The sequence below is a fragment of the Coregonus lavaretus genome, assembly GCF_964263955.1.
Source record: "Coregonus lavaretus genome assembly, chromosome: 9".
NCBI classification, from domain to species: domain Eukaryota; kingdom Metazoa; phylum Chordata; class Actinopteri; order Salmoniformes; family Salmonidae; genus Coregonus; species Coregonus lavaretus.
In genome coordinates this window covers 55,854,502-55,998,680 of record NC_139996.1, presented here as the reverse complement: position 1 = coordinate 55,998,680, position 144,179 = coordinate 55,854,502, and positions in this window count along the sequence as shown.

Here is a 144,179-nt window from a genome sequence, read left to right as displayed (position 1 = left end):
CAACCGATTGGGACCTAAGTGTTTTTAGAGACAGACTAGTGTATTTATTAGGGACAATGAGGGACATTGGGAGCTGCTTTTGAGAGGAAAGATCAGTCAACAAAGTGAATGGGCTGGGGCGCTGCAGAGGTGTGAAAAGTCTTAGGAGGGCAGTTCTTACACAGTATGTATTGTTGTGTATGGGAGATTGAGGAGAAATGGCACATTTCAATCATTCTCATGCACAACAATGCATCTGCTGTCTTGTATTGTGTTTTGAGAATCTCCAGAGAGAAGAATGAGGTGGTTGTCATTACTGTTGTAGTCTTGATTTTAGACCTGTCAGTGTCCCTTTCTCGTTTTTGTCCCACAATATTGTTGTGCTCCATAACCACAAGGTGTGTCCCCTCCCTCATGCTCGTGTAACCAAAATGCCGCCGCTTCGGGGTATTTTTCAGCAGGGCCTGTGGAAGGACTCCAGATATCCTGAGTTTTACAAAGAGAAAAGGGGTAGACTAAATTGATTACATGGTCTGGAAGGTACTCGGTGGCCTCCTGTAGCTCAGTTGGTAGAGCATGGCGCTTACAATGCCAGGGTTGTGGGTTTGATTCCCACGGGGGGACAGTATGAAAAATGTATGCACTAACTGTAAGTAGCACTGGATAAAAGCGTCTGCTAAATGATTAAAATGTAAAAATGTCCTCAGGCTACATCTAACCACCTGTAACCCCATAACACAAACCCATAGAAACACTACCCAACTCCTGTTTATTCCATGCTTACTGTAAATTGAGCTGTCTTAGCCTTCAGCTTGTAAATATTTTTGCCAATTTACCTTGACCTTGTGCATAGCTAGGGATTGGAAACATGCTGGTGGAATCAGATTATGTACCACCTACAACAAAACACACAAAACACAATTTAACCACCCCAGTAATTGTATTGATCTCTATTAGACTGGCTAGCTTAGCACACCTAACATGGACATTTCAACATTGGCAGCTTGCTGTTAGCTAGTTAGCATCACTGAATTGGCAGTAAGATTGCTAGCCAGTTGAGATCAAACTAACCAACCATAGACAATTTATACACATTCATCATTACTACCAACACACCGAGAGTGAGTTAGCTATATCGACAATTATATTTCTAGTAGGGCAGTGTTTTCCAGTCAAGGGTGGAAGAGATGGCTAACAGATTGAGTTACTCTTATTTGCTAATGTTAGCTAGCTTAAGTTTACTAACGTTAGTCAAAGATAGAACGAACAGCCAAACATGTTTACTCTGCTGAAGGTAGCTACCAGTCTAGCAGTGACTACCATGGCATAGGCGAAATTGATTGACAGTGTGTATCCAAAAGATAGCTAACTATATGATTTAGCTGATGGCTATCAGAGTTCAATACAGGACTGTAACGTTAGTTCGCAAATTTATTTAGTCCAGCTAACATGACCTCTAATTGAGAATCTTCCGTTTTGTTGTGAAGGGATAAAATGATGATATCGCATCACTTCTCAGCTGTCGTCTAAATAGATTCCTCATCCGTTCAGCCTGAAAATCCATCTGATAATCTTTGGTCACCCATAAGCGTCATTCTTGATTGCCTCAAACCACTTTGAAGCATTCGGGTAAATCTCTTTTAGGTAGAACGGTGAAAGATAACTCATTTTCGCACTTGTTTGTAATTAGCACAGCCAGATAAAACACCACACGGGCATGATGACAAAGGTTAGTAAAAAAAATTAAAATAAAGCCTAGAGAAATTCTGAGATTACTGTGTGTTGGTCGTTCAAAGTAAAAAACACCATCAACCAAGTTTGTGGGCACGCCCTCTCTACATAGCGGGGTGGTCTCTGCATTCGCTATGAACACTGGACTTTTTGGTTCACTATGAGCAGATGAATACAATGGAAATCGAAACTTCCCGATTCTACCAGTGAAATGACAATGCGCTCGTTCTAGGTTGAGGTTTGGAGAGCTCGTTGGTCTTCATGGTGCTGCTTGCTTGGTGGTGCCCCTTGCTTAGTGGTGTTGCAGACTCTGGAGCCTTTCAGAACAGGTTCATATATACTGAGATCATGTGACACTTAGATTGCTCACAGGTGGACTTTATTTAACTAAATATGTGACTTCTGAAGGTAATTGGTTGCACCAGCTCTTAATTAGGGGCTTCATAGGAAAGGGGGTGAATACATATGCAAATCAAATCAAATTGTATTTGTCACATACACGTGTTTAGCAGATGTTATAGCGGGTGTAGCGAAATGATTGTGCTTCTAGCTCCGACAGTGCAGTAATATTTAACAATTACACAACATATACCCAATACACACACAAACAAGTAAGGAATGGGATTGAAGAATATATACATATATGGACAAGCAATGACAGAGCGGCATGGACTAAGATACAGAGGAATATTTTAGAATAGAATGCAGTATATACATATGAGATGAGTAGTGGGGTCCCGTGTAGCTCAGTTGGTAGAGCATGGCGTTTGCAATGCCAGGGTTGTGGGTTTGATTCCCACGGGGGGCTAGTATGAAAAATGTATGCACTCACTAACTGTAAGTCGCTCTGGATAAGAGCGTCTGCTAAATGATTAAAATGTAAAATGTAGTGCAAGATATGTAAACATTATTAAAGTGACTAGTGTTCCTTTTCTTAAAGTGGCCAGTGATTTCAATAGGCAGCAGCAGCCTCTAATGTGCTAGTGATGGCTATTTAACAGTCTGATGGCCTTGAGATAGAAGCTGGTTTTTTATTCTCTCGGTCCCAGCTTTGATGAACCTGTACTGACCTCGCCTTCTGGACGATAGCCTGGGTGAACAGGCAGTGGCTCGGGTGGTTGATGTCCTTGATTATCTTTTTGGTCTTCCTGTGACATCGGGTGCTGTATGTGTCTTGGAGGGCAGGTAGTTTGCCCCCGGGAATGCGTTCGGCAGACCGCACCACCCTCTGGAGAGCCCTGCAGTTGCGGGCGGTGCAGTTGCCGTACCAGGCGGTGATACAGCCCGACAGGATGCTCTCAATTGTGCATCTGTTAAAGTTTCTGAGGGTCTTAGGGGCCAAGCCGAATTTCTTCAGCCACCTGAGGTTGAAGAGGCGCTGTTGCGCCTTCTTCACCACACTGTCTGCGTGGGTGGACCAATTTCAGTTTGTCAGTGATGTGTACACCAAGAAATTTGAAGATTTCCACCTTCTCCACTGCGGTCCCGTCGATGTGGATAGGAGGGTGCAGTGAGAGGTTTTTTTCCTGGCACCTCACTCCCAGAGCCCTCACCTCCTCCCTGTAGGCGGTCTCGTCATTGTTGGTAATCAAGCCTACTACTGTTGTGTCGTCTGCAAACTTTATGATTGAGTTGGAGGCGTGCTTGGCCACGCAGTCATGGGTGAACAGGGAGTACAGGAGGGGGCTGAGCACGCACCCTTGTGGGGCCCCAGTGTTGAGGATCAGCGAAGTGGAGATGTTGTTTCCTACCTTCACCACCTGGAAGTCCAGGACCCAGTTGCACAGGGCGGGGTTCAGACCCAGGGCCTCGAGCTTAATGATGAGCTTGGAGGGTACTATGGTGTTGAATGCTGAGCTATAGTCAATGAACAGCATTCTTACATAGGTATTCCTCTTGTCCAGATTGGATAGGGCAGTGTGCAGTGTGATGGCAATTGCATCGTCTGTGGATCTATTGGGGCGGTAAGCAAATTGAAGTGGGTCTAGGGTGACAGGTAAGGTAGTGGTGATTTGATCCTTGACTAGTCTCTCAAAGCACTTCATGATGACATAGGTGAGTGCTACAGGGCGATAGTCATTTCGTTAAGTTATCTTTGCTTTCTTGGGTACAGCAACAATGGTGGCCATCTTGAAGCATGTGGGAACAGCAGACTGGGAAAGGGAGAGATTGAGTATGTCCATGAACACACCAGCCAGCTGGTCTGCGCATGCTCTGAGGACGCGGCTAGGGATGCCGTCTGGGCCGGGGCTTAACATGCTTAAATGTCTTAATCACGTCGGCCATGGAGAAGGAGATGCCACAGTCTTTGGTAGTGGGCCTCGTCAGTGGCACTGTGTTATCCTCAAAGCGGGCGTTGAAGGTGTTTAGCTTGTCTGGAAGCGAGATGTCGGTGTCGGCAACGTGGATGGTTTTCTTTTTGTAGTCCGTGATTGTCTGTAGACCCTGCCACATACGTCTTGTGGCTGAGCCATTGAATTGCGACTCCACTTTGTCTCTATACTGATGTTTTGCCAGTTTAATTGCCTTGCGGAGTGTGTAGCTACACTGTTTGTATTCTGCCATATTCCCAGTCACCATGCCATGGTTGAATGCAGTGGTTTGCGCTTTCAGATTTGTGCGAATGCTGCTGTCTATCCACAGTTTCTGGTTAGGGTAGGTTTTAATAGTCACAGTGGGCACAACATCACCTGTACACTTCCTGATAAACTCCGTCACCATTTCAGTGTACACGTCTAAATTATTTTCGGAAGCTACCCGGAATATATCCCAGTCCGCGTGATCAAAACAATCTTGAAGCGTGGATTCCGATTGGTCAGACCAGCGTTGAATAGTCCTTAGCATGGGTACTCCCTGTTTGAGTTTCTGCCTATAGGAAGGGAGAAGCAAAATGGAGTCGTGGTCAGATTTGCCGAAAGGAGGGCGGGGGAGGGCCTTATAACCATCCCGGAAGTTTGAATAGCATTGGTCGAGGATTTTAGCAGCCTAGTCTTCAAATTTGCTTTGTTAAAATCCCCGGATACAATAAATTCAGCCTCAGGATATGTGATTTCCAGTTTGCATAAGGTCCAGTGAAGTTCTTTGAGGGCCGTCGTGGTATCGGCTTGAGGGGGGATATACAGAGCCGTGACCATAACCGAAGAGAATTCTCTTGGGAGATAATACGGTCGGCATTTGATTGATAATACGGTCGGCAATCATATGAGCAAAAAAAGTTTCACACCACTTTTCTGTTATTTTTTTATTTTTATTTTTTGAAACAAGTCGTTTTTTTTTATTTCACTTCACCAATTTGGACTATTTTGTGTATGTCCATTACATGAAATCCAAATAAAACTCCATTTAAATTACAGGTTGTAATGCAACAAAATAGGAAAAACGCCAAGGGGGATGAATACTTTTGCAAGGCACTGTAGATAGACACGCTTTATCTTGTCTGGTTTAGCATCCCAGATAAAGTGAAATATTTTTTGCTCATATGATTTGAAAAACGAATCATTCGGAGTAGGCAGCGCCATAAGTAAGTAAGTTAGTAAACTAAGATATGACTAAAGAGTTAATCAGTGCAATTTTTCCATAAATAGACAGGTATTTACCTCTCGGTGTTTTCTATTGAAATTCATTGTGGAGAGCTCATTCATATTTTTTGTGAAATAAATACCAAGTATGTCTACTTCACCATCAGCCCATTGTATAGGTAAACTGCAGGGTAATGTAAAAGTTGTATTTTTTAAAGATCCAATAAGTAATATTGTACCCTTATCATAATTAGGTTTTAGTCCAGAGAGTCCAGAAAAGTTATCTTCAATGAGACATTCAGGGATCTAGCTTGCGGACTCAATATAAAACTTGAGTCAGTCATCGACATACATGGACACCTTTCTTATTAAGCCTTGGATTTTTTATTTGATCTAATTTTAATAGCTAGCATTTCGATGGCCATAACAAATAGATATGGTGACAGCGGACACCCTTTTTTAACTCCTCTTGACAATTCAAAACTCTGAGAAGTAGCCGCTATTTACTATTTTACACCTGGGGTTGCTATACATTACTTTTACCCATTTTATAAGAGAATCACAGAAATCCAGTCTTACTTTTTAAAAAAATGTTTGCTCCACAACATTGAAGTGTAAGAGGCCTCCAGTATTTAAGATAGACTGGATCTTTATATTTGCCATCTGGGTCTTGTTTTAATAATAGTAAAATCAGACCTTCCTGCTGAGTACCTGACAGACTACCATTTCTATAGGAGTAGTTAAAACAAGCTAACAATGGAGCTTTGAGTATATCAAAAAAGGCTTCATATACCTCTACGGGTATGCCATCAAGCCCTAGGGTTTTTCCACACTGAAAGGATTTAATAGCCTCAAAAAGTTATACCTCTGTAATTTGGCCTTCGCACTGATCTTTCTGATCTGTACGTTTGTTTATTTTCCTTCTTTTTTTGTGGGTGGGATTCCTTACAGTAATCGTCATTCAGTGGGTGAGACGGAAAAGATAACTTCTGTTTAAATATATCTCAAATATCTTAGTTGTAAAATACAACCTGACTTAATTCACATAGAAATGTGAGTTATAGATCTGTCATTCTTATTGTAAGCAAGTCTAAGAAGCGGTAGATATGTTCTATGTGCGCTATTTGTATGCTTCCCGATCTCCAGCTTCAAACAGCTGAAAATGCAATATTTTTGGTTAATGAAAATATATTTTACAGCGGTTTCGATGGTACAATGATTCTCTGCTTGTTTTGTCACATAAACGGAAATGAGGCAAACTATTAGAATTTTAGCAACAAGGAAATTGCGGAGTTATTTTTGCATATTGCACCTTTAAGGAATGACAAAGAAAAAGTATACCCATAGAAGTTGCCTCCAAAATTATGTACAGTACCTTGCAAAATATTCATCCCCCTTGGCGTTTTTCCTATTTTGTTGCATTACAACCTGTAATTTAAATTGATTTTTATTTGGGTTTCATGTAATGGACATACACAAAAATAGCCCAAATTGGTGAAGTGAAATTAAAAAAATAACTTGTTTCAAAAAATTCTAAAAAATAAATAACAGAAAAGTGGTGTGTGCATATGTATTCACCCCCTTTGCTATGAAGCCCCTAAATAAGATCTGGTGCAACCAATTACCTTCAGAAGTAACATAATTAGTTAAATAAAGTCCAACCTGTGCGCAAACTAAGTGTCACATGATCTGTCACATGATCTCAGTATATATACACCTGTTCTGAAAGGCCCCAGAGTCTGCAACATCACTAAGCAAGGGGCCCCACCAAGCAAACTGCACCATGAAGACCAAGGAGCTCTCCAAACAGGTCATGGACAAAGTTGTGGAGAAGTACAGATCAGGGATGGGTTATACAAAAATATCAGAAACTTTGAACATCCCATGGAGCACCATTAAATCCATTATTAAAAAATGGAAAGAATATGGCACCACAACATACCTGCCAAGAGAGGGCCGCCCACCAAAATTCACAGACCAGGCAAGGAGGGTATTAATCAGAGGCAACAAGGAGACCAAAGATAACCCTGAAGGAGCTGCAAAGCTCAACAGCGGAGATTGGAGTATCTGTCCATAGGACCACTTTAAGCCGTACACTCCACAGAGCTGGGCTTTACGGAAAAGTGGCCAGAAAAAAGCCATTGCTTAAAGAAAGAAATAAGCAAACACGTTTGGTGTTCACCAAAAGGCATGTGGGAGACTCCCCAAACATATGGAAGAAGGTACTCTGGTCAGATGAGACTAAAATTGAGCTTTTTGGCCATCAAGGAAAATGTTATGTCTGGCGCAAACCCAACACCTCTCATCACCCCGAGAACACCATCCCCACAGTGAAGCATGATGGTGGCAGCATCATGCTGTGGGGATGTTTTCCATCGGCAGGGACTGGGAAACTGGTCAGAATTGAAGGAATGATGGATGGCGCTAAATACAGGGTAATTCTTGAGGGAAACCTGTTTCAGTCTTCCAGAGATTTGAGACTGGGACGGAGGTTCACCTTCCAGCAGGACAATGACCCTAAGCATATTGCTAAAGCAACACTCGAGTGGTTTAAGGGGAAACATTTAAATGTCTTGGAATGGCCTAGTCAAAGCCCAGACCTCAATCCAATTGAGAATCTGTGGTATGACTTAAAGATTGCTGTACACCAGCGGATCCCGTCCAACTTGAAGGAGCTGGAGCAGTTATGCCTTGAAGAATGGGCAAAAATCCCAGTGGCTATATGTGCCAAGCTTATAGAGACATACCCCAAGAGACTTGCAGCTGTAATTGCTGCAAAAGGTGGCTCTACAAAGTATTGACTTTGGGGGGAGGTGAATATTTTTTTGTCTTATTTCTTGTTTGTTTCACAAGAAAAAATATTTTGCATCTTCAAAGTGGCAGGCATGTTGTGTAAATCAAATGATACAAACCCCCCAAAAATCAATTCCAGGTTGTAAGGCAACAATATAGGAAAAATGCCAAGGGGGGTGAATACTTTCGCATGTCTCCTGAGTGGCGCAGTGGTCTAAGGCACTGCATCGCAGTGCTAGCTGTGCCACTAGAGATCCTGGTTCGAATCCAGGCTCTGTCGTAGCCGGCCGTGACCGGGAGACCCATGGGGCGGTGCGCAATTGGCCCAGCGTCGTCCAGGGTAGGGGAGGGAATGGCCGGCAGGGATGTAGCTCAGTTGATAGAGCATGGCGTTTGCAACGCCAGGGTTGTGGGTTCGGTGTATGAAAAAATAAAATAATGTAAGTCGCTCTGGATAAGAGCGTCTGCTAAATGACGTAAATGTAAATGTAATGAATACTTTCGCAAGCCACTGTATTTCCCACAATTAGATTGGACCCCCTTTAAATTACGTTCAGCTTATAAAGGCTTCATAAAGCTTTCTTAATGCCTTCATAAGTGATACATAAATGTGTTACAAAGCATCTATCCGTATGTTATGCTTTATAATGTGGCATAACTATGTGACCTAATCAACAATGTCAAATATGACATAACTCACTATGTCGAATATGATAAACACGTGCTTTATAAAGGGTGACATGTTGTGCTGAAGGATGGCACATGCTATAAGGTGAACTCATGTTACATTACACCTAATCTCGTTCCCAGACACTTCCGTCCAAATGTGCGGAAGGTCTGGTAGACGCATCAAACTTGGACTTTGTTTGCCAATACAAAGTGCTGGGAGATGCTTTACTCATTGGCTTAATCTACCAACCAATCATCTCCCACAACACCTTCCCCACGTGTCGTGTGCATCTCTGTCGTATCAGTCCAACGTCTTGGCAAGAAAGAAATTGTGTTTTCTCCACATTGACCACAGATTTTAAGGGTGTAGTCTTTCTTATTTTCGGTGAATCCATTAGCTAGCTAGCTATGTCCTTTGCCAATTAGCTAGCTGGAAGATAGGGTCTGTTGTTTTTTCTCCCTTGAGGCCAGGGGGAATGGTTTCCACTAGATAGCTCAGCCAGAAAGTAAAAATTGGCTAAATCTAAAACATGTATGTAAACAGAAATTAACTATTGTCTTAATTTAAGGTTAGGGTTAGGCATAAGGTTAACAGTATGGTTAAGGTTAGGTTTTAAAATCCATTTTAAGAAGATAAAAGTGTGGAAATGGGCGGGGATTAGCCATGACGACCAGTGGGAAGGTTTTTGCTAGCAAAGGACATAGCCTGACAAATACTTTACTCAGTAAGGTCCCGTAGAATTGTATTGTCACTCCCACTGAGGCCAATTTGGATGGTTGATATCCCAGGATTATACACTACCGATCAAAAGTTTTAGAACACCATTCAAAGGGTTTTTCTTTATTTGACTATTTTCTACATTATAGAATAATAGTGAAGACATCAAAACTATGAAATAACACATATGGAACCATGTAGTAACCAAAAAAGTGTTAAACAAATCCAAATATATTTAATTTTTGAGATTCTTCAAATAGCCACCCTTTGCCAAAATGACAGCTTTGAACACTCTTGGCAGTCTCTCAACCAGCTTCACCTGGAATGCTTTTCCAACAGTCTTGAAGGAGTTCCCACATATGCTGAGCACTTGTTGTCTGCTTTTCCATCCCTCTGTGGTCTGACTCATCCCAAACCATCGCAAATTTGGTTGAGGTTGGGGGATTGTGGAGGCCAGGTCATCTGATGCAGCACTCCATCACTCTCCTTCTTGGTCAAATAGCCCTTACACAGCCTGGAGGTGTGTTGGGTCATTGTCCTGTTGAAAAACAAATGATAGTCCCACTAAGCCCAAACCTTCAGACCAAAGGACTAATTTCCACCGGTCTAATGTTCATTGCTCGTGTTTCTTGGCCCAAGCAAGTCTCTTCTTCTCATTGGTGTCCTTTAGTAGTGGTTTCTTTGCAGCAATTCGACCATGAAGGCCTGATTCACACAGTGTCCTCTGAACAGTTGATGTTGAGATGTATCTGTTACTTGAACTCTGTGAAGCATTTACAATTTGCAATTTCTGAGGCTGGTAACTCTAATGAACCTATCCTCTGCAGCAGAGGTAACTCTGGGTCTTCCATTCCTCTGGCAGTCCTCATGAGAGCCAGTTTCATCATAGCGCTTGATGGTTTTTGCAACTGCACTTGAAGAAACTTTTAAAGTTCTTGAAATGTTCTGCATTGACTGACCTTCATGTCTTAAAGTAATGATGGACTGTTGTTTCTCTTTGCTTATTTGAGCTGTTCTTGCCATAATATGGACTTGGTCTTTTACCAAATAGGGCTATCTTCTGTATATATATATATATATATATCTTCTGTATATATCCCAGTCAAAACTGTTCGCTGCTCTGGCACCCCAATGGTGGAACAAGCTCCCTCACGACGCCAGGACAGCGGAGTCACTCACCACCTTCCGGAGACATTTGAAACCCCACCTCTTTAAGGAATACCTGGGATAGGATAAAGTATTCCTTCTAACCCCCCCCCCCCAAATTGTAAAGTGGTTATCCCACTGGCTATAGGGTGAACGCACCAATTTGTGAGTCGCTCTGGCTAAGAGCGTCTGCTAAATGACGTTAATGTGCCCTTGAGCAAGGCACTTAACCCTAATTGCTCCTGTAAGTCGCTCTGGATAAGAGCGTCTGCTAAATGACTAAAATGTAAATGTAAATGTATATATATATATATATATATATATATATATATATATATATATATATATATATATATATATATATATATATATATATATATTACCTTGTCACAACACAACTGAATGTCTCAAACGTATTAAGAAGGAACAAATTCCACAAATTAACATTTAAGACTGTTAATTGAAATGCATTCCAGGTGACTACCTCATGAAGCTGGTTGAGAGAATGCCAAGAGTGTGCAAAGCTGTCATCAAGGCAAAGGGTGGATACTTTGAAGAATCTCAAATATAAAATATATTTTGATTTGTTTAACACCTTTTTGGTTACTACATGATTCCATATGTGTTATTTCACAGTTTTGATGTCTTAATTATTATACAATGTAGAAAATCGTAAAAATTAAGAAAAACCCTTGAATGACTAGGTGTGTCCAAACTTTTGACTGGTATTGTATGTATTGACACTTTATGTAGTGTCCTGTAATACTTAGTTTGAAGTGAGACACATTCGGGCAATCATAATACATCCATAAAGACTATATCGCATGACGCTGTACTAACTTTAAAGTCAGACCCCTTTGGTCATTTATAACACATCTATAAATGCAGGAGTGGCAGGTAGCCTATGGGTTAAGAGCTTTTGGGCCAGTAACCAAAAGGTTGATGGTTTGAATCCCAGAGCTGACTAGGTGACAAATCTGTCGATGTGCCTTTGAGCAAGGCACATAACCCTAATTTATTAAGCGGTGCCTATGCCACCTTTTATAACACAGGTTTATGCCAAATTTGACAGTAGGTAATATCACACAGTTATGCCACATTTATGAAGACTTTATAGAGCATGACATATAGTTATAGATGATTTGTGACACATTTATGTAGTGTTTATGAAGGCTTTGTGAAGTCTTTAGAAGCTGCACGTCATTTAATGCGGGACAAAACATTTTTGTATTTGTATTTTATTAGGATCCCCATTAGCTGTTGCAAAAGCAGCAGCTACTCTTCCTGGGGTCCATACAAAACAAGAAACATGACATAATACAGAACATTTAATAGACAAGAACAGCTCAAGGACAGAACTACATAAATGAAAAAAAGAATAAAAAAAGGCACACGTAGCCTACATATCAATACATACACACAAACTATCTAGGTCAAATAAGGGAGAGGCGTTGTGACGTGAGGTGTTGCTTTATCTGTTTTTTGAAACTAGGTTTGCTGTTCATTTGAGCAATATGAGATGGAACGGAGTGCAATAATGACTCTGTATAATACTGTACGCTTTCTGGAATTTGTTCTGGATTTGGGGACTGTGAATAGACTAATAGTGGCATGTCTGGTGAGGTAAGTGTGTGTGTCAGAGCTGTGTGGAAGTTGACTATGCAAACAATTTGGGATTTTCAACACATTAATGTTTCTTATAAAAATAAGAAGTGATGCAGTCAGTCTCTCCTCAACTCTTAGCCAAGAGAGACTGGCATGCATAGTATTTATATCAGCCCTCTGAATACAATGAGGAGCAAGACGTGCAGCTCTGTTCTGGGCCAGCTGCAGCTTATCTAGATCTTTCCTTGCAGCACTCGACCACACGATGGGACAATAATCAAGATAAGACTAAACTAGAGCCTGAAGGACTTGCTTTTTGGAGTGTGGTGTCAAAAAAGCAGAGCATCTCTTTATTACGGACAGACCTCTCCCCATCTTTACAACCATTGAATCTATATGTTTTGACCATGACAGTTTACAATCTAAGGTAATGCCAAGTAATTTAGTCTCCTCAACTTGTTCAACAGCCACACCATTCATTTCCAGATTCAGCAGAGGTCTATAACCTAGGGAATATTTTGTACCAAATACAATGCTCTTAGTTTTAGAGATGTTCATGACCAATTTATTACTGGCCACCCATTCCAAAACAGACTGCAACTCTTTGTTAAGGGTTTCAGTGACTTCATTCGCTGTGGTTGCTGATGTGTATATGGTTGAATCATCAGCATACATGAACACACATGCTTTGTTTAATGCCAGTGGCAGGTCATTGCTAAAAATAGAAAAGAGTAGAGGGCCTAGAGAGCTTCCCTGTGGTACACCACACTTTACATGTTTGACATTAGAGAAGCTTCCATTAAAGAAAACCCTTTGAGTTCTATAGATAGATAGCTCTGAATACACAATATGGCAGAGGTTGAAAAGCAATAACACATACGTTTTTTCAACAACAGGTTATGGTCAAAAATATCAAAGGCTGCACTGAAATCTAACAGTACAGCTCCCACAATGTTCTTATTATCAATTTCTTTCAACCAATCATCAGTCATTTGTTTCATTGCAGTATATGTTGAGTGCCCTTCTCTATAAGCATGCTGAAAGTCTATTGTTAATTTGTTTACAGAGAAATAGCATTGTATTTGGTCAAACACAATCTTTTCCAACAGTTTGCTAAGAGCTGGCAGCAAGCTTATAGGTCTGCTGTTAGAACCAGTAAAGGCCGCTTTACCACTCTTGGGTAGCGGAATTACTTTGGCCTCCCTCCAGGCCTGAGGACAAAGACTTTTGTCTAGGCTCAGATTAAAGATATGACAGATAGGTCTGGCTATAGAGTCAGCTACCATCCTCAGTAACTAAGTTGTCAATGCCAGGAGGATTGTCATTATTGATCGATAACAATGATTGTTCCACCTCTCCCACACTAACTTTACAAAATTCAAACTTGCAATGCTTTTCTTTCATTATTTGTTTTTTTATGCATGAATACAATGGCTCACTGTTCGTTGTTGCCATTTCCTGCCTAAGTTTGACCACTTTGCCAATGAAGTAATCATTAAAATAATTGACAACATGAAATAGTTTTGTGATGAATAAGCCATCTGATTCGATGAAAGATGGAGCGTCTGGATGCTCCTTATTAATCACATCAGACCAACAAATATTTTGAACATTTTAATAATAATATGCCATTTAGCAGACGCTTTTATCCAAAGCGACTTACAGTCATGTGTGCATACATTTTTACGTATGGGTGGTCCCGGGGATCGAACCCACTACCCTGGCGTTTCAAGCGCCATGCTCTACCAATTGAGCTACAGAGGACCACATCATCCACATAGGAGTCACAGCAAAATATTTTGTATGATCTCTTATACACTATTTTAGGCCCAGCTGTTGGAACTTTGGCTTTCCTGGATAAAGCCACTATATTGTGATCACTACATCCAATGGGTATGGATACAGCTTTAGAACAAAGTTCTACAGTATTAGTAAAAATGTGATCGATACATGTGGATGATCTTGTTCCTGAAGTGTTTGTAAACACCCTTGTAGGTTGATTAATAACCTGAACCAGATTACAGGCACTGGTTACAGTGAGAAGCCTCCTCTTGAGCGGACATCTTGATGAAAAAAGACAATTTTCAGGTCCCCAAGAAAGTAGACTTCTCTCTTTACATTACATACACCATCAAGCATTTCACACATATTAGTTAGATACTGACTGTTAGCACTTGGTGGCCTATAGCAACACCCCAAAAGAAAAGGCTTTAGATGTGCCAAGGGAACCTGCAACCTCAACACTTCAATAACACTTGACATAAGATCTTCTCTAAGCATTACAGGGATATGGCTCTGAATATATACAGCAACACCTCCCCCATAAGCATTTCTGTTTATTCTATAGATGTTATATCCTTGTATTGCTACTGCTGTATCATCAACTGAATTATCTAAGTGAGTGTCAGAAATTGCTAATATATGAATGCTATCTGATGTTAGCAAGTTATTGATTTCATGAACCTTATTTCTATGGCTACATATATTAATATGGTCTATTTTCAGCCCTTTCCTGGATAGTGGTCCTCTGTAGCTCAGCTGGTAGAGCACGGCGTTTGTAATGCCAGGGTAGTGGGTTTGATCCCCGGGACCACCCATACACAAAAATGTATGCACGCATGACTGTAAGTCGCTTTGGATAAAAGCGTCTGCTAAATGGCATATTATTATTATTAGTTTATCAGAGATATACATAATGTGGAAAAGAGCAAACAAAACAAGATAAAAAAATATACATTCAGCAGTCCATTAATCAATTGGTGTGTGTGTGTGCTGCGGGGTTGAAGCTACGAACCCATAGGCTTGGCTCTCTCTTCCCTTCCAGGCTTCTGGGAGGGAGGGTGGACAATGAGCCTGTCATAGCGGATGTAAGCAATGTCCCCACGCGCTCTTGCAGCTTTCATGGCTGGGATAAGTTCTTTCCTCTTTTGGCGCACAGCTTCAGGATAGTCCTCGTTAAGGAAGATATACATTCCTCTCAAGTTCTTGGCTCTTTCCAGAACAGCTACCTTGTCCTTGATCCTCAGGAACTTGACCACTATCGGGCCTGTCACCTGGGCCGGTGGTGGGTTTTCCAGTCCTGTATGCACGCTTCACCTCAATCTTCCTGTGGTCCATCTTCAATTTCTCAGAGATCATTTCCCTCACTTTGTCCTCAGACTCCATCCAGGTCTCATGTGGAGATTTTGCAATTCCGTCCACAACCATGTTGTTCCGCCTTGATTATCCCTCGAGATAGTCTTATTTATCCGTCATTGTTATCATGGATTCACACACAGAACTGACACACAACTCATCGAGCTGACCCTGGGAGAACTGCAAATGGTTCTTCAGGTCCTGGACCTCTCGGGTCAGGTCATCCATTCTTTTGTTAGTTGAATCCACCAGTATTTGGACAAAACACTTTAAGCTATTTTCTTGTTGTTGTAACAACTGCTTGTAGAACTATTTTTGTTCGTTTAAAAGATCCTTCACCTGTGATAGAGAGACACCACTGTCCTCAACGGTACTCCCGCCAGCTTTGGTCTTTGTCATGGTAGTTAGCAACGTAGGTTACGCTGTTACTCCTCGCAGTTCCAAACAGGGCAGGTCACAGGGAAGATTGAAAACAACAAACAGCAGGGATCTAGACAGCCACAAACCGGGACAATCCGCGGTCCCAACCACAATGGCTTACCGCGTCGCAGGCTGCGTTCAAGCCCTCAAGAAACCCTGCTTGCTTGATAGGCAGCTAGCTAGCAGCTAGGGTAGCTGCTACGCCAAATAGCTCCTCAGACCCGGCATTGGTTGGCAGGATCAGTGGACAGAGAGTACCAGTCCCAGCAACTTATGCCGACTGCATCACGGGATCCAAACTAAAAAGTTAGCTAGCTATTAAGAAACTTTCCAATACAATTTCAAAACAACAAACTTTCCAAAACAACAAATCGAGCCCTCCTTCGTTCCGCGTTCAACAGGAAGTGACGATGTCAGAAGCCTTTTCTCTCTCTCTCTCGGAGCACACATCAAGTGGCTCGCTCATCACAGCAGCAGGCCCCAGCGAAAAAGTGTACCCACACAAGGCTGAGAACAACAGTAGTTGCTTCCAAAACTATGTATTTCCCACAGTTGGATTTTGAAATGTCAGAAGCCTTTTTTCTCTCTCCCGGAGCACACATTAAGTGGCTCACTCCTCACAGCAACAGGCCCTAGCGAAACAGGCCCTAGCGAAACAGGCCCCAGCGAAACAGGCCCAGGGCAGACACTTTCATTACGTTTTGAACCTTTTGAGTGAGGTGACCATGTAATGAATGTTACTAGCACAGCCAAGTCAAAGAGTGACCACGGTCATTTGGCTGGCCAATTACTGTCATCCAAAATTCCTTGACCGTCACAGTCCTATTGTCTAGTCCACTTACTAGTCAGATTTTAGACACAGAGATCATTTAGTCTCGTCTCGATTTCGTCAACCGAAATGACAAATTAATTTTTGTTTAGTTATATTTGGTTCTGGGTCTATTTAGTCAGTTATCATCTCATCAATTTCCACAGAAAAATAGGTGTTTGACTAAATTAACACTGAATCCCAGTCAGACGTCAGTGATTCAAAGAGACCTGGTGTTGGGCTGGATGACCAACTGCAGCCCCCATAGCGGGTTATTCCCCCTGCAAAAGGTGTGTGTGGGGGGGAGGGAAAAGCTGTGTTTTCCTGTCACTAAGGGGCCTCTCGGTCATGTCCACACCACACACACACACACACACACACACACACACACACACACACACACACACACACACACACAAACACAAACACACACACACACACACACACACACACACACACACACACAGCTGGCAGCAGCCTGCTAATTACAGACAGAAGTTGTTAGGCCCCAGCCAGCCAAGCAGTTACTTACACTTTGTATTTATTTTTCCTTTTTCACATATTCGTTCTGTGTATCAGACCTACTGGAAGTTGCTGCTGGCAAGTGCCAGGGAAAGCATTTGGGTCCACTTACAGAAAAATGATATGAGGCCAGACAGAGTGAGAGATGAAAGGAGTAGCTGGAGAAAAAAAACACACAAAACAATGCTAAAATACAGATCGCAAAAAAAGGGAGAAAAGAGGAGGAGGTGGAGTAAGGAGGGGAGCAATTTGTTGTAAGGCTGGTTGGTAGTAAATAGCAACCAAATGGCGCAGAGAGAGAGAGCGAGAGAGAGAGATGTGTGCATATATGTATGTATGCGCGCGTGTGTGTTTGTGCATGTATGTGTCTGTGTCTACTCTTTTTGGTTGCTTGGCATCTACTGTACACAGAACCTCTAAACCCTACGACCTTTACTCCCTCTGACCTACACAGTAGCTATGTCTCCCCCCCACTGTTAGGGAGGCTAACAGTGGAGGTTAAACAGTGGCTGAGAGAGGGCAAAACCACTGGGAAAATTTTCTTATTTATGACCTATAAAATCCCATGTAATTTGGTGGTTAACTTTAATGGGTAACATTTGAAATCATTCTTTGTCCTCCCCCTTTAAACATTTCCACATTAAACAAGGCAACTGTCAAAATAAGATGCTAGGTCACCACTTGCCACCGTCTGCACTTGTCATTATGTTTCTATGTCTTTAGATTTATTTTTAAAGATTGTCTTTTAGTTTTATTTCAACTCAAGCAAATAGGAAAATGTGGGGAATGTTGAGTCAGTGGATACTAGTTTCTACTCCGTTACAACAAGAGAAGTAGAACCCTTTAACCTTTCATACTGTAAAACAATTTGAGGTGGCCCAACTCAAAAATAGCCTTTTTGTGTTCACTCAACTTTATTGGCAAAGTGTTGCACAAAATTCACATTTTGAGATGGCCAAAACGTTGTTTCGACTCAATGGCTGTGTTTTAGACAGTCAGCCCAATTCTGATCTTTTGCCACTAATGAGTCTTTTGACCAATCTGTCACGTCTCCTCCCGTTGCTCCCCTCCGGCACTCTGATTTGCCGGTCTACTGAGCCACCGGTCTGAGCGCACCACCTCGGCAACACTGGAATGGAAACCCAACGCACCCTATTCACCTCCAGCGCACCTGCATCTCATCATCTCATCACCACCCCTATTTAGTCCTGGACTGTTCTGTAATATGTTGTGTGTGATTGTTTTTGCTTCGTGTCATGTACTCTCTCTTTGTTAATTCTCTTTGTTATTGTTTTATTAAACCTTGTCCTTGTTAATTCCTGCATCTGCGTCCTGCCTCTTTGTATCTTCAGTACTCGTCACACAATCAGATAATTGGGCAAAAGATCAGAATTGGGCTGCCTGTTTAAACACAGCCAAATAGACAAATTTAGGAAAGGTTCAATCAACTTAAAATTATGTGTTACGGAATTTGTCCTGACTTATGAGACAAGTTACTCAATGATTTTTATTGACAGATAGCTGTTATATTTGTTTGTAAATCAACGTTGAACTAAGAATACATTTTGACTTCTCTCAAATTCCAGTCATGATCCAATTAATGGAACAAGCAGTGGGTTATTTCAAATATATATTGACTAACCACAGACCAGATAAACAGGTACAACAATCTAACTAATGTTGAGAACAAATCCTAAATGTTTGCTATATCTGGTTTAAGCCTTTGAAATATACACTGAGTATACCAAACATTAGGAACACCTTCTTAAATATTGAACAGCCTCAATTCGTCGGGGCATGGACTCTACAAGGTGTTGAAAGCGTTCCACATGGATGCTGGACCATGTTGACTCCAATGCTTCCCACGGTTGTGTAATGTTAAGTTGGCTGGATGTCCTTTGGGTGGTGGACCATTCTTAATAATAATAATAATACATGGGACTTATTTAGCGCTTTTCAAGGACCCAAAGTTGCTTTACAATTGTAGAAAAATACATATATATTTGGAGTCAAAACAAAACATCAGACTAAACAAAAACATGAATAAAGAGAGGGGTGGGCTCAAAGCAGGGAAAGAGTGTGATGTGTATGGGGAGGGTTGATTGGATACAAACCAAGTTTCGGGTAAGGTGCAGGATTGGGGTTAGGATACGAACCCGGGTTAGGGTAAGGGGTAGGGTAAGGGTTTGGGTTAGGTGCTGCTCAGTATGGTGAAGAGAGGAGTGTCTTTGTAGTGTATTTCTTTGGCTGGATGTCCTTTGGGTGGTGGACCATTCCTGATACACAGGGTGTGAAAAATGAAAAAGTTCTTGACACAAACCGGTGCGATTGGCACCTACTACCATACCCCATTCAAAGGCACTTAAATCTTTTGTCTTGCCCATTCACCCTCTGAATGGCACATATACACAATCCATGTCTCAACTGTCTCAAGGCTTAAAAATACTTATTTAACCTGTCTTCTCTCCTTCATCAGTGGTGGAAAAAGTACCCCATTTTCATCAAGAATGTAGTGAAGTAGAAATAAAAGTAGTCAAAAATATAAATAGTAAAGTAAAGTACAGGTACCCCAAAAAACGACTTAATAGTACTTTCAAGTATTTTTACTTAAGTACTTTACACAACTGCCCTTCATCTACACTGACTGAAGAGGACTTAACAAGTGACATCAATAAGGAATCATAGCTTTCACCTGGATTCACCTGGTCAGTCTGTCATGGAAAGAGCAGGTGTTCTTAAGATTTTGTACACTCAGTGTATACCCATTGGTTCTTAAAGGGGAAATATGCAGTTCAAACAAAAAAGCTTACACCCCGCCACTGTTTTGGTAAAAAGCTGAAGATTTGGGGGTGGAGAAATGTAACCACTCTCAAATTCAACGATAGAGCTATAGATACAAAATGAAAATTTTAACCATATTCAGAAGCTAAACAGTGTTTGTTTAAAATTACATTGTTTACAAATACAAACAATTAAGTAGAGAACAAGCATATTTAGGGTTCTGATGGGGTACGACAATTGGACTAAGCTCATGAGGCATTTATTATAAGTTATATTCTTCAAGAATCAATGGGTGTGTGTAAATCTTTTAAATCAAAAAATGTATGAAGCAATCACAGAGTGAACCTTTAAATACTATGACTTATGTCTCAAGAGCATAGCGCAACTGTCTTAACCTATCATAACCCAAAACGTTGCTTTACTCCATTGTTTACAAAAGGAACATAAACCATTTATAGCTTCAACATACAGTTGAAGTCGGAAGTTTACATACACCTTAGCCAAATACATTTAAACTCAGTTTTTCACAATTCCTGACATTTAATCCTAGTAACAATTCCCTGTCTTAGGTCAGTTAGGATCACCACTTTATTTTAAGAATGTGAAATGTCAGAATAATAGTAGAGAGAATGATTTATTTCAGCTTTTATTTATTTCATCACATTTACATTTACATTTACGTCATTTAGCAGACGCTCTTATCCAGAGCGAATTACAAATTGGTGCATTCACCTTATAGCCAGTGGGATAACCACTTTACAATGTGTTTTATTTATTTATTTTTCGGGGGGGGGGGGGGGGGGATGTTGGTGTAAGGGAGGGATAGAAGGATTACTTTATCCTATCCCAGGTATTCCTTAAAGAGGTGGGGTTTCAAATGTCTCCGGAAGGTGGTGAGTGACTCCGCTGTCCTGGCGTCGTGTGGGAGCCTGTTCCACCATTGGGGTGTCAGAGCAGCGAACAGTTTTGACTGGGCTGAGCGGGAACTATGCTTCCGCAGAGGAAGGGGAGCCAGCAGGCCAAAGGTGGATGAACGCAATGCCCTCGTTTGGGTGTAGGGACTGATCAGAGCCAGAAGGTACGGAGGTGCCGTTCCCCTCACAGCTCCATAGGCAAGCACCATGGTCTTGTAACAGATGCGAGCTTCAACTGGAAGCCAGTGGAGTGTGCGGAGGAGGGGGGTGACGTGAGAGAACTTGGGAAGGTTGAACACCAGACGGGCTGTGGCATTCAGGATGAGTTGTAGGGGTTTAATGGCACAGGCAGGGAGCCCAGCCAACAGCGAGTTGCAGTAATCCAGACGGGAGATGACAAATGCCTGGATTAGGACCTGTGCCGCTTCCTGTGTAAGGCAGCGTCGTACTCTCCGAATGTTGTAGAGCATGAACCTACGGGATCGGGTCACCGCCTTGATGTTAGCGGAGAACGACAGGGTGTTGTCCAGGGTCACGCCAAGGCTCTTTGCACTCTGGGAGGAGGACACAACGGAGTTGTCAACCGTGATGGCGAGATCATGGAACAGGCAGTCCTTCCCCGGGAGGAAGAGCAGCTCCGTCTTGCCAAGGTTCAGCTTGAGGTGGTGATCCGTCATCCATACTGATATGTCTGCCAGACATGCAGAGATGCGATTCGCCACCTGGTTATCAGAAGGGGGAAAGGAGAAGATTAGTTGTGTGTCGTCAGCGTAGCAATGATAGGAGAGGCCATGTGAGGATATGACAGAGCCAAGTGACTTGGTGTATAGCGAGAATAGGAGAGGGCCTAGAACTGAGCCCTGGGGGACACCAGTGGTGAGAGCACGTGGTGCGGAGACAGCTTCTCGCCACGCCACTTGGTAGGAGCGACCGGTCAGGTAGGACGCAATCCAAGAGTGAGCCGCGCCGGAGATGCCCAGCTCGGAGAGGGTGGAGAGGAGGATCTGATGGTTCACAGTATCAAAGGCAGCAGACAGGTCTAGAAGGACAAGAGCAGAGGAGAGAGAGTTAGCTTTAGCAGTGCGGAGAGCCTCCGTGACACAGAGAAGAGCAGTCTCAGTTGAATGACCAGTCTTGAAACCTGACTGGTTTGGATCAAGAAGGTCATTCTGAGAGAGATAGCAAGAGAGTTGGCTAAAGACGGCACGCTCAATAGTTTTGGAGAGAAAAGAAAGAAGGGATACTGGTCTGTAGTTGTTGACATCAGAGGGATCGAGTGTTAGTTTTTTGAGAAGGGGTGCAACTCTCGCTCTCTTGAAGACGGAAGGGACATAGCCAGCGGTCAAGGATGAGTTGATCAGCGAGGTGAGGTAGGGGAGAAGGTCACCGGAGATGGTCTGGAGAAGAGAGGAGGGGATAGGGTCAAGCGGGCAGGTTGTTGGGCGGCCTGCAGTCACAAGTCGCAATATTTTATCTGGAGAGAGAGGGGAGAAAGAAGTCAAAGCATAGGGTAGGGCAGTGTGAGCAGGACCAGCAGTGTCATTTGACTTAACAAACGAGGATCGGATGTCGTCAACCTTCTTTTCAAAGTGGTTGACGAAGTCATCCACAGAGAGGGAGGAGGGGGGGGGGGGGGATTCAGCAGGGAGGAGAATGTGGCAAAGAGCTTCCTAGGGTTAGAGGCAGATGCTTGGAATTTAGCGTGGTAGAAAGTGGCCTTAGCAGCAGAAACAGATGAAGAAAATGTAGAGAGGAGGGAGTGAAAAGATGCCAGGTCCGCAGGGAGTCTAGTTTTCTTCCATTTCCGCTCAGCTGCCCAGAGCTCTGTTCTGTGAGCTCGCAATGAGTCATCAAGCCACGGAGCTTGAGGGGAGGACCGAGCAGGCCGGGAGGATAGGGGACATAGAGAGTCAAAGGATGCAGAAAGGGAGGAGAGGAGGGTTGAGGAGGCAGAATCAGGAGATTGGAGGGAGAAGGATTGAGCAGAGGGAAGAGATGATAGGATGGAAGAAGAGAGAGTAGCGGGAGAGAGAGAGCGAAGGTTGCGACGGCGCATTACCATCTGTGTAGGGGCAGAGTGAGTAGTGTTGGAGGAGAGCGAGAGAGAAAAGGATACAAAGTAGTGGTCGGAGACATGGAGGGGAGTTGCAGTGAGATTAGTAGAAGAACAGCATCTAGTAAAGATGAGGTCAAGCGTATTGCCTGCCTTGTGAGTAGGGGGGGGGGACGACGGTGAGAGGGTGAGGTCAAAAGAGGAGAGGAGTGAAAAGAAGGAGGCAGAGAGAAATGAGTCAAATGTAGACGTAGGGAGGTTGAAATCCCCCAGAACTGTGAGGGGTGAGCCATCCTCAGGAAAGACCTTATCAAGGCGTCAAGCTCATTGATGAACTCTCCAAGGGAACCTGGAGGGCGATAGATGACAAGGATATTAAGCTTAAATGGGCTAGTGACTGTGAAAGCATGGAATTCAAATGAGGAGATAGACAGATGGGTTAGGGGAAAAATTGAGAATGTCCACTTGGGAGAGATAAGGATTCCTGTGACACCACCCCGCTGACCAGATGCTCTCGGGGTATGCGAGAACACATGGTCAGACGAGGAGAGAGCAGTAGGAGTAGCAGTGTTTTCAGTGGTAATCCATGTTTCCGTCAGCGCCAAGAAGTCGAGGGACTGGAGGGTAGCATAGGCTCCAGTGGGTCAGAAGTTAACATACACTCAATTAGTATTTGGTAGCATAGCCTTTAAATTGTTTAACTTGGGTCAAACGTTTCGGGTAGCCTTCCATAAGCTTCCCACAATAAGTTGGGTGAATTTTGGCCCATTCCTCATGACAGAGCTGGTGTAACTGAGTCAGGTTTGCTGGCCTCCTTGCTCGCACACACTTTTTCAGTTCTGCCCACAAATCTTCTATAGGATTGAGGTCAGGGCTTTGTGATGGCCACTCCAATACCTTGACTTTGTTGTCCTTAAGCCATTTTGACACAACTTTGGAAGTATGCTTGGGGTCATTTTCCATTTGGAAGACCCATTTGCGACCAAGCTTTAACTTCCTGACTGATGTCTTGAGATGTTGCTTCAATATATCCACATAATTTTCCTTCCTCATGATGCCATCTATTTTGTGAAGTGCACCAGTCCCTCCTGTAGCAAACTACCCCCACAGCATGTTGCTGCCACCTCCATGCTTCACGGTTGGGATGGTTTTCTTCGGCTTGCAAGCCTTCCCCTTTTTCCTCCAAACATAACGATGGTCAAACTGTTCTATTTTTGTTTCTTCAGACCAGAGGACATTTCTCTAAAAAGTACGATCTTTGACCCCATGTGCAGTTGCAAAACGTAGTCTGGCTTTTTTATGGCGGTTTTGGAGCAGTAGCTTCTTCCTTGCTGAGCGGCCTTTCAGGTTGTGTCGATATAGGACTCGTTTTACTGTGTTTACTGTGTTTACTTTTGTACCTGTTTCCTCCAGCATCTTCACAAGGTCCTTTGATGTTGTTCTGGGATTGATTTGCACTTTTCGCACCAAAGTACGTTCATCTCTAGGAGACAGAATGCGTCTCCTTCCTGAGCAGTATGATGGCTGCGTGGTCCCATGGTGTTTATGCTTGCGTACTATTGTTTGTACAGATGAACGTGGTACCTTCAGGTGTTTTGAAATTGCTCCCAAGGACGAACCAGACTTGTGGAGGTCTTGGCTGATTTATTTTGATTTTCCCATGATGTCAAGCAAAGAGGCACTGAGTTTGAAGGTAGGCCTTGAAATACATCCACAGGTACACCTCCAATTGACTCAAACTATGTCAATTAGCCTATCAGAAGCTTCTAAAGCCATAACAACATTTTCTGGAATTTTCCAAGCTGTTTAAAGGCACAGTCAACTTAGTGTATGTAAACTTCTGACCCACTGGAATTGTGATACAGTGAATTATAAGTGAAATAATCTGTCTGTAAACAATTGTTGGAAAAAATTACTTGTGTCATGCACAAAGTAGATGTCCCAACCGACTTGCCAAAAATGTCCTACCTTTTACGCTAATATTTCGCTTAAATTATTCTTATGAATGCCTTTTTTTAAAGGTTTTTGTTTGGCAGACCTCATTGTTGTAGTGACAGTCAATAAAACTCATGAATGTAACTTCAGTAACACTTTACTTGACACCCAACGTCATAACACAGAGTCCAATGGCTGCGAGCTTTACACCACTCCAGCCAACGCTTGGCATTGCGCATGGTGATCTTAGGCTTGTGTGCGGCTGCTTGGCCATGGAAACCCATTTTATGAAGCTCTCGACGACCAGTTATTGTGGTGACGTTGATTCCAGAGGCAGTTTGGAACTCGGCAGTGAGTGTTGCAATTGAGGACAGACAATTTTTACACGCTACTCACTTCAGCACTCGCGGTCCTGTTCTGTGAGCTTGTGTGGCCTACCACTTCACAGCTGAGCCGTTGTCGCTCCTAGACGTGTCCACTTCACAATAAAAGCACTTACAGTTGACCGGGGCAGCTCTAGCAGGGCAGACATTTCATGAACTGACTTGTCGGAAAGGTGGCATCCTATGACGGTGCCAAGTTGAAAGTCTCTGAGCTCTTCAGTAAGGCCATTCTACTGCCAATGTTTGTCTATGGAGATTGCATGGCTGTGTGTTCGGTTTTATGCACCTGTCAGCAACCGGTGTGGCTGAAATAGCCGATAACACTAATTTGAAGGGGTGTCCACATACTTTTGTATATATAGTGTATAATAGATGGAGCCTAAAGACAAGATGAAATTGACAATAGCCTGATGGGCGACAATTGTCAAATTGAGATTGAAGAGACTGATGAATAGCGCAGCATGTATTATTGACAGAGGCAGAGAGGAGCACGCTTTGAATTGTTATTTTTTTATCTACTTTTTCAAATCCTCCTACAGTCTCATGCAGTCCAGGCATTTTGATTTCTATATACCCCTGGAAAGAGCAGATTCTAAGGTTTCTAACACCTACATTTGCCAAGCAACTCTCCAACTTCCAACTCTCCTTATTCCAGTCTGTTGTCCCCACTTGCTTCAAGATGTCCACCATTGTTCCTGTACCCAAGAATGCATAGGTAACTGAACTAAATGACTATCGCCCCGTAGCACTCACTTCTGTCATCATGAAATGCTTTGAGAGGCTAGTTAAGGATCATATCATCTCTCATCACTAAGCTCGGGGCCCTGGGTTTAAACCCCGACCTGTGCAACTGGGTCCTGGACTTCCTGACGGGCCGCCCCCAGGTGATAAAGGTAGGCAACAACACCTCTGCCTCGCAGATCCTCAACACGGTGGCCCCACAGAAGTGCGTGCTCTGCCCCCTCCTGTACTCCCTGTTCACCCATGACTGACTGGCCACGCACGTCTCCAACTCAGAAATCAAGTTTGCTAATGACAACAGTGACACTGTGCAGTGTACAGGACGGGGCAGAGCACGCACTTTACCAACAACGATGAGACAGCCTAAAGGGAGGAGGTGAGGGCTCTGGCAGAGTGTACCAAGAAAATAACCTCTCCGTCAACATCAACAAAACTAAGGAGCTGACCGTGGACTTCAGGAGACAGCAGAGAGAGCACGCCCCCATCCACACTGACAGGGCTACAGTGGAGATGGTGAAAAGTTCCTCGGCGTGCACATCACTGAGAACCTGAAATGGTCCATTCACACAGACAGTGTGGTGAAGGCGCAACAGTGCAGGAGGCTGAAGATATTCGGCTTGGCCCCTAAGACCCTCACAAACTTCTACAGATACACCATTGAGAGCATCCTGTAGGGCTGTATCACCTCCTAGTATGGCAATTGCACTGTCTGCAACCGCAGGGCTCTCCAGAGGGTGGTACGGTGAGCCCAACATATCACCGGTGGCACACTGCCTGTCCTCTACGGCACCTGGTGTCACAGGGAGGCCATGAAGATCATCAAGGACCTCAGCCACCCAAGCCACGGCCTGTTCACACCGCTACCATCTAGAAGGTGGAGACAGTACAGGTCCATCAAAGCTGGGACCAAGAGACTGAAAAACAGCTTCTATATCCAGGCCATCAGACTGTTAAATTGTCACCACTGGCCGACCTCCGCTCAGTACCCTGCCCTGAACCTTAGAGACCACTGCCCTATGTACATAGTCACTGAACACTTTAATAAATGTTTACACACTGTTTTACCCACTTCATATGTACAGCATATATCAGAAAGGCTCATCAGAAAGTATTCACACCCCTTTTACTTTTTCCACATTTTGTTGTGATACAGCCTGAATTTAAATTTACATTTTTTGGTCACTGGCCTACACACAAAACCGCATAATGTCAAGTTGTAATTATGTTTTTTTATTTGTTTTACTAATTAATAAAAAATGAAAACCTGAAATGTCTTGAGTCGATAAGTATTCTATCCCTTTGTTATGGCAAGCCTTAAGTTCAGGGGTAAATATAATAAGTTGCATGAACTCACTCTTTGTGCAATAATAGTGTTTAACGTGATTTTTGACTGACTACCTCATCTCTGTACCCCACACATATATTTATCTGTAAGGTTCCTCAAGCAAGCATTGAATTTCAAACACAGATTCAACAACAAAGACCAGGGATGTTTTCCAATGCCTCGCAAAGAACGGCACCTATTGATAGATGGATAAACAACATTGTAGTTACTCTGCAATAGTAACCTAATTGACAGAGTGAAAAGAAGGAAGCCTGTACAGAATACAAATATTCCAAAACATGCATCATGTTTGCAATAAGGCACTACACTAATACTGCAAATAATGCGGCAAAGCGATTAACTTTTTTGTCCTGAATACAAAGGGTTATGTTTGGGGCAAATCCAATACAAAACATTATTGAGTACCACTCTCCATATTTTCAAGCATAGTGGTGGCTGCATCATGTTATGGGTATGCTTGTAATCGTTAAGGACTGGGGGGTTTTTCCAGGATAAATAATAAACTAAATGGAGCTAAGCACAGGCAAAATCCTAGAAGAAAACCTGGTTTCCACCAGACACTGGGAGATAAATTAACCTTTCAGCAGGACAATAACCTAAAACACAAGGCCAAATCTACAATGGAGTTGCTTACCAAGAAGACAGTGAATGTTCCTGAGTGGCCGAGTTACAGTTTTCACTTAAATCTACCTGAAAATCTATGGCAAGACCTGAAAATGGTTGTCTAACAATGATCAACAACCAATTTGACAGAGCTTGAATAATTGTTTTAAGAATAATGGGGAAATGTTGCACAATCCAGGTGTGGAAAGCTCTTGGAGACTTGCCCAGAAAGACTCACAGCTGTAATCACTGTCAAAGGTGCTTCTACAAAGTATTGACTCAGGGGTGTGAATGCTAATGTAAAAGAGATTCTAAAAACATGTTTTAACTTTCTCATTATGGGGTATTGTGTGTAGATGTGTGAGAACAAAAATATTACATTTTTAATTCAGGCTGTGACAACAAAATGTGAAATAAGTCAAGTGGTATGAATACTTTTCTATTCATAGTGGAGTTTGGAGTGTGACTGTTTGAGGTTGTGGACAGGTGTCTTTTATACTGATAACAAGTTCAAACAGGTGCCATTAATACAGGTAACGAGTGGAGGACAGAGGAGCCTCTTAAAGAAGAAGTTACAGGTCTGTGAGAGCCAGAAATCTTGCTTGTTTGTAGGTGACCAAATACTTATTTTCCACCATAATTTGCAAATAAATTCATAAAAAATCCTACAATGTGATTTTCTGGATATTTTTTTCTCAATTTGTCTGTCATAGTTGACATGTACCTATGATGAAAATTACAGGCCTCTCTCATCTTTTTAAGTGGGAGAACTTGCACAATTGGTGGCTGACTAAATACTTTTTTCCCCCACTGTACACATACTGTATATTTATTCCAGACAGACATTGCTCTTTCTGATATTTCTTAATTTCTTAGTATGCACTGTTGGAGCTAGAAACTTCTTAAGTATCACTGCACTGTTGGAGCTAGAAACTTCTTAAGTATCACTGCACTGTTGGAGCTAGAAACGTAAGCATTTCGCTGCACCTGCGACAACATCTGCAAAATATGTGTACGTGACCAATAACATTTGATTTGGATGGGCTCGGTTTCAAAGCATCACTTTTATGTAGAATAAACGCAGTTCCAAGTGTCCCACGTGAGCACTATCCTTTCTATTTTATTCTGTTACATTCCATTATATTCTTACTATAAAATATGTGTGTGATAAGGGCAGGGGAATATAAGTGTGTCTTGTCTGCTAAAGGAACTATGATTCAATTGGCATGGCGCAGCCATATAGCCTAGGCTACTAAGCACAGACTAACATAATACAACAAAAAATATGCTATTCTGTTCTTTTGAAATATATTCTCTTAGTAACAATGTTTCTTAAGACCCGTCTAAATGAAATAATAGATTTATTTGTGATGGTATACATTAAATTGATTTATTAGACTGTTAAAACAGATGAAGGATTGGAACAGGGCTCTCGTGTTCTTTTCAAGGACGTATCAGACCACAGTTTGGCCCTGTATCACCAATTCAGCAATTTTTTCGGGGAAGGGTGGAAGGAATGATGCATTCTTAAAGCATTTGAACAGGGCCCTTGACCCGAATGTTACGGTCAAACTGTCTCCTCTGACCTGAACTTGACCTGAAGACATGAGGAACAATGCATGACCATTCCTGGGTGTGTTTGTAGTCATTGTTCTGAGCCACGCGAGCGTATTATGCTTTATTGTCCTGGCTCACTCAAGTCTGTCAGAGAGAGAAGCTGTCATTCCCTAATAGATGCCTGCCGCCCACCCTCTCTGGTCTGATGGTGCTGGCATCTGTGTGTGTTAGTGCGGTTTGTGTATGTACAAACTGTGTTTGCTAATGCTGCACATAGATGCCCATTAATCAATACAGTTGTAAATCAAATGGCTAGGCCAACCACAAATTAATCTCAATAGACAGTACTCATTCCATTCAGAAGTTCCCCGTTTCTCCAGACTTTCTCATTCAGTAAGTCTTGGCTATGAGTCATTAAACTGTTGTTTTCCCTGTTGCATTCAATACTTTCACTGTTTTCTATGCAGTCTGTAAGAAACTACGTCCACCATTCAACACAGAGTTGACAGGACATGATGAGTGCTCATATTCAAACCTAGCAGGGAAATTTAGCACATTAAGTCTTACATCATTTTCTTGTTGTAAACTGGTTTTCTGGTTGAGAAGTCATATCAAATCAAATTGAATTCGTCACATGCTTCGTAAACAACAGGTGCAGACTAACAGTGAAAGGCTTACTTACGGGCCCTTCCCAACAATGCAGAGAGAAAAAAAAATAGAAAAGTAATGACAAAAGTAATACAGAATGATAATATTATCAGATTACAATGCAAAGGTCTTTGTTACAATCAGGTAAAGGTGTCATATTTTGTTTATTATCTGGTCAGATTACAAACAGATACATTTTCTGGTTGCTAATTAAGTGATAATGCCTGAGAAGCCGGGGTTTATAGTATATATTGGCATGGGGTGCTGTGAGGCCCGAGACAAAGTCGAGCGCCGGCAAACTGTGCCCAATATATCCTATAAACTACAGTTTCTAGGTAATATCACTTTTATACAATGGTTACCAAATATTTAAAACAAGATTTATGACACATTTTCACTTTACTAGATGAATCAATACAATGTCATCCGTCCACAGATTAAATAGTCCCTGATTGCAATTCCAATGGTTGCTATGGCATCACCACTGTGCCAGGCTGGCTGGTTGGTTAGCTGGCTAACTACCAGGTAGCTAACATAATACACGTTAGCTACACACGCTAATATCCAAAGTCAATATCAGCATGTCACATGTGAAGTAGCTAGCTAGCTGTCAAATTTCGAACAAACTGCACTGTCAATTAATCATCATGTTCAAACTGCTAAATTGCATAGCCATGTGTGTCTGAACAAACTTCACCCTACCCTTTTTACTAGCTTTGTTAACCTCTATGGGATCGGTGTCCCGTATATGGAATGGTTGAGCTAATGTGCGCTAATGTGATTAGCATGACTGTTGTAAGTAACAGCAAACTTTCCAGGACATAGACAGGTCTTATATGGGCAGAATGCTTAAATTCTTGTTAATCTAACTGCACTGTCCAATTTACAGTAGCTATTACAGTGAAAAAATACCATGCAAAAAACGTACCACGTCAACTGGTTTGATACATTCACCTCAGAAGGTAAAGAATGTACTTACATTCAGTAATCTTGCTCTGATTTGTCCTCCTGAGGGTCCCAGAGACAAAATGTATCATAGTTTTGTTTGATAAAATCCATTTTTATATTCAAATGTAGGAACTGGGTTCTACAGTTTGAACCCCTGCTGTCTCTGGCTCCACACCCACCCCGCCCGGCCATCTAGATGTGTAAAAGTTAGTGTATAAGCTAATGATCCATCATGTATGACCTTCCTGGGAGTGTGTAAATTTACATGTTGTATTACCATATGATTTTTGTATGTTCTCTACAGTCGTGGTCAAAAGTTTTGAGAATGACACAAATATTAATTTCCACAAAGTCTGCTGCCTCAGTTTTTATGATGGCAATTTGCATATACTCCAGAATGTTATGGAGAATGATCAGATGAATTGCAATGAATTGCAAAGTACCTCTTTGCCATGAAAATGAACTTAATCCCCAAAAAACATTTCCACTGCATTTCAGCCCTGCCACAAAAGGACCAGCTGACATCATGTCAGTGATTCTCTCGTTAACACAGGTGAGAGTGTTGACGAGGACAAGGCTGGAGATCACTCTGTCATTGAGTTAGAATAACAGACTGGAAGCTTTAAAAGGAGGGTGGTGCTTGAAATCATTGTTCTTTACATGCAAATAGTCCAACCTCAAAACATAACTAGAAAAACCAAAACCTGTAACAGCAAGCATACCCATGATGCAGCCACCACTATGCTTGTAAATATGGACAGTGGTAGTCAGTAATGTGTTGTATTGGTTTTGCCCCAAACATAACACTGTATTCAGGACAGAAATGTAATTGCTTTGCCACATTTTTTGCAGCATTACTTTAGTGCCTTGCAAAACAGGATGCATGTTTTGGAATATTTTTATTCTGTACAGACTTCCTTCTTTTCACTCTGTCAATTAGGTTAGTATTGTGAAGTAACTACAATGTCCATAATTAATTTGTAAAAATGTCGTAAAACAAATTTCATTTCATTTGACATTATGGGGTATTGTGTGTAGGCCAGTGCCACATTTTTTTTTTAGCATCTTCAAAGTGGTAGGCATGTTGTGTAAATCAAATGATACAAACCCCACAAAAATCTATTTTAATTCCAGGTTGTAAGGCAACAAAATAGTAAAAATGCCAAGGGGGGTGAATACTTTCGCAAGCCAATGTAGCAGTGCAGATGGCACTCTTTTATTATCAGTTATTCTGACTATTCTCGTCATTGATTTCGTTTACTTATTTCAGTAATTTGAGGGTTTTCTGTATAGTTGTCTAATGTTGATGTGGCGTATTATTCTGTTTCAATGTTACTCCTGAATAACTATGATAAATAATAGTTTTTGAGTGTATTTTTTACAAAGCTGAGATTTACTTTTAAGTCTACAGTGTAGGAATACAGGTGAAATCAGTTATTGGGACAGACGTAATGGCGTAGCAGAAAGATCGGAATGCCGTGAACCAAGAGGTTGTGAATTCAAATCCCAGGTGAGGACACTTTGGATAATAATTACTGTATCAATAAACATACACAATATAGTCAAAGTGTGTCAAATATGTAAGTTGGAAACACTGTTAAAAGCACTGTGTGTGTATCATATATTTGTTTTCACGGAAATGTCACGTGACATGTTCCAAAAACACATTTTCATGTGATTTTCAACATGTGAAATCATGTGGTTCTTTGCTAAGGGTTTCACATAAAAAAAAGGCTATTTTCACACAAGGAAACTGCAAATTTGACATGTGTTTTTTTTGTAAGGGTGACCGTGAACCTTTGAAAATACCGGAGGTATATACATTCACATTTTAGTCATTTAGCAGACGCTCTTATCCAGAGCGACTTACAGGAGCAATTAGTGTTAAGTGCCTTGCTCAAGGGCACAGACAGATTCTTCAACTAGTTGGCTCGGGAATTCGAACCAGCGCCCTTTCGGTTACTGGCCCAACGCTCTTAACCACCAGGCTACCTGCTACCCCTTGTACATATAGGCCACTTGTTGCATTTCATTGATAGTATACATTTTTTTTATATAGTACTTTTTATGTGATTTATTTAACAGGGACATACACAATAATCAACAGCTTAGACAGGTGTAATAGTGTCAGATTTAGCTAGACAGTCCCTGGACTACAGAACGTGACAGGTACTCATGTATGCATGAGTACCTGTCAAGCGTTCGTTCAACAGCTGTTGAGGGTTTTACAACTGACCATGGACAATGAGAGGGATTTCAACAAGACAGTGTGCCACAGATCAAGAGGTAGAGATCTTATCAGAAACGTTCTGTAGGCACAAACTGCAGTCTCAAAGGAGATTGTGCAAATTTGCATTGAGTTCACAGGGGACGGCAGGACACACACACACGGATGTGCCCGCACACACGCATACACAAGTACACATACAAGTCCACAATTGCACACACACACACACACACACACACACAAACACAATGCATGTCCAGTTTATACAACTGCAGATGGCAGCATATCACTGTTGGCTGTGACAGTAACACAGATGTAGAACTGTATACTACCCTTATACGTGACTAACAGATACAGTTATCACTACTACCGCTAACGTAGTCTGCAATGTTAACAAAGCTAATGTAATAACATCTACCTGTCACGCCCTGACGTATGGAACTCTTGTATGTTGAGTCAGGGTGTAGAAATCTATGTGATGTATTCTATGTTTAGGATCTATGTATTGTGTTTCTATGTTTGGCCGGGTGTGATTCCCAATCAGAGACAGCTGTCGCTCATTGTCTCTGTTTGGGGATCATACTTAAGTAGCCTGTTTGCCTACCTTTGTTGTGGGATCTTGTTCCTGTGTGGAAATCTATGTGATGTATTCTATGTTTAGGATCTAGGTATTGTGTTTCTATGTTTGGCCGGGTGTGATTCCCAATCAGAGACAGCTGTCGCTCGTTGTCTCTGATTGGGGATCATACTTAAGTAGCCTGTTTGCCTACCTTTGTTGTGGGATCTTGTTCCTGTATTAGGCTTGTGTTGTGTATAGCCTTGGACTTCACTTCACGTTACGTTGGTTTGTTTGTTGTTTTGGTTTTGTGTTTATAATAGATAAACATGTTCACATCGCACGCTGCACCTTGGTCTGACCCGTCTCTCAACGATCGTGACACTACCCAACTAATTCTAAATGTATTAATGCAAACCAGACTAACAGAAAACGTAATACTCAATAAAAACAAAACAAATCTCAACAAAATATTATCTATGACTATCAACTACTGATTTAGAAGCAAAAAGAGGCACCAAGAGGCAGGAATGTCAGATTTCCGCATTTACTGTCAGTAACACAGGAGTTAACTTGCACATTCAATCAACCTGTACCGGAAATATGTTCTATAAACCCTTGTGTGTGTATTAGCCTTCTGTCACATCCATAGTGCATTATAAGCAGTCATGTAGAGATAAAAATATAGCTGCGTAAACGCTGATTGCCATTCACGGTGCGTAAAGAAAAGCTTTATATATTTTTTGCAATATTTCTTTCCACAATAGGTGTGTGAACGCTTACGCAAATTAAAATAAAAGGTGCGGAAACTGTGTTTACGCCCGTTTACCCTACACGGTAGCATTTTATAATAACTCCACGTAATAAAGTGTTTATAATGGATTGCTATCATTTATTCATTAATCATTAGGGGAGAGTCGGGATGAAAGTAACACGGGGTGAAAGTAAAACGCCCATTTTCTCAGATAAAACAAAAGCTAGAATGACGTGGTGAAGTCAGCACATTGCTAATGTGGAGGACGACCTCCCTGCAAAAAAACAGCCCAGTCTGACAATGTTTCTCAGTTATCAACAAAAAGTGGTTTTGAGCGATGTAGAGTGCATTCAGAAAGTATTCAGACCCCTTGACTTTTTCCACATTTTGTTACATTACAGCCTTATTATAAAATGTATTAAATAAAAACATTTCCTCGTCAATCTACACTCAATACCCCATAACGACAAAGAGAAAATTGTTGCAGATTATTATTATCATTTTTAAACAGAAAGACCTAATTACATAAGCACTCAGATCCTTTGCTATGAGACTCAAAATTGAGCTCAGGTGCATCCTGTTTCCATTGACCATCCTTGAGATGTTTCTACAACTTACTTGGAGTCCACCTGTGGTAAATTCAACTGATTGAACATGATTTGGAAAGGCACACACCTGTTTGTATAAGGTCCCACAGTAGACAGTGCATGTCAGAGCAAAAACCAAGCCATGAGGTCTAAGGAATTGTCCGTAGAGCTCCAAGACAAGATTGTGTCGAGGCACAGATCTGGGGAAGGGTACCAGAAAATGTCTGCAGCATTGAAGTTCCCCAAGAACACAGTGGCCTCCATCATTCTTAAATGGAAGAAGTTTGGAACAACCAAGACTCTTCCTAGAGCTGGCTGCCCGGCCAAACTGAGCAATCGGGGGAGAAGGGCCTTGGTCAGGGAGGTGACCAAGAACCAGATGGTCACTCTGACAGAGCTCCAGAGTTTCTCTATGGAGATGGGAGAACCTTACAGAAGGAAAACCATCTCTGCAGCACTCCACCAATCAGGCCTTTATGGTAGAGTGGCCAGACGGAAGCCACTCCTCAGTAAAAGGCACATGACAGCCCGCTTGGAGTTTGTCAAAAGGCACCTAAAGGCTCTCAGACCATGAGAAACAAGAGTTTTGCTTTGTCATTATGGGGTGTTGTGAATAGATTGATGAGGGGAAAGAACAATTTAATCCATTTTAAAATAAGGCTGCAACTAACAAAATGTGGAAAAAGTGAAGGGGTCTGAATAGTTTCTGAATGCACTGAAAAAAATGACCCGAAAGTGTTTTTCGGTTGTAGAGTTGTCTTTAGTTGTTGTTCCATTTTGTTAATGTGCCAGTATGGAAAAAAAAAAGATGTATGCACTCACTAACTGTAAGTCACTCTGGATAAGAGCGTGCTAAATGACTAAAATGTAAATGTTAACCCATCTAGTGACTAAATGACAGCATAGGTTTCAAGTATCATGCTAGCTAATCTTGGGTGTTAGCCTGGGATAAGTTACAGGAGAGATGGGTGGGACGAATGTAACACAATGTAAACTGATGACCTGGAATAAAAACATTTAAAGGGCCGTTGTCTGTTGTAGTTCATATTGCTTTTCAAATGTTAGCAAAATATCAACAAGTGACTGAATGTTTGAAAATGATGACATCATTAGAATCATGCCTTAATCAATTGACTTGATGGATCAGCTTCGCACATAAGCTTTTATCAACAGGTTAGTGGTTACAAATATATATCTTTGTGATTCTGGGAGTCAATTACCTTATGTCACGTCATGGAAATGTGAGTTTGCCTTTTGTGAAGAAAATAAAGTTGTTTATTCTATCAACACACATGCAGCTCGCATGACAAAGACAGCTGGAGCTCACCTGACTGGTAGGGCTAGGCATGAATAGTAATTGAAAATTGTGAAAAATCCACTTTCCCATTAAAGTGAGATGAGAAAAATGATGGTTAATAATGTAAGGCAAAATATTCTGATTGCGCAACATTGCGATGTTGATGCATGGTTCATTTTCACAAATGTAGAACCTGTAGCATTACTTACTAAAATTGACACAAACATGAAATGATGGCTGATAGTACATTTGTTGAAAGTAACGAGCATTACAAACCAGAAAACATGGAGATAAGACAGACATTGTGCACTTCTCACCAGCTGTAACTTCTGTCCCAAGGCTGTGTTACTTCGACAGGTAGAGAAGTAACAGCTGCGCTAGTTCTGTTCTTTGTCTATTTAATTTCAACCAGTGGTGGAAAAAGTACTCAATTGTCATACTTGAGTAAAAGTTAAGATACCTTAATAGAAAATGACTCAAGTAAAAGTGAAGGTCACCCAGTAAAATACTACTTGAGTAAAAGTATGGTTTAAAATGTACTTAAGTAGAGTGGTGGAAGAAGTATTCAATTGTCATACTTGAGTAAAAGTAAATGCTATACATCAACTTCATTTTATTAAGCAAACCAGACGGCACAATTTTCTTGTTGTGAATTTACGGACAGACACTCAGACATCATTTACAAATGCAGTATTTGTGTTTAGTGAGTGCACCAGATCAGAGGCAATAGATAGGTATGTGCATTTTGTATTTGTATTTATTGCCAAGGCAGCAGCTACTCTTCCTGGGGTCCAGGAAAATTAAGGCAATATCATATACAATATTAAAAACATTACAATACACTTCACAACAGATTTCACAACACATTAAGTGTGTTCCCTCAGGCCACTACTCTACTACCACATATCTACAACACAAAATCTATGTTTACGTGTGTGTATAGTGCGTATGTTATTGTGTGTGTATGCGTGTCTGTGCCTGTGTACAGTTGAAGTCGGAAGTTTACATACACCTTAGCCAAATACATTTAAACTCAGTTTTTCACAATTCCTGACATTTAATCCTAGTACAAATTCCCTGTCTTAGGTCAGTTAGGATCACCAATTTATTTTAAGAATGTCAAATGTCAAAATAATAGTAGAGAGAATGATTTATTTCAGCCTTTATTTATTTCATCACATTCCCAGTGGGTCAGAAGTTTACATACACCTAAATAGTATTTGGTAGCATTGCCTTTAAATTGTTTAACTTGGGTCAAACGTTTTGGGTAGCCTTCCACAAGCTTCCCACAATAAGTTGGGTGAATTTTGGCCCATTCCTCCTGACAGAGCTGGTGTAACTGAGTCAGGTTTGTAGGCCTCCTTGCTTGCACACACCTTTTCAGTTCTGCCCACACATGTTCTATAGGATTGAGGTCAGGGCTTTGTGATGGCCACTCCAATACCTTGACTTTGTTGTCCTTAAGCCATTTTGCCACAACTTTGGAAGTATGCTTGGGGTCATTGTTCATTTGGAAGACCCATTTGCCACCAAGCTTTCACTTCCTGACTGATGTCTTGAGATGTTGCATTAATATATATCCACATAATTTTCCTTCCTCATGATGACATCTATTTTGTGAAGTGCACCAGTCCCTCCTGCAGCAAAGCACCCCCACAGCATGATGGTGCCACCCCCGTGCTTCATGGTTGGGATGATGTTCTTCGGCTTGCAAGCCTTCCCCTTTTTCCTCCAAACATAACGATGGTCATTATGGCCAAACAGTTATATTTTTGTTTCATCAGACCAGAGGATAGTTCTCCAAAAAGTACGATCTTTGTCCCAATGTGCAGTTGCAAACCATAGTCTGTCTTTTTTATGGCGGTTTTGGAGCAGTGGCTTCTTCCTTGCTGAGCGGCCTTTCAGGTTATGTCGATATAGGACTCGTTTTACTGTGGATATAGATACTTTTGTATCTGTTTCCTCCAGCATCTTCACAAGGTCCTTTGCTGTTGTTCTGGGATTGATTTGCACTTTTCACACCAAAGTACATTCATCTCTAGGAGACAGAACGCGTCTCCTTCCTGGTCGGTATGATGGCTGCGTGGTCCCATGGTGTTTATACTTGCGTACTATTGTTTGTACAGATGAATGTGGTACCTTCAGGCGTTTGGAAATTGCTCCCAAGAATGAACCAGACTTGTGTAGGTCTACAAATGTTTTTCTAACCGACTTGCCAAAACTATAGTTTGTTAACAAGAAATTTGTGGAGTGGGTGAAAACGAGTTTTAATGACTCCAACTTAAGTCTATGTAAACTTGATAGAATAACTTGAATAACAACAAAAACATCCAGAAAAACGCATGTCAAAAAATGTTATAAATTGATTTGCATTTTATTGAGGGAAATAGGTATTTGACCCCCTCTCAATCAGAAAGATTTCTGGCTCCCAGTTGTATTTTATACAAGTAACGAAATGAGATTAGGAGCACACTCTTAAAAGGAGTGCTCCTACTCTCAGCTTGTTACCTGTATAAAAGACACCTTGTCCACAGAAGCAATCAATCAATCAGATTCCAAATTCTCCACCATGGCCAAGACCAAAGAGCTCTCCAAGGATGTCAGGGACAAGATTGTAGACCTTCACAAGGCTGGAAAGAGCTACAAGACCATCGCCAAGCAGCTTGGTGAGAAGGTGACAACAGTTGGTGCGATTATTTGCAAATGGAGGAAACACAAAATGACTGTCATCTCCCTCGGCCTGGGGCCCATGCAAGATCTCACCTCATGGAGTTGCAATGACCATGAGAACGGTGAGGAATCAGCCCAGAACTACACGGGAGGATCTTGTCAATGATCTCAAGGCAACTGGGACCATAGTCACCAAGAAAACAATTGGTAACACACTACGCTGTGAAGGACTGAAATCCTTCAGCGCCCGCAAGGTCCCCCTGCTCAAGAAAGCACATATGCATGCCTGTCTGAAGTTTGCCAATGAACATCTGAATGATTCAGAGGAGAACTGGGTGAAAGTGTTGTGGTCAGATGAGACCAAAATCGAGCTCTTTGGCATCAACTCAACTCGCCGTGTTTGGAGGAGGAGGAGGAATGCTGCCTATGACCCCAAGAACACCATCCCAACCGTCAAACATGGAGGTGGAAACATTATGCTTTGGGGGTGTTTTTCTGCTAAGGGGAAAGGACAACTTCACCGCACCAAAGGGACGATGGATGGGGCCATGTACCATCAAATCATGGGTGAGAACCTCCTTCCCTCAGCCAGGGCATTGAAAATGGGTCGTGGATGGGTATTCCAGCATGACAATGACCCAAAACACATGGCCAAGGCAACAAAGGAGTGGCTCAAAAAGAAGCACATTAAGGTCCTGGAGTGGCCTAGCCACTCTCGAGACCTTAATCCCATAGAAAATCTGTGGAGGGAGCTGAAGGTTTGAGTTGCCAAACGTCAGCCTCGAAACCTTAATGACTTGGAGAAGATCTGCAAAGAGGAGTGGGACAAAACGTCTGTGATTGCCAACAAGGGTTTTGCCACCAAGTACTAGGTCATGTTTTGCAGAGGGGTCAAATACTTATTTCCCTCATTAAAATGCAAATCAATTTATAACATTTTTGACATGCGTTTTTCTGGATTGTTTTGTTGTTATTCTGTCTCTCACTGTTCAAATAAACCTACTATTAAAATTATAGACTGATCATGTCTTTGTCAGTGGGCAAACGTACAAAATCAGCAGGGGATCAAATACTTTTTTCCCTCACTGTATAGCTGAACAATATGTAAACAATGTTTGAGTTAAGATATTATCTGCTTCAGATGCACAATGTCAAGGGGTGCATTGCAAATGCCAATAAGGCTTAAAGGCACAGAGCTGTTGTCAAGGAAGTTGTCAAGGAAATGAGTCTGTGTTTATACAGGACCTCCCACCCCCACCTACCGTCAATGTATCATGTCAATGAGGAGCTATACAGAGCCGTCCGCATTGTTACAAAATTTGAGAGGCACACAGCGATGCGGCAGGGAGCTCAATTTGCCTCCGGCGGCTCCACAATTGCGTCACACCATCCACACGGCGCCTCCGACCACATTTCGGATCAACCATAAATTGGCTTTAATGCCTTCATACTGTAGGCCAGTGGTTCCCAACTCCGGTCCTCGAGTACCCCCCAACAGTACAGTTTTATTGTAGCCGCGGAAAAACACACCTGATTCAACTTGTAAACTAATCATCAGGCCCTCAATGAGTTGAATCAAGTATGTTTGTCCGGGGCTACAACAAAAGTGTGCTGTTGGGGGTACTCAAGGACTGGAGCTGGGAACTACTGATGTAAGCCTATGACTGCATTGGCATTGCATGCCATTATCAGCTGCAAAATGGGTTAACTTGGCTGATATCCTGAAACAATTGTGACAATCAAATAAAACTAATTGGAGAGTTTATGACTGAACAAAAAGGCAATGTTAATTTGAGAATACAACATAGAAACACAGACATATTGGAGACAGATTCCTCTTGATTGCAGGATTGTGATCTGTGATTAATCAACATCAACACTAGTTCATCTTGAATAATAGTTAAGTTACAATTACATTTAAACACTTAACATCAAAGAATCAACACAATTTCAAAGTGTACACAAAGTTACCTGCCCTTTCCAGAGTAGCCTACTCTCCCTTCTCTGACAGCTGGAAGTGCTAGCTAATCCTTTCACCCTCTTTCATGGCTGTTAGCTAGCTACCTACCTAGCTACAAATGCATTTGCAATAAATACATCAAGATAGCCTACTAGCTAATATTAAGTTAGCAAGCTGGTGATATTTAATTCACGGAGCTAGCTAGCTACACAGTATGTAAAGTTCGCTAACTAGCGAACATTACGTTAGCAGCTAATTTGCGTTAGCCTGTACATGTTTCTGTAGCAAGCTAGCAAATTATACATAGTTTATCACTTTCAACATATATTTACTTACTTGAAAAGGTTCTCCCACTGCCTCCGTTTTCTGGGTCCTTGGAAAAACTAAATAATAGGCAATCTTCCCGAAGTTTCCGGTGGTAGCAAAACGCAGCAAGCCATGTGAATGATTGGAGGAATTCCAACGGAGCTTGGTCTTCCAACATGGCGCTTGGTGCAGTTGCTAGTTGATTTGTGACTCAACTGCAAGCCCTCTATAAGTGTGCTGAAAATCTGTTGTTAATTTGTTCACTGTGAAATAGCATTGCATCTGGTCAAACACAATTTTTTCCAAAAGTTTACTAAGGGTTGGTAACAGGCTGATTGGTCGGCTGTTTGAGCCAATAAAGGGTGCTTTGTTATTATTGGGTAGCGGAATTATTTTTGCTTCCCTCCAGGCCTGAGGGCACACACTTTCATGTGGGCTTAGATTGAAGAGATGGCAAATAGGAGTGGCAATATCGTCTGCTATTATCCCCAGTAATTTCCCATCCAAGTTGTCAGACCCAGGTGGCTTGTCATTGTTGACAGACCAATGTTTTTTTCACCTCTTCCACACTCTACAGAATTCAAAATTACAATGCGTGTCTTTCATAATTTGGTCAGTTATGCATGGATGTGTAGGTTCAGAATTTGTTGTTGGCATGTCATGTCTAAATTTGCTAATCTTGGTAATGAAAAAATCATTAAACTAGTTGGCAATATCAATGGGGTTTTTAATTAATGATCCATCTGATTCAATAAATGATGGCTCTGAGTTTGCCCTTTTGCCCAACATTTAATTGAAGGTGCCCCAAAGCTTTTTACTATCATTCTTTATATCATTTATCTTTGTTCCATTTGTTCCATTCTTCTTTCTTTTTGTTAAGTTTAGTCACATAATTTCTCAATTTGCAGTATGTTTGCCAATCGGCTGTGCAGCCAGACTTATTTGCCATTCCTTTTGCCTCAACCCTCTCAACCATAAAATTCCTCATCAATCCACGGGGATTTAATAGTTTTTTCTGTAGTTTTCTTAATGGGTGCATGCATATTAGTAACTGGAATAAGCAATTACATAAATGTGTCAAGTGCAGCGTCTGGTTGCTCCTCATTACACACCACAGACCAGTAAATATGATTTACTTCTTTAACATAATAATCACTACAAAACATATTGTATGACCTCTTATACACTAAATTAGGCCTTTGGAACTTTGGTTTTCCTAGATTTTGCTATTAAGCTTCTCCAAGCTTTACAGGAATATGACTCTGAACATAAACAGCAACATCTTCACCATTGGCATTCCTGTTTCTTCTAAAGATGTTGAAATCATGTATTGCTACCATTCAATCTCCAAAGGTATTATCTAAGTGAGTTTCAGAGACAGTCAGTATAGGAATGTTATCTGGTACCAGCAAATTATCGATTTCATGAACCTTGTTTCTCAGTCTACATTTGATAATGTGGGCTATTTTTTGCACATTTCTGGGATTCTTGATTGTTATTATTGCTTTACTGGGAGGCTTATCAGAGAGTAGATATGACAGTGATATTTATGTTTGAGCTGATAGTGCAGGGTGAGCTGCACACAGTGGACTTCCTACTAGGGCAAACCTCCTCAGTGCTAACAGTATAACTCAGGTTCATCGGCGCATGATCACGGCATACAATAGCTGTAGGATTGATAGAGCCATTCAGGGAAGTTAGAGGGACATAAATTCATTTACTTACATTATGACTGCCAACGCCCCTGTGACAATGTACATTTGCAGCAGCATTACGACAACTAAGTAACACAATGGTAGGATTATCTGAGCAGGGCTTGGGTTACTGATAAGTCATTGTCTCAACGCAGCCTTGAAATGCGCGGACATAGTCCAGGAGCCAAGATAATTTGGATGGACTCCGTCATTCCTGTAGAGCATCTTCTGTTTCCAAAGGATGTCGAAATTATCCATAAAAGTTCTGCCAACAGAGCTACAAGAGTATTTTAGCCAGGTGTGTAATGCCAGTAGCCTGCTGAATCTTTCACAGCCACAGCCCAGTGACGGTACCAGGCCTGAAATAATTGGCCGCTTTTTGGAATCTTTCAGATCTTGAATCAGTTCTTTAAAATCCATTTTCAGCAGTTCCAAGCTAGCCCTCCTAATGTTGTTTGACCCCACATGGACTACAACAGCATCAGCCCCAGGCAGCTGTTGTAGAATAGTAGAAAGCAGCCTTGTAATGTCCGGTCCTCATGCTCCAGGATAGCAGGGTTTTTCACCATAGCGCTGCCGATGACGATAGCTGGTGAAATGGCTGAGGACGTCCGGCCGTTCTTTTGCCTCGAGTGGTTTAGAAAACCCACGAGGACCGATGGCAGGTGGGGCTCGATGGACCTGAGCCAGCCGTAAAATCCATCGTGGCTGATGAAGGGGCAGGAGTCTCAGACACCCTCACGGTCCGATGAGGGGGGAGCTCTGAAGATCTGAATCCGAGATAGAAGCCACCGGAGAGGGAACAGAGGATGAAGGCACAGGTACCTCCAGATCCGATCTCGAAAGGAAGCCCCCGTGGATGAAGGTGCCGGAACCTCTGGATCCAGGGTGGCGAAGATGTTTGAAGTCTGTATCCGGTCCGGGCTTCCCATCACCAAGGAGGCCCCTATTGCCAAAGGCCGCTGCTTTCGACTTCCACGGCGAGTGACGTGCCTCCATGGCTGGTTGGTAAGGTCAAGAATAGGAACATCCACTAAGTCATCCAGAAGCAATCTACCATTCTCCAGGGAAGGAGGAGACCCCGGGATTCCTGCAGAGCACCGGTCAGTCGGCTGTGGAGAGATGAGACGGCGGCGACACTCCCACCAGGCCAGAGCGGTGTCCAGCTACTGGAGCAGAAGAGAAAGAGAAAGTAGGCGGGTGTGGATTCCACAGTAGCTTTGTAAGTTCACTACTTGTTTGCTAAGAGTAGCCACTTCGCCCCTGTAGTCCTCTGCAAGCAAACAGTTGCTATATTGAAAGTCCGGACGGTCCACATTGTCCCGGAATAGAGCTAAATAAACACAGCTCCTGCAGCATTGAAAACGTTTGTTAGTGCTCCATTTGAAACTACAGGCTAGCTAGGCTAGCTGGGCTTCCGTGTCTCTCTTCTTGACAGGAATTTACTAAAAGTTTGCTATGAGCTACAGTGGGTTTGCAAATACAGCCCGCACCCCGCCTCCCGAAACAAGCACAGCCAGTGAAATGGCAAACACACAAGCAACACACACCCTAGTCACACCAGTACGGCAAACAGAGAGAAGGCAGAGGACTTGCTCACTGTATGGATCCTGGCTGCACATACACTATACGAGTGGGAAATAACCAACTCGCAAGTTGGTACTGTAGAAACAAGCAGTAAATTGCAGGGCAGTGAGCCAAAACACAGGTCAACAAGTTAGGGAGAGACAGGTAGCAGGAGCATTCGCTTACCAATGAGCAGCGTGAACGAACTAAAGTTGTGTGTAAGAAGAATTGGGCCATATTACTGTCCTGCATGAGCATTCCAATTTAAACGAGTATTTTGGGTGTCAGGGAAAATGTTATGTTATATATATTTTCTTTAGAAAATGTAGTGGAGTAATAGTAAAAGTAGTCAAAAATAGAAATAGTAAAGTAAAGTACATATGTCCCAAAAAACTACTCAAGTAGTACTTCAAAGTATTTTTACTTAAGTACTTTACCCCACTGATTTAATTCTGGATAGGACCCTTCACCTCAATTTCCGCCTAAAATGACATACCCAAATCTAACTGCATGGAGCTCAGGACCTGAAGCAAGGATATGCATATTCTTGATAATATTTGAAAGGAAACACTTTGAAGGTTGTGGAAATGTGAAATGAATGTAGGAGAATATAACACATTAGATCTGGTAAAAGATAATACAAACAAAAAAACATGTGTTTTCTATTATTATTTTTGTTGCATCATCTTTGAAATGCAAAAGAAAGGCCATGCATTGTCCACAGCAGGGCAACAGTGTGTGTGCAAAGTTTCAGACTGATACATTGAAGAATGAGAGCGCTACATAATATTTAGTATGAAGTCTCCCAGGTGTGCCCAAATGTACCCAAGTGGCCGAAATGGTCAATTGATAAATTCTCAAGTGCATAACTATAGAGAACATACAAAAATGCTATGGTAATAAATAATTCAAGTTTACACACTCCCAGGAATGTCATAAATGATGGATCATTAGCTTCCCTACATAAAAGGTACTAACAGGAGATGCGACGAGAACGCTGATCCAATGCCTCCCAACACAGAAGTTAACTATTTAAGATAAGGGCAAAGTTAGCAGCCAACAATGATCTAATGTCATAAGTGCACACACCACAAACCACACACAAAGTGAATTTTTTTTACTATTTACAATTAAATTATTTAGAACACCCACAGTACTCTACACAAGATTGTGCTGCTGATACCAAGACACAAAGACACAGCGGTTGGAACCAAAAATCTCCAATTTGGACTCCAGACCAAAGGACACATTTCCACCAGTCTAATGTCCATTGCTTGTGTTTCTTGGCCCAAGCAAGTCTCTTCTTATTATTGGTGTTCTTTAGTAGTGGTTTCTTTGCAGCAATTCGACCATGAAGGCCTGATTCACACAGTCTCCTCTGAACAGTTGATGTTGAGATGTGTCTGTTACTTGAAATCTGTGAAGCATTTATTTGGGCTGCAATTTCTGAGGCCGGTAACTCGAATGAATTTATCCTCTGCAGCAGAGGTAACTCTGGGTCTTCCGCTGCTGTGGCGGTGTCACGATCGTCGGATATAGAGGACCAAGGCGCAGCGTGGAAGGTGAACATACTTATTTATTAAATGATACACGAACAAAACAACAAATCGATACGTGACGTCCACAGGTGCAAACCACAAACCAACACGGAACAAGATCCCACAAAACCTGTGGGAAAACCACCTGACTAAATATGGTTCCCAATCAGAGACAACCAGCAACAGCTGATACTCGTTGCCTCTGATTGAGAACCACTCTGGCCAACATAGATATACAAAAACTAGACTAGACACAACGAGCACAAAACATAAACTCTACACACCATGGCTCAACTTAAAAGAGTCCCTAGAGCCAGGGTGTGACAGTACCCCCCCCTAAAGGCGCGGACTGCGACCGCGCCTAAACATCACCGAACAGGGGAGGGCTGGGTGGGCATTCCTCCTCGGAGGCGGTTCCGGCTCCGGGCTTGACCACCACCCTCTACTAACCCCCCCGTAGTGCCCCTGGTCTGGTCTAGCCCCACTGGCTGGAGCTGGACTGGACTTCGGTGGAGCGGATTGCTCAGGCTCCGGTGTGGAGCAGCTGACCGGTACCTGACCAGGCACCGGTGAAACGGGCACGGGCTGGCGATGCGCACCACAGGTTTGGTGCGGGGAGCAGGAACAGACCGGACCAGGCTGGAGACACGCACCATTGGCTTGGTGCGGGGAGCAGGAACAGGCCGGGCCGGGCTGGCGACGCGCACCACTAGCTTGGTGCGGGGAGCAGGAACAGGCCGGACCGGGCTGGCGATGCGCACCACAGGTTTGGTGCGGGGAGCAGGAACGGGCCGGGCCGGGCTGGCGACGCGCACCATTGGCTTGGTGCGGGGAGCAGGAACAGGCCGGGCTGGCGACGCGCACCATAGGCTTGGCGCGATGGACAGGAACAGGCCGGACCGTACTGGGAACACACACCACTGGCCTTACACGGGGATCAGGAACGGGCCGGACCGGACTGGCAACACACTTCAGTACCTCTCGCCGTTCCTCTACATTTTCCTTCCCTCTATACACCAATGGCTCCCGTAACCCGGTGGCCTTCTCTCCTCGTCCACCAACTCGCCCCTTATCTGCCTCCAGTGGCCCTGTCGTCCCTGCCATGTGCCCCCCCTAAACATTTCTTGGGGGTGCCCCTCGCCTGTCCGACGACTGCCCGGTTGGCGCCACTTCTCCTCTCCTGCCAGGGCACGCTGCTTGGTCCTGTATTGGTGGGATCTTCTGTCACGATCGTCGGATATAGAGGACCAAGGCGCAGCGTGGAAGGTGAACATACTTATTTATTAAATGATACACGAACAAAACAACAAATCGATACGTGACGTCCACAGGTGCAAACCACAAACCAACACGGAACAAGATCCCACAAAACCTGTGGGAAAACCACCTGACTAAATATGGTTCCCAATCAGAGACAACCAGCAACAGCTGATACTCGTTGCCTCTGATTGAGAACCACTCTGGCCAACATAGATATACAAAAACTAGACTAGACACAACGAGCACAAAACATAAACTCTACACACCCTGGCTCAACTTAAAAGAGTCCCTAGAGCCAGGGCGTGACAGGCGGTCATGAGAGCCAGTTTCATCATAGCGCTTGATGGTTTTTGCGACTGCACTTGAAGAAACGTTCAAAGTTCTTCAAATGTTCCGTATTGACTGACATTCATGTCTTAAAGTAATGATGGGCTGTCGTTAAAGTAATGATGGGCTGTCGTTTCTCTTTGCTTATTTGAGCTGTTCTTGCCATAATATGGTCTTGGTCTTTTATCAAATAGGGCTGTCTTCTGTATACCACCCCCCCCCCCCCCACACACACACACACACACACACCTTGTCACTACACAACTGATTGGCTCAAACGCATTAAGAAGGAAAGGAATTACAAACATTTACTTTTAAGAAGGCACACCTGTTCATTGAAATGCAATCCAGGAGACTACTTCATGAAGCTGGTTGAGAGAATGCCAAGAGTGTACAAAGCTGTCATCAAGGCGAAGGGTGGCTATTTGAAGAATCTCAAATCTTAAATATATTTTGATTTGTTTAACACTTTTTTGGTTACTACGTAATTCCATATGTGTTTTTTCATAGTTTTGATGTCTTCACTATTATTCTACAATGTAGACAATAGTAAAAATAAAGAAAAACCCTTGAATTAGGAGGTGTTCTAAAACTTTTGACCGGTAGTGTATGTATATACAATGAGTGAAAAAAGTATTTGATCTCCTGCTGATTTTGTACATTTGCCCACTGACAAAGAAATGATCAGTCTATAATTTTAATGGTAGGTTTATTTGAACAAGTGAGAGACAGAATAACAACAACAAAAAATCCAGAAAAACGCATGTAAAATTTTTATAAAATGATTTGCATTTTAATGAGGGAAATAAGTATCTGACCCCTCTGCAAAACATGACTTAGTACTTGGTGGCAAAACCCTTGTTGGCAATCACAGAGGTCAGAAGTTTCTTGTAGTTGGCCACCAGGTTTGCACACATCTCAGGAGGGATTTTGTCCCACTCCTCTTTGCAGATCTTCTCCAAGTCATTAAAGTTTCGAGGCTGACGTTTGGCAACTCGAACCTTCAGCTCCCTCCACAGATTTTCTACACCCTGTCGTTCTCCGCTAACATCAAGGCGGTGACCCGATCCTGTAGGTTCATGCTCTACAACATTCGGAGAGTACGACCCTGCCTTACACAGGAAGCGGCACAGGTCCTAATCAAGGCACTTGTCATCTCCCGTCTGGATTACTGCAACTCGCTGTTGCCTGGGCTCCCTGCCTGTGCCATTAAACCCCTACAACTCATCCAGAATGCCGCAGCCCGTATGGTGTTCAACCTTCCCAAGTTCTCTCACGTCACCCCGCTCCTCCGCACACTCCACTGGCTTCCAGTTGAAGCTCGCATCTGCTACAAGACCATGGTGCTTGCCTACGGAGCTGTGAGGGGAACGGCACCTCCGTACCTTCAGGCTCTGATCAGTACCTACACCCAAACGAGGGCATTGCGTTCATCCACCTCTGGCCTGCTGGCTCCCCTACCTCTGCGGAAGCATAGTTCCCGCTCAGCCCAGTCAAAACTGTTCGCTGCTCTGGCACCACAATGGTGGAACAAGCTCCCTCACGACGCCAGGACAGCGGAGTCACTCACCACCTTCCGGAGACATTTGAAACCCCACCTCTTTAAGGAATACCTGGGATAGGATAAAGTAATCCTTCTACCCCCTCCTTACCCCAACCCACCCCCACCCACCCCCCCCCCCCAAAAAAAAAAAATCTATAAAAAAAATTGTAAAGTGGTTATCCCACTGGCTATAAGGTGAATGCACCTATTTGTAAGTCGCTCTGGATAAGAGCATCTGCTAAATGACGTAAATGTAAATGTAAATTAAGGTCTGGAGACTGGCTATTCCAGGACCTTAATGTGCTTCTTCTTGAGCCACTCCTTTGTTGCCTTGGCCATGTGTTTTGGGTCATTGTCATGCTGGAATACCCATCCACGACCCATTTTCAATGCCCTGGCTGAGGGAAGGAGGTTCTCACCCAAGATTTGACGGTACATGGCCCCGTCCATCGTCCCTTTGATGCGGTGAAGTTGTCCTGTCCCCTTAGCAGAAAAACACCCCCAAAGCATAATGTTTCCACCTCCACATTTGACGGTGGGGATGGTGTTCTTGGGGTCATAGGCAGCAATCCTCCTCCTCCAAACACGGCGAGTTGAGTTGATGCAAAAGAGCTTCATTTTGGTCTCATCTGACCACAACACTTTCACCCAGTTCTCATCTGAATCATTCAGATGTTCATTGGCAAACTTCAGACGGGCATGTATATGTGCATTCTTGAGCAGGGGGACCTTGCGGGCGCTGCAGGATTTCAGTCCTTCACGGCGTAGTGTGTTACCAATTGTTTTCTTGGTGACTATGGTCTCAGTTGCCTTGAGATCATTTACAAGATCCTCCCGTGTAGTTCTGGGCTGATTCCTCACCGTTCTCATGATCATTGCAACTCCACGAGGTGAGATCTTGCATGGAGCCCCGGGCCGAGGGAGATTGACAGTTATTTTGTGTTTTTTCCATTTGCAAATAATCGCACCAACTGTTGTCACCTTCTCACCAAGCTGCTTGGCGATGGTCTTGTAGCCCATTCCAACCTTGTGTAGGTCTACAATCTTGACCCTGACATCCTTGGAGAGCTCTTTGGTCTTGGCCATGGTGGAGAGTTTGGAATCTGATTGATTGATTGCTTGGTCGGCAGGTAGCTTAGTGGTTAAGAGCGTTGTGCCAGTAACCGAAAGGTCGCTGGTTCTAATCCCCGAGCCCACTAGGTGAAAAATCTGTCGATGTGCCCTTGAGCAAGGCACTTAACCCTAGTTGCTCCTGTAAGTCGCTCTGGATAAGAGCGTCTGCTAAATGACCAATTATTTATTTGTGTGGACAGGTGTCTTTTATACAGGTAACAAGCTGAGATTAGGAGCACTCCCTTTAAGAGTGTGCTCCTAATCTCAGCTCGTTACCTGTATAAAAGACATTTGGGAGCCAGAAATCTTTCTGATTGAGAGGGGGTCAAATACTTATTTCCCTCATTAAAATGCAAATCAATTTATAACATTTTTGACATGCGTTTTTCTGGATTTTTTGTTGTTATTCTGTCTCTCACTGTTCAAATAAACCTACCATTAAAATGATAGACTGATAATTTCTTTGTCAGTGGGCAAACGTACAAAATCAGCAGGGGATCAAATACTTTTTTCCCTCACTGTATATACAGTATAATGGTTGATCTACTTAAAAGCCTTTTTTCCCAGGCCTGTGAACTTTAACTTGAAGTCCAGTATCTGCATGATCAAACATTGCTTAGAAGATCTGCCCTTGACAAGATAGCAAAGTTTTTGCTCTTTGCCTGGAAAAGATCACAGTTCACATGAATCAAAGTGCACAAAGACCAGGTGTGTGTGTGTGTGTGTGTGTGTGTGTGTGTGTGTGTGTGTGTGTGTGTATGTGTGTGTGTGTGTGTGTGTGTGTGTGTGTGTGTGTGAGAGAGAGAGAGAGCAAACAAGCAAACGTGAGAGAAAAACTGTTTACTGGGTATTTGAATGTGAGTATGATAAAGCAAGAGAGGAAGAATAGAGATCTATGAATGGGAAAATATGAATGAAAAGAAATGAATAGAAAACTTATGAATCAAGCCCCTTCACCAGTCATTCAGTTATTCTCTCATTATCAGTCATTCACGTTTGATCTGATGCCATAAGTGAATGCAGTCCAGTATGCAACACTTTGTCAATTAGTTTAGTGTATAAAGTACAGTGATAAAACGAACAGCACCGATTTTAGAATTCGATTCAGGAATTATATTTTTTCTTGGTTAAATAAAAATATTTAATTTCAACCCCCCCCCCCAAGCAACCAGCTGTTCACAAAAGGGAGGGGGTGCCATAGAGGCAATCATTAAAGGGGGTAAGGGTGGGTTTGTTAGGGGGGATATGGGAAGGGGTGAGTTATCAGGAGAAAAGGGGAGGGAAACTGTAGTGATGGTGGAAAGACCGGGTTGGTTGGACAAGCCAGGTTCATGGGGTTTATTGAGTCGTAACCATTCCTCTCTCTACCAATGGGAGTCTGGGTGGGTTTTGGCTGCTTTTGGATGTGTTCCCTTTGGCTCAGTTCTCTGAAGTCCAGTTAATCATCACAAACAGACAGGCAGAGAGCAGCTTCACTGTGTCTGTGCTTCCTACTGTGCATTTGCCTATCTATCATATCTATCACACATACCTATTCTCAGAAAATAGACTTCTCGTTTCCCAGCCACAGGGCACTTTGATGTGGCTGGATGCGAGAAGTGTTGCTTTGGCACGGAGTCAGTTAATGGGTTTGGGCTGAGGATGAGGAAATGTTGCTGTTACATGTTGCACATGGTATTAAAGCACTGTTCTTCCATCCTGGTCCTTGAGTTGAGAGCCCCAACAGTGTACACGTTATAGCCCTTTCCTGCAGTTATATTTCAGTTTTCTGTGATGTAATATTGGGATGCAAACTCAAAATTGAATACATTTCAACTCCATATGTATCTGACATGGTACAGGTGTCTTCTTTTTGTAAGCCCATAGCCATATGTGTGAGGTGTATACTTTTGTTTCAAAGTAGATTTGTTTAAGACTACCAAGAAACACTTTGTGATCCTGATTTAGCCCACTGCAGTAAAAAGTTAAATTAAGATTAAACACACACAATCCAAATAATAGATGCCATTTAAGAGACACTTTGATACAAAGCAACTTACAGTAAAGAGTGCATTGTATTATGTGTATGTGATCCCTGCAGGAATTTAACCCTGGCATTGCTAGTACGCTCTTACCAACTGAGCCACACAGGACCAACATAATGGTAGATGGATTGTTGATTGTTGAGGGCAATTATCAGGGACATAAATGCATACTTTTCTTGGAAATGTTGCCCTCTGAAAAACAGGTACCTAGGAACCCTGAGAGTGCTCATGTCTGTGTCAGAGACTCAGAAGTAGGGCAAAACATGCATTCAGCTAAAACGTTTTCATACATTTCTGTAATTTAAAAAAATAATACAAATACATTTAACCACGCCTATTGCAGTTAAGTCCCTCCCCCTCTTAACAAATATTACACGGTTAGGAGATTAGAAAAATGAGAACACTTGACACACAGACAGCCATGGATCAATTCCCCAAAATGCAAAAGTGACCCCTCTCTCTTCTTCTAATTCCAGCGAGCCCCAGTCAGTCAGTCGAAGGTATTGGTGTTTCAGAACCCTATGCTAAGTGTCATTGATCTCTCTCTGTGTTTGACACAAGTCCGCTATCTCCTCTCTCTGCTGATCTTAGCTAGCTCTGGTTAATGTGTTACTTAATCAGGTAAGCTAGAACCTGGGCTGACTGTGGGCAGTGGTGACCTGACAATGCTATTCGTGGCCAAAATCCTCAGAATGGAGAGAGAGCGTGAGAGAGCAAGAGAAAGAGAGAGAGAGAAAAACATCTGTTTACAGAAGCAGATTTGATTGAAGTGAAAGAGATAGGGAGAAATATGGGGAGAAAGAGAGAGAAACAGAGGGAGGAGGAAGGGAGAGAAACAGAGGGAGGAGAAAGGGAGAGAAACAGAGGGAGGAGGAAGGGAGAGAAACAGAGGGAGGAGGAAGGGAGAGAAACAGAGGGAGGAGAAAGAGAGAGAAACAGAGGGAGGAGGAAGGGAGAGAGGCGTGTAGAGGTGAATTATGGTACTGATATGACACACAAATATAAACCAGGACATGGGCTGTGCATCCTCTTCCTATCCTATCTACTGTACCCATCATAACTTGTGCACCAGAAGTTCCCTGGTTGTGTTATGCAATAGGGATGATTAGCAGACATGTCAATATTGTACATTGTTCATCTTGCCAGGTTGAAATTTTAAATAAGAATGTGTTTATACCAGACTCCTCTGGACAAGGTAAAATAAATAAAGTAAAGAAAAAGCCCAAATCTGTATAAAGGCTGATGAATGAATGCATGAATGAATGCAATTAATTAATGAATTAATGAATCGTTCATTCATGCATTAATTAATTTATTCATTATTTATTCATTTCTGGGAACCTCTTTCAAACATTCAGGGAACTTGAAGCTAGAAGCTGCTTAACATTCTCAGAATATTCTTAGAATATTGTCTATTGTTGTTTGAATATCCCAAGTCGACTGTACTGTGTCTGTGAACGGCAACCCACAGCCCCTTGGGCTGTTGTTGGAGTGTGTGTGAGGTGGACATTACGAGGGTGAGATGGCAACAGAACGTAGCAGATATCCTGCTGGGTTATTGGTCTACAGGCCGAGGTGAGTAAGACACATACGCACAACCGCACAAGTCACAGGCGCCCTACCAACAGTCCTGCATCGTAATGGGAAAAGGTACCCGCATATCTTCCGGTAATTCATTTCAACTGGCCACAGGCGCCCCAAACTAATATTCAGGCATAGTTAATTATTAAAGAAATGCTAAGTATATATTTCATTCATTTGTAACTGTTGATAACATAACATACTGTATCTAAATAATAAACCATTTTTGTCTATTGGTTTGATGCTCTCTCTCTCTCTTGAAGGCTGTGTATTACTCATAGACTCACAGTGAGATTCATAGAGATAAGGCCAGACAGACAGCCGTCATTTAATTTTAAAAGGATGTTTTGAGGATGTGGACACTTCCTCCTTGAGTTATCTTCATAGGCCATCTACATGCGTACAACATTTTGAAAACTGAACGGGTTTGTGGGGGGGGGGGGGGGGGGGGGGGGGGGGGGGGTCTGGTGCATCAATGGTCAGCAGCGTCTCTGACTCTCTAGTTGTCTACTTGAGCCGACTGCAAGCTGGGTTAGTTCGTTTCACGTCTCAGGCACTCTGCTTGTGCCGCGAAAGGGTCGGCGTTAGCCGTTTGAGAGAGTGGTTAATGTGCTGCTAAAAATGTAAATCTGGGAGGCATATCCAGGGGACACAGCCGAATAAACCACTGTACATGATTCCACTTGTTCGCAAAGAGGCAGGTGTGATTAGAACTCAGATCAAGAATATAAGCATTCTGAGCTTTGCTCAACACTGGGAGAATTATTTAAAAATTTACACATAATTGATTTTCTTTGTATACAAAGTATACATTTTGTATTATTATTATTATTTTGTTTTTAAATTAGAAACATTACAGAGGTCCAAACCTCAGTGTCCTCATATGTAGTTACGGCCATGCCTCCTTTCTCAGTCTGGCAAGAGAGAGAGGCGGTAAGGAGGAGACGAGGGGAGGATAGCACAAGGGGTGAAGTGCACAAGGGACAACTGTGATTAAAAGGACATCTTGACACTGTGTGACAGGAGAGAAAACGGAAGAGGGGAAGGATAAAAATGTAATGTCTGGCAGATTTCCTGCCTATACATTTTTTATGACTCAACCTTCATCTTCTCGCCATCTGACGAACATGTTGGAAGGTGTAGTAGGTGGTAGAGTTTGGTATAAGGGTTTTGGCGTGGATGGTAGTCGGCGAAGCCAGTCCCCAGTTGTGAATTGGAGTTGGTAGCTGGCCTCCCGGCAGTGTCAGCCCCCAGTCGTGAACTGTGGTTTTGCTGAGGGGCAGCCCCCGGTCTTGGCCTGAGGTTGAGCTGCGCCCATTGTGCAAAAAGCCTGATGGGTGAGTCGATGGGGAGGCCTGCCCCTGGTCGTGGGCCGAGGTTGGTAGCTGATCTCCCGGCAGGATTAGCCCCCAGTCGTAGACTGAGGTTGTGCTGAGCCTGCTGGCTGTAAGCCAAGGTAGTGTTGGCCCCCTTGCTGGTGGGGTGGTGCGTCAATGGATCAGCAAGAACTGTAGTACAGACAGTTTGTTAGGCAGGAGTGAAGACGTACAAAGGAGTGATGAAGGATGCCTTTTAAATACTATGAGGATGGTTGATGAAGCAATTGGATTCAGGTAAGTGAGGTGGGCTTGTGGCTAATGAAGATTGGATGCAGGTGAGCAAATTGGCATGGTCACGGCTCTATGTCCATATATGGAGTGCCGCATTCCAACATGGGTATCTGGGCCCATATACTCTATGAAGTTCCTGCCTCAGGGTCGCGTTCCAATATGAATGTCGGTGCCCATGTACGGAGTGCCTCCTCCGACCGCATTCCAATATGAAAGTCTGAGCCCATATATGGAGTCCCCCCCCCCCAAAAAAAAAAAGAAACATCCAGCCAACTGGAGTGGTACGTGGAGTTTTAGCCTCCTGTTTGTTGCATGGTGCAAAAAGAAGAAGTGGGGCCCCTTTCGGGCCGGATGTGACAGTGTCTGCGGGCTGGATTATTGGTGTGTCAGGCTAGGTTGGTCGTCTGTGGCCCGATGACATCTGTGGCCCGACGAGGGTTTGTTGGGCATATCAGACGTGCATAGGTTGTGAGCGGATTTAATTGTTGTAGGCTTTGGACATGCAGCGGCTGAGGTGCTTGATGATGCCAGGGTGGAGGCCCTTTTGTGCTGCCGTGGTGGCAGCTCTAATCCGGAAGGAGTGGGTGGAGTAGAGGTGTGCAGGGAAACCGGCGTGGGAGATGGTGGTCTTCAGGTGTGACTGGGACCAGTGTCTGGTTACTGGGTGGCCTCTGTCTGTTATAAACAAAGGCTTGTGAGGGGAAGAGTGAATGGCGTGGTAGTGGATGTAGGAGGAGAGTCAAGGTGGTTGAAGAGAGCGGGGTTCATTGTGCCCTGGAAAGGCTGTTGTGTTCTGCCGTGGCTGCTCCAATCCGGAAGGAGAGCCCTTCAGGTGTGATTGGAACCAGTGTCTGGTGATGGGGAGGTCTCTGTCTGTGATGAACAGAGACTCCGAAGGGCACAGTAGTGGAAATGGTGTAGTGAAGGAACCTGAAGATGGTGGGTGTGAGGATGGTTTCCAGGGTTCGGTTGGTGTGGGAAGAAAAGAGGCTGGTCCTGAGAGTGGTGATGCTGATGGAGAAGATATTGAAGATGAGGGGGGGCCAGGTGAGTGCGCTGAAAGGTGGTTACCTCTTACAGATGCCCCTTGGTAGAAACGTGTTCTGCGTGAATTGGAGGCCGCTGAGGTATATACTTATGGTGGTGTAGTAGGAGAGGAGGACCCCCCAAAAAGGGTGCAGAATTCCCGGTCAACAGCAAAGTTGGGTGCATGGTCAGGAGAAAGCCATGCGATGGCTGTGGGGGATGACGTACAGTGATAGTCAAGTCACTAAACCTTGAGTCCGAGTGAGTCCCAAGTCCCTGGTGTAACACAATTCAGGATATGACCCAGATGCAGACGCATCCCTCTAGTGGTGCGGGGGCTGTGCTTTGGCGGAGTGGGTGGGGTTATATCCTTCCTGTTTGGCCCTGTCCGGGGGTTTCTTCGGATGGGGCCACAGTGTCTCCGGACCGCTCCTGTCTCAGCCTCCAGTATTTATGCTGCAGTAGTTTATGTGTCGGGGGGCTGGGGTTAGTTGGTTATACCTGGAGTACTTCTCCTGTCTTATCCAGTGTCCTGTGTGAATTTAAGTATGCTCTCTCTAATTCTCTCGTTCTCTCTTTCTCTCTGAGAACCTGAGCCCTAGGACCATACGTCAGGACTACCGGGCATGATGACACCTTGCTGTCCCCAGTCCGCCTGGCCTTGCTGCTATTCCAGTTTCAACTGTTCTGCCTGCGGCTACGAAACCCCTACCTGTCCCAGACCTGCTGTTTTCAACTCTTAATGATCGGCTATGAAAAGCCAACTGAGAGACCTGAGCCCTAGGACCATACGTCGGGACTACCGGCCGTGGTGACTCCTTGCTGTCCCCAGTCCGCCTGGCCTTGCTGCTATTCCAGTTTAAACTGTTCTGCCTGCGGTTATGGAACCCCTACCTGTCCCAGACCTGTTGTTTTCAACTCTTAATGATCGGCTATGAAAAGCCAACTGAGATTTATTCCTGATTATTATTTGACCATGCTTGTCACTTATGAACATTTTTGAACATCTTGGCATGGTTCTGTTATAATCTCCACCCGGCACAGCCAGAAGAGGACTGGCCACCCCTCATAGCCTGGTTCCTCTCTAGGTTTCTTCCTAGGTTTTCGCCTTTCTAGGGAGTTTTTCCTAGCCACCGTGCTTCTACACCTGCATTACTAGCTGTTTGGGGTTTTAGGCTGGGTTTCTGTACAGCACTTCGAGATATTAGCTGATGTAAGAAGGGCTATATAAAATAAAATTGATTGATTGATTGATTGACAGGAGATGGAAGGTTCAATACACATAGTCGTTTATTAAACCACAGGAGGCAGGCAAAGGGCAGGTCAAGGACAGGCAGAGGTTCTTCACCAGGTCCGAGTCCGACAGATACAGGGCAGCAGGCAGGCTCAAGGTCAGGGCAGGCAGAAGTTCGTAAACCAGCTCAGAGTCAGATAGGTACAGGACGGCAGGCAGGCTCGGGTGGGCCTGGAAACAGGAGACAGAGGGCTGTGAGACAGATGTACACTACTGGTCAAAAGTTTTATAACACCTACTCATTCAAGGGTTTTTCTTTATTTTCTACATTGTTGAATAATAGTGAAGACCTCAAAACTATGAAATAACACAGGAATCATGTAGTAACCAAATAAGTGTTAAACAAACTTAGGATTTTCTGGTAGCATAGACGCTACCAGGTAGGATCCTTGGGCGAGCAAGTGGGACCGGAATCAGACCTCCTCTCCCTCCTATGTTCCCATAGCCGCTATTTGTCCAAATCGTCAAGGCGATGAGCGAGTCGAGATCCGTAGGCAGCTCCCGGGCTGCGAGCTCGACTTTAATGTCCTCCGATAATCCTCCCAGGCACTCTCGGCAGGCCAACATGCGGAAATCAACCGCACAGTCTGCCACACTACGGAGTCTTGACAACGCAGGAGTAGCTTCCGGGCAGCCTCTCTCCCGGACAACGGAAAATCGAAAACCTTCTTCACCTCCACCACGAACTCCTCCAGACTGAAGCACACGGCAGATTGTTGTTCCCACACCGCCATAGCCCAGGCGAGAACCCTCCCGGACATCAGCGTTATAAGGTATGCTATCTTCGAGCAGTCCGAGGGAAAGGATGAGGGCTGCACCTCGAAGATGAGGGAGCACTGGGAGAGAAACGCCCAACAAGTTCCTGACAATCCAGTGAAGCGTTCCGGAGGAGGTAAGCGGGGTTCTCGGGAAGCTGGGGTGGGCTGGAGAGACACGCTGCTGTCGTGGCTGCCTGCCTAACAGACAATCTGCGGAATTGCTCCAGCAATGTATTGAAGGCACAGTCATGGCGTTTCGCCAAGGTCTAGAATCCTTCCATAAGACCTCGAAGTAACTCCTTGTGTCTTCCAATGGTGGCTCCTTGGGAGGAGATGGCGTTGCGGAGCTGGTCCGAGTCTGCTGGGTCAGTCATGGCCAGTTCGTACTATCTGGGATATGACCCTGATGCAGACATAGGAGACGGAATGTTCAATACACAGAGTAGTTTATTAAACCACAGGAGGCAGGCAAAGGGCAGGTCGAGGACAGGCAGAGGTTCTTAACCAGGTCCGAGTCCAACAGGTACAGGGCGGCAGGCAGGCTCATTGTCAGGGCAGGCTCAGGGTCAGGGCAGGCAGAAGTTCGTAAACCAGGTCAGAGTCAGATAGGTACAGCACGGCAGGCAGGCTTGGGGTCAGGGCAGGCTGAATGGTATGGCAGGCGGAATCAGGGTCAGGGCAGTTGAAATGGTCGGAACTGGGAGGACTACAAAACAGGGACTAGAGAAAACACGAGTACGGATAAACACGCTGGTAGGCTTGACAAGACAAGATGAACTGGCAACAGGCAAACAGAAAACACAGGTATACATGCACAGGGGATGATGGGGAAAATGGGAGACACTTGGAAGAGGGTGGAGATACACAATACAGGTGAAACAGATCAGGCTGTGACATGGTGTTCAAGTCCAAGTCCTGTACACTCCTGTACAAGTCAAGTCCAGAGTCCCTTGGTAGTGCCAAAGCTGTGGTCTGATAATTTAAAGCTACATTGGTAATGTGTTGCACATTATGAAGAATAGCTAGGTAATGCAATAGCTATCTAACATTTGCTGTTGTAAATAGCGTGTTGTGCATTCTCCACTGATCCAAGTCCGAGTCACCACTTGTTGGGTCTGAGTTTAGTCTCTGCGTGGAGATACTGCATGGAGACACTGCATGGGAGTGTGGTCCCAAATGCTGTAGAGAAGATGGGAGCGTGCAGGAGGTTCAGCCCCGTTTAGCTATCGACATTTTCAGATATTACATGTTTCTAATTTTGTCAGAAAGTGAAGTTAAAGTGTACTGTTAGCTAGCTAGCTAACGTTAGCTGGCTGGCTAGCTAGCTAACGTTACGTGTATGATCTGTGTAGTAATATTATTCATATCTCAGAGCTATTTGCATTGCTAGTTATAGCCTAATGTTAGCTAGCTAACATTGAACCTGGTTGGTTAGCTACCTGCAGATTCATGCAGGGTGGTAACGTTATGAGTTGGGATTATGGTTCATTGTTTAGCTAGCTAGCTATACTGTATATACAGTACCAGTCAAAAGTTTGGACACACCTACTCATTCCAGGGTTTTCTTTATTTTCTACATTGTAGAATAATAGTGAAGACATCAATACTATGAAATAACACATACTGAATCATGTAGTAATCAAAAAAGTGTTAAACAAATCAAAATATATTTTATGTTTGAGATTCTTCAAAGTAGCCTTGATGACAGCTTTGCACACTCTTGGCATTCTCTCAACCAGCTACATGAGGTAGTCACCTGGAATGCATTTCAATTAACTGGTGTGCCTTGTTAAAAGTTAATTTGTGGAATTTATTTCCTTAATGCATTTGAGCCAATCAGTTGTGTTGTGACAAGGTAGGGGGGTATACAGAAGATAGCCCTATTTAGTAAAATACCAAGTCCATATTATGACAAGAACAGCTCAAATAAGCAAAGAGAAATGACAGTCCATCATTACTTTTAGAAATGAAGGTCAATCAATCTGGACATTTTCAAAAACTGTGAACGTTTCTTCAAGTGCAGTCGCTCTCATCAGGACCGCCACAGGAAAGGAAGACCCAGAGTTACCTCTGCTGCAGAGGTTAAGTTCATTAGAGTTAGCTGCACCTCAGATTGAAGCCCAAATAAATGCTTCACAGAGTTCAAGTAACAGACACATCTCAACATCAATTGTTCAGAGGAGACAACGTGAATCAGGCCTTCATGGTCGAATTGCTGCAAAGAAACCACTACTAAAGGACACCAATAATAAGAAGAGACTTGTTTGGGCCAAGAAACATGAGCAATGGACATTAGAACGGTGGAAATCTGTCCTTTGGTCTGATGAGTCCAAATATGGGTTTTTTGGTTCCAACCACCGTGTCTTTGTGAGACGCAGAGTATGTGAACGGATGACCTCCGCATGTATTGTTCCCACCGTGAAGCATGGAGGAGGCGGTGTGGGTGTGCTTTGCTGGTGATACTGTCAGTGATTTATTTAGAATTCAAGGCACACTTAACCAGCATGGCTACCACAGCATTCTGCAGCGATATGCATCCCATCTGGTTTGCGCTTAGTGAGACTATCATTTGTTTTTCAACAGGACAATGACCCAACACACCTACAGGCTGTGTAAGGGCTATTTCACCAAGAAGGAGAGTGATGGAGTGCTGCATCAGATGACCTGGCCTCCCCAATCACCTGACCTCAACCTAATTGAGATGGTTTGGGATGAGACAGACGGCAGAGTGAAGGAAGAGCAGCCAACAAGTGCTCAGTATATGTGGGTACACCTTCAACACTGTTGGAAAGGCATTCCAGGTGAAGCTGGTTGAGAGAATGCAAAGAGTATGCAAAGCTGTCATCAAGGCAATGGGTGGCTACTTTGAAGAATTTCAAATATAAAACATATTTTTATTTGTTTAACACTTTTTTGGTTACTACATGATTCCATACGTGTTATTTCATAGTTTTGATGTCGTCACCATTATTCTACAATGTAGAAAATAGTAAAAATAAAGAAAAACCCTTGAATGAGTAGGTGTGTCCAAACTTTTGACTGGTACTGTATATATATATAAACAACAAAAACTAAATCAAACCCAGTTCAGAACTATTGCCTTTTTGAGTGAACTTTGGAAATGACGGCCCTGTGGAAGTCCTTCGTCCAAAGCTTGTTGAATGCATGCACTGAAACAATCAGAAAACAAAACAAAATTAGGATACTAAAAACAATTACTGAAACAATTTCTATTCTGGCATCTTAAAAGGTAGAAATTGAGTTATGCCTAATATGGCAATTCATATTCAATTCTTACCCAGCATATTGGGTTGAACGCTTGACCCAACTGCTGGGTAAATTACACTATATTGCTGGGTTAAAACAACCCAGTGTGTTGGGTTGTGACATAAACCCAGCACAATGGGTTTGGGGACTGACCCAACAGCTGGGTAGTTATTATGTAATCCTTGGGTTATTTTCACTGTCATCCTAATTTCAAATTTTCTTGCATATTTTTACCTTTTCTACCATCCCACCCCTCCCTTTCCTACACACACACAATCAAGATACAATGTTGAAATTCAAATAATTAATTTCCATTGCCTGCATTTCAGAACATACATCATGTCAGAGAATGTACAAGAATAGAGTTGAAGTTTATATACACCTTTTCCTGACATTTAATCCTAGTAAAATTTCCCTGTCTTGGGTCAGTTAGGATCACCGCTTTATTTTAAGAATGTGAAATGTCAGAATAATAGTAGCGAGAATGATTTATTTCAGCCTTTATTTCTTTCATCAATCAATCAATCAATCAATTTTATTTTATATAGCCCTTCTTACATCAGCTAATATCTCGAAGTGCTGTACAGAAACCCAGCCTAAAACCCCAAACAGCTAGTAATGCAGGTGTAGAAGCACGGTGGCTAGGAAAAACTCCCTAGAAAGGCGAAAACCTAGGAAGAAACCTAGAGAGGAACCAGGCTATGAGGGGTGGCCAGTCCTCTTCTGGCTGTGCCGGGTGGAGATTATAACAGAACCATGCCAAGATGTTCAAAAATGTTCATAAGTGACAAGCATGGTCAAATAATAATCAGGAATAAATCTCAGTTGGCTTTTCATAGCCGATCATTAAGAGTCATTTCATCACATTTCCAGTGGGTCAGAAGTTTACATAAACTCAATTAGTATTTGGTAGCATTGCCTTTAAATTGTTTAACTTGGGTCAAACGTTTCGGGTAGCCTTCCACAAGCTTCCCACAATAAGTTGGGTGAATTTTGGCCCATTCTTCCTGACAGAGCTGGTGGAACTGAGTCAGGTTTGTAGGCCTCCTTGCTCACACACACTTTTTCAGTTCTGCCCACACATTTTCTATAGGATTGAGGTCAGGGCTTTGTGATGGCCACTCCAATACCTTGACTTTGTTGTCCTTAAGCCATTTTGCCACAACTTTGGAAGTATGCTTGGGGTTATTGTCCATTTGGAAGACCAATTTGTGACCAAGCTTTAACTTCCTGACTGATGTCTTGGGATGTTGCTTCAATATATCCACATAATTTTCCTTCCTCATGATGCCATCTATTTTGTGAAGTGCACCAGTCCCTCCTGCAGCAAAACACCCCCACAGCATGATGCTGCCACCTCCGTGCTTCACGGTTGGGATGGTGTTCTTCGGCTTGCAAGCAACCCCCTTTTTCCTCCAAACATAACGATGGTCATTATGGCCAAACAGTTCTATTTTTGTTTCATCAGACCAGAGGACATTTCTCCAAAAGTACGATCTTTGTCCCCATGTGCAGTTGCAAACCGTAGTCTGGCTTTTTATGGCGGTTTTGGAGCAGTGGCTTCTTCCTTGCTGAGCGGCGTTTCAGGTTATGTCGATATAGGGCTCGTTTTACTGTGGATATAGATACTTTTGTATCTGTTTCCTCCAGCATCTTCACAAGGTCCTTTGCTGTTGTTCTGGGATTGATTTGCTATTTTCGCACCAAAGTACGTTCATCTCTAGGAGACAGAATGCGTCTCCTTCCTGAGCGGTATGACAGCTGCGTTGTCCCATGGTGTTTATACTTGGCTGATTTCTTTTGATTTTCATATAAAAAATGTATGACATCACACTTGCTCAGTTCCCACCGTATCCACACCCAATACTTTTTCTAATGATTTGCCAGACAAACAATTACTTTTCCATTGCAGTTAATCACTAGTCTGGCTAACACCTAACTCATGAAGTCCTCCTGACTACAGAGTCTGGAATTGCTCTTTGATGCGTCGATAATGAAGGGGTCTATATTTTTGCTGGTTGGCTCTCTGTGTCTTTCTCACTCAAACACCCACATCCCCTGAGCGCCACCCCCTTCTATTACAATTATTGGATTTTCAAATCCAAACAATGAGAGGTCTCAACCCAGAGGAAGAAAAAAAAACATTTGAGAGAACCAATCAAACCCTCTTGCACAATTTACCAGTGTTGATGATGAGCAATGATGAGACAGCCTACAGGGAGGAGGTGAGGGCCCTGGCGGAGTGCTGCCAGGAAAATAACCTCTCCCTCAATGTCAACAAAATGAAGGAGCTGATCGTGGACTTCAGGAAACAGCAGAGGGAGCACGCCCCTATCCACATCGACGGTACCGCAGTGGAGAAGGTGAAAAACGTCTAAGTTCCTCGGCGTACACATAACTGACAATCTGAAATGGTCCATCCACACAGACGATGTGGTGAAGAAGGCGCAACAGCGCCTCTTCAACCTCAGGTGGCTGAAGAAATTCGGCTTGGCCCCTAAGACCCTCAGAAACTTTAACAGATGCACAATTGAGAGCATCCTGTCGGGCTGTATCACCCGCAACCACAGGGCTCTCCAGAGGGTGGTGCAGTCTGCCCAACGCATTACTGGGGACACACTGCCTGCCCTCGGGGACACCTACAGCACCCGATGACACAGGAAGGCCAAAAAGATAATCAAGGACATCAACCACCCGAGCCACGGCCTGTTCACCCTGCTACCATCCAGAAGGTGAGGTCAGTACAGGTGCATCAAAGCTGGGACCGAGAGACTGAAAAACAGCTTCTATTTTAAGGGCATCAGACTGTTTAATAGCCATCATTAGCCGGCTACCACCCGGTTACTCAACCCTGCACCTTAGAGGCTGCTGCCCTATACAGTGGGGAAAAAAACTATTTAGTCAGCCACCAATTGTGCAAGTTCTCCCACTTAAAAAGATGAGAGAGGCCTGTAATTTTCATCATAGGTACACGTCAACTATGATAGACAAAATGAGAAAAAATATATCCAAAAAAATCACATTGTAGGATTTTTTATGAATTTATTTGCAAATCATGGTGGAAAATAAGTATTTAGTCCTACAAACAAGCAAGATTTCTGGCTCTCACAGACCTGTAACTTCTTCTTTAAGAGGCTCCTCTGTCCTCCACTCGTTACCTGTATTAATGGCACCTGTTTGAACTTGTTATCAGTATAAAACACACCTGTCCACAACCTCAAACAGTCACACTCCAAACTCCACTATGGCCAAGACCAAAGAGCTGTCAAAGGACACCAGAAACAAAATTGTAGACCTGCACCAGGCTGGGAAGACTGAATCTGCAATAGGTAAGCAGCTTGGTTTGAAGAAATCAACTGTGGGGGCAATTATTAGGAAATGGAAGACATACAAGACCACTGATAATCTCCCTCGATCTGGGGCTCCACGCAAGATCTCACCCCGTGGGGTCAAAATGATCACAAGAACGGTGAGCAAAAATCCCAGAACCACACGGGGGGACCTAGTGAATGACCTGCAGAGAGCTGAGACCAAAGTAACAAAGCCTACCATCAGTAACACACTATGCCGCCAGGGACTCAAATCCTGCAGTGCCAGACGTGTCCCCCTGCTTAAGCCAGTACATGTCCAGGCCCGTCTGAAGTTTGCTAGAGTGCATTTGGATGATCCAGAAGAGGATTGGGAGAATGTCATATGGTCAGATGAAACCAAAATAGAACTTTTTGGTAAAAACTCAACTCGTCGTGTTTGGAGGACAAAGAATGCTGAGTTGCATCCAAAGAACACCATACCTACTGTGAAGCATGGGGGTGGAAACATCATGCTTTGGGGCTGTTTTTCTGCAAAGGGACCAGGACGACTGATCCTTGTCATTGCCAACAAAGGGTATATAACAAAGTATTGAGAAACTTTTGTTATTGACCAAATACTTATTTTCCACCATAATTTGCAAATAAATTCATTAAAAATCCTACAATGTGATTTTCTGGATTTTTTTTCTTCTCATTTTGTCTGTCATAGTTGACGTGTACCTATGATGAAAGTTACAGGCCTCTCTCATCTTTTTAAGTGGGAGAACTTGCACAACTATATACTTTTTTTCCCCCCACTGTAGATGTGTGAAAGTTAGTGTATAAGCTAATGATCCATCATGTATGACATTCCTTGGAGTGTGTAAAATTACATTTTGTATTACCATATAATTTCCGTATGTTCTCTATATTTATGTATGAATTGACAAATTTGGCACATTTGGGCAGACTTGATACAAAATAGTCCAGTATTGCAATGCTTCACTGGATCAATCTGAAACTTTGCACACACACTGCTTCCATCTATTGGCCAAAATCTAAATTGCGCATAAACTGCAATATTACATTGTGGCCTTTCTCTTGCATTTCAAAGAATACAATTTTTTTTGTCATATCTTTTACCAGATCAAATGTGTTATATTCTCCTACTTTAATTCCACATTTCCACAAACTTCAAAGTGTTTCCTTTCAAATGGTATCAAGAATATGCATATCCTAGCCTCAGGTCCCGAGCTACAGGTAGTTAGATTTGGGTATCTCATTTTAGGCGAAACTTGAAAAAAAGGGTCCGATCCTTAATGTTTACATAATGCTTTACTCATTTCATATGTATATACTGTATTCTATTCTACTGTATTTTAGTCAATGCCACTCCGACATTGCTTGTCCTAATATTTATATTTTCTTAATTCCATTCTTTTACTTTTAGATTTGTTTGTATTGTTGTAATTGTTAGATACTACTGCATTGTTGGAGCTAGGAACACAAGCATTTCGCTACACTCGCAATAACATCTGCTAAATATGTGTATGTGACCAATACATGTTGATTTGATTTGATATCTCAACTTAAGCCTTCTACCTGCCTTCTCGATCCTATCCCCACCACCTTCTTCAAAACAATGTTTTATTGCATATATGAAAAAGCTATTGTTAATCACTCCCTGTTCACAGGCAGTTTCCCCACTGCACTAAAAACTGCTATGGTGAAACCCCTTCTGAAGAAACGTAATCTAGATTCTTCTGCTTTTAGCAACTCTTGGCCAATCTCAAACCTTCAATTCTTTAGCAAAATTCTGGAGAAATTGGTGTTCAAACAGCTAAATGATTTTTTTTAGTGCCAACAGTTTTTTTTTTTATTCCAATCTGGTTTTCGTGCCCACCACAGCACAGAGACAGCCTTAGTTAAAGTGATAAGTTATCTTAGCGCCAACACAGATGCCAAACAGCTCTCTGTCCTTGTACTTAGATTTAAGTGCTGTATTCGACACTGTTGACCATAATGTCCTTTTGGACAGACTGGAGAGGTGGGTTGACCTTTCTGGTCCAGTTCTAAATTGGTTTAGGACCTATTTAACCTGTGAAGTTGTTTGTCACCCTTGCCACATGTGGCATTCCACAAGGTTCGATTTTGGGTCCGGTACTGTTCAGTTTATATATGTTACCCCTTGGCACCGTTATCAGAAAGCACAGCATTGATTTTCACTGCTACGTAGATGATACACAACTTTACATTTCTGTGTCTCCAGAGGATTTTAGCTCCACGGATCAAGTATTAGACTGAATTAGTGATTTAAATACTTGGATGGCTCACAACTTCCTCCAGCTAAATCAACACAAGACCGAGGTACTTATTGTTGGAGCCAAAGCACAGAAAGAGAATACAGAGACCACTAGCGACTTATTGGAGCTTTTGAGCTAGCAGCTAGCTTTGCCTTGGGACAATGTCAACATGTTTTCCAACTCTGTCAGTAAAAATCAAAAATCATCAAACACATTAAACATTTAGATAGCAATGTTATTTAACTATTTCCTTTGAAAACAGGACAAACTAAGAGACTTCCTGGTGACCTCTCACTTTTACAAAATTGTCAAAAGAGTTGACGGACATTGTACATTTGCACATTCAAAGCAAGAATAATAAGAAGACAGAAGAACGCTGTGCTGTCACCAGGAATCGACATTACACTGATCTCTCCTCACCTCTCACACTCTCCTCTGCTGCCAAAACGAAAGCAACATGCTGAGCTATTACCCTATTACTATTAGCAATTCCTATGTAACTACTATGTTGTTACTACAGTTATTACTGTGTGGATGTACAGTGTTACTTAATTTCTATGGTCACTTTTTGGTCAACATAAGCACTTTAGTAAAACCCCCACATTTTGCGGCCCAATAATCTGTCCTTTCTCCCTAAGTGTTCACATGTTCGCTTCTTTTCATGGTATCATGGCTCAAGCTTAGACCCAGATGCAGACACAGGCGGATAGTACAAGTCTCAGTGTTGATTACAATATAAGGGGCAGGCAATCGGTAGGTCAAGGCAGGCAAGGGTAGTACTCCAAATCAGAGTCAGGCAGGTACAGGACTGCAGGCAGGATCGGGGTCAGGACAGGCAGAAAGGTCAGAACTGGTTAGACTATAAAAGCTAGAGCACAGGAAACACGGGAACACGCTGGTAGGACCTGACGGACAAGACGAACTGGCAACAGACAAACAGAAAACACCGGTATAAATACACAGGGGATTATGGGGACAAATGGGAGACACCTGGTGAGGGGTGGCGACAAGCACAAGACAGGTGAAACAGATCAGGGTGTGACACATGGATTTGAAAGGAAATTACTGGTATAAGAAACATGGTGGAAACGTTGTGGGGAGGAGTGTACGAGTGCACGCTTTGGGAGAAAGGACAGTTTATTAGAACTGAATGTAAACAAAATGGACGAAACAGCTAGGTGGAACTTCATTGCTTTCACACTTGTCCAATCCCTGGAGATCTATAAATGATGTATACCAAGTAGGGCTGAGTAGAATAGTCCAAGGGAAAACCAGACTATCTGAGTTTTTTTTTAAAGGAAAAACAAGAGGAAGAAACAATCTTCCAGAGGGGGAGGAGAGAGACAGTTGAGAGGAAGTGTGAAATGACATAGAAGACCAGCAACAAACTGACAGTTGATCCCCCCTCTCTCCCCCCTCTCCCCTGCTCTCTCTCTCTCTTCCTCTCAGTGTCTCTGTATAGGGCTCCCAAGTGGCGCAGTGGTCTAAGGCACTGCATCTCAGTGCTTGAGGCATCACTACAGACCCCCTGGTTCGATTCCAGGCTGTATCGCAACCGGCCGTGATTGGGAGTCCCATAGGGCGGGCACAATTGGCCCAGCGTCGTCCAGGTTTTGCCGGTGTAGGCAGTCATTGTAAATAAGAATTTGTTCTTAACTGACTTGCCTAGTTAAATAAAGGTAAAATAAAATAAATAAATACATTTCTTTGTCCACTCTCCCAACCCTAACCTCTCACACTCCCTTACTCCCTCACTCTCACTTTCTCCATCTCTCTGTCCCACTGTTTCTTACACATCCCCTTCTCCCCCGGATGTCTGGTGTGCCAGCCAGGTTCAAGGTGAGACAGTCTGGGTCTGTGATAAGTCAGTTCTACTGAACTGCCGCCCTGTGTTTGTCTAATAGTGAGAGGGATCACACCTTCCCCCTAGCTCAGTGACAATAAATTAGGCACTTTTGTCAAAGATTTACATAAAAAGAAATATGTGTAAATATGAAATGTATTTGTTGGCTATTTCTTATTGTTCCAGATATATTTTGAAATATTAAAAAAATATGGAAAGTATTCAGACCCCTTGACTTATTCCACATTTTGTTACTTTACAGCTTTATTCTAAAATTGATTGAATTCAATGTTTTTCCTTCCAGAACGACAACCATCTCTGCAGCACTCCACCAATCAGGCCTTTATGGTAGAGTGGCCAGACGGAAGCCACTCCTCAGTAAAAGGCACATGACGGTTTGCCAAAAGGTACCTAAAGACTCTCAGACCATGAGAAACAAGATTCTCTGGTCTGATGAAACCAAAATTTAACACTTTGGCCTGAATGCCAAGCGTCACGTCTGGAGGAAACCTGGCACCATCCCTACGGTGAAGCATGATGGTGGCAGCATCATGCTGTGGGGATGTTTTTCAGCGGCAGGGACTGCGAGACTAGTCAGGATCGAGGGAAAGATGAACATAGCAAGTACAGAGAGATCCTTGATGAAAAGAGACCAGGACCTCAGACTGGGGCGAACGTACACCTTCCAACAGGACAACGACCCTAAGCACACAGCCAAGACAATGCAGGAGTGGCTTCGGGACAAGTCTCTGAATGTCCTTGAGTGGCCCAGCTAAAGCCCGGACTTGAACCCGGTCGAACATCTCTGGAGAGACCTGAAAATAGCTGTGCAGTGACGATCCCCTTGCAACCTGACAGAGCTTGAGAGGATCTGCAGAGATGAATGGGAGAAACTCCCCAAATACAGGTGTGCCAAGCTTGTAGCGTCATACCCAAGAAGACTCAAGGCTGTAATCGCTGCCAAAGGTGCTAAAACAAAGTACTGAGTAAAGGGTCTGAATACTTATGTAAATTTGATATTTCAGTTTTATTTATTTTTATACATTTGCTAAAATTTCTTAACCTGTTTTTGCTTTGTCATTATGGGGTATTGTGTGTAGATTGATAAGGGTGAAAAAACAATTAAATACATTTTAGAATAAGTCTGTAACGTAACAAAATGTGGAAAAAGTCAAGGGGTCTGAATACTTTCCGAATGCACTGTATGTGTAACAGTGTTGCTTCCGTCCCTCTCCTCGCCCCTACCTGGACTTGAACCAGGGACCCTCTGCACACATCGACAGCAGTCACCCTCGAAGCACCGTTACCCGTCGCTCCACAAAAGCAGAGCAGAGCAAGGGAAACAACTACTTCAAGGTCTCAGAGCGAGTGACGTCACCGATTGAAACGCTACTAGTGCACACCGCTAACTAGCTAGCCATTTCACACCGGTTACACTCACCCCCCTTTTGACCTCCTCCTTTTCCGCAGCATACTTGACCTTTGGTATGATGTTCTTACTGTGGAATGCAGAGTTTGGTTTTCGCCAGGCATTACTGGAACCATGTCATCCAAAAAGATATACTTTTGAATCATCTGTTCATAGAAAGTTCTTCCAAGAGTCTTGATGATCATCCATTTGCTTTTTGGCAAACTTGAGTCAACTTTTTGGACGAGATGGGTCCCATTATGCCTGGCGAAAACCAAACACTGCATTCCACAGTAAGAACATCATACCAAAGGTCAAGCATGGTGGTGGTGGTGTGATGGTTTAGGGATGCGTTGCTGCCTCAGAACCTAGACGACTTGCCTTAATAGAAGGAACCATGAATTCTGCTCTGTATCAGAGAATTCTACAGGAGAATGTCAGACCATCCGTTTGTGAGCTGAAGCTGAAGCGCAGCTGGGTCATGCAGCAAGACAATGATCCAAAACACACAATCAAGTCTACATGAAAATTGCTAAAAATCAACAAATTGGAAGTTTTGGAATGGCCTAGTCCAGACCTAATCCCAATTGAGATGTTGTGGCAGGACTTGAAATGAGCAGTTCATGCTTGAAAACCCACACGTCACTGAGTTAAAGCAGTTCTGCATGGAAGAGTGGGCCAAAATTCCTCCACAGCGACGTGAGAGACTGATCAACAACTACAGGAAGCATTTGGTTGGAGTCATTGCAGCTAAAGGTGGCACAACCAGTTATTGAGTGTAAGGGGGCAATTACTTTTTCACACAGGGGAATTGGGTGTTGCATAACTTTGTTTATGAAATAAATGAAATAAATATGTAATTGTTGTGTTATTTGTTCACTTATGTTCCCTTTATCTAATATTAGGTTTTGGTTGAAAATCTGATAACATTCAGTATCACAAATATGCAAAAGTAGAGAAAATTAGAAAGTGGGCAAATACTTTTTCATAGCACTGTATATAACCCTTTGGGAATAAATAAAGATTTTAGCATTGATAATTTTCATTAAAGTAGTCATGATCCAAATTATTGGCACTCTTGATAAAGATGAGCAGAAAACGCTTCATAAAATATATAATAAAAATACTAAGCTATATTGTATACTCCAATATTTTTAAAAAGTTATATTATTTTATACTAATGCAATTTCTCAGAGAAAGAGATTTTCTTTAACAAATAATATTTTTTGTAAAAAATGGAAAGAATATGGCACCACAACAAACCTGCCAAGTTAGGGCCGCCCACCAAAACTCACGGACCAGGCAAGGAGGGCATTAATCAGAGAGGCAACAAAGAGACCAAAGATAAACCTGAAGGAGCTGCAAAGCTCCACAGCGGAGATTGGAGTATCTGTCCATAGGACCACTTTAAGCCGTAAACTCCACAGAGCAAGGCTTTACAGAAGAGTGGCCAGAAAAAAGCCATTGCTTAAAGAACAAAAATAAGCAAACACGTTTGGTGTTCGCCAAAAGCCATGTGGGAGACTCCCCAAACATATGGAAGAAGGTACTCTGGTCAAATGAGACTAAAATTGAGTTTTTTGGCCATCAAGGAAAACGCTATGTCTGGCGCAAACCCAACACCTCTCATCACCCCTAGAACACCATCTCCACAGTGAAGCATGGTGGTGGCAGCATCATGCTGTGGGGATGTTTTTCACCGGCAGGGACTGGGAAACTGGCCAGAATTTAAGGAATGATGGATGGCGCTAAATACAGGGAGATTCTTGAGGAAAACCTGTTTCAGTCTTCCAGAGATTTGAGACTGGGACAGAGGTTCACCTTCCAACAGGACAATGACCCTAAGCATACTGCTAAAGCAACACTCAAGTGGTTTAAGGGGAAACATTTAAATGTCTTGGACTGGCCTAGTCAAAGCCCAGACCTCAATCCAATTGAGAATCTGTGGTATGACTTAAAGATTGCTGTACACCAGCGGAACCCATCCAACTTGAAGGAGCTGGAGCAGTTTTGCCTTGAAGAATGGGCAAAACTCCCAGTGGCTAGATGTGCCAAGCTTATAGAGACATACCCAAGAGACTTGCTGTCACGGATTCTGCCGAGGCTGCCCCTCCTCCTTGCTCGGGCAGGTTTCGGCGTTCGTCGTCACCGGAGTACTAGCTGCTGCCGATCTATGTTCTATGTTTCTATGTTCTACCTGTTGTGTCAGATTGTTTCACACCTGTTGCCCATCTTGTGATTACTCCGCCCCTATTTAACCCTGTGGCTCCCATTGTGTTCTGTGCGTGTTTGTTGTTGTACTCGGATGTCGTTTGTGAGCGGGTTTATTCCTCCCTGCGTGGAGGCTTCTTGTTTTCTTTACGGGTTTTAGTAAAGATACGTTTTCCCCTTGAGTTCTGTGTCCTGTGCCTGACTTCAGTCTACCGCATACACTGACACCGTGACACTTGCTGCTGTAATTGCTGCAAAAGGTGGCTCTACAAATATATTGACTTTGGGGGGGGTGAATAGTTATGCATGCTCAAGTGTTCTGTTTTTTGTCTTATTTCTTGTTTGTTTCACAATAAAAAATATGTTGCATCTTCAAAGTGGTATGCATGTTGTGTAAATCAAATGATACAAACCCCCCCAAAATCCATTTAATTCCAGGTTGTAAGGCAACAAAATAGGAAAAATGCCAAGGGGGGTGAATACTTTCGCAAGCCACTGTATGCATCGATCTTTTGATGGTGTGCGTGGCCAAAGAGCTCTATTTCCATGTCATCTGACCGTAGCACCAGTTCCAATCCAAGTGCCAGTGCCGTTTAGCAAACTCCAGGCACTAACATTTGTTGGATGACATGAAAATAGAGCTCTTTGGCCACACACACCTGTGGTGGTTTGGCGTCGAAAGAAAGATGCATATATAGAAAATAACCCCATACCTACTGTAAAATATGGTGGTGGATCTTTGATGTTATGGGGCAGTCCATAAGTGCAGACGAAGGATACCAAGGATTTGGACAGATTCTGTATGGAGGAATGGTCTAAAAACATAAAATCCCTCCCAATGTGTTCTCCAATCTTATAAAATATTTTAGAAATCAAATCAAATGTTATTTCTCACATGCTTCGTAAACAACAGGTGTAGAATAACAGTGAAATGCTTAGTTACAGGCCCTTCCCAACAATGCAGAGAGAAATAAAATATAGAAATAATGAAAAGTTAAAAGTAATAATAAAAGTAATTATAAATGCACAATGAGTAACGATAACTTGGCTATATACACAGGGTACCAGTACTGAGTCGATGTGCAGGGGTACAATAATATTGAGGTAGATATGTACATATAACTAGGAATAAAGTGACAGATAATAAACAGCAGCAGCATATGAGATTAGTAAAACAAGTTTGTGCAAAAAGGGTCAATGCAGATAGTCCGGTGGTTGATGTCTTTGATTATCTTTTTAGCCTTCCTGTGACATCGGATGCTGTAGGTGTCCTGGATGGCGGGTTGGTTGACCCCGGTAATGCGTTCGGCAGACCGCACCACCCTCTGGAGAGCCCTGCGGTTGCGGGCGGTGCAGTTGCCGTACCAGGCGGTGATACAGCCCGACAAGATGCTCTCAATTGTGCATCTGTAAATGTTTGTGAGGGTTTTAGGTGCCAAGTTTCTTCAGCCTCCTGAGGTTGAAGAGGCTCTGTTGCGCCTTTTTCACCACACTGTCTGTGTGGGTGGACCATTTCAGTTTGTCAGTGATATGTACGCAAAGGAAATTGAAGCTTTCCACCTTCTCCACTACGGTCCCGTCGATGTGGATAGGGGCGTGCACCCTCTGCTGTTTCCTGAAGTCCACAATCATCTCCTTTGTTTTGTTGATGTTGAGTGAGAGGTTATTTTCCTGGCACCACACTCCCAGAGCCTACACCTCCTCCCTGTAGGCTGTCTCATTATTGTTGATAATCAAGTCTACTACTGTTTTGTCGTCTGCAAACTTGATGATTGAGTTGGAGGCGTGCTTGGCCACGCAGTCATAGGTGAACAGGGAGTACAGGAGGGGGCTGAGCACGCACCCTTGTCGGGCCCCAGTGTTGAGGATCAGCGAAGTCGAGATGTTGTTTCCTACCTTCACCACCTGGGGGTGGCCCGTCAGGAAGTCCAGGACCCAGTTGCACAGGGCTGGGTTCAGAGTCAGGGCCTCGAGCTTGATGATGAGCTTAGAGGATACTATGGTGTTGAATGCTGAGATATAGTCAATTAACAGCATTCTTACATAGGTATTCCTCTTGTCCAGATGGGATAGGGCAGTGTGCAGTGTGATGGCGATTGCATCGTCTGTGGATCTATTGGGGCGGTAAGCAAATTGAAGTGGGTCTAGGGTGACAGGTAAGGTAGAGGTAATATGATCCTTGACTAGTCTCTCAAAGCACTTGATGATGACAGAGTGCTACGGGGCGATAGTCATTTAGTTCAGTTACCTTTGCTTTCTTGGGTACAGGAACAATGGTGGCCATCTTGAAGCATGTGGGGACAGCAGACTGGGATAGGGAGAGATTGAATATGTCCGTAAACACACCAGCCAGCTGGTCTGTGCATGCTCTGAGGACGCGGCTAGGGATGCCGTCTGGGCCGGCAGCTTTGCGGGGGTTAACATGCTTAAATGTCTTCCTCACGTCGGCCACAGAGGAGAGCCCACATTCCTTGGTAGTGGGCCGCTTAGTGATGAGCTTGGAGGGCATTAGGGTGTTAAACGCTGAGATGGTCAGTACACGCAGCAGAGTACGCATCCTGGTAATCCATCTGGCCCTGCGGTCTTGTGAATGTTATCCTACTTAAAGGTTTTACTCACATCGGCTACGGAAAGGGTAGAGGGTGCCAGAGTATTAAAATCAAGGGTGCTAATAATTTTGTCCGCTATCTTTTTGAGAATGTATTTTATTACTTGTTAAACACATTTCTTTTTTTAGTATTAGCATAATGTAATATAATTGTCAAAAAAATTGCAGACAATATAGCTCAATATTTGTGTTATTTATTTTATACAGTCTTTTTCGCTCATTTTTGGTCGTGACTAGACCTACCTATATAAATACATATACAGATGTAAGATCTTAATTTGATCACTCTTTTGTTGCTGAGAATTGTCCTGCACCGCAGGAAATGCAGATAAGCTTTGTGATTTATGTAAATTCACTGAAAACCTGCGCTTCACTTGGTACAGACCACACCTTCAACATAATAGTTTTAAAGATTTTATTGATGAAGTAATAAAATCAGGTAGGGATTGGGAATCTAGGTGTTTGCGGAAGGAGTCCTGTTCCGGGCAGCTGGTTTGTGCAGTACAGACCCCCATCGGCTCCTGCAATAAGGATAGAGGGTAGTAGAACAGGAGGGAGGAGACAGGGAGGTGGTGGGAACGCAGGCAGCAAACACATAGGTTAGTGGTGGAACAAGTGAGTATACTGTAAATGCAGGTAATGATTAGGTAAGGGGGGTGTAGAGAATGTTTTGGATGTGGTCTTTCCTCCCCAACTTCGGCTACATAAATATAGTTATATTTCACGAGGCACAGACCACACCTTCAACATAATAGTTTTAAAGATTTTATTGTAAGGGAATGGGGGGGTGGATGAGATAACTTGGTGAGTGGGGAGCACGATGCTCGGTAGGAGGCGGAGTGGTTTTCTGATGGAGTAGGGGCAAAGTTGTCCATAGGATGTTGGAGAGAGAGAGTGCTCTGGGTGTAGGGGCGAGGTTGTCCGTAGGACGCAGGAGAGCGAGTGCACTTTGTGTAGGGGAGTAGTTGTGCATAGGACGCTGGAGAGTGAGTGCTCTTGGTGTAGAAGCGAGGTTGTCTGTAAGACAATGAAGAGCTGGTGCTCTTGGTGGAGATATGTGGTTGTCAGTAGGTGCTGGAGGAGGGGGTTGCTCTTGAAGTGGTGATTCCATCATGGAGGAGAGGTCTTGGAGGAGTGATGGAATCAGCTGTGGATCGGGACCTGTTCGGGGCAGCTGGCTTGTGCAGTGCAGACCCCAAAAAGTCAGGACTCACAGATAGTGGTTCAGGAACAGAGGGTGTAGTGGGCTCTGAGGAGATCTTGTGGGTTGGATCAGATGTAGCTGTGGTAAGTCTGGGGGGGACCAGCAGCTTAGGAGTTGAACTGTGTGGTCAGGCAATTCAGCATCAGAAGCGATTCTGTAGAGATATACTTTGAGAGCCAGCATAAGCAAGGAAACTCCCTGGAAGGAAAAAACCTTAAGAGACACATCCTTCTCTGGCTGGTTGGATGGAGTTTGAACATGTAGACCATTTGATATACTTTCTGTAGAGTTAGACTTTGATAGCCAGCATAAGCAAGGAAAACTCCCTGGAAGGAAGAAACCTTAGTAACTAGACTCGATGGGGGATAGTCTGGATAGCTTGCCCTCGCAAGGAAAACTCCCTAGAAGGGGAAAACATAGTGAGGAACTATATGCTGCGGGGGAGAACTGGAGTCAGTATTAGCAAGGAAAAGTCCCTGGATGGAAGAAACCTTGTGAGGAACTGGACATAAAGGGGGAATTCTGGAGAGCCAGTATGACAAGGAAAACTCCCATGAAGGAAGAAACCTTGAGAGACATATCCTTCTCCAGGTGGTTGGATGGAGTTTGAACATATAGACCATATGGCTAGATGGTTTCCTAGAAGGTTAGATGGTTTCCTTGAAAGAGACTTGTTGTTCTTGGTGGAGAACTTAAGTGGTGGAAGGTGGCATAGGAGACTTGCAAAAATGGGGAAGTTCAGTATGCAGAACATCTAGGTTACTTGTGAAGAAGGCCAAGGCGTGAGGTTTCTAGCTTAGAGGGATGAAGGCAGACTGGTACAAGAGACAGGTGCTCAAGTGGTGGAGGAAGGTAGGGATCCCGGAGGTCTTGTAGTTGATGTTGCTGAAGATCCCCCAAATAATCTGGACTGCAGATTCAAGCAACAGGCCCAGATGATGGAGGACTCGGTAAGAGGCAATCATGAAGAACGCTTTGGAGGCTGAGGCAGGGGCTGGACGAAGTCTGAGGGAGGGTGGTGAGCCGGGTGAACAGGATGAATGGGCTTCAGTGAAGAGTGATGAGTAGCGTGATCATATGAGATGGTCGGACTGCGATGGCATCTGGTTGTGGCAGAAAGGTGGGGTCGGGAAGGAGTGGTGATGGTCATGCAGGGAATCATGGTAGGAATCCGGACAAAGGCCGAAGATCAGGGAAGCTCTGGGAAGTGAAGGTTGCTCTGCATTATCTGCCGGTGGAGAGCATGCGGATTGGAGATGGTTAGGACGTGGAGCAGAGGACATTAATGTGTTGGATGGGGCTTTGCGGTGTTGACGGCTTTGCAGTGTTGATGGGTAGGTTGTGAATTAAGCAGCGGAGGCTGGGAGTCCGGGGAGGGGGGCGGGGGACTGGAGGCACAGAACTGTGGCATGCTGGAGAGTGGACCAGGTCGGAAACTTGGAGGCCATGTCTGAATCTGTCAGAGGCTGTGAGGACGAAGACTGACGAGCTGGTTTGATGGCCGACGGGGCTGGGTCGAAGGCTGGGACGAAGACTGGTGGGGCCGGGTCGGAGGCTGGTGTAGAACACCGATGAGGCTGGGTTGAAGACTGGTGAAGGCTGGGTCAAGGGCTGATAAGGCTGAGTCAAAGGCTGGGACGAAGCCTGGTGGGGCAGGGTCAGAGGCTAGTGTCGAACGCCGATATCATGTCAATCATGCCCAAAGAAATTGCACCAAATCCTCTATGGGAAGGGAGAATCTCCTTCTGGCCAACTTTAAAGATGTAGTGTTCGCACCTCCGACATAGAGTGCATAAAACATTAAAGGAACACCAAAAGGTTAAATAAGGCTTGTGGAAAGGTTAATAACGTAACCCTAAAAACATAAACATATTTCTAACCCTAAAAGCACAATTTCTGACCCCAAATTGGTAATGATTGCAAAGAGAAACTGGCCGTGTCAGAATACCCCTACTAGCGTACTAAATACTTAAACGGCATACTAATTTTGTCAGTTTGATCTAGTAGAATTCACTCGTTTTTTACAGCTGATAATTAGATAAATTGACACGCAGTGCCAAAATGAACGAATGGCGGGAGTCAACGCAATCGTGTATTAGATGATGCATTCTGAGAACTATGTTAGAAATGTACATACTATTTATTACGCTAGAATGGGTATTCGGACATGGTCCCTGTCTGTCAAGCAGTAACACTTTTTCTTTTATTAACCTTTTGTAACAGTTAATGGCTCTAATTCCACAAAATAAGCATATAAATCTGACATTTATATTAAAATGTATGTTTAAAAATAAAAAAATATATATGTTTATCATGTTTTTAACAGTTGTTTTGATCAATTTTCATAGTAACATGAAACTGTTTTTTTCATTAAGGTGTTGGGTTTCTGTGATACTCAGAGGCCAAGAAATTGATTGAGCTAAAAAGATTGAGCTAATCTGACATACCGGTACAATATACGCGATATGGGCGATATAGGAGATTTGAGTGCCGGTGCTCTAAATTTGGAATGATATGGGCTATTAACTCAGTTCCAATTGCAGAAGAAGTGTTCAGAAACATATTATATTCTTATTAAGAATAGAAGTGACTCCAAAATGTCAAAATACATTCTTTACCATACATTTCTATTGAGCACAATATAATGTTGTTTCTACTGACAATTGACATGTACAAACTATGCCATAAGGGGATGACGAGCGGATAAGAGGCAATCCGTAATTTCGATTAAGACATTAATGAGCGAGCTAGGACGGACGTAGTCAATATAACTATTTGTTCAGCACTTTTGAAATGTAAAGCGACAGAATTCAGAATATACCAAGTCAGAACCGTAGGATAAATAAAGGGGGCATATAAGCAAACAATATTCGATGATTACATCTCTCTAAAACAGGCTATAGGCTACATGTGTACCACCAAGTCAGAACAGTAGGCTAAGTTATAATGGGGAAAGGGACCTAATTATTAGGGTGAGGCACATGGGCTACTAACAGCTAACTACACAACATACACTTAGCATTACTTTCTTAGCTACAGTATACATATCTCCCTGGCATATTACATCATTTATGCAGCAGCACACAATACATTTTTGGACTCACCTTGTTGTGCTGTGCTCACTTGAACAGGAAGGTGGCATGGCAGTACTTTTGGGCAAATTTTGTCATCAAACTTTGTCAGCAAAGTCTGTCATTCTCTGGATTTATGTGCTTTCAAGACAACTAGGAACTCTGAAAAAAACAAGGTTGAAACATGACTTCAGTGATCTTCAGGTCGGAGCTCTAGAAAGAGGCCCGAGTTCCCGACTTGGAATTCCGAGATGGGATGACCGTTTGTATTTTCCCAGTTGGAGCTAGTTTTTTTCAGAGTTCCCAGTTGTCTTGAACTCACTGAAGTCTGAGATTTCACAGTTCCTAGTTTACAGTTGTTTTGAACGTGGCAGAAGTCATGCTGGATTGACAGCATGGCCAATGTATTTCTGGCCCATGGTGTTGAATATTTATCCGTTTAAGCTTGGAAAAGAGACCCTTAAACCCAGACTTGGACCACACACCCACTCCACTGAATAGCAGGCTAGTGATTGCTTTGCAATGCTTGCAGTTAGCCACTGATTTCTTCCAAACCACTCATTGTTGAATTTGCAATTTCCAACTTGTGTAATATTCATGTCCAATGGCCGATGAGCACCAATACGTTTTATCTGTAATTTCTCTTCGTATGACAAGGATTGAAAAGGATTTGCCAGTAGATTGTCGACGTGATTCATGATGATGGCTGCTTGTGTAGCTTGCTAGCTAAGATTTTGAAGGTATGATGTTGACATGATCAGTCCAATCAAAGCGGTAGATATAACGTGATTTTAAGTCATTTTATCTGTGGCCAATGACCTTGAGCCTTCTTGGATGGGAACTTCTAATGTAACTCTATGGCAGCACCCAAGGGGCTTACATTTTCGAGCTCTCCCCTTAGATTTTCCGGTGAGGTAGAGTCCCCATGAGTGACAGAACACTGAGCCAAGCATGGCGCTACTGGAGAACATTACCAACCCCTACACTCTGTATTTTCCGCTGACTGCCCCACCACAGAAAGCACTGAGCTAGGCTGAAATACCTGTATTTTGGAGCTGCCTGCTTTTTTTTTTAGCTAAACAGGTGGGTCGCCACTGTTTTGACTACTTTAATACACTATAAGTGAATTTGACCAAATACTTATGACACCTTGAAATGGGGGGACTATATGCATAAAGTGTTTTCATTTCTAAACGGTATAACAGATATGTATGAAAAATACCCTCAAATAAAAGGTGACATTCTGTACTGCCTCATATAAAACATTTGATCTCAAATCCAAAATGCTGGAGAATAGAGCCAAATTAAAAGTTTTAGCTTGACTGTCCAAATAAATACAGAGGGGAGTGTACAGCTACCTCTGTGCCAAATTTAGTGTTTTTATTACAAAGTGCACTATTGAGTCAACATTTTCAGCTCAATATACAAAAGAGAGATTATTTTGTAATCCTAAATATTAACACAATCATGGTAAAAAAAATATATAAATAATAATCAGTAACTAGTTGCTTGACAAAGTCCAAAAATGTCTGAAGGATAAAAAAAAGGGTTTAGAAATGATGCCGTTTTATATCCTGTAAGGTTAAAGTGAGATGTGAATGAAGCCAATTTCAGGGTTTTTGGTATTCTATTTACTTTAGAAAAGTACAAACTGTGCAGACGCTAATGTGTATGTACCTGGCTCTTCTGGGGATTCCAATATGCTAGAACTGCATTGAAATATTTCTAGAGCAACAATGCCTTATAGAAAGAATCACAAGAACATAGCATACTAGTTGCATTTAATTGTTTTTTGCTATAGCAGTTACATCAGGTTACATCAACTGATGATGTCAGACAATGGACTGACGTGTATTAGTCAGATCATGATCAGTGAACTTTGAACCCTAAAACTGGATTCCTTCTGGTCTGGAAGGTTGAGAAATACCAATGGGGGTCCAACATGTGGCCATGTTTGCTCAATCTGCCAATCTGCCCATTGACATTGGAGCATTGAAAAGTGTACTGTGTTAGTCATTTTCCACGAAATGACAACTGTTGCAGACACAAACACGCATCACACTACACACAAACGAACACACACACACTCTCATCACACGCGCAAGCACAAACACACACACACACACAGTACACCCCTCCCAACCCCCGTCCCTCACCTGTCCCTCTCAGCCATTTGAAGTTCAAATCTACAGCACAGTGACCCATGGAGACCCCACAGGTGGTTCTCTAACTGCACTGGCATCAGCTAACATTCAGGTCATCTATCCATCTCCCTCTCTTTCTTTCTCTTTTCCCACCCCTCTCTCTCTCTCCCTCTCTTTCTTTCTCTTTTCCCACCCCTCTCTCTCTCTCCCTCTCTTTCTTTCTCTTTTCCCACCCCTCTCTCTCTCTCCCTCTCTTTCTTTCTCTTTTCCCACCCCTCTCTCTCTCTCTCCCTCTCTCTTTCTTCTCTCTTTTTCTCTCCACTCTTTCTCTCTATCCATCTCTCTTTTTATCTCCACTCTTTCCCTCTATCCATCTCTCTTTATCTCTCTCTCTCTATGCAGCTCCCTGTCTCTCTCCCTATCTTTTTCTCTATCCATCTCTATGTCTCGCTCTGGGCACAGCGCAGCTCTCTGTTCATCACTGTAGAGGCGCTGCCAGGCCCAACACTCATTACGCCGCAACATCTGCACTCAATAAGGGGCCACGCAGTTTTTTTTATCGCTTTGGTACTATTTTCACGAGTATGTGGTACATTTCCACAAGTCTTAATACAAAACTCCAAACTGGTCACACTTGTAATGCAGCCAGTCTTTCATTCAAAACATGTCATTGTGCATTCATTTGGATTGTAAACATCTCTTACCACACAACCATTGATTGAAAAAATAAGTTTATTGTGAAATGTAATGAGGAAATTGGTTTAATCACCAAAACACAACATAATGACATCATTTCAATTTAGTAGTTTTAACTACCAGTTAATCCAATAACAAACAATGCAAGATAAGTGTTTCAAATCGCCCTCAGAAGTGTTGAAAGTAATATGCTACAGTACTGTAAATTACAGTTGATTAGAGTTTTCACATTAGACAATACACTTACATTACCCAACAAAATTGAAAAAAAATCTATAATTTCCATAATATCTATCCAATGTGTAATCAAAGGTCAATGAAGACATCCTCTAAAAAAATAAAGATATCATTGCAACATAGGTGTATTGTCTGTATTCAAATGTAAGAAATTAAATACATTTAATTTAATTTAATAAAATAAAACATAACGTTTAGCAAGCATTCATTTGCCTGTTTTGAGCATTTGGCTATAAATTCTCATCCACATCACAGTGAATGTCCTCATTGCTCATGCACCACGGGAAAATCATTTGGCATGCTGAATCCAAGCTTGACATTGGTCTGCATTGATGTCGTCGCATGCCTCATCCATGGCCAGAAGGAGGGTGGCACGCTCATGGGGATGGCGATCGTACACCTTCCAACTCCATGTAAAAAAAAAAATCCGCAATATGGTTAAGGAAAGGAGAGTATGGGGGCAGGTATAGGGTCACGAATCGGGGATGGGCCCAAAACCATATCTGAACCACCTCTGCGTGTTGGAACCTGACATTGTCCCACACAATGACAGGAATGCTCAATTTAATTGAGGAACACAATGAGATGTGCAGCGTTGTAGGATCCAAGTAATGGCCTATGTCCTACCAAACCATCTTCAGAGATAAGCTATATATACAAAAGTATGTGGACACCCCTTCAAATTATTGTATTTGGCTATTTCAGCCACACCTGTTGCTGACAGGTGTATAGAATCGAGTACACAGCCATGCAATCTCCATAGACAAACATTGGCAGTAGAATGGATGGCCTTACTGAAGAGCTCAGTGACTTTCAACATGGCACCATCATAGGATGCAACCTTTCCAACAAGTCAGTTCGTAACATTTATGCCCTGCTAGAGCTGCCACGGTCAACTGTAAGTGCTGTTATTGTGAAGTGGAAACCTCTAGGAGCAACAACGGCTCAGCCGCAAAGTGGTAGACCACAGAAGCTCACAGAACGGGACCGCCCAGTGCTGAAGCACGTAGCGCATAAAAATCATCTGCCCTCAGCTGCAACACTCACTATCGAGTTCTAAACTGCCTCTGGAAGCAACATCAGCACAAAAACTGTTGGTCGGGAGCTTCATGAAATGGGTTTCCATGGCCAAGCAGCCGCACACAAGCCTAAGATCACATGCGCAATTCCAAGCATCGGCTGGAGTGGTGTAAAGCTCGCCGCCATTGGATTCTGGAGCAGTGGAAACACGTTCTCTGGAGTGATGAATCACTGTTCACCATCTGGCAGTCCGATGGACGAATCTGGGTTTGGCGGATGCCAGGAGAACGCTACCTGCCCTAACGCATAGTGCCAACTGTAAAGTTAGGTGGAGGAGGAATAATGGTCTGGGGCTGTTTTTCATGGTTCGGGCTAGGCCCCTTAGTTCCAGAGAAGGGAAGCATACAATGACATTCTAGACGATTCTGTGCTTGCATCTTTGTGGCAACAGTTTGGGGAAGGCCCTTTCCTGTTTCAGCATGACAATGCCCCTGTGCATAAAGCGAGGTCCATATAGAAATGATTTGTCGAGATCGGTGTGGAAGAACTTGACTGGCCTGTACAGAGCAGTGGTGCGTCAATCGACTCTAGGGGGTTATAGCAGCAAAGGGGGGACCAACTCCATATTAATGCCCATGATTTTGAAATGATATGTCCAACGAGTAGGTGTCCACATATTTTTGGTCATGTAGTGTATCTGTGCACATAGAGATGTTTCCCCCCACATTGTCCAGGCACTTGGACGGTCGCCCATCGGCCGATGAGGTTCCGCCCACGGCACCGAGATTAGGCCATGTTGAAGCCTGTTTCATCAACAAAGATATACTTGTGATGGTTCACAGCAGCATCAAGCACCATCACCCTCTAAAAATATATTTTGTTTAGTTATTTTTACAGTATACAGTGGGGGGAAAAAGTATTTAGTCAGCCACCAATTGTGCAAGTTCTCCCACTTAAAAAGATGAGAGAGGCCTGTAATTTTCATCATAGGTACACGTCAACTATGACAGACATATTGAGAATTTTTTTTCCAGAAAATCACATTGTAGGATTTTTAATGAATTTATTTGCAAATGATGGTGGAAAATAAGTATTTGGTCACCTACAAACAAGCAATATTTCTGGCTCTCACAGACCTGTAACTTCTTCTTTAAGAGGCTCCTCTGTCCTCCACTCGTTACTTGTATTAATGGCACCTGTTTGAACTTGTTATCAGTATAAAAGACACCTGTCCACAACCTCAAACAGTCACACTCCAAACTCCACTATGGCCAAGACCAAAGAGCTGTCAAAGGACACCAGAAACAAAATTGTAGACCTGCACCAGGCTGGGAAGACTGAATCTGCAAAAGGTAAGCATCTTGGTTTGAAGAAATCAACTGTGGGAGCAATTATTAGGAAATGGAAGACATACAAGACCACTGATAATCTCCCTCGATCTGGGGCTCCACGCAAGATCTCACCCCGTGGGGTCAATATGATCACAAGAACGCTGAGCAAAAATTCCAGAACCACACGGGGGGACCTAGTGAATGACCTGCAGAGAGCTGGGACCAAAGTAACAAAGCCTACCATCAGTAACACACTACGCCGCCAGGGACTCAAATCCTGCAGTGCCAGACATGTCCCCCTGCTTAAGCCAGTACATGTCCAGGCCCGTCTGAAGTTTGCTAGAGTGCATTTGGATGATCCAGAAGAGGATTAGGAGAATGTCACATGGTCAGATGACACCAAAATATAACTTTTTGGTAAAAACTCAACTCGTCGTGTTTGGAGGACAAAGAATGCTGAGTTGCATCCAAAGAACACCATACCTACTGTGAAGCATGGGGGTGGAAACATCATGCTTTGGGGCTGTTTTTCTGCAAAGGGACCAGGACGACTGATCCGTGTAAAGGAAAGAATGAATGGGGCCATGTATCGTGAGATTTTGAGTGAAAACCTCCTTCCATCAGCAAGGCATTGAAGATGAAACGTGGCTGGGTCTTTCAGCATGACAATGATCCCAAACACACCGCCCGGGCAACGAAGGTGTGGCTTCGTAAGAAGCATTTCAAGGTCCTGGAGTGGCCTAGCCAGTCTCCAGATCTCAACCCCATAGAAAATCTTTAGAGGGAGTTGAAAGTCCGTGTTGCCCAACGACAGCCCCAAAACATCACTGCTCTAGAGGAGATCTGCATGGAGGAATGGGCCAAAATACCAGCAACAGTGTGTGAAAACCTTGTGAAGACTTACAGAAAACGTTTGACCTGTGTCATTGCCAACAAAGGGTATATAACAAAGTATTGAGAAACTTTTGTTATTGACCAAATACTTATTTTCCACCATAATTTGCAAATAAATTCATAAAAAATCCTACAATGTGATTTTCTGGAGAAAAAAAATCTCATTTTGTCTGTCATAGTTGACGTGTACCTATGATGAAAATTACAGGCCTCTCTCATCTTTTTAAGTGGGAGAACTTGCACAATTGGTGGCTGACTAAATACTTTTTTCCCCCACTGTAGTTCCAATATGATATTGTGAAGTAGCATATGCATCAAATAAACTCAGCAAAAAAAGAAACTTCCCTTTTTCAGGACCCTGTCTTTCAAAGATAATTAGTAAAAATCCAAATAACTTCACAGTTCTTCATTGTAAAGGGTTTAAACACTGTTTCCCATGCTTGTTCAATGAACCATAAACAATTAATGAACATGCACCGGTCATTAAGACACTAACAGCTTACAGATGGTAGGCAATTAAGGTCACTGTAATGAAAACTTAGGACACTAAAGAGGCCTTTCTACTGACAAAAAAAAAAGAAAAAAAGAAAGATGCCCAGGGTCCCTGCTCATCTGCGTGAACATGCCTAAGGCATGCTGCAAGGAGGCATGAGGACTGCAGATGTGGCCAATAAATTGCAATGTCCATACTGTGAGACGCCTAAGACAGCGCTACAGAGAGACAGGACGGACAGCTGATCATCCTCGTAGTGGCAGACCACGTGTAACAACACCTGCACAGGATCGGTACAACCGAACATCACACCTGCGGGACAGGTGCAGGATGGCAACAACAACTGCCCGAGTTACACAAGGAACGCACAATCCCTCCATCAGTGCTCAGACTGTCCGCAATAGGCTGAGAGAGGCTGGACTGAGGGCTTGTAGGCCTGTTGTAAGGCAGGTCCTCACCAGACATCACCAGACAGGACTGGCAAAATGTGCTCTTCACTGACGAGTCGCAGTTTTGTCTCACCAGGGGTGATGGTCGGATTCGCATTTATCGTCGAAGGAATGAGCGTTACACCGAGGCCTGTACTCTGGAGCGAGATCGATTTGGAGGTGGAGGATCCATTATGGTCTGGGGCGGTGTGTCACAGCATCATCGGACTGAGCTTGTTGTCATTGCAGGCAATCTCAATGCTGTGCGTTACAGGGAAGACATCCTCCTCCCTCATGTGGTACCCAGGAATGTCAGTGTTCTGCCATAGCCAGCGAAGAGCCTGGATCTCAATCCCATTGAGCACGTCTGGGACCTGTAAGGTGAGGGCTAGGGCCATTCCCTCCAGAAATGTCCCGGAACTTGCAGGTGCCTTGGTGGAAGATTGGGGTAACACCTCACAGCAAGAACTGGCAAATCTGGTGCAGTCCATTAGGAGGAGATGCACTGCAGTACTTAATGCAGCTGGTGACATCAACCACCCGAGCCACTGCCTGTTCACCCCGCTATCATCCAGAAGGCGAGGTCAAAGGGGGGGTCAAAATCAAAAGTAACAGTCAGTATCTGGTGTGGCCACCAAATCAAATCAAATCAAAAATGTGTTTCATAGATACCTGGTGCCTCTTCAAGACCCGGTTGATTGTTGGTAGGCTGATGGATGTCACATTGGCAAAGGTGTCATCGTTCTCGTCAATGGCCTGATTTATTTCAGACAGCCGTATGTTATTCCTGGCCCTCACCATTTCCACCACTGCCCACTCTTGCTGGTCGGTCAGCACACAGCCACGGCACCACCATGGGGTCTTCTCTCAATTCTGAGGGTAGAACAGAGTATACTGTCAATAGATCATGCTGTAAGAATACTGTAACATGTTTTGTGAAGTTACATGCATTACAATATGTAATTTACTGTAAATGTAATGGAAAAGCATAATGCATATCCTGCAGATTTACCGGTTTTCTTGGCGAAATCTTCTCATGACAGTTGATCTTTTGAGATTGGGGTGAACTAATCTGTTTACCACATAGTCAACAACGATGGCCCGGACTTCATTAGACAGTTCCCTGCCGTCTGCCTCCCTCTCTCTGATGTCCACCTCTTTGACGGGGCCCATGCCCACCTCTCTGACCTCTTTAATGGGGCCCATGCCCACCTCTTTGACCTCTTTGATGTGGCCCATTCCCACCTCTTTGACCTCTTTGATAGGGCCCATGCCCACCTCTCTAACGGGCCTCTTTACCACGAGCTCTTTGATTTCTTCCTCTCCCTTGCTGTCTATCCTGCTCCATGTTGTAGGAAATTGCAAGTGTTCACAACCCCCTTTTATATGCTGACCAATTGTGGTGACCAGTATGGGAAATCAATTTGCAATAACGAGTAGTCATTATGTATGGTTATCATGTATCATACATGTAGTTTAGATGTTTATACTTTACAAACACATTTTATTTGTCACGTTGCTGTGGATTGGTGTGGTGTAGAATCAGGCGCAGGAAGCAGAGGATAAGTCCAACAAGACTTTACTAGAGCACAACAAAAATAAATCCAAACAGCTCGGAGGCAAAAAGACGCACAAAGGCGTAAACAGCGAGCGCACACACAGGTGCGTAATAACTCTCCTAAACACAAGGAGGAAGCTATGAAAATAGCGTACCGACATGGGTAGCGTAACAACACGACACGAACAATTACACACAACACTAAACTAACAACAAGGAAACTAAATAGGGTGCTAAATGAGACATAACACAAAACAGGTGTGACTAACAGACAAAACCAATCAAACGAGAAACATAGAGCGGTGGCAGCTAGAACTCCGGAGACGACGACCGGCGAAACCTGCCCGAACAAGGAGGAGGAGCCGCCTCGGCCGAAACCGTGACAGTACCCCCCCCTTGCCTCCGGCCTCGGGGACGACCAGGAGGACGCGGAGCAGGGCGCGTAGGATGACCACGATGGAATTCGGTCATCAGGGACGGATCCAGAATGTCCCTCCTCGGCACCCAGCACCGCTCCTCCGGACCGTACCCCTCCCACTCCACGAGATATTGGAGACCCCCCATCCGGCGTCTCGAATCCAGGATGGTCCGAACAGTGTACGCCGGAGCCCCCTCGATGTCCAACGGGGGCGGAGGAGTCTCCTCAATCTCAAAGTCCTGGAGTGGACCAGCTACCACCGGCCTGAGGAGAGACACATGGAACGAGGGGTTAATATTCTTGTAATCAATAGGTAGTTCTAACCTGTAACACACCTCGTTCAATCTCCTCAGGACTTTAAAAGGCCCCACAAACCGCCGACCCAGCTTCCGGCAGGGCAGGTGGAGGGGCAGGTTTCTGGTTGAGAGCCAGACTCGATCTCCAGGTGCGTACACTGGCCCCTCACTGCGGTGTAGGTCGGCGCTCGCCTTCTGTCGATGTATGGCATGCTGCAGATGGACGTGTGCAGCGTTCCACGTCTCCTCCGAGCGCCGCACCCACTCATCCACAGCGGGGGCCTCGATCTGGCTCTCATGCCACGGTGCCAGAACCGGCTGGTACCCTAACACACACTGGAAAGGGGTTAGTCTCGTGGAGGAGTGGCGGAGAGAGTTCTGTGCCATCTCGGCCCAGGGCACATATCTCGCCCACTCCTCCGGCCGGCCCTGACAATATGACCTCGGAAACCTACCCACATCCTGGTTGACTCGTTCGACCTGCCCATTACTCTCCGGGTGGTAACCCGAGGTAAGGCTCACCGAGACCCCCAAACATTCCATAAATGCTCTCCAGACTCTGGAGGTAAACTGGGGGCCTCGATCGGACACTATATCCTCGGGCACCCCGTAATGCCGGAAGACGTGAGTAAATAGAGCCTCAGCGGTCTGTAGGGCAGTAGGAAGACCCGGCATGGGAAGGAGACGACAGGCCTTCGAGAACCGATCCACAACGACCAGGATGGTGGTATTCCCCTGTGAGGAGGGAAGATCGGTAACAAAATCCACCGAGAGGTGAGACCAGGGTCGTTGTGGAATGGGCAGGGGCTGTAATTTACCCCTGGGCAAGTGTCTGGGCGCCTTACACTGGGCACACACTGAGCAGGAGGAGACATAAACCCTCACATCCCTGGCTAACGTTGGCCACCAGTACTTCGTACTAAGGCAGTGCACTGTCCGGCCAATACCCGGATGTCCAGAGGAGGGGGACGTGTGAGCCCAATAAATCAGCCGATCCCGGACCTCGAGCGGGACGTACGCCCGACCCACCGGACACTGTGGAGGACTAGGCTCGGTGCGTAACGCCCGCTCGATCTCCGCATCGACCTCCCACACCACCGGTGCCACCAGACAAGACTCCGGTAGTATGGGAATGGACTCCACGCACCTCTCCTCCGTGTCATACCGACGGGACAGAGCATCTGCCTTCCCGTTCTGGGACCCAGGGATGTAAGTGATCTTGAACACAAACCGGGCGAGAAACATAGTCCATCGAGCCTGGCGAGGATTCAGTCTCCTAGCTGCCCGAATGTATTCCAGGTTACGATGGTCGGTCAGAATGAGGAAAGGGTGCTGATCCCCCTCAAGCCAATGCCTCCACACCTTTAGGGCCTGTACTACGGCTAACAGCTCCCTGTCCCCTACGTCATAATTCCGCTCCGCCGGACTGAGCTTCTTAGAATAAAAAGCACAGGGGCGGAGCTTAGGTGGTGTACCGGATCGTTGAGAAAGAACTGCCCCGATACCGGCCTCAGACGCGTCCACCTCAACTTGGAAGGGTAAAGTGGGATCCGGGTGCGCCAACACCGGAGCCGAGGTAAACAGGTCCTTCAGTCTCCCAAAGGCCCTGTCCGCCTCAGCCGACCACTGCAAGCGCACCGGACCCCCCTTCAGAAGAGACGTTATGGGAGCTGCCACCTGTCCAAAACCCCGGATAAACCTCCGGTAGTAATTCGCAAAACCCAAGAACCGCTGCACCTCTTTAACCGTAGTTGGGGTTTGCCAATTACGCACGGCGGACACTCGGTCCACCTCCATTCTCACCCCTGACGCAGACAACTGGTAACCCAAAAAGGAAACTGACTCCTGAAAGAACAAACATTTCTCAGCTTTGACATACAGGTCATGCTCCAACAGTCTCCTCAATACCCTGCGCACCAGGGCTACATGCTCGGCCCGAGTAGAACTGTACACAAGAATATCATCTATGTACACCACTACTCCCTGCGCCTGCATGTCCCGGAAAATTTCATCTACAAACGATTGGAAGACTGATGGAGCATTCATTAACCCATATGGCATGACAAGATACTCGTAATGGCCGGAGGTAGTACTAAATGCTGTCTTCCACTCATCGCCCTCCCTAATGCGCACCAAGTTGTATGCGCTCCTGAGATCCAATTTTGTGAAGAACCTTGCCCCGTGTAATGACTCCGTCATGGTCCCAATCAGCGGGAGTGGATAACTATATTTCACAGTCACCTGATTGAGACCGCGGTAATCAATACACGGACGCAAACCTCCATCCTTTTTCTTCACAAAAAAGAAGCTCGAGGACGCGGGAGACGTGGAGGACCTTATGTATCCCTGTCTCAGAGACTCGGCAATGTAAGTTTCCATTGCCCTTTTCTCCTCCTGTGACAAAGGATACACATGGCTCCGCGGAAGCGCGGCTCCTGTCTGGAGGTTTATCGCACAATCCCCCTGTCTATGAGGTGGCAACCGTGCCGCTCTGGTCTTACTAAACACGAGCGCCAAATCCTCATACTCAGGAGGAATGTGCAGTGCTGGCATCTGGTTCGGACTCTCCACCGAGGTCGCCCCTACGGAAACACCCAGACATAACCCCTCACACTGAGCAGACCACCCTTTAAGAGCCTTCTCTCGCCACGAAATAGTAGGATCATGGGTCATCAACCAGGGAAGCCCCAGTACCACCGGATACGCAGGAGAGTCGATCAGATAGAGTTGAATCGTCTCCTCATGACCCCTTTGCGTCATCATCCTAAGTGGCGCTGTGACCTCCCCAATCAACCCAGATCCTAACGGACGACTATCTAAGGCATGTACAGGAAAGGGTTTTTCGACTGGAAGAATTTCCGATCTACAAAATTCCCAGCTGCGCCTGAATCGACTAGCGCCTTATGCTGGGACCGAGGTGCAACCTGTGGGAAACAAACAGGTAATGTAATGTGTACGACAGAAAGCTCTGGGTAAGTAGGGCGCCTACTCACCTGGGAGGACTCCCCACTGTATGACCTGTCATCTCCCTCACCAGGGGACCCTCCCCAGCACCTAGCCGCGGTGTGCCCTCCGCGGCCACACTTGGTGCAAGAGACTGCCCCCCTCGGGTTCCTACCTCTTCTCCCTCTAGCGCCAGCACCTCCAAGCTCCATCGGACACTGCTCGGAGGCGCTGGAGGGTGGAATGGGAGACCCCCACCTGGGACGTCCGCGGGTCGCAAGCAGGGTGTCCAGTCGAATGGCCATGTCCACCAGCTGGTCAAATGTTAGTGTAGTGTCCCTGCATGCTAACTCCCTGCGGACGTCCTCCCGAAGGCTACATCTGAAGTGGTCTATGAGGGCCCTCTCATTCCACCCAGCATCAGCCGCTAGAGTCCGGAACTCCAGCGCAAACTCCTGAGCGCTCCTCATCCCCTGTCGGAGGTGGAATAGACGTTCCCCCGCCGCTTTCCCCTCTGGTGGATGGTCGAAGACAGCACGGAAGCGGCGGGAGAACTCCGCATAGGTGACTGTGGCGGCGTCTATTCCCCTCCATTCGGCGTTGGCCCACTCCAACGCCTTGCCGGTGAGACAGGAGATGAGGGCGCCGGGTGTATGGTGGCAATGTAGAGCTCCACTTGTAAGAGGAACCCCTGACACCCGGCAGCGGTGCCGTCGTACGCCCTCGGGAGCGAGAGCCGAATCCCACTGGGTTCCGGTCGATGGACGGGCTGGCTGTCCGGTGGTGATGGTGCGATAGGTGGGGCTGTGGGAACCCCGCTGGTTTCCCATCGATGAAGGGTGTCCATGACGCCCTCCAAGGCGTGCCCGATCCGGTTGATACGGTGCTCTTGACCAAGGAGACGCTCCTCCATGATGTCGACTGGTGCTCCTGCTGATTCCATGTTCTGGTGTGTAATTCTGTCACGTTGCTGTGGATTGGTGTGGTGTAGAATCAGGCGCAGGAAGCAGAGGATAAGTCCAACAAGACTTTACTAGAGCACAACAAAAATAAATCCAAACAGCCCGGAGGCAAAAAGACGCACAAAGGCGTAAACAGCAAGCGCACACACAGGTGCGTAATAACTCTCCTAAACACAAGGAGGAAGCTATGAAAATAGCGTACCGACATGGGTAGCGTAACAACACGAACAATTACACACAACACTAAACTAACAACAAGGAAACTAAATAGGGTGCTAAATGAGACATAACACAAAACAGGTGTGACTAACAGACAAAACCAATCAAACGAGAAAAATAGAGCGGTGGCAGCTAGAACTCCGGAGACGACGACCGGCGAAACCTGCCCGAACAAGGAGGAGGAGCCGCCTCGACCGAAACCGTGACATTATTTCTGTAGTTTTTTTAAAATACATATATAGTAGACGAACCAGTTTAAAATCTATAGGTTTACCAAACGGTTAAGTGATTAACCATCAAGCACAGTTGGGTTAAGTGATGTTCAAATGTATTTAAACAAATGAGAAGAGAATCATATGAAAAGTATTGTGAGGATTGCATTGTGAAAGGCAATTACTTTATATGAAAGGTATTTCTAAATGAAACTGATTAGGTTTGGTGAAAAAGTTACTGTGTGATTTTGTGCGTTGTACTTAGTCAATTGAAAATGTTCTTAAAGTTTTGAAAACAGCATTTTTGATGATCTGTTTTGAGTTTTGTACTAAGAGTTGTGAAATTTTAACACATACTTGTGAAAATAGTACCAAAGCGATAAAAAAAAACTGTGTGTGTCTTATCAACACATCAACAGGGTCCCTCTCCAGCTCCAGGGGGGACAGTTTAAAGAATGATTTTTAAGCCTTGAGACCATTGAGACATGGATTGTGGATGTGTGCCATTCAGAGGGTGAATGAGCAAGACAAAAGTTTTAAGTGCCTTTGAACAGGGTATAGTAGTAGGTGCCAGGCGCACTGTTATGAGTGTGTCAAGAACTGCAACACTGCTAGGTTTTTCACGCTCAACAGTTTCTCGTGTGTATCAACAATGGTCCACCACCCAATGGACATCCAGCACCCCTGTGGAATGCTTTCGACACCTTGTAGAGTCCATGACTCAATGAATTGAGGCTGTTTTGAGGGCAAAAGGGGGTGCAACTCAATATCAGGAAGGTGGTCCTAATGTTTTGGACAAAAGGCCTCTGATCGAAAGTGCTGCATTATTTGGTATGCTGCTCAAGGCTCCCCCACAGGCCCTTAAAGGACAAAACCACCCATTCCTATAATGTATGTTTTTATATAACACTAATATGTGAGGACAATATTTTTTGTTAACACATTTTTCATTTTGTCATTATAATGAGGTTGGTAGCAACATGGGAAAATCGTTGTGGAAATCTGTTGCAGCTCAAGTCGACTACAAAACCCACAATGCAATGCTCTCTCTATGGGCTGGCTGGCTAGCTAGCAAATTTAGCTACACACAATAATACCAAAGTCAATATCAGCATGTGAAGTAGTTAGCACAATCAATTTAGAAGTCTACAATCTCACCATGTTCAACCTGCAGATCGATGTGCCTCACAGAGAGGAGTTTGACATTTGCAACAGCACCATGCAATGCACCCTGGACTGAAGAGGCAGACAAATAGGAGAAATGTGATAGACCCTCTGTTATATTACAAATTTCTCGAGGTAGAATTATCGCAAAAATATGATCAATGGCTCATTCGAGAGAAGATAACCTACTGCGTTATGACATCAGCCAGTACTGCCTGCTTGATTGGCAATATCTCAGATACACACTAAAACATGAATTGACCCAGGGAATCGATAAAATATAGCTCAAAGATGTTTTTAAAAATAATATAACATTCAAAATGGGTGAATCTTTACTTTATAGCCCAGCCCATTCCATCTGAGCATTGAGCACCGGGCCTCGGCCAGCTCCTTTATCTACATGTTTGGTTTCCTTAAACGCCACTTTATCTACGTGTTTGCCGTCCCAGTAAAGAAGTAAAACATGGCCTTTACTTTTTACAACATGGAGGTGTGGGGAGACTGGGCGGCGAGGCGGAGGAGGAGGAAGGAGGAGGATGTGATCGGAGTGACCTGTTTGTCACGGTGTCCAAACAAAGAAGAGTGAGGAGGGTTATGGGTAGATAAGCCCTACAGAGGACCAGGCCTTCCAGGCTGCCTCTCAGTCAGACACCAACAATGCTGTTTACCCTGCAGAAATACCTCCAACTAGGAGTCATTTCCTTCCCTAAGAGAGAGAAAGAGAGAGACATACAGACAGTGAGAGAGAGAGAGAGAGAGAGAGAGAGAGAGAGAGAGAGAGAGAGAGAGAGAGATAGCTAGAGAGAGAGAGAGAGAGGTTCCCAAAATTCTGAAGCAGCAACAACAACAGCAGAGCTCCTGATAAAAGTCTCACATAAAAATATATATATATATATATATATATTATAATATTGAGTTGACAACATAAACAAACTATCTGAAACTCAACAGGAACCACCAGAGACCAAACTGACCAGGACTTGAAGGAAATTATATATCTATAAATTTAGCAAGCTATGCTAAGAAGCTAGCAAATGGAGGAAGACAGGTTTAAACGTTCGAACTGCGCGTCCATAACAACAGATTATGCAGATGTTTTAATAACCATGTGTTCTATCTATAACCGAGTTGATGCCTGATCTGTGATGTGTAGAGCCAGCAAGTCGAATTTCAAAATAAATCACTTTTACCATTTAGGGATTGAACATTATTTATAAAAAGGGTTACATTGAGAAAGTCGGACCTCTCTGAAATGAAAAAATGGATGGCCCTCCCTTCAGCAACATATAGTTTACCTAAACCCTCCCTGAACGCTTTAAAAAAATAAAGTGACCCTCCCATATACCCAAAATAATAATGAAAACAAAGTGGATAGCAGAGAACATGTCTACCGTTTACCCTCACTTCTTGGACAGACCAGAGCCTTAGATATGCAGTTTTAGAAACTGCGACGCAGGAATTTTGATAGCTCACAGGGCTGCGGGCCAGAAGGTTGTGGTTTCGCCGACCACTGTGGACAAGAGTATAGGTGGAAAATCTCCTATACATTAAAAGCATTGCATGAATCTATCATCGTATTTGCAGGTCCAAGAAAAAAAGTGCCTTTCATAAAAATGTCATGCAATTCTATGTAATGTTACATATTAGCGGAATATGTGTTTAACACCACACAAAATCCCGAAATTACAGGCTAAGAATGGACAGAGAGATAGGCCTATGTGTTCATCTTATCATATTTATCCAATGCCAAATCAGTGTGTCTTGTTTGCAACAAAACTGTCCCTGTTTTCAAATAATAAAATCTGAGATGTCATTAGGTACTTTCAAAAGTTATGCCTACCTTTCCACCCCAGACAGAGTAGGCCTTCCGACGCAGAAAAATGTAAGCTTTAACTGCTGGCTACTTTTCTTCGATGCCTTAACCCAAGGAGAGAAGGTCACAAGTGTTTCCCTAAAAGCTGTCTGGGTTTAAACATATTCTCTTGAACAGAAAGTGAATAGCTTTATCAATTGATAGTGAAATAATTAGATAATTTCACAAGCAAAGTCACTCTCTGAATGTCCAATAAACGAATCAATGATATCTCCATATGCATCTGAGTCACGTCTTTTCCGAATATTTTACAGCTGGTTTCTAGCATAAAGCATCGCGGACCAAAGCGCTGTTATAGATCACTTTATATATTTGGATACGTTTTATTTTCTTCAAAATCCTAAGCTAACAAGGAGTAGGCCTGTGCTTTTTGCCATTTTCTTGAACTTAACAGCCTTTCACTGACTAGGAGGTAGGCTATTTAAAGAGTGCATAATGGGTGGAGGAATTGAACGACACATCTATGGATATAGCAGCCTATAGCCTAATTTTGTCTGTCAAACAGATAGGCCTACCTCTTATTTCTTAAATAGGCTCCAACACAAAGCACCCTTGTTGTTAGTAAAGCCAAATTAAAATGAAGAAGGTTTAAATGAATTATGCCTACTCGAATTTGCCTACTTTCAGCACCACGAGCTGTCCATTTCCGACTGATTGTGCCGCAGCTGCTGCTTCAAGTTTCAGCACCACAATGTAAGATACTCGAATCTGGCTTATTGTGAGTTCAATAACTCTGATAAATACATCATGGTCAAGGAACATATTGTTTTTTATGAAATATATTAAACTGTTGAAGTCGGAAGTTTACATACACCTTAGCCAAATACATTTAAACTCAGTTTTTCACAATTCCTGACATTTAATCCTAGTAAAAATTATCTGTCTTAGGTCAGTTAGGATCACAGCTTTATTTTAAAAATGTGACATTTCAGAATAATAGTAGAGAGAATGATTATTTCAGATTTTATTTCTTTCATCACATTCCCAGTGGGTCAGAAGTTTACATACACTCAATTAGTATTTGGTAGCATTGCCTTTAAATTGTTTAACTTGGGTCAAACGTTTCGGGTAGCCTTCCACAAGCTTCCCACAATAAGTTGGGTGAATTTTGGCCCATTCCTAAAGACAGAGCTGGTGTAACTGAGTCAGGTTTGTAGGCCTCCTTGCTCGCACACGCTTTTTCAGTTCTGCCCACAAATGTTCTATAGGATTGAGGTCAGGGTTTTGTGATGGCCACTCCAATACCTTGACTTTGTTGTCCTTAAGCCATTTTGCCACAACTTTGGAAGTATGCTTGGGGTCATTGTCCATTTGGAAGACCCATTTGCGACCAAGCTTGAACTTCCTGACTGATGTCTTGAGATGTTGCTTCAATATATCCACATAATTTTCCTTCCTCATGATGCCATCTATTTTGTGAAGTGCACCAGTCCCTCCTGCAGCAAAACACACCCACAGCATGATGCTGCCACCCCCGTGCTTCACGGTTGGAATGGTGTTCTTCGGCTTGCAAGCCACCCCCTTTTTCCTCCATAGATAACGATGGTCATTTTGGCCAAACAGTTCTATTTTTGTTTCATCAGACCAGAGGACATTTCTCCAAAAAGTACGATCTTTGTCCCCATGTGCAGTTGCAAACCATAGTCTTGCTTTTTTAAGGCGGTTTTGGAGCAGTGGCTTCTTCCTTGCTGAGTGGCCTTTCAGGTTATATGTCGATATAGGACTTGTTTTACTGCGCCTGACTCCTTCAAATCACGCATCACACCAATGGTGTTTATACTTGTGTACTATTATTTTTAAAGATTAACGTGCTACCTTCAGGCGTTTGGAAATTGCTCCCAAGGATGAACCAGACTTGTGGAGGTCTACAATTTTTTTTCGGAGGTCTTGGCTGATTTCTTTTGATTTTCCCATGATATCAAGCAAAGAGGCACTGAGTTTGAAGGTTGGCCTTGAAATACATCCACAGGTACACCTCCAATTGACTCTAATGAGCTCAATTAGCCTATCAGAAGCTTCTAAAGCCATGACATAATTTTCTGGAATTTTCCAAGCTGTTTAAAGGCACAGTCAACTTAGTGTATGTAAACTTCTGACCCATTGGAATTGTGATACAGTGAATTATAAGTGAAATAATCTGTCTGTAAACAATTGTTGGAAAAATTACTTGTGTCATGCACAAAGCAGATGTCCTAATCGACTTGCCAAAACTATAGTTTGTTAACCAGAAATTTGTGGAGTGTTTGAAAAACAAGTTTTATTGACTCCAACCTAAGTGTATGTAAACTTCCGACTTCAACTGTATGTAGTAGTTGCCAGTTATCAAAGTTGACCTCAGGTCCTCCTCCTCATCTTTGCGCTCTCCTTCTCAAACTGAACAGAACATAGGCTATAGGCAATGTGCACATCAGCAAGAACAGAGTCAGGCTCTTTGCAAAAGCCCTGAAAGACACTGCCCTGGACCGGACCCTCTCCAATACCCCCACCAAACCCAGAGACTCTAACCAGCACTACAAGAGTTCCAGGGCCCCTCCTCAACATCCAAGGAGCCCCAAGCTACAGAGAGCCCAACTCCCCACTGGCCCCAGTACCAGTCACCATGCTGCTCCTGGTCCTCATGCCCCCTCATGAGTCATCCCTGGCAGAGCACCCAGCCAGCCACAACAGGCAGTACAGAAGAACAGCTACGCAGCATTGACTGCAACAGGGTCCTCAGCACAGGACAACTAGAGCCAGATAAGAGACCAGTTGGCTCTAATCTGCTTTAGGAATATTGACCTAAAAACACACATACACTACAGATGACATCGAGTGGAAAGTGTCAGTGTGTGCATAGGCTATGTAGCCTCAATATTAAAGAGAGAGAAATAACATTTCACTTGATTTTATTTATTTAGATTCTTCAAACCTAACTATTATCATTACAGAATATTTAAATACTGTTTATTTGTTTTATCCCCATAACCTGTTATAACACATGATAACAGCCACAACGATAACAAATGTGTTCACAGCTCAAGCATTCCACTGTTAAACACAATCCTAAGGGAACATTTGAAACATAGCATCCTTAAGTATAAGCAGCTATAACATTCAGGGTTTAGACAGGATACAGTGTTCCACCTTTTTGTCCCTCTCTCCGAAAGCGAATGCAGCATTTCAGCAGCATGCATTGCCACTTCCGGAGAGGATGGGGCCTAATGCAAACACAGTGTGTGATGGATTCCTGCGATACTTTGATAACTAGGTACATCAGAGTGGATTACACATGATTGCTATTTATTGCTAAAACGAAGGCTGGTGCTCTCTGGTGTGTAGGTAGGCAAAATAAAGAGAAAATGACCACAAGGCAAATAAACACAATGTTTATGAACAGATTTTCTCTCTCCTCTCACAGACACCCAGCCTCACCAATACCCTTTGGACAACAAAACGCCTAGACCAACAACAGAACTACTTGCATGGCAAACCAAGCCTGGTCCCTTAGCTCAGTGGTTCTCTCCCTTTTTTGGTTACTGTACCCCCATCACATGAATTTACCCTTGGGGATTAATAAAGTACTACTATATACTCAATTTTGTTCAATTGACCATTAGACCTATGTTCTTATAAGTCGAGTTTTTTACCCCCTGTGAATACCCCACTAATCAATTGTATCTTCTATTTTCAACCAATGTTTGATTGTTGTTTAAGTAAGCATGTTTAAGAAGTGTATTGCTCCAAAATGTACATTATTTTCATTGTTTAACAGTAGGCTAAAGGGGTGGCAGGAGCATTGATTGTGTCGATGGACCCTGGGTGTCTGGGGGTGCAGGGCTCTGAGGTTGTTTTTTCACCATTCGAGCACACAGCTTCCTCTGAGTCCGTAGGTTCAGGAATGTTCTCTGAAAAGTATAAATATGTCTGTTTGTATAACGTTTTTAGCTTTTGCGTTGTTCGTTAGTGTAGCTGTACCGTTCGTTGTCAGATGTACCTTCTCTTTTAAAAATGTTGCAAGTGACTCGGGCATGAGTATTAACAACATACACAACACTGTGACATCATTGCATGAGACCAATCATTGAGTACAGCCATTTGTAACCCCACTCACTGGCCTACTTGGTTTGAGGTCAGTACCAGATATTAAACAAGGCTTGATATCCCGCTTAGTTCCAGCAATCAAGCGGGCCATGGGCAAGTGGAAATGAAATAGGAACCGTGATATCAAACCCAGCTGGAAAATCATATTACATTGTCTAAACTAAATTATAAAATAAAGGCCCTAAAGAACGGTAAAGCATGTGGGCCAGAGCATTCTAACAGAGATGCTGAAACACAGCAGCCCTAAGCTGAGAGAGGCTATTCTCAAGCTGTTTAACCAAGTGATGAGGGTAGGCTACTTTCCTGAGATCTGGAGCCAAGGTTTGATCACACCTACTGTATATTCAAAAAAGTTTGACCCTAATAACTACAGAAGCATCTCTGTTAGTAGTAACATAATTCAGTCCTTCCCAAGTGAACACAACATTTAAAGTAAAACTGTAATTGGATTCCTCCCTAAACACCGGACAACAGATCACAGACAGTTGAAGTCGGAAGTTTACATACACTTTAGCCAAATACATTTAAATTCAGTTTTTCACAATTCCTGAAATTTAATCATAGTTAAAATTCCCTGTTTTAGGTCAGTTAGGATCACCACTTTACTTTAAGAATGTGAAATGTCAGAATAATCATAGAGAGAATGATTTATTTCAGCTTTTATTTCTTTCATCACATTCCCAGTGGGTCAGAAGTTTACATACACTCAATTAGTATTTGGTAGCATTGCCTTTAAATTGTTTAACTTGGATCAAACGTTTCGGGTAGCCTTCCACAAGCTTCCCACTATAAGTTGGGTGAATTTTGGCCCATTCCTAAAGAAAGAGTTGGTGTAACTGAGTCAGGTTTGTAGGCCTCCTCCCTCGCACACGCTTTTTCAGTTCTGCCAACACATTTTCTATAGGTGTCAAGAGTGCTGTAGGTGGGTGTAGTGGTGGAATCAAGCGCAGGACACCGAAGTATAGTCCAAAAGACTTTAGTAATATTTCCAACAAGGAAAATATGAACACACTTGCCCGAAGGCGAAATTACGCACGAAGGCGACAAAATAACGGCGCACTAAACATGTGCGAAAAATGCTCCAACGTAGTGGAGAGAAGCTCAACCGAGCGAGAATGCAACAAACAAGCAACACTACGACAGCAAATAATGCAATAACACACAACACTAGACAAACACAACGAGAAACTTATAGGACACTAATTACGCTAAACGAGAAACAGGTGTCACAACAAACAGACAAAAGCAAACGAACATGAAACATACAACGGTGGCAGCTAGTATTCCGGAGACAACGAACGCCGAAGCCTGCCCGAACAAGGAAGAGAGGCAGCCTCGGCCGAAACCGTGACAGTACCCCCCCCTTGACGCGCGGCTCCAGACGTGCGCCGACTCCGGCCTCGGGGACGACCAGGAGGACGCGGAGCAGGGTGCGTCGGGTGCCCACGATGGAATTCCGTCAGGAGAGACGGGTCCAAAATGTCTCTCCTCGGCACCCAGCACCGTTCCTCCGGACCGTACCCCTCCCACTCCACTAGATATTGGAGACCCCCCATCCGACGTTTCGAATCCAAGATGGACTTCACGGAGTACGCCGGTGCCCCCTCGATGTCCAATGGGGGCGGAGGAGTCTCACTGATCTCACTTTCTTGGAGTGGGCCAGCTACCACCGGCCTGAGAAGAGACACATGGAACGAGGGGTTAATACTTTTATATTCAACAGGTAGTTGTAATTTGTAACACACCTCGTTCAACCTTCTCAGGACTTTAAATGGCCCTACAAACCGCCGACCCAGTTTCCGACAGGGCAGGCGGAGGGGCAGGTTTCTGGTAGAGAGCCAGACTCGATCACCAGGTGCGTACACCGGTCCCTCACTGCGGTGGAGATCAGCGCTCGCCTTATGACGTCGGAGGGCCCGCTGCAGGTGGACGTGTGCAGCGTTCCATGTCTCCTCCGAGCGCCGTGCCCACTCATCCACCGCAGGAGCCTCGATCTGGCTCTGCTGCCAAGGTGCCAGAACCGGCTGGTAACCTAACACACATTGGAAAGGGGTTAGGTTAGTGGAGGAATGGCGTAGGGAATTCTGGGCCATCTCGGCCCAGGGAACGTACCTTGCCCACTCCTCCGGCCGGTCCTGGCAGTATGTTCTAAGAAACCTACCCACATCCTGGTTCACGCGTTCCACCTGCCCATTACTCTCCGGGTGGTAACCCGAGGTGAGACTCACCGAGACCCCCAACCGCTCCATAAAGGCTCTCCAGACCCTGGAGGTAAATTGGGGACCTCGATCAGACACAATATCCTCGGGTACCCGTAGTGCTGGAACACATGGGTGAATAGTGCCTCGGCAGTTTGCAGGGCGGTAGGAAGGCCCGGCATGGGGAGCAAACGACAGGCCTTAGAAAACCGGTCCACAACGACCAGTATAGTGGTATTCCCCTGAGAAGGAGGAAGGTCAGTAAGGAAATCCACCGAGAGGTGAGACCATGGTCGTTGTGGAATGGGCAGGGGTAGTAACTTACCCCTAGGCAGATGTCTAGGCGCCTTACACTGGGCGCACACCGAGCAGGAGGAAACATAAACCCTCACATCCCTTGCCAACGTGGGCCACCAGTACTTGGCACTAAGACAGTGCACTGTCCGGCCGATACCAGGGTGTCCAGAGGAGGGTGACGTGTGAGCCCAATAGATCAATCGATCCCGAACCTCGAGCGGAACGTACTTCCGACCCTCCGGGCATTGCGGTGGACTAGGGTCGGTGCGTAACGCCCGCTCGAGCTCAGCATCGACCTCCCACACTACCGGTGCCACCAGACACGACTCCGGCAGTATGGGAGTGGGCTCCACGGACCTCTCCTCCGTGTCATACCGCCGAGACAGTGCATCTGCCTTACCGTTCTGTGACCCAGGGATGTACGTGATCTTAAATGTAAACCGGGTCAAAAACATATTCCATCTCGCCTGGCGAGGGTTCAGCCTCCTCGCTGCCCGGATGTACTCCAGGTTACGGTGGTCCGTCAAAATGAGGAAAGGGTGTTGAGCCCCCTCAAGCCAGTGCCTCCACACCTTTAGGGCCTGTATCACGGCTAACAGCTCCCTGTCCCCTACGTCATAGTTTCGCTCCGCCGGACTGAGCTTCTTGGAATAAAAAGCACAGGGGCGGAGTTTAGGTGGCGCGCCTGACCGTTGTGAAAGCACGGCTCCTATACCGGCCTCAGACGCGTCCACCTCTACCTGAAATGGCAAAGAGGGATCCGGATGCGCCAGCACCGGGGCCGAGGTAAACAGGTCCTTCAGCCTCCCAAACGCCCTGTCCGCCTCGGCAGACCACTGCAGACGCACCGGACCCCCCTTCAAAAGAGACGTGATGGGAGCTGCCACCTGTCCAAAACCCCGGATAAACCTCCGGTAGTAATTCGCAAACCCCAAAAACTGCTGCACCTCCTTCACAGTGGTTGGTGTTTGCCAATTACGCACGGCTGACACCCGGTCTACCTCCATCTTCACCCCTGACGCAGACAACTGATACCCCAAAAAGGAGACCGACTGTACTTCACCGTGATCTGATTGAGACTACGATAATCGATGCACGAGAGTGCACCTACAGAGTGCTGTAGGTGGGTGTTGTGGTGGAATCAAGCGCAGGACACCGAAGTATAGTCCAAAAGACTTTAGTAATATTTCCAACAAGGAAAATATGAACACACTTGCCCGAAGGCGAAATTACGCACGAAGGCGACAAAATAACGGCGCACTAAACATGTGCGAAAAATGCTCCAACGTAGTGGAGAGAAGCTCAACCGAGCGAGAATGCAACAAACAAGCAACACTACGATAGCAAATAATGCAATAACACACAACACTAGACAAACACAACGAGAAACTTATAGGACACTAATTACGCTAAACGAGAAACAGGTGTCACAACAAACAGACAAAAGCAAACGAACATGAAACATACAACGGTGGCAGCTAGTATTCCGGAGACAACGAACGCCGAAGCCTGCCCGAACAAGGAAGAGAGGCAGCCTCGGCCGAAACCGTGACAATAGGATTGAGGTCAGGGCTTTGTGATGGCCACTCCAATGCCTTGACTTTGTTGTCCTTAAGCCATTTTGCCACAACTTTGGAAGTATGCTTGGGGTCATTGTCCATTTGGAAGACCCATTTGTGACCAAGCTTTAACTTCCTGACTGATGTCTTGAGATGTTGCTTCAATTTATCCACATAATTTTCCTTCCTCATGATGCCATCTATTTTGTGAAGTGCACCAGTCCCTCCTGCAGCAAAGCACCCCAAAAGCATGATGCTGCCACCCCCGTGCTTCACGGTTGGAATGGTGTTCTTCGGCTTGCAAGCCACCCCCTTTTTCCTCCAAACATAACGATGGTCATTATGGCCAAACAATTATATTTTTGTTTCATCAGACCAGAGGACATTTCTCCAAAAAGTACGATCTTTATCCCCATGTGCAGTTGCATACCTTAGTCTGGTTTTTTTATGGCGGTTTTGGAGCAGTGGCTTCTTCCTTGCTGAGCGACCTTTCAGGTTATGTCGATATAGGACTTGTTTTACTGTGGATATAGATACTTTTGTACCGGTTTCCTCCAGCATCTTCACAAGGTCCTTTGCTGTTGTTCTGGGATTGATTTGCACTTTTCGCACCAAAGTACGTTCATCTCTAGGAGACAGAACGCGTCTCCTTCCTGAGCGGTATGATGGCTGCGTGGTCTCATGTTGTTTATACCTGCGTACTATTGTTTGTACAGATGAATATGGTACCTTCAGGCGTTTGGAAATTGCTCCCAAGGATGAACCAGACTTGTGGAGGTCTACACATTTTTTTCAGAGGTCATGGCTGATTTCTTTTGATTTTCCCATGATGTCAAGCAAAGAGGCACTGAGTTTGAAGGTAGGCCTTGAAATACATCCACAGGTACACCTCCAATTGACTCAAATGATGTCAATTAACCTATCAGAAGCTTCTAAAGCCCTGACATCATTTTCTGGAATTTTCCAAGCTGTTTAAAGACACAGTCAACTTAGTGTTTGTAAACTTCTGACCCACTGGAATTGTGATACAGTGAATTATACGTGAAATAATCTGCCGATTTTGCAGGTTTTCCTACTTACAAAGCATGTAGAGGTCTGTAATTTTTATCATAGGTACACTTCAACTGTGAGAGACGGAATCTAAAACAAAAATCCATAAAATCACATTGTATGATTTTTAAGTAATTAATTTGCATTTTATTGCATGACATAAGTATTTGATCACCTACCAACCAGTAAGAATTCCGTCTCTCACAGACCTGTTAGTTTTTCTTTAAGAAGCCCTCCTGTTCTCAACTCATTACCTGTATAAACTGCACCTGTTTGAACTCGTTACCCATATAAAAGACACCTGTCCACACACTCAATCAAACAGACTCCAACCTCTCCACAATGGCCAAGACCAGAGAGCTGTGTAAGGACATCAGGGATAAAATTGTAGACCTGCACAAGGCTGGGATGGGCTACAGGACAATAGGCATGCAGCTTGGTGAGAAGGCAACAACTGTTGGCGCAATTATTAGAAAATGGAAGAAGTTCAAGATGACGGTTAATCACCCTCGGTCTGGGGCTCCATGCAAGATCTCACCTTGTGGGGCATCAATGATCATGAGGAAGGTGAGGGATCAGCCCAGAACTACACAGCAGGACCTGGTCAATGACCTGAAGAGAGCTGGGACCACAGTCTCAAAGAAAACCATTAGTAACACACTACGCCGTCATGGATTAAAATCCTGCAGCGCACGCAAGGTCCCCCTGCTCAAGCCAGCGCATGTCCAGGCCCATCTGAAGTTTGCCAATGACCATCTGGATGATCCAGAGGAGGAATGGGAGAAGGTCATGTGGTCTGATGAGACATAAATAGAGCTTTTTGGTCTAAACTCCACTCACCATCTTTGGAGGAAGAAGAAGGATGAGTACAACCCCAAGAACACCATCCCAACCGTGAAGCATGGAGGTGGAAACATCATTCTTTGGGGATGCTTTTCTGCAAAGGGGACAGGACGACTGCACCGTATTGAGGGGAGGATGGATGGGGCCATGTATCGCGAGATCTTGGCCAACAACCTCCTTCCCTCAGTAAGAGCATTGAAGATGGGTCGTGGCTGGGTCTTCCAGCATGACAACGACCTGAAACACACAGCCAGGGCAACTAAGGAGTGGCTCCGTGAGAAGCATCTCAAGGTCCTGGAGTGGCCTAGCCAGTCTCCAGACCTGAACCCAATAGAAAATCTTTGGAGGGAGCTGAAAGTCCGTATTGCCCAGCGACAGCCCCGAAACCTGAAGGATCTGGAGAAGGTCTGTATGGAGGAGTGGGCCAAAATCCCTGCTGCAGTGTGTGCAAACCTGGTCAAGACCTACAGGAAACGTATGATCTCTGTAATTGCAAACAAAGGTTTCTGTACCCAATATTAAGTTCTGCTTTTCTGATGTATCAAATACTTATGTCATGCAATAAAATGCAAATGAATTACTTAAAAATCATACAATGTGATTTTCTGGATTTTTGTTTTAGATTCCGTCTCTCACAGTTGAAGTGTACCTATGATAAAAATTACAGACCTCTACATGCTTTGTAAGTAGGAAAACCTGCAAAATCGGCAGTGTATCAAATACTTGTTCTCCCCACTGTATATAATTGAGCTGGCTACCAAATTAGAACAATCAATGCCGATGACTTAGTAATCTTGTCACCAACACAACAGGGGATACAACAAACTATGTCCTTGCTAGAAGAGTATTGTGAGGACTATCCATTAATATGGAACATACCAAAGTAAAAAGTCCAGGATAGATCTCAGGATAGTAGATACCATTTCACCCAAGGAGAAGCAACCCTGAAACACACCACCAACTATACTTACCCTGGTCTAACTATAATTTCATTTGGGCGGTTAAACATGGCCATAAAGTCTCTAACAGATAAAGCATGCAGAGCATATTTTGCAATTAGAAAGACCCTGTATAAATGTAACCCACCAATAAGAATTTGGCTTAAATTATTTGAATCTGTCATAACTCTAATTATTCTATATGGCAGCGTGCACAGAAATGCCCCAAACCTAGCCTGTAGGTCAGAACTTGGGAAATTCCCCCTAGCACTCCAAATTGAGAAAAGAGCCACCAAATTCTGGACTCACCTAACACACTGTGATCTAGAATATTATCATCACAAGGCTTTCTTATGCAAACACCACAACCCAGAGATTGACCCTTTAGAGCAACTGGCCCAAAAGCACCAGCTAAATTCATCCATTCGACCACAAACAAAATTCTAACAAATATAAATCCCTAACTAAAATACATATACTAATGATTGGCAAAAATAAATTCAATTTAATCACAAACTTCAATGTTAACAAATTCAAAATAGAGACATCAAATTAGCACAACACCTTTTCAAAATCAAACAATTCAAACAAAGGAAGACATTAACAATATAGAGACTCAGTGACCATATCAAATCAAATCAAATCAAATTGTATTTGCCACATGCGCCGAATACAACAGGTGTGGACATTACAGTGAAATGCTTACTTACAAGCCCTTAACCAACAATGTTGTAAAAAAAAAAGGGTAGAGTTAAAGTGACCATGCATAAATAATAAACAGAGTAGTAGCAGCGTAAAAGAGGGGGATGGGGTGGGGTGGGGGGGCAGTGATAATAGTCCGGGTAGCCATGATTAGCTGTTCAGCAGTTTTATGGCTTGGGGGTAGAAGCTGTTGAGAAGCCTTTTGGACCTAGACTTGGCGCTCCGGTACCGCTTGCCGTGCGGTTACAGAGAGAACAGTCTATGATCAGGGTGGCTGGAGTCTTTGACAATTTCTAGGGCCTTCCTCTGACACCGCCTGGTAGAGAGGTCCTGGATGGCAGGAAGCTTGGCCCCAGTAATGTACTGGGCCGTACGCACTACCCTCTGTAGTGCCTTGCGGTCGGAGGCTGAGCAGTTGCCATACCAGGTGGTGATGCACCCAGTCAGGATGCTCTCAATGGTGCAGCTGTAGAACTTTTTGAGGATCTTAGGACCCATGCCAAATCTTTTCAGTCTCCTGAGGGGGAATAGGCTTTGTCGTGCCCTCTTCACGACTGTCTTGGTGTGTTTGGACCATGATAGTTTGTTGGTGATGTGGACACCAAGGAACTTGAAGCTCTCAACCTGTTCCACTACAGCCCCGTCGATGAGAATGGGGGTTTGCTCAGTCCTCTTTTTGTTCCTGTAGTCCACAATCATCTCCTTTTGTCTTGATCAGGTTGAGGGAAGGGTTGTTATCCTGGCACCACACGGCCAGGTCTCTGACCTCCTCCCTATTGGCTGTCTCATCGTTGTCGGTGATCAGGCCTACCACTGTTGTGTTGTCGGCAAACTTAATGATGGTGTTGGAGTCGTGCCTGGCCATGCAGTCATGGGTGAACAGGGAGTAAAGGAGGGGATTGAGCACGCACCCCTGAGGGGCCCCCGTGTTGAGGATCAGCGTGGCAGATATGTTGTTACCTACCCTTACCACCTGGGGGCGGCACGTCTGGAAGTCCAGGATCCAGTTGCAGAGGGAGGTGTTTAGTCTCAGGGTCCTTAGCTTAGTGATGAGCTTTGAGGGCACTATGGTGTTGAATGCTGAGCTGTAGTCAATGAATAGCATTCTCACATAGGTGTTCCTCTTGCATGGCAATAGAGACAGGACGCCATAAAAAATACATTGAAGGTCAGAGCACTGTGGGTCGGGTGAAGTAGAGAATGAACAGCACTTCCTACTCCACTGCTCAAAATAAGACTCAGAGGTATTTACAGCTGAAGTCGGAAGTTTACATACACTTAGGTTGGAGTCATTAAAACTCGTTTTTCAACCACTCCACAAATTTCTTGTTAACAAACTATAGTTTTGGCAAGTCAGTTAGGACATCTACTTTGTGCATAAGTAATTTTTCCAACAATTATTTACAGACAGATTATTTCACTTAGAATTCACTGTATCACAATTCCTGTGGGTCAGAAGTTTACAAACACTAAGTTGACTGTGCCTTTAAACAGCTTGGAAAATTCCAGAAAATGATGTAATGGCTTTAGAAGCTTCTGATAGGCTAATTGACATCATTTGAGTCAATTGGAGGTGTACCTGTGGATGTATTTCAAGGCCTACCTTCAAACACAGTGCCTCTTTGCTTGACATCATGGGAAAATGAAAAGAAATCAGCCAAGACCACCAATTTTTTTTTGCAGACCTCCACAAGTCTGGTTCATCCTTGGGAGCAATTTCCAAATGCCTGAAGGTATCATGTTCATCTGTACAAACAATAGTACACAAGTATAAACAACTTGGGACCACGCAGCCGTCATACCGCTCAGGAAGGAGACGCGTTCTGTCTCCTAGAGATGAACGTACTTTGGTGCGAAAAGTGCAAATCAATCCCAGAACAACAGCAAAGGACCTTGTGAAGATGCTGGAGGAAACCGGTACAAAAGTATCTATATCCACAGTAAAACGTGTCCTATATTGACATAACCTGAAAGGCCGCTCAGCAAGGAAGAAGCCACTGCTCCAAAACCGCCATAAAAAAGCCAGACTACGGTTTGCAACTGCACATGGGGACAAAGATCGTACTTTTTGGAGAAATGTCCTCTGGACTGATGAAACAAAAATATAATTGTTTGGCCATAATGACCATCGTTATGTTTGGAGGAAAAAGGCTTCTCACAAAGACACGGCGGTTTCAACAAAAATCTCCAATTGGGACTTATCAGACCAAAGGACAAATTTCCACCGGCCTAATGTCCATTACTCGTATTTCTTGGCCCAAGCAAGTCTCTTCTTATTATTAGTGTCCTTTAGTAGTGGTTTCTATACAATAATTAGACCATGAAGGCCTGATTCACGCAGTCTCCTGTGAACAGTTGATGTTGAGATGTGTCTGTTACTTGAACTCTTTTAAGCATTTATTTGGGCTGCAATTTCTGAGGCTGGTAACTCTAATGAACTTATCCTCTGCAGCAGAGGTAACTCTGGGTCTTCCTTTCCTCTGGCGGTCCTCATGAGAGCCAGTCTCATCATAGCGCATGTCTTAAAGTAATGATGGACTGTAGTTTCTCTTTGCTTATTTGAGCTGTTCTTGCTATAATATGGACTTGGTCTCCCGCAGTGTTAGGAAAGTGATGTTATTTTGGGAGAATAGCTGTGGTTACCTGTGAGCGAGGCTCAGAGTGGTTTAATGGTCCCAGGTCGACCGTCTATAAGGCATACACATACAGACAAGCTGTGTTCGAATACCCATACTGTATACTACATACTTAATGAGTATATGCTACATTCTATATACTATTAGTTCATTTTAGTATACTGTAAACGAACGGTATCCTTTCAGTTGAGCGTACTAGCGCTATACTACATACTTAATGAGTATATACTACATACTATATACTATTAGTTCATTTTAATATACTGTAAACAAACGGTATCCTTTCAGTTGAACGTACTAGCGCTTCGCCTGTCTACCGGAAGTTGATGCTGTTGCTATGCATCCTCTTGCTAGCTTGTTAGCATAACAAATGACTAGCTAGACCTTTGACGATTTTGAGTGTGTTCGTAAATTAAATCTGGAGTGCCAGAGTGTGCAAATCCAGAGCGTTGTCAGATTTTCCGTATGTAAATTCAGAGCGTTTCGCTCTTGGAGCGTACACTGGACGCTCTGGCCAAGGAGTAGGGTTGATCTGAGCGTTCTGACCTTACAATGGCAGTCAAGCCCCCAAGCTAACTGGCTAACCTTGGCTAGCTTGCTAGCTACTTCCAGACACAAATGAGAGAACATTTTGCTCACCCTAGCAGATCTGGTTAGGCTGTTTTCATGTTATCCAGAGCATTGGTGACTGTAACTATGCTGCTGGCAACAATTTCATTACGCTTGTTTTTGGTGACATTTACTGACACCGGCCATATTCAATGGGTGTTGAGCGTTCGTAAATCCATCAGTTATTCTGCGCTCTGGCACACTGAGATTAGAGTGCTCTGAAATCGGAGTAGATAGCCAGAATTAACAATGTCCATTGAGAACTCACAACGACTATATCACTTAGCTAAGAATGCTGTGAATAATCAAATCAATAAACGTTGGGTAGTTAGTTAAATAGCATATAGTTAATATACTGCCTGGCAAGTTTCATGCATTAGCAGCCAACTAACGTTAGGACGTTAACTAGCTAACATACTGGTACATACTGTAATGCTATGCGGTTCGTAAGGATAGCGTAGCTAACAAATTGTCAACAAACATAACGTGTGACGTAACTGATTTGAAAATTAATTACTTTATTACATTGATCAACATTTTCTTAACATTTATCATAATTATTTAACGCAATGAATGTGTATCCGCTCTCGTCGGACTGCATATTTTCCGCCATTTTCTTCAAATCTGAAAGAAGAATCTGAAGAATTGCATTATGTGCCCTAAAAGCACAGAAATAGTGTCCACTGCTTGTATACTTTGTATTTTGGCCAATTTAGTACGACATTCGAGAACTTTGCGCATACTAACTATATCCATACTATGACCAATAAGGATACTACATACTCAATTTACTTCACAAATAGTATGGTTAGTGCGGTTAGTATGAGTATTCGATCACAGCTACAGACACGCACGCACACACACAGAAACACACACACATCGAAACACACAGAAACACACACTTATCCCTGCAGAGACACAGGGAAACACGAGGCTGTAAAACCAAACGAGCTCATGTGTGGAGCACCTTGTATTTTAGACCAAACAGCTATTAAATAATACCCCAAGACATCCATATTACAGAGAAATCTGTAAACATATTTTGTTACTCCTTGTAAATGTTTTTCTTTCTTTTTGTAAGACGTTTTCCCCCCTCTTTCCAATCATTTCTGGGTTCCATAACCACCCCTTGACATTATGACATTTCCAAGTGACTGTCTCTTCCTGTTGTCTTTGAATGATCACCCTGATGGATAAAAGTCAGCACGCATTTATCAGCGAAGAGGACACCTCACTTAAAAGCAATTTCCTCTGATATATTTTCTTCTCTCACTGAGTAGAGAGCAGAGGGGCTGGCCCAGTCGCTGATAACATATTATCTGTTGGCTGAATACCCTGACCAGAAACAAATTCTCAGGGATGACAAAAGCTTGGAATGTGCTATGAGGAGCTCGTCCTCCCCCCTTCCCCAACACCCCTCCACTGAGACCCCCATTCCTGGACCCCCCCATACCTCTTTCAGGTGTGTTTGTTTGGTAAATGATGCAAAGGTGCCATTGATGGGAAAGAATACAACATCAAACCACCTCTGAGATGGGGAGAGAGAGAGAGAGAGAGAGAGAGAGAGAGAGAGAGAGAGAGAGAGAGAGAGAGAGAGAGAGAGAGAGAGAGAGAGAGAGAGAGAGAGAGAGAGAGAGAGAGAGAGAGAGAGAGAGAGAGAGAGAGATAGAACTAGAGAGAGAGAGAGAGAGAGATAGAACTAGAGAGAGAGAGAGAGATAGAACTAGAGAGAGAGAGAGATAACTAGAGAGAGAGATAGAGAGAGAGAGAGAGAGAGCAAAAGAGGGGTTCAATCAAAGACCCAAAGAAGAGAACACCACCAAAAGTAGGATTAACAGTCTATCTTCTTCACATCTGTTCTTACGTTTTCTGTTTTCCTTGTCTCCCTCTCTCTGTGTGTTTGTGTGTATGTGTGTGTGTATGTGTGTGCGTGTATGCTTCTGTGCGTGTGTGTGGTTGTGTCTGTGCGTGTACGTGCGCATGTCGCACGTTTGCGTGCCTGAGCATGTGCGTGTGTGAGAGCCACCGTGTGTGTGTCAGTGAATGAGTGAAAGAGAGAGGTGAAAGGTCAGTTATTTAGGAAACTCAAAACTGCAAAAGTCTTCAAAGCATGCCACCCAGTCTTCAAAACCCCCCTCAGCTCTAAGCTTTAGAGGTGTTTGCCCTGGGGCAGACCTTGCCCCCTCAGCAGCAGACAGCCTGATGTCATAGGTCGAATTCCTTGCTAAGAACTAGGCCAGGCTCCTGTTTGATAGCAGATTGCTAAGTAATCATAGGAGCCAACAGGGAAGGGAGGGGCCCTGACGCTGAAAGGAGCTTTGTATCAGCTGCACCATTTCTATCCCAGCAAGCGAGAAACTGACTTGCCCAATTGTTGATTGTTGTTGTTGTTGGTCTGTTCTGTTGGGGTGTTTTTTTATGTGTGTGTGGGTGTGAGTGTGAGTGTTTATGTTGGTTGGTTTTTCTATCCTTGTGGGGAGCTAAAATCCCCAAAGTCCCCACAAGGATTGTAAAACAAGGAAAATTCTCCCTCATGGGGACAATTCCCATGTCCCCATCAGGACAAAGGTTAATTAAGCTTAGGGGTTAGGTTTAGAGTTAGGGTTACAATTAGGGTTAGGGTTAGAATTAGGGTTAGGTTAAGGTAATTTGGTTAGGGTTAGGGTTAGGGTTAAGGTTAGGGTTAGGGTAAGGGTTAGGGTTAAGTTTAGGGTTAGGGGTTATGGGTTAGGGAAAATAGGATTTTGAATGGAAATAAATGTTTAGTTCCCCACGAGGATTGAAGAACATGTGTGTGTGTGTGTGAATGTGTGTGTGTGTGTGTGTGTGTGCGTGCATGCATGTGTGTATTTGCGTGTTGTTGCATTTGTGCGTGCGTGCATGGGTTTATGTGTGTTTTTGCGTGCATATGTGTGTGGGTCTTTGATTGAACCACTCTCTTGCTCGTTATGCATTCTTTGACTTTCTTAACCAAACACAACTATCTTAATGCAGTGTGCCAATGTTCTGGGCCCTTTGATCCTTTAATCCCCTCTACAGGGGCAGGGGATGGAGGATAGGTTCTGTTGTTGTTCTAGTGGTGAGAAAGCTGGGATGGGAAGCCATTCTATTGTGAGCGAAGGAGAGAAGAGAAAACAACAACAACAAAGGGAGTTTGGTGTGTGCGTGTGCGTGTGCGTGTGCGTGTGTGTGTGTGTGCGTGTGTGTGTGTACAGAGGTGTTGTGGAGAGCAGGAGTAGCCCAGGTGGTCTGGGCTTGCCCCCCTTTCAGTGCTGGGCATGTCTGTAGAATGCTCGGCTGGAATTCAACAGCCTAAGGGTCCGGCAATCACCCCCCCCCCCCCCCCCCCGCACACACACACGCCACACACACACACCAGGGTGGCCTTCTGCTGGCCTTCTGAGGGCAGAGGGGAACTTTTTACTATAACTGTACTATAACTGCTAGTCAGGTTTGGCATCAATTTCATTTCAATTTCTGTAAATTCATAAAGTACACCAAATAATAAACAACATACTGTATGTTTCATGGATCGAATCCTTTCTTTAAATGTGGTTGCCTTGAACTTTGGCCTAAATCATGTATTGATGTGAATGGGACATTTGGCAGAAAATATTAATTCCATGCATGTATTCGGCGAGCTGTACAAAGTGTAAGGTAGCAACAACAAAGCAGTTAACCCACCACATTTTGGGGGTTAAACAGCTGAGGGATGGGGTTGGAAAAATGGAACCACTCTCAAATTCATAAACAGAGCTATCCTTGAGATCAAAGTGATAGTTTTAACCAGGTTTTGAAGCTACACAGTGTTTGATAACAAGTGCTTTGTTTACAAACAATGGAGTAAAGCAAGCTTATATTTGGGGTTCTGATTGGGTAAGATGGTTGCACTAAGCTCATGAGGCATGTATAAGCTATATTCTTCATGAATCAAAGACTATACGTAATTAATTTAAAAGTACAAAAACAGATGTGCATTTCTCTGAATACACATTTAATGTCCTATATTTCAGATGGTTTTAGAGAAGCATCTGTGGACTTGATTTTAGAAATGAAACTCCCAGCAAACTCAGTGAAGGGTCATGAAGCCTGAACAGACCCAGCCACTCTTGTAAAGAAGGGGTACGTGAGGAAAAGCAAAACCTCACATGGAAAACAACTAAGCATTTTAATGATGCTGGGACAACCTGGACTTGAACTTGTGTTTATAGTTTGGAAGGACATCAGCTCCTACAAGAGCAGCAAGTATATTGTTTTGATTCAACAGGTAGCTGTTGGTATTGTCTTGCTAGGGAAATTTAATTTAAGTTATGTCTTGTACCTAGTAGCCTATTTAATCATTGCTGTTTGAACTGTCTGATTGCTCAGTACTTGTGCCTGTCGTTGTGGTATAGTTTCAGGCCTATTTGTGTAACAGTCTTGCTAATTTGTGGGCGTGTTGTATTGTAGGGGGTGTTTTCTTCACCTCTGCCAGCCAATCAGCAATCAGTCCTTGGAGGTGTCTTTTACCTCTGTTAGGTAAATAAGTGCTAGTAATTCAGACTCCCCCGTTTTTTCAGCAGCAGCTGTACGTGGTGGTATTGTCAAGCGGCGGTGTTGTCGCCGAAACAAAGACATTCTGCCGAGTTATTCGTAACCTCACTTCTCTCTCACTTGAGTATCTTACCTAGTTATTTTCTGATCTCATTTTGCTCATTTGTAGCTTTGGCAAGTGTGTGTTTCCCATGCCAGTTCGCTCCTCTACATGTAGGTTTTACAGATACTCCCCACCCTGTGGCTGCAACCCTTCTAATTTAGTCTACCCTGCGCACACAACCCATGTGGAATTCCTAGTCTCCAGCAGCATTTGGAACTGCCGATCTGCGGTCAATAAGGCTGCCCTTCAGTCCCTACGCTTTTTGGCCCTGACTGAGACATGGATTACCCCAGAGAACACTGCTCTAGTATGGGATTAAAATGATGACAGAACTACGTAAGTTTGTATTTTGAATTTCGTGGTTGCACGTTGAGATTTGTGTTTGCAAGTACAATCCACAAATGTGTAATTCAATTTTGAAAGCTTGTATTTAACAACGGTAGCAAACGTGTAACTTGACATTTAAATACATCCAATAAGATTTGCAAACAATTTATTTTCGAATCCATTTACGAGTATGAATGTTCTGCTGTGAATCAAAAATACACTTGCAGATTTTGAATCTGAGCGCGCTCTGCATTTTGTCACTTTCACGTTACCAAGAGATTCATAAACTTGTAGAAAGTTTTGTACGTTTGTAGAGAATCAGAAGTAGAATTTCGAATTAGCAGCTCTGGGGACAGGACCTTTTACTCCTGACCAATCAGTTCCCTCTGCCAAAACCACAGCCTCCTAACCATTGGCTGGATTGTTACATCAATCAAATCTCATGTGAAATATAATGGTACATTTCAGACGAAGTCCAGACCAGCCATTGCATTGACAGCCGCTATTGCCTGAGCTAGCTGGCGTCTGACATTCATCATCAAATTGTATTGGTCGCATGCACATATTTAGCTAACGTTATTGCGGGTGTAGCGAAATGCTTATGTTCCTAGCTCCAACAGTGCAGCAATATCTAACAATACACACAAATCTTAAAATAATACAATTAAGAAATATTTAAATATTAGGATGAGCAATGTCGGAGTCCGGAGTATAAATATACAGTACCAGTCAAAAGTTTGGACACACCTACTCATTCCAGGGTTTTGCTTTATTTGTACTATTTTCTACATTGTGGAATAATAGTGAAGACATCAAAACTATGAAATAACACATAAGGAATCATTTAGTGAGCAAAAAAGTGTTAAACAAATCAAAATACAGTGAGGGAAAAAAGTATTTGATCCCCTGCTGATTTTGTACGTTTGCCCACTGACAAAGAAATGATCAGTCTAACAGTGAAAGACAGAATAACAACAACAAAATCCAGAAAAACCCATGTCAAAAATGTTATAAATTGATTTGCATTTTAATGAGGAAAATAAGTATTTGACCCCCTCTCAATCAGAAAGATTTCTGGCTCCCAGGTGTCTTTTATACAGGTAACTAGCTGAGATGAGTGTTCCTAATCTCAGCTTGTTACCTGTATAAAAGACACCTGTCCAAAGAAGCAATCAATCAATCAGATTCCAAACTCCAAGACCAAACAGCTCTCCAAGGATGTCAGGGACAAGATTGTAGACCTACAAAAGGCTGGAATGGGCTACAAGACCATCGCCAAGCAGCTTGGTGAGAAGGTGACAACAGTTGGTGTGATTATTCGCAAATGGAAGAAACACAAAAGAACACTCAATCTCCCTCGGCCTGGGGCTCCATGCAAGATCTCACCTCGTGGAGTTGCAATGATCATGAGAACGGTGAGGAATCAGCCCAGAACTACACGGGAGGATCTTGTCAATGATCTCAAGGCAGCTGGGACCATAGTCACCAAGAAAACAATTGGTAACACACTACGTCATGAAGGACTGAAATCCTGCAGTGCCCGCAAGGTCCCCCTGCTCAAGAAAGCACATATACAGGGCCGTCTGAAGTTTGCCAATGAACATCTGAATGATTCAGAGGAGAACTGGGTGAAAGTGTTGTGGTCAGATGAGACCAAAAGCTAGCTCTTTGGCATCAACTCAACTCGCTGTGTTTGGAGGAGGAGGAATGCTGCCTATTTCCCCAAGAACACCACCCCCACCGTCAAACATGGAGGTGGAAACATTATGCTTTGGGGGTGTTTTTCTGCTAAGGGGACAGGACAACTTCACCGCATCAAAGGGATGATGGACGGGGCCATGTACCGTCAAATCTTGGCCAGGGCATTGAAAATGGGTCGTGGATGGGTATTCCAGCATGACAATGACCCAAAACACACGGCCAAGGCAACAAAGGAGTGGATCAAGAAGAAGCACATTAAGGTCCTGGAGTGGCCTAGCCAGTCTCCAGACCTTAATCCCATAAAAAAATCTGTGAAGGGAGCTGAAGGTTCGAGTTGCCAAAGGTCAGTCTCGAAACCTTAATGACTTGGAGAAGATCTGCAAAGAGGCTTGGGACAAAATCCCTCCTGAGATGTGTGCAAACCTGGTGGCCAACTACAAGAAACGTCTGACCTCTGTGATTGCCAGCAAGTGTTTTGCAGAGGGGTCAAATACTTATTTCCCTCATTAAAATGAAAATCAATTTAAAACATTTTGACATGCGTTTTTCTGGATTTTTTTGTTGTTATTCTGTCTCTCACTGTTCAAATAAACCTACCATTAAAATTATAGACTGATTATGTCTTTGTCAGTGGGCAAACATACAAAATCAGCAGGGGATTAAATACTTTCAAATAGCCAACCATTGCCTTGATGACAGCTTTGCACGCTTTTGGCATTCTCTCAACCAACTTCACCTGGAATGCTTTTCCAACAGTCTTGAAGGAGTTACCACATATGCTGAGCACTTGTTGGCTGCTTTTCCTTCACTCTGCGGTCCGACTCATCCCAAACCATCTCAATTGGGTTGAGGTCGGGGGATTGTGGAGGCCAGGTCATCTGATGCAGCGCTCCATCACAATACTTCTTGGTAAAAATAGCCCTTACACAGCCTGGAAGTGGGTTGGGTCATTGTCCTGTTGAAAAGCAAATGATAGTCCACTAAGCGTAAACCAGATGGGATGGCGTATCACTACAGAATGCTGTGGTAGCCATGCTGGTTAAGTGTGCCTCCACACCATAACACCTCCTCCTCCATGCTTTAAGGTGGGAGATACACATGTGGAGATCATCCGTTCACCCACACCGTGTCTTTTAAAGACACGGCGGTTGTAACCAAAAATCTCAAATTTGGACTCCAGACCAAAGGACAAATTTCCAATGGTCTAATGTCCATTGCTCGTATTTCTTGGCCCAAGCAAGTCTCTTCTTCTTTATGGTGTCCTTCAGTAGTGATTTCTTTGCAGCAATTCGACCATGGAGGCCTGATTCACACAGTCTCCTCTGAACAGTTGATGTTGAGATGTGTCTGTTACTTCAACACTGTGAAGCATTTATTTGGGCTGCAATTTCTGAGTCTGGTAACTCTAATGAACTTATCCTCTGTAGCAGAGGTAACTCTGGGTCTTCCTCTCCTGTGGCGGTCCTCATGAGAGCCAGTTTCATCATAGTGTGTGATGGTTTTTGCAACTGCACTTGAAGAAACTTTCAAAGTTTTTGGCATTTTCCGTATTGACTGACCTTCATGTCTTAAAGTATTGATGGACTGTTGTTTCTCTTTGCTTATTTGAGCTGTTATTGCCATAATATGGACTTGGTCTTTTACCAAATAGGGTTATCTTCTGTATACCCCCCCTCCCCCCCACCTTGTCACAACACAAACGTATTAAGAAAGAAAGAAATTCCACAAATTAACTTTTAAGGCACACCTGTTAATAGATATGCATTCCAGGTGACTACCTCATGAAGCTGGTTGAGAGAATGCCAAGAGTGTGCAAAGCTGTCATCAAGGCAAAGGGTGGCTATTTGAGGAATCTCAAATATAAAATATATTTTGATTTGTTTAACACCTTTTTGGTTACTACATAATTCCATATGTGTTATTTCATAGTTTTGATGTCTTCACTATTATTCTACAATGTAAAAAATAGTAAAAATAAAGAAAAACCTTTGAATGAGTAGGTGTGTCCAAACTTTTGACTGGTAGTGTATGTATATGATGTGATGTATAGACATTATGGACAGTACAGTGGGGAAAAAAAAGTATTTAGTCAGCCACCAATTGTGCAAGTTCTCCCACTTAAAAAGATGAGAGAGACCTGTAATTTTCATCATAGGTACACGTCAACTATGACAGACAAAATGAGACAAAAAAATTCCAGAAATTCACATTGTAGGATTTTTTATGAATTTATTTGCAAATAAATTGTAAAATAAGTATTTGGTCAATAACAAAAGTTTCTCAATACTTTGTTATATACCCTTTGTTGGCAATGACACAGGTCAAACGTTTTCTGTAATTCTTCACAAGGTTTTCACACACTGTTGCTGGTATTTTGTCCCATTCCCCCATGCAGATCTCCTCTAGAGCAGTGATGTTTTGGGGCTGTCGCTGGGCAACACAGACTTTCAACTCCCTCCAAAGATTTTCTATGGGGTTGAGATCTGGAGACTGGCTAGGCCACTCCAGGACCTTGAAATGCTTCTTACGAAGCCACTCCTTCGTTGCCCGGGCGGTGTGTTTGGGATCATTGTCATGCTGAAAGACCCAGCCACGTTTCATCTTCAATGCCCTTGCTGATGGAAGGAGGTTTTCACTCAAAATCTCACGATACATGGCCCCATTCATTCTTTCCTTTACACGGATCAGTCGTCCTGGCCCCTTTGCAGAAAAACAGCCCCAAAGCATGATGTTTCCACCCCCATGCTTCACTGTAGGTATGGTGTTTTTTGGATGCAACTCAGCATTCTTTGCCCTCCAAACACGACGAGTTGAGTTTTTACCAAAAAGTTCTATTTTGGTTTCATCTGACCATATGACATTCTCCCAATCCTCTTCTGGATCATCCAAATGCACTCTAGCAAACTTCAGACGGGCCTGGACATGTACTGGCTTAAGCAGGGGGACACGTCTCGCACTGCAGGATTTGAGTCCCTGGCGGCGTAGTGTGTTACTGATGGTAGGCTTTGTTACTTTGGACCCAGCTCTCTGCAGGTCATTCACTAGGTCCCCCTGTGTGGTTCTGGGATTTTTGCTCACCGTTCTTGTGATCATTTTGACCCCACGGGGTGAGATCTTGCGTGGAGCCCCAGATCGAGGGAGATTATCAGTGGTCTTGTATGTCTTCCATTTCCTAATAATTGCTCCCACAGTTGATTTCTTCAAACCAAGCTGCTTACCTATTGCAGATTCAGTCTTCCCAGCCTGGTGCAGGTCTACAATTTTGTTTCTGGTGTCCTTTGACAGCTCTTTGGTCTTGGCCATAGTGGAGTTTGGAGTGTGACTGTTTGAGGTTGTGGACAGGTGTCTTTTATACTGATAACAAGTTCAAACAGGTGCCATTAATACAGGTAACGAGTGGAGGACAGAGGAGCCTCTTAAAGAAGACGTTACAGGTCTGTGAGAGCCAGAAATCTTGCTTGTTTGTAGGTGACCAAATACTTATTTTCCACCATAATTTGCAAATAAATTCATAAAAAATCCTACAATGTGATTTTCTGGATTTTTTTCCCTCAATTTGTCTGTCATAGTTGACGTGTACCTATGATGAAAATTACAGGCCTCTCTCATCTTTTTAAGTGGGAGAACTTGCACAATTGGTGGCTGACTAAATACTTTTTTTCCCCCACTGTATATGGATAGACTATGTAGTATATCTGTAGAGTTCGTAGGATAGAATAGTATATGTACAGCAATCGTTAAATAGGATAGGCCTTGACTAGAATACAGTATTTACATATGAATTGGTTAAAACAGTATGTAAACACATTTATTGAAGTGATCAGCTTTACTATCAACTGGCTAGCTTTATCAGGCAGCTTTAGAAGTGAGGGGAAAACAAAATACAGTATTTGCTTGTTAACCATCTTATTGATAAAGTTGATATAAATGCCAGTACTTAGCTAGCTATCTAGCTCAATTGAAACTGCTGTGGGAAAGTTAGCTAGGCTTCTATAAAATAAAAACTATATATTTGCTAGCTATATTTTTGACTTGTTCTTGACTTTTGAACACTTGTCAAACTACTTCATTCCACTACTTGTTTATTGATTAATATGTGATTGAAAAAGTTGGCAAGAAAACTGCCCCTCCCAATTTCACTGCAAAAAGAGGCTGTATTGGTTGGGTATCATTTGAATGTTTAATTAGCCTAGTTAGCCAAGTTACTGACTGACTAGGTAAATTGTTATTCATGTTTTTGTTGTTGCATTTCAGGTGGAGAGGGAGTAAGAATAGTAGAAAGCAGAATGCTACCAGACCACCACAGGACCCTAGACGTATTACAGCAAATGCTTATGAACTGGATATTGTATGTGAATTGCCCATTTATATCAATTACACAATCAAAATGGTTGAATTGTTCAGCAACATGTGTAGTAAATGCTAACACGGCTTTGGTGATGAAAGGTACATAATATATATTTTATTCTCCCTATCAGGCCACTGCATGCTATGACAAGGGATGGTGACATATACAGTGCCTTCGGAAAGTATTCAGACCCCTTGACTTTTTCCACATTTTGCTACGTTACAGCCTTTTCCTAAAATTTATTAAATAAATAAAAAATCCTCAATCTACACACAATAAATGACAAAGCGAAAACAGGTTTTTTTAAATGTTTGCAAAAAAATAAAAAAAATAAAAACTGAAATACCTTATTTACATACAGTGGGGAAAAAAAGTATTTAGTCAGCCACCAATTGTGCAAGTTCTCCCACTTAAAAAGATGAGAGAGGCCTGTAATTTTCATCATAGGTACATGTCAACTATGACAGACAAATTGAGATTTTTTTTTCCAGAAAATCACATTGTAGGATTTTTTATGAATTTATTTGCAAAGTATGGTGGAAAAGAAGTATTTGGTCACCTACAAACAAGCAACATTTCTGGCTCTCACAGATCTGTAACTTCTTCTTTAAGAGGCTCCTCTGTCCTCCACTCGTTACCTGTATTAATGGCACCTGTTTGAACTTGTTATCAGTATAAAAGACACATGTCCACAACCTCAAACAGTCACACTCCAAACTCCACTATGGCCAAGACCAAAGAGCTGTCAAAGGACACCAGAAACAAAATTGTAGACCTGCACCAGGCTGGGAAGACTGAATCTGCAATAGGTAAGCAGCTTGGTTTGAAGAAATCAACTTTGGGAGCAATTATTAGGAAATGGAAGACATACAAGACCACTGATAATCTCCCTCGATCTGGGGCTCCACGCAAGATCTCACCCCGTGGGGTCAAAATGATCACAAGAACGGTGAGCAAAAATCCCAGAACCACACGGGGGGACCTAGTGAATGACCTGCAGAGAGCTGGGACCAAAGTAACAAAGCCTACCATCAGTAACACACTACGCCGCCAGGGACTCAAATCCTGCAGTGCCAGACGTGTCCCCCTGCTTAAGCCAGTACATGTCCAGGCCCGTCTGAAGTTTGCTAGAGTGCATTTGGATGATCCAGAAGAGGATTGGGAGAATGTCATATGGTCAGATGAAACCAAAATAGAACTTTTTGGTAAAAACTCAACTCGTCGTGTTTGGAGGGCAAAGAATGCTGAGTTGCATCCAAAAAACACCATACCTACAGTGAAGCATGGGGGTGGAAACATCATGCTTTGGGGCTGTTTTTCTGCAAAGGGGCCAGGACGACTGATCCGTGTAAAGGAAAGAATGAATGGGGCCATGTATCGTGAGATTTTGAGTGAAAACCTCCTTCCATCAGCAAGGGCATTGAAGATGAAACGTGGCTGGGTCTTTCAGCATGACAATGATCCCAAACACACCGCCCGGGCAACGAAGGAGTGGCTTCGTAAAAAGATGTTCAAGGTCCTGGAGTGACCTAGCCAGTCTCCAGATCTCAACCCCATAGAAAATCTTTGGAGGGAGTTGAAAGTCCGTGTTGCCCAGCGACAGCCCCAAAACATCACTGCTCTAGAGGAGATCTGCATGGAGGAATGGGCCAAAATACCAGCAAAGGTGTGTGAAAACCTTGTGAAGACTTACAGAAAACGTTTCACATGTGTCATTGCCAACAAAGGGTATATAACAAAGTATTGAGAAACTTTTGTTATTGACCAAATACTTATTTTCCACCATAATTTGCAAATAAATTCATAACAAATCCTACAATTTGATTTTCTGGATATTTTTTTCTCATTTTGTCTGTCATAGTTGACGTGTACCTATGATGAAAATTACAGGCCTCTCTCATCTTTTTAAGTGGGAGAACTTGCACAATTGGTGGCTGACTAAATACTTTTTTTCCCCACTGTAAGTATTTAGACCAGGGGTGTCAAAGTCAAATGGACGGAGGGCCAAATAAAAAATTTAGCTACAAGCCGAGGGCCGGACTGTTCGAATGTTCATTGAAAAATTTTTAAATGACGCATATAGTCTAGTGAACCTAATTGAACCTACTGAAAACCTAACAAATATATTCCAATATGATCAGATAAATAAAGCAATATTTTCTTATGGCTCTGTCAGTAATCTTTAATTTTCAACAGACACAAAAGACAAATTTCCTTTATATAGAAATCCCCATAACATGAACATTAAATGAAAGAAACCGGTATTCAAGGCACCATCAGTAGCCTATATTTTCTATTTTAGCAAAAGTGGGCTAAATTTACTTCAAAGAAAAAAACAATAATAGCAATTTTCTATCATCCACTCAACTGAAATATTTTTAAAATATAATTGGATTGAAATACAATAAAATAAAGTGCAAAAATCTATTAATCAAAAACAACACTTTGTTTAAGGAGAAGTAACATGCAGTGAAAACAAATATTAAACTTTAACTTTTAAACTTGAACTGAGTAAAAACTCTAAATATGTGATTGCACAGTAATGTTCACTTGTTTGAGGTTGAGGGTGATACTTGGTGGTGTCCCATCTTTTCCACAAGTTCATCAATGTTCGGGGTAAGGCTCTGAGCTGAGGAAATCCTCAGAATTGAGTGGAGGTGTTCAGCAGTAAGTCGACTTCTGTGTGATGTTTTGTTCAGGTTCATCAAAGAAAACAGTTGTTCACACAGGTATGTGCTGCCAAACATAGACAACGTTTGAGCAGCCTGGATGCGCAGCTGGGGCATTGTGTCGGGGAGGAAACGGGCGAACTCCGCAGCACCCACTGCCGCATATTTTGCCCTCAGTGCATCATTGCATTGGAGGTCAATCAACTCCATTTGGAGGTTTGGTGGTGAGCTTTCCACGTCAACAGCAAATGGGTTACCGAGCAGTTCCAACCTGCTTTTTTGTGCTTCAAAGTCAGCAAATCGGCGTCGAAAGTCAGCGGCAAGCATACCTATTTTATCAGCCAACTGTGCGCTCGGGAACGCACTGGTAGAGAGCTTCTCTTTCATGGTCTGGCAGCTGGGAAAGTGGCTCAAATTTTCTTTCCGCATCTGCGTCTCCCACAGAGTCAGTTTGGTTTTAAATGCCTTCACTGTACTGTACATATCAGAGATGACATGATCCCGACCCTGCAGCTGCAAGTTCATTGCATTCAGATGACTCGTAATGTCACACAGAAAAGCCATTTCACACAGAAACATTTCGTCTCGGAGTTGTGTTGTGTCTTTCCCTTTGCTGTCCAAGAACAGACAAATCTCCTCACGAAGCTCGAAACATCTTTGAAGCACCTTTCCCTGGCTTAGCCATCGCACCTCTGTGTGATAAGGCAAATCACCATGCTCCGTTTCTAACTCCGTCAGAAATGCCTTGAACTGGCGGTGATTCAAACCTTTGGCTCTGATAAAGTTAACTGTGCGCGTGATGATGCTCATTACATGCTCCATTTTCAAGGCTTTACCGCACAACGCTTCCTGGTGTATGATACAATGATAAGCTGTCAGCTCACCTGTCGCGTTTTCCTCTTGCATCTTTTCCCGTATCTTCGCCACCAGTCCACTCCTGTGTCCACACATCGCAGGTGCTCCGTCGGTTGTCAAACCCACGAGTTTTTCCCAAGGCAGCTCCATCTCATTTACACATCTTGACACCTCTTCATACAAATCATGCCCCGTAGTTGTGCCATGCATAGGACGTAAAGCCAAAAACTCCTCTGTCACGCTTAGGCTGGAGTCCACTCCGCGGATGAAAATTGACAACTGGGCAATGTCAGAAATGTCGGTGCTCTCATCCACAGCCAAGGAATATGCAATGAAATCTTTTCCCTTTTTCACAAGCTGCTCTTTTAGATTGATGGACAACTGGTCTACTCTCTCGGCAATGGTGTTTCTGCTCAGACTCACATTTAAAAAGAGTTGCCGACTCCCACCTTGTTTGAAACCCCCGGTTCTCAGTGTCCACCTTCCGTTTTGCCATTTTTGATGGGTATCTGAAAGTTAATTTTACTGTGATGCTGACGACTGCTGTGCCAATAAATATTGAAATGAAGCAGCCTACTGCTCGGTGCGTCACCGTTGCATTGTGGGAAATGTAGTATTGGTGCGTGTAAAAGATCTGCGGGCTGCCGGCTTGCTGCGGTCTGCGGGCCGGTTCTAATAATAAATCAAGATCATCCCAGGGGCCGTAAAAAACCTTCTCGCGGGCCGGATGTGGCCCGCGGGCCTTGACTCTGACATATGTGATTTAGACCCTTTGCTATGAGACTCGAAATTGAGCTCAGGTGCATCCTGTTTCCATTGATCATCCTCGAGATGTTTCTACAACTTGATTGGAGTCCACCTGTGGTAAATTAAATTGATTGGACATGATTATGAAAGGCACACAGCTGTCTATATAAGATCCCACAGTTGACACTGTATGTCAGGGCAAAAACCAAGCCATGAGGTCGAAGGAATTGTCCATAGAGCTCCAAGACAGGATTGTGTCGAGGCACAGATCTGGGGAAGGGTACCAAAAAATCTCTGCAGCATTGAAGGTCCCCAAGAACATAGTGGCCTCCATCATTCTTAAATGGAAGAAGTTTAGAACCACCAAGACTCTTCCTAGAGCTGGCTGCCTGGCCAAGCTGAGCAATCGGGGGAGAAGGGCCTTGGTCAGGGCAGTGACCAAGAACCCGATGGTCACACTGACAGAGCTCCAGAGTTCCTCTGTGGCGATGGGAGAACCTTCAAGAAGGACAACCATCTCTGCAGCACTCCACAAATCAGGCCTTTATGGTAGAGAGGCCAGACGGAAGCCACTCCTCAGTAAAAGGCACATGACAGCCCGCTAGGAGTTTGCCAAAAGGTGCCTAAAGACTCTCAGACCATGAGAAACAAGATTCTCTGGTCTGATGAAATCAAGATTGAACTCTTTGGCCTGAATGCCAAGCGTCATGTCTGAAGGAAACCTGGCACCATCTCTACGGTGAAGCATGGTGGTGGCAGCTTCACGCTGTGGGGATGTTTTTCAGCGGCAGGGATTTAGAGAATAGTCAGGATTGAGTGAAAGATGAATGGAGCAAAGTACAGAGAGATCCTTGATGAAAACCTGCTCCAGAGTACTCAGGACCTCAGACTGGGGCGAAGGTTTACCTTCCAACAAGACAACAACCCTAAGCACACAGCCAAGACAACGCAGGAGTGGCTTCAGGACAAGTCTCTGAATGTCCTTGAGTGGCCCAGCAAGAGCCTGGACTTGAACCCGATCAACATCTCTGGAGAGACCTGAAAATAGCTGTGCAGCAATGCTCCCCATCCAACCTGACAGACCTTGAGAAGATCTGGAGCTCTGTCAGTGTGACCATCGTGTTCTTGGTCACCGCCCTGACCAAGGCCCATCTCCCCCGATTGCTCAGTTTGACAAGTGTTAAAGTCCGTAACAAGTCTTTAATATATAGCTAGCAAATATATATAGTTTTTTTCTAGAAACCTAGCTAGCTTTAGCTACACTTCAGTGATAATGGAGGGAGTTAGTTAGCTAGCTTTCCTCCAGCAGATTCAATTTATCTAGCTATCAATCAGATGGTTAACTAGCAAATGAATTTGTTTTCCCCTCGCATCTAAAGCTGCCTGATAAAACTAGCCAGTTGATAATAAAGGTAGGATGAATGTCAAAGTCCAGCTAACTAATGCAATAGTGGCTGTCAGTGCAATGGCTGGTTTGTCTGAAATATAACATTATATTTCACATGATAAGCAAACTACTGTCATGCCTTTTCACCAAAAAATCGATGTACACAGTTAACGAGATTACCTTCAAGTAGATCGTTTTGGTTTTATTTACCTCATCCTCTCTTGCTCATGTGAGTATCTACTTCCTGAGATTTGATTGATGGAACAATCCAGCCAATGGTTAGACTGGAGTAAAAGGTCCTGCCCCCAGAGCTGCTCAAATAGAATGTTTACATGCAAATCTCTCTACAAATGTACAAAACTTTCTACAAGTTTACAAATCTCTTGGTAATGTGACAACAGTGACAAAATTCAAAACCTGCAAGTGTATTTTTGATTCACAACAAAATATTTATACTCATAAATGGACTTGTAATAATTCTGAAAACGTATTATGAATGCAAATTTCAAGATTGCGACCGTTGTTAAATATATTACCAATTCAGTCCCTACCCAGATGGTCATGCGCCACCGCAATCTTCGCTCTCTCTCTGCCGCTACGTTTTCCTCTTCTATCATATCATCTCTTCCTTCTGCTAAATCCTTCTCCTTCCTGTCTCCTGACTCTGCCTCTTTGACCCTACTCTCCTCCCTTTCCGCATCCTTTGACTCTCACTGTCCTCTTTCCTCCTGGCCGGCCCGACCCTCCTCTCCTGCTCCATGGCTGAGTGACACACTGCACAAAACAGGGCTGCGGGCAGCTGCGCGGAAATGGAGGAAAACTAAACTTCCGTAGGACTTTTCCTTCCACTCACTCCTCTCTACCTTCTCTTCTATGTATCCGCTGCTAAAGCCACTTTCTACCACTCTAAATTTCAAGCTTCTGCCTCCAAACCTGGGAAACTCTGCTCCCCCTTTCCTCCCTCCTTAATGCTCCACCTCATCCCTCCTCCCTTTGCGGACGACTTTCTCAACCACTTTGAAAAAAAGGTTGACGACATCCGTCTTTCATTCAAGCAGCCTACAAAGTCCACTGGTCTCACTCACACAGAACTACCCTATGCCTTGACCTCTTTCTCCCCTTTCTCTCTGGATGAAATCCTGCGACTAGTGATGTCCTGCCGCCCAACAAACTGCCCACTTGACCCCATCCCCTCCTCCCTCCCCAGACCATCTCTGAGACCTCCGATTCTTCAATTTCCTCATCAACTCATCCCTGACCACTAGCTGTGTCCCTTCTGACTTCAAGATGGCCAGAGTCGCTCCTCTCCTCAAGAAACCAACACACCAGTATCCCTTCTTTATTTTCTTTCCAAAACACTTGAGCGTGCTGTCTCTGACAAATTCTCTCGTTATCTCTCTCAGAACTATTTTCTTGACCCTAACCATTCAGGCTTCAAGCCGGCTTTCTCAACTGAGACGGCTCTCCTCTGTGTTACAGAAGCTCTCCGCTCTGCCAAAGCTGACTCTCTCTCCTCTGTTCTCATCCTCATAGCTCTGTCTGCTGCCTTCGACACCGTGAACCATCAGATCCTCCTCTCCACCCTCTCAGGGTTGGGCGTCTCAGGCTCTGCACACTCCTGGATTGCATCCTACCTGGCAGGTCGCTTCTACCAAGTGGCGTGGAGAGGATCTGTGTCTGCAATACTGGTGTCCCCCAGGGCTCGGTACTAGGCCCTCTCCTCTTTTCTCTTTACACATAGTCACTCGGCTCTGTCATATCCTCACATGGTCTCTCTTATCATTGCTATGGGGATGAAACTCAACTGCTCTTCTCATTCCCCCATTCTGCCACCCAATAGGCGACGTGCATCTCTGCGTGCCTGGCAGACATCTCTGCTTGGATGTCGGCCCACCACCTCAAGCTCAACCTTGACAAAACGGAGCTACACTTCCTCCCAGGGAAGGCCTGCCCACTCAAAGACCTCTCCATCAACTCCACGGTGTCCCCCTCCCAGAGTGCAAATAAACTTGGCATGACCCTGGACAACACCCTGTCGTTCTCTGCAAACATCAAAGCAGTGATTCGCTCCTGCAAGTTCATGCTCTACAACGTCTGTAGAGTACGACCTTTCCTCACACAGGAAGCGGTGCAGGTCCTAATCCAGGCACTTGCCATCTCCCGTCTAGACTACTGCAACTCTCTGTTGGTTGGGCTCCCTGCTTGTGCCATCAAACCCCTGCAACTTATCCAGAATGCCGCAGCCCACCTGGTTCAACCTTCCTAAGTTCTCCCATGTCACCATGCTCCTCCGCACACTCCACTGGCTTCCAGTTGAAGCTCGCATCATCTTCAAGACCCTGCTGCTTGCCTAGTAAGAAGCAAGGGGAACAGCCCCTCCTTAACTTTAGGCTATGCTCAAACCCTACATCCCAACCCGAGCACTCCATTCCGCCACCTCTGGTCTCTTGGCCCTCCCACCCCTAGTGGAGAGCATCTCCCGACAGCCCAGTCAAAGCTCTTCTCTGCCCTGGCACTCCAATGGTGGAACAAGCTTCCACCTAAAGTCCCTGCCCATCATTAGAAAATTGTCTGAGACCCTACCTCTTTGAAGTGCATCTTAAATAACTCTCACGGTGCATGGAGAGGTCTAGGAGGGGAATGCATTGAGTACTTTGCATCACATTGTATTGACATTTATGGGTTAAATAAGTAGCAAGGCCAGCCAAAAGTGTCACTAAGCATTAGCTTGGGTTACTTATTTATGTCTCATTATTCCTGTGGGAAGGTCCAAGTCAGGACGCCCTCTGTTATAAATTAGTTTTTATATATTGTTTTCAAAGTGTTTTCCATAAACAGTATATTATTCAGAAACATATGGCGCATATGGAAGATATATTGGAGGAGGGAGTTACCTCAGTGATCCCATAGAAAACAATTACAATAAGAGAAGGGGAGACGTGAGAAAGGATCATATTAAAGGAGTGAGATGATTTATGGATGGAGAGAGATTTATTTGTACAGCGTGTTCAAACCCACATGATGAACTATGGTAATAAATAGGCTATAGTTTAATTATGATTCAACGAATATCACGAACCATGATAAAAGCCCAGACCATTGTGTAAAGCCTAAGGAATCGCTTGTGATGTGAACCATGGTATTATATACAGTAGTTACCAGAGCTATTAGATATAGTTCAATGCTAATTGAATAAATATCGCAAATCAATACAAAAACATGACAGTTTACCCCAGACTATAAAATACTAGATAATTACTTGGGATGTGAGCTAGTAATAAAAAGGCTATAGTTGTTATAGTAGTATCGTTTATTTATTTAACAAATATCATGAAGGATAAAAACAAATAGTACAGTCCCCTCTCATATGGCATTAGAGAGTGCACATTCAGTACATGGTTTACACACTATAGGCCGACCTGATCTTTACTGTGCTGTGCTTTCATTCACATTGGATCGCTAAAAGCTTAGCAGGGTTGGAATAGAAAATGATAATATACTAAAGAAGACAGAACACAACAAAGACCAGGAATCAATCAGATCAGCGTTAACCCGCTGTAACTGACGATCGCATAGGTTATTGCTTTTGTTTAGGCGGTGTCGGAGATGTAACTGTGTTGGAGCTGTCAAATTGGTGAGCTGCTACTATTGTTGTCATTGTCACGAAACCACACCCGTCCCATTCGTGTTAGACGTTCAGAACGAGAAAGTGTAGGTTATGTAGAAATAATGACACTCAAATTGAATCATTAAACAAAATAATAAGGATTTATATCAGCCTAATCGAGGTGTAGATGACATCACACATTCCACTGTTCGAAATTGTATGGGATTTCTGCAAATGCGACTCAGTGCGTCAAATGGCAATGTCCGCGATAGCTCCAATGTAGTTACACCTCCGACACCGGATAAACAAAACCAATGATAAGCTATGCGACGGGTTAACATTGATCTGATTGAACCCTGGCCAACCAATATACACAATTAGTTAGGAAAGCAAAGGCTAGCTTTTTCAAACAGAAATGTGCATCCTGTAGCACTAACTCCAAAAGGTTTTGTGACACTGTAAAGTCCATGGAGAATAAGAGCACCTCCTCCCAACTGCCCACTGCACTGAGGCTAGGAAACACTGTCACCACCGATAAATCTACAATAATCGAGAATTTCAACAAGCATTTTGCTACGACTGGCCATGCTTTCCACCTGGCTACCACTACCCCGGCCACCAGCTCTGCACCCCCCGCTGCAACTTGCCCATGATCCCCGCTTCTCCTTCACACAAATTCAGACAGCTGATGTTCTGAAAGAGCAGAAAAATCTGGACCCCTACAAATTAGCTGGCCTAGACAATCTGGACCCTTTCTTTCTAAAATTAGCCGCCAAAATGGTCGCAACCCCTATTACTAGCCTGCTCTTTCGTAATGTCTGAGATCCCCAGAGATTGGAAAGCTGCCGCGGTCATCCCCCTCTTCAAAGGTGGTGACACTCTAGATCCAAACTGTTACAGACCTATATCCATCCTGCCCTGCCTTTCGAAAGTATTTGAAAGCCAAGTTAACAAACAGATCACCGACCATTTCGAATCCCACCATACCTTCTCTGCTATGCAATCCGGTTTCCGAGCTGGTCATGGGTGCACCTCAGCCACGCTCAAGGTCCTTAACGATATTATAACCGCGATCGATAAAAGACAGTACTGCGCAGCCGTCTTCATCAACCTGGCCAAGGCTTTCGACTCTGTCAACCACCGCATTCTTATTGGCAGACTAAATAGCCTTGGTTTCTCAAATGACTGCCTCAGATAGAGTTCAATGTGTCAAATCGGAGGGCCTGTTGTCTGGACCTCTGGCAGTCTCTATGGGGGTGCCACAGGGTTCAATTCTTGGGCCGACTCTATTCTCTGTGTATATCAATGATGTCGCTCAACATCTCCTTTGGCCGCCATTCTTTCCAGTTCTCTGCTGCCAATGACTGGAACGAACTGCAAAAATCTCTGAAGCTGGAGACTCTTATCTCCCTCACTAACTTTAAGCGTCAGTTGTTAGAGCAGCTTACCGATCACTGCACCTGTACACAGCCATTCTGAAATTAGCCCAACCAACTACCTCATCCCCATATTGTTATTCATTTAGCTAATTTGCACCCCAGTTTCTCTATTTGCACATCATCTTTTGCACATCTATCATTCCAGTGTTAATACGAAATTGTAACTATTTTGCACTATGGCCTATTTATTGCCTTACCTCCATAACTTACTACATTCGCACACTGTATATATATTTTCTGTTGTATTTTTTACTTTATGTTTTGTTTACCCCATATGTAACTCTGTGTTGTTGTTTTTATCGCACTGCTTTGCTTTATCTTGGCCAGGTCGCAGTTGTAAATGAGAACTTGTTCTCAACTGGCTTACCTGGTTAAATAAAGGTGAAATATTTTTTATGTTTTTAACTTTACCAATAGGTCTGCTATGTTATTGTTGTTGATTGCAGTTCGGATCAGTGTGATAGTGTGCAAACCACCATAATGTAAAGTACCAGTCAAAGGTTTGGACACACCTACTCATTCAAGGATCTTTCTTTATTTTTACTATTGTCTACATTGTAGAATAATAGTGAAGACATCAAAACTATGAGATAACAAATATGGAATCATGTAGTACCAAAAAAGTGTCAAACAAATGAAAATGTATTCTTCAAAGTAGCCACCCTTTGCCTTGATGACAGCTTTGCACACTCTTGGCATTTGTGGAATTTCTTTCCTTCTTAATGTGTTTGAGCCAATCAGTTGTGTTGTGACAAGGTAGGGGTTGTATACAGAAGATAGCCCATTTGGTAAAAAACCAAGTCCATATTATCACTGGGTCCAGCCTCAGCGATGAGACAAGGCACCACTGGCCTGAGGAGAGAGACATGAAAAGTTGGGTTAATGCAGGGAGTTGCAAACGGTACGTTACCTCATTAACTCTCCTCAGGACTGTAAACGGACCCACAAACTGCAGCCTCAGCGTCCGGCAGGGCAAGCGGTGGGGCAGGTTCCGGGTGGAGAGCCAGACCCGGTCGCCTGGAGAGTAAACCGGCGCCTCACTGCGGTGGCGGTCGGCCTGTTCCTTGTGCCGACGCACCGAAACCACTCGTCCACCGCAGGGGCCTCGGTCTGGCTCGGATGCCAAGGTGCAAGGGCCGGCTGATACCCCAACACGCACTGGAAAGGAGTGAGGTTAGTGGAGGAGTGGTGGGTAAATTCTGCGCGTACTCAGCCCAAGTTAGAAAATCCGCCCCCTCAACCAGCCAGTCCTGACAGTAACACCTCAGTAACCTGCCCACTTCCTGATTGACCCTCTCCACCTGCCCATTAGCTTCCGGACGGTACCCAGAGGTGAGACTGACCGTGACCCCCAGGCGTTCCTTGAACGCTTTCCATACCCGGGAGGTGAACTGAGGACCACGGTCTGACACAATGTCCTCCGAGATCCCGTAGTGCCGGAAGACGTGCGTAAAAAGAGCCTCCAAGGTTTGCATGGCCGACGGGAGCCCAGGCAGAGGAAGGAGGTGACAAGCTTTGGAAAACCGGTCCACAACGACGAGAACGGTGGTGTTCCCCTGGGAGGGGGGAAGGTCAGTGACAAAGTCTACCGAGAGGTGAGACCAGTGTTGTTGTGGAACCGGCAGGGGAAGGAGCTTTCCATAAGGGAGGTGTCTGGGTGTCTTAGACTGGGCACAGATGGAGCAGGAAGAGACGTAAACCCGGACGTCCCTAGCCAAGGTGAGCCATCAGTACTTCTCAGTCAGGCAGGCGATGGTACTGCCTATCCCAGGATGACCCGACACAGGCGCCGTGTGCGCCCAGGAAAGGAGCCGGTCCCGCACACCCATGGGCATGTAGGCGCTGTTCTCCGGGCATTGTGCAGGTGCGGGTTCCGTACGCAGGGCCTGCCATATGTCGACGTCCACGTCCCACACCACTGGTACGATGATACGGAATGGAGGGATGATGGGGGTCTCCTCTTCTTGCCTCTCCTCTGCCAAGGTGGGAGCAGGGGAATTCCCTGGCTTGTCATCTCCCCGCCTATTAGTGGATAGAGGGCAGGTCGGGGAGAAATTACCCCTTACTCCACCATAGGACCCTTTCCCGCTGTCTCAATTTCTTTGGGTAGATTATTCTGTCACGCTGTATAATGATTTGAAGACAGGTGCAGGAATACATATTAGGGGTTTTATTTACTCCACCCAACACAAACAGGTATATATACAGTTGAAGTCAGAAGTTTACATGCACCTTAGCCAAATATATTTACACTCAGTTTTTCACAATTCCTGACATTTAATCCTAGTAAAAATTCCCTGTCTTAGGTCAGTTAGGATCACCACTTTATTTTAAGAATGTGAAATGTCAGAATAATAGTAGAGAGAATGATTTATTTCAGCTTTTATGTCTTTCATCACATTCACAGTGGGTCAGAAGTTTACATACACTCAATTAGTATTTGGTAGCATTGCCTTTAAATTGTTTAACTTGGGCCAAACGTTTCGGGTAGCCTTCCACAAGCTTCCCACAATAAGTTGGGTGAATTTTGACCCGTTCCTCCTGACAGAGCTGATGTAACTGAGTCAGGTTTGTAGGCCTCCTTGCTCGCACACGCTTTTTCAGTTCTGCCCACACATTTTCTATAGGATTGAGGTCAGGGCTTTGTGATGGCCACTCCAATACCTTGACTTTGTTGTTCTTAAGCCATTTTGTCACAACTTTGGAAGTATGCTTGGGGTCATTGTCTATTTGGAAGACCCATTTGCGACCAAGCTTTAACTTCCTGACTGATGTCTTGAGATGTTGCTTCAATATATCCACATAATTTTCCTTCCTCATGATGCCATCTATTTTGTGAACTGCACCAGTCCCTCTTACAGCAAAGCACACCCACAGCATGATGCTGCCACCCCTGTGCTTCACGGTTGGGATGGTGTTCTTCGGCTTGCAAGCAGCCCCCCTTTTCCTCCAAACATAACGATAGTCATTATGGCCAAACAGTTCTATTTTTGTTTCATCAGACCAGAGGACATTTCTCCAAAAAGTACAATCTTTGTCTTTGTCTTTTTTATGGCGGTATTGGAGCAGTGGCTTCTTCCTTGCTGAGCGGCAATTCAGATTATGTCGATATAGGACTCCTTTTACTGTGGATATAGATACTTTTCTACCTGTTTCCTCCAGCATCTTCACAAGATCCTTTGCTGTTGTTCTGGGATTGATTTGCACTTTTCGCACCAAAGTACGTTCATCTCTAGGAGACAGAATGCGTCTCCTTCCTGAGCGGTATGACGGCTGTGTGGTCCAATGGTGTTTATACTTGTGTACTATTGTTTGTACAGATGAACGTGGTACCTTCAGGTGTTTGGAAATTGCTCACAAGGATGAACCAGAATTGTGGAGGTCTACAAAAAATATTCTGAGGTCTTTGCTGATTTCTTTTGATTTTCCCATGATGTCAAGCAAAGAGGCACTGAGTTTGAAGGTAGGCCCTGAAATACATCCAGAGGTACACCTCCAATTGAATCAAATTATGTCAATTAGCCTATCAGAAGCTTCCAAAGCCATGACATCATTTTCTGGAATTTTCCAAGCTGTTTAAAGGCACAGTCAACTTAGTGTTTGTAAACTTCTGACCCACTAGAATTTTGATACAGTGATTTATAAGTGAAATAATCTGTTTGTCAACAATTGTTGGAAAAATGACTTGTGTCATACACAAAGTAGATGTCCTAACCGACTTGCCAAAACTATAGTTTGTTAACAAGACATTTGTGGAGTAGTTGAAAAACGAGTTTTAATGACTCCAACCTAAGTGTATGTAAACTTCCGACTTCAACTGTATATACAAAAGGGATGTAACCCAAACAAAGAGCGAGGTGTAACCTCTACACAATACACGGGACGAGATCCGTAAACAACAAGAGCTTTATATATGGTACACGGACATGGGACAATGATCGACAAGGACAATGGGGAACAGAGGGCACATATGGTAATGATCCATGTTACTGACGCCTAGAAAGCCGGTGACGTAGACCTCCGGAACTGGTGAACGGAATGAGCAGCAGTACCGTGGGGATCCGTGACAGGAATGAGTTGGTGTGTCCAAACTTTTGACTGGTACTGTATATCAGGTAATACAGGAATCTGTCTGGCCGAGCAGTTGTCTCATCGAGTGGTTGTCTGGTTGTCAGACACATTATCATCTACTTGTTTGTGACAGAGAGGGAGCGGGAAGCATATCTGTGAGCTAGCTCACTCCTCCATGTTTCCCTCTATAGTGTTATGCTTGGCACCTGTTACGCTGAACACACACACACACACACATGGACACACATACATACTCCCTCTCTTCCCCCTTTCCCTCGCTTTCTATCAGAGAATAAACTGAGATGCTCCACATTCTTTCGAGTTGTTCACCCCTTCCCCCTCTCCCTCTCCCCCTTGCTTTCCAGCTTTACCGACAGTGGGCCCACAGTCACTGATGATACATCTAAGCCGGCCTGTATAATGTGGAAACCACCCCTATTATGTCTCACAGCACCTCCCAGGGTTCCCAGCCCTGTGAAATGTTGAGGGGGGCAGTGATCCCTATGGAATGCTTGAGGACACAGGTGGTGGAGAGGATGAGTATACTCCAAGTGTCATTTGTCCCCATGGCAGCATCAGTTTCCTATACGTTTTCTATAAGTCAATATACTGGCAGGAAACAAGCAGCTCTCTGGATCCTGCTATGTGTTTGGTTTGGCAGCCATGTTTGTTTTTTCTCGATAAAGCTACCAGTGTTCCATGCGGCTGTTATGCTCCTCGTTCTTTGTTTTGTTTTTCCATCTCTGGTTGGATTCCTCCATTTTCCCACATTTTCACAAAACACATTTTTCCAATGATGGAGTTAGCTGTATTTTGCTCAATAAAAAGGCCTTTCGGACAAAACACCCCATGTGCCAATGAAAACGTTGATAAAGACAAAGATTCACTCGAAGAAGAAGCGTCACTGCATGTTTTCATGCTTCACTTGGGATGTAAAGCTCAAATATTTTAAGATTTTGCTGCTTCCACACTTTGACCACAACACTGGTGTGTATGACCGAGGAATGCAGGCAGCTTTTTGAGATCTGCTATTCGATATCTGATATAAGTGACCTACAAACAGAGTGCTCTCTGAAACCAATGGTCCATATGACTACAACACTGTGATGTCAAAGGCTCAACCTTTCGGTGAGATTGAAATATTGTGAAAGTCTGAAAATAGGCTAAGCACATTCCTGATCAGAGCTTATAGAATGAAGTGTACTGAACACTGTGCATCTACTGAATGTCAGGTCAAATCTCCTGTATTGTGTAGAGGATTGGATCACAGCTGGGCATGCCATATCACTCCGACCCTGTATCTCTCACACACACACACACACACACACTCATGCAAGTGCACCCACACATTCACACACAAATGCGCGCACACTCACACGCAAATGCGCACACAGACAAGCACGAACATGCACACGCACACAAAGACACACATGCGTGCGCACACGCCTTGTCTCTCACACACTTAGACTAGCGGACAGGTGTTACAGGAGTCCCAGGTGTTGGAGCAACGCAGTCCCTAATAGAGTGAGAGGAGACAGGTACAATTTGTGCTGATCATGCCAGAGAGACAGACAGAAAATCAACATACTTCAGGCTGTGCGCACTGCATTGCGTATTGTCTATGGTGATTGCGAGGCATGAGCAGCTGAGCAGGTCAGCGTCGTACAAAATACATTTCCAATAAATATGTTATATTGCAACATGCTGCGCTCCTGCAAGTCCTATTAATGAATGTTTACCAATACATTGCGGTGAGGTGAGCAAAACATTCCAGAAAGTTAGCTAAAAACTACTTTGAGCTTACCCAAACTGGAGATGGTGGATCCATCACATGAGAGCCTGTAGGATTTGAAATATTTCATTGACCAACAATGAAATCAAAGTAAACGATATTGTCCGTGACAACAGAGCACTTAAAGAGACAGTGCTGGATATACAGTGGGGAAAAAAAGTATTTAGTCAGCCACCAATTGTGCAAGTTCTCCCACTTGAGAGAGGCCTGTAATTTTCATCATAGGTCCATGTCAACTATGACAGACAAAATGAGAAAAAAAAATCCAGAAAATCAATTGTAGGGGATTTTTTATGAATTTATTTGTAAATTAATTATCCTTCGTTGCCTGGGCGGTGTGTTTGGGATCATTGTCATGCTGAAAGACCCAGCCACGTTTCATCTTCAATGCCCTTGCTGATGGAAGGAGGTTTTCACTCAAAATCTCACGATACATGGCCCCATTAATTCTTTCCTTTACACGGATCAGTCGTCCTGGTCCCTTTGCAGAAAAACAGCCCCAAAGCATGATGTTTCCACCCCCATGCTTCACAGTAGGTATGGTGTTCTTTGGATGCAACTCAGCATTCTTTGTCCTCCAAACACGACGAGTTGAGTTTTTACCAAAAAGTTCTATTTTGGTTTCATCTGACCATATGACATTCTCCCAATCCTCTTCTGGATCATCCAAATGCACTCTAGCAAACTTCAGATGGGCCTGGACATGTACTGGCTTAAGCAGGGGGACACGTCTGGCACTGCAGGATTTGAGTCCCTGGCGGCGTAGTGTGTTACTGATGGTAGGCTTTGTTACTTTGGTCCCAGCTCTCTGCAGGTCATTCACTAGGTCCCCCCGTGTGGTTCTGGGATTTTTGCTCACCGTTCTTGTGATCATTTTGACCCCACGGGGTGAGATCTTGCGTGGAGCCCCAGATCGAGGGAGATTATCAGTGGTCTTGTATGTCTTCCATTTCCTAATAATTGCTCCCACAGTTGATTTCTTCAAACCAAGCTGCTTACCTATTGCAGATTCAGTCTTCCCAGCCTGGTGCAGGTCTACAATTTTGTTTCTGGTGTCCTTTGACAGCTCTTTGGTCTTGGCCATAGTGGAGTTTGGAGTGTGACTGTTTGAGGTTGTGGACAGGTGTCTTTTATACTGATAACAAGTTCAAACAGGTGCCATTAATACAGGTAACGAGTGGAGGACAGAGGAGCCTCTTAAAGAAGAAGTTACAGGTCTGTGAGAGCCAGAAATCTTGCTTGTTTGTAGGTGACCAAATACTTATTTTCCACCATAATTTGCAAATAAATTCATTAAAAATCCTACAATGTGATTTTCTGGATTTTTTTCTTCTAATTTTGTCTGTCATAGTTGACGTGTACCTATGATGAAAATTACAGGCCTCTCTCATCTTTTTAAGTGGGAGAACTTGCACAATTGGTGGCTGACTAAATACTTTTTTTCCCCACTGTACAGACACGCAGCATGCAGGATAATCAAATATTCTCTGACATAGAAATATTGAGGCATCTGTGTGTGTATCTATCATATCATATCTATCATATCTACTAAATTGAACATTTCACTAGACCAGGTACAAAGAATTACATTTTTGTAAGTATATAGAATGGGAGGTACATCCAGCCCACGCACCATAAAAGCTTGCTTTGAGCACTTCCAGCAGAAAAACCCTTGTTCAAAGAAAAGGAAGAGAACTCAAAGGCACAAACTACGGAATGAACGACCAGTTCCCCAAACAAATCTGATATATTGCATATATATACAGTACCAGTCAAAATTTTGGACACACCTACTCATTCAAGGCTTTTTCTTTATATTTACTATTTTCTACATTGTACAATAACAGTGAAGGCATCACAACTATAAAATAACACATATGGAATCATGTAGTAACCCAAAAAGTGTTAAACAAATCTAAATATATTTTATATTTGAGATTCTTTAAAGTAGCCACCCTTTGCCTTGATGATAGCGTTGCACACTTTTAGCATTCTCTCAACCAGCTTTACCTGGAATGCTTTCCCAACAGTCTTGAAGGAGTTCCCACATATGATGAGCACTTGTTGGCTGCTTTTCCTTCACTCTGCGGTCAAACTCATCCCAAACCATCTCCATTGGGTTGAGGTCGGTTGATTGTGGAGGCCAGGTCATCTGATGCAGCACTCCATCACTCTCCTTCTTGATCAAATAGCCCTTACAAAGCCTGGAGGTGTGTTGGGTCATTGTCCTGTTGAAAAACAAATGATAGTCCACTAAGCGTAAACCAGATGGGATGGTGTATCGCTGCAGAATGCTGTGGTAGCCATGCTGGTTAAGTGTGCCTTGAATTCTAAATAAATCAATGACAGTGTCACCAGCAAAACACCCCCACACCATAACACCTCCTCCTCCATGCTTCAAGGTGGGAACCACAGATGCGGAGATCATCCGCTCACCTACTCCACGTCTCACAAAGACACGGCGGTTGGAAACAAAAATCTCAAATTTGGACTCATCAGACAAAAGGACAAATTTCCACTGGTCTAATGTCCATTGCTCATGTTCCTTGGCCCAAGCAAGTTTCTTCTTATTATTGGTGTCCTTTAGTAGTGGTTTCTTTGCAGCAATTCGACCATGAAGGCCTGATTCATGCGGTCTCCTCTGAACAGTTTGATGTTGAGATGTGTCTGTTACTTGAACTCCATTAAGCATTTATTTGGGGTGCAATTTCTGAGGCTGGTAACTCTAATGAACTTATCCTCTGCAGCAGAGGTAACTCTGGGTCATCCTTTCCTCTGGCGTGTTCCACTTCTCTCCAATATCAAGCAACTTCGCACAGCCAGTGAAGAGGAGTGGGACAGCATTCCACAGGCCACAATCAACAGCCTGATCAACTGTATGCGAAGGAGATGTGTCGAGCTGCATGAGGCAAATGGTGGTCACACCAAATACTGACTGGTTTTCTGATCCACTCCCGTACCTTTTTTTTATGCATCTGTGACCAACAGATGCATATCTGTATACCCAGTCATGTGAAATCCACATATTAGGACCTAATTCATATAGTTCAATTGACTGTAACTCAGTCAAATCTTTTAAATTGTTGCATGTTGCGTTTTATATTTGTTCAGTATAAATGCAAATGGTTTAAACTTCTCTATAGCTCACCACAAGCCTCTGTAAATACCAATAAAATAATCTCAAATCCATTCAAATGACTAAGAAGGACCAGACAAGGCTGTTCAATGTCTCCACTTCTGTTTAAAAAATTTCTACCAGCCTTGGCCACTGCTGTTCGCCAAAACAGCTCAATCATAGGCATCTGATCCCCAAACATAAATCACAAAATAAGTCTCTACGCTGATGATATTCTGATGTTCGTACAAGAACCCGATTGATCAATAGAACACTTGCTCTCGACAATCAACACATTTGGTAGTATATCAGGAAATAAGATTAACTGGGGCAAATCAGAGATCAAAACATTTCCCTTCAGATGATCATTTCAATAATAATAATAATAATAATAATAATAATAATAATAATATGCCATTTAGCAGACACTTTTATCCAAAGCGACTTACAGTCATGCGTGCATACATTTTTGTGTATGGGTGGTCCCGGGGTTCGAACCCACTACCTTGGCGTTACAAGCGTCGTTACAAGCGCCGTGCTCTACCAGCTGAGCTACAGAGGACCATTTCAAGGCATTAAATATCTGGGAGTACAAGTACCAAACAGGCTAGATACATTGTTTTAATCTAATTTCCCTCAATTATTGAAATTGGTAAAAGAAGACCTCGGAAAAAAAGATTCTTCCTCTGTCCCTTACCGGTCATATCAATACAATTCAAATGAATATTTTGCAGAAAAAACTGTATTTCCTCAATGATTCCAGTGTCGCCCCACAGAAATGGTTGATATCCATAACCATTCTATCTCAAGATTTTATTGGAGACAGAAAAAGGCCAGAATAAAACTTACTACATTACAATATGATAAACCCAAAGGTGGGCTCGAAGCACCAGACAAATTAAAAAAATATATAATATTTTCAGTGGAACTGAGGGGTATGGGTGGCGGCAGCAGCTTGAAGAGGGCCTATTGTTGAAACGTTCTAGGAATGTTTATAGAACACCCGCAAAACTGTCCTAATGAAATAGATCTGATGAGACTTTCTACAGGGGAAATTGTGAGGCAAAAGTCTTATTCATAATCATTTGTCTGAAGGCTGTTTGTTCCCAAATGTATTCCCTCCTGCAGTTATGAAAACATTGCTGGACTGATTTCTGGTAGGGAACAATTTTTTTTGATAAACAGACCTTAGAGAAACGTTACCCGTGCACCAAACCAGAAACCTTCAAGAAACCAAACAGAGTGTGCTGGAAGAGCTGACGTAAACAGACGGCTTTAGGTGCATTAGTGTGTCTGGGGAGCCTCTCCTTGTTTCAGCCAACCCTGAGACAACAAGCTAACTCTCTCTAACGCTAATAACATGGCTGAACATAGTAAAGCTTCTCTCCACAACCACAATTGCCAGCCTGGCGCACGGCGTATGCACACTGTCTGGGGACCAAGCCACGGGCGTGAGTAGATAATGCCTGTTTACCTGTTAGAAGCAGGTCTCACAAACACACACACACAAATGTGCACATGCACATATGCAAACACACAAGTATGCACACATGCATGCGTGCGCACGCACATACACACATTATATCCGCTTCTTTACCCTCCCTACAGTGCAATCTGGTTACAGATACTCCACTGAGGGTTTTGGTTCACCAAAACAGGAAGTAAAAACAGTGGTCATCTTTAGTGTCATGCAGTGCAGTGAGCTCATTGGCTAGTTTAATGCTCTAATGTGGGCGAAGTTCCATCATTCGTGGCCTACTGTTATTCGTCAAATGACCAGTGGTTATCCGTGACAACCTATGTTAATTAAAATGTAATTCGCTGAGGATATAAGCTG